General features: G+C 62.3%; 35 pseudogenes; all 35 read right to left on the bottom strand.

Moving 5' to 3' along the window:
• Positions 1–1,464: 1,464 nt before the first annotated feature.
• On the bottom strand, positions 1,465–1,583 carry LOC142868062 (uncharacterized; annotated as a pseudogene).
• Positions 1,584–5,441: 3,858 nt separating this feature from the next.
• LOC142868061 (uncharacterized) lies at positions 5,442–5,560 on the bottom strand (annotated as a pseudogene).
• A 3,860-nt stretch (positions 5,561–9,420) lies between these two features.
• Positions 9,421–9,539, bottom strand: LOC142868060 (uncharacterized; annotated as a pseudogene).
• A 3,856-nt stretch (positions 9,540–13,395) lies between these two features.
• On the bottom strand, positions 13,396–13,514 carry LOC142868059 (uncharacterized; annotated as a pseudogene).
• A 3,862-nt stretch (positions 13,515–17,376) lies between these two features.
• On the bottom strand, positions 17,377–17,495 carry LOC142868058 (uncharacterized; annotated as a pseudogene).
• A 3,848-nt stretch (positions 17,496–21,343) lies between these two features.
• On the bottom strand, positions 21,344–21,462 carry LOC142868057 (uncharacterized; annotated as a pseudogene).
• Positions 21,463–25,320: 3,858 nt separating this feature from the next.
• Positions 25,321–25,439, bottom strand: LOC142868056 (uncharacterized; annotated as a pseudogene).
• A 3,846-nt stretch (positions 25,440–29,285) lies between these two features.
• On the bottom strand, positions 29,286–29,404 carry LOC142868055 (uncharacterized; annotated as a pseudogene).
• A 3,873-nt stretch (positions 29,405–33,277) lies between these two features.
• LOC142868054 (uncharacterized) lies at positions 33,278–33,396 on the bottom strand (annotated as a pseudogene).
• A 3,871-nt stretch (positions 33,397–37,267) lies between these two features.
• On the bottom strand, positions 37,268–37,386 carry LOC142868052 (uncharacterized; annotated as a pseudogene).
• A 3,873-nt stretch (positions 37,387–41,259) lies between these two features.
• On the bottom strand, positions 41,260–41,378 carry LOC142868051 (uncharacterized; annotated as a pseudogene).
• Positions 41,379–45,236: 3,858 nt separating this feature from the next.
• LOC142868050 (uncharacterized) lies at positions 45,237–45,355 on the bottom strand (annotated as a pseudogene).
• A 3,861-nt stretch (positions 45,356–49,216) lies between these two features.
• On the bottom strand, positions 49,217–49,335 carry LOC142868049 (uncharacterized; annotated as a pseudogene).
• Positions 49,336–53,199: 3,864 nt separating this feature from the next.
• On the bottom strand, positions 53,200–53,318 carry LOC142868048 (uncharacterized; annotated as a pseudogene).
• Positions 53,319–57,171: 3,853 nt separating this feature from the next.
• On the bottom strand, positions 57,172–57,290 carry LOC142868047 (uncharacterized; annotated as a pseudogene).
• A 3,861-nt stretch (positions 57,291–61,151) lies between these two features.
• On the bottom strand, positions 61,152–61,270 carry LOC142868046 (uncharacterized; annotated as a pseudogene).
• Positions 61,271–65,128: 3,858 nt separating this feature from the next.
• Positions 65,129–65,247, bottom strand: LOC142868045 (uncharacterized; annotated as a pseudogene).
• A 3,849-nt stretch (positions 65,248–69,096) lies between these two features.
• LOC142868044 (uncharacterized) lies at positions 69,097–69,215 on the bottom strand (annotated as a pseudogene).
• Positions 69,216–73,060: 3,845 nt separating this feature from the next.
• On the bottom strand, positions 73,061–73,179 carry LOC142868043 (uncharacterized; annotated as a pseudogene).
• A 3,852-nt stretch (positions 73,180–77,031) lies between these two features.
• On the bottom strand, positions 77,032–77,150 carry LOC142868041 (uncharacterized; annotated as a pseudogene).
• A 3,854-nt stretch (positions 77,151–81,004) lies between these two features.
• Positions 81,005–81,123, bottom strand: LOC142868040 (uncharacterized; annotated as a pseudogene).
• Positions 81,124–84,976: 3,853 nt separating this feature from the next.
• LOC142868039 (uncharacterized) lies at positions 84,977–85,095 on the bottom strand (annotated as a pseudogene).
• Positions 85,096–88,951: 3,856 nt separating this feature from the next.
• Positions 88,952–89,070, bottom strand: LOC142868038 (uncharacterized; annotated as a pseudogene).
• A 3,853-nt stretch (positions 89,071–92,923) lies between these two features.
• LOC142868037 (uncharacterized) lies at positions 92,924–93,042 on the bottom strand (annotated as a pseudogene).
• Positions 93,043–96,899: 3,857 nt separating this feature from the next.
• LOC142868033 (uncharacterized) lies at positions 96,900–97,018 on the bottom strand (annotated as a pseudogene).
• Positions 97,019–100,870: 3,852 nt separating this feature from the next.
• On the bottom strand, positions 100,871–100,989 carry LOC142868036 (uncharacterized; annotated as a pseudogene).
• A 3,854-nt stretch (positions 100,990–104,843) lies between these two features.
• LOC142868035 (uncharacterized) lies at positions 104,844–104,962 on the bottom strand (annotated as a pseudogene).
• A 3,858-nt stretch (positions 104,963–108,820) lies between these two features.
• On the bottom strand, positions 108,821–108,939 carry LOC142868034 (uncharacterized; annotated as a pseudogene).
• A 3,853-nt stretch (positions 108,940–112,792) lies between these two features.
• On the bottom strand, positions 112,793–112,911 carry LOC142868022 (uncharacterized; annotated as a pseudogene).
• A 3,858-nt stretch (positions 112,912–116,769) lies between these two features.
• Positions 116,770–116,888, bottom strand: LOC142868032 (uncharacterized; annotated as a pseudogene).
• A 3,861-nt stretch (positions 116,889–120,749) lies between these two features.
• Positions 120,750–120,868, bottom strand: LOC142868011 (uncharacterized; annotated as a pseudogene).
• Positions 120,869–124,722: 3,854 nt separating this feature from the next.
• On the bottom strand, positions 124,723–124,841 carry LOC142868076 (uncharacterized; annotated as a pseudogene).
• Positions 124,842–128,697: 3,856 nt separating this feature from the next.
• Positions 128,698–128,816, bottom strand: LOC142868065 (uncharacterized; annotated as a pseudogene).
• A 3,856-nt stretch (positions 128,817–132,672) lies between these two features.
• LOC142868053 (uncharacterized) lies at positions 132,673–132,791 on the bottom strand (annotated as a pseudogene).
• Positions 132,792–136,651: 3,860 nt separating this feature from the next.
• LOC142868042 (uncharacterized) lies at positions 136,652–136,770 on the bottom strand (annotated as a pseudogene).
• Between the last annotated feature and the right edge of the window lie 301 nt (positions 136,771–137,071).

Below are 137,071 nucleotides of genomic sequence, written 5' to 3'. Positions count from 1 at the left end.
AGTCAGTCAGGCAGGGGCCGTGGAGGAGACGGGCTGGGTAAGGGTTAGGGTTAGAGTCAGGGCACAAGTCACAATCGCAAAGACCTGGAAGCCACCCGAGTGCCCATCGACCCACGAGTGGGTAAATAAAATGTGGCGCGTGGACACCACGGAGTGCTATTCGGCTATGAGGAGCAGCGGTGAGAGGGCACCTCTCCTGGTTCTCCTGGCCAGAGCTGGAACCCGTTCCAGTAAGCCAAGTATCCCAAGAATGGACACACGAGCACCACGTGCTCGCGCTCACCAGCAAATGGGTACGAACCGATGGACACCTAAGTGGACACAGAGGAATCACCTTCTTCGGGTGGGTGTCGGGCGGGTGGGGGGGAGGGGATGGGCATACACATCCATTAGGAATGGGGTGGGTGCGCACCGACTGGGGGATGGGCGCACTTGAAGCTCTGACCCGAGGGGGGAGGCTGGGAGAGGGCAACGCACCGCACCCGACCTTAACATTGGTGCCCCCACAATATGCTGGAACAACATGAGAGGTAAATGAATAAGAACACGGGGGGGAGGGGGGCACGGGCAACACATGTCACCTTAATACTTGGACTCCCATCATCTGCTTGAAAAGAGAGAGAAAAGAAAATGCAATAATAGAGATAAGAGACACTTTTTAAAAATAATGAATCCGGCCGGGCGCTGTGGCTCACGCCTGTAATCCTAGCTCTTGGGAGGCCGAGGCGGGCGGATTGCTCAAGGTCAGGAGTTCAAAACCAGCCTGAGCAAGAGCGAGACCCCGTCTCTACTATAAATAGAAAGAAATTAATTGGCCAACTGATATATATATAAAAAATTAGCGGGGCATGGTGGCGCATGCCTGCAGTCCCAGCTACCCGGGAGGCTGAGGCAGAAGGATCACTCGAGCCCAGGAGTTTGAAGTTGCTGTGAGCTAGGCTGACGCCACGGCACTCACTCTAGCCTGGGCAACAAACCCAGACTCTGTCTCAAAAAAAAAAAAAAAAAAATGAATCCGAAGAGAAAAGTAAAAGGAGGCCTGTGGAGCAGGTCTGGGTGTGACTCCGGATCCCCCAACATCAGGTGCCACCACCAAAGATCCCTACGTGTAGCCCATAGAACCCCAAAAGCAACGGGACGAGTTCTGGTCACATACTCCCTCAAAATGACATCCTGGCCTTCTTCTGGAACTCCCTCCCCTCTCAGACTCTCAAGGTTTCCTCCGGCGTGTCCGTTCCCACAGAGCAGACCTTTGGTCTGAGACCTGACAGTCCAGAAGCCACGCATGCTGCCGCGTGGCGGCGGTGTCACGGCTCGGGACAAGAGGAGGCCCCACGGTGCGGGCTGGGGCGCCAGGCACCGCGGCGGGCGCTGAGGGTGGGGGTCACCCCCACCCCGGGCCGCCCCCGCGCTCCCAGAAACGCGACAGAACCAGAGGCAAAAAAAAAAAAAAAAAAAAGAAGAAGCCTACGGCACCCGGTATTCCCGGGCGGTCTCCCATCCAAGTTCTAACCAGGCCCGACCCTGCTTAGCTTCCGAGACCAGACGGGATCGGGCGCGTTCGGGGTGGTGTGGCCGTGGACGGTGGAGGGCGCCCCTGCCCCGCTCAAGAAGCCGAGCCTCTCTGCGCTTCCCCGCCGCCTCCTCCCGCCCCAGGCCCCGCGCCGGGCCGGGCCTGTTGAGTTCGCCGGCCGGGTCCGGCGGGCTCCGAGGGACGGGGGTGACAGGCGGGGCGGGCAGGGAGCGGCGGGCCGAGGTTGGGGGCTGTCTCTCTATACACACACACTCACACTCACTCACTCACTCACACTCACACAAGATGCGCCTCCACGGCTGGACCCACCAAGGTGGAGACCTTCCAGCCCCCCTCCTCTCCTCGCCTGGCCTCCTTCACCTCCCCGCCCCCACCCCCAGCGCGCCGCGGCCGCTGACTGCGCACGGGGTGGGCGGGGCGCTCGCCCTTTGACCCCAGCCAGGGGCCGCCCTCCCCCACAACCCCTTTCAGCTGCGCCGCCCACCCTGTGGCCCTGCGGCCGCCTATTCCCCCGGGCCAGGGCTGGGGCACAGCACACGGGGGAGGGGAGCCAGTGTATGGGGCGTCTCTCTCTCTCTCTCTCTCTCTCTCTCTCTCTCTCTCTCTCCCCCCCCCCGGATGTGTCCCATGGGTGGGGTGGGGTGGCGTGGTTTGTGGGGCGCTGAAGAAATCAGTCCCCTCCATCTCCTCCCTCTGGAAAACACCCAAGCCCTTGGAGAACTGCCCGCACCGCTACCGTGGGGGCCGGGACCCTCCTCTGTGTCCTCCTGTGGCCCAGTCCAAGGGGCCTGGGCCTGGCCGGGGCTGCATTGGACCCCAACCACCCTGGCGTGTGGACTCGCTAAAAATCGGCGATTAGATATTGGATTCCAGCGTCATTGAGGTCATTTCACTAATGAGTGCACCGCAAAGAGTTTCCTAATCCATCTGTGAGGGTGGCAACCGAAAGAGAATTTGAAAGCTGACAGAATAGGCGAGGAAAGGCATAGGAGATTTCCACACCCAGTAAGGAAGCCTTTCCCGAAGTGGAAGAAAGAAACGAGCAAACAGAGACACCGGTAGCCCGCCCGGATGAGAGTCTGCCCCTGAGAGAAAGTACCCTGACCAGGTTCACCCGCGGGTGGGTGGGTGGCGAGCTAGCGGCATTCAGAAGAGCGAGGCCCGCAGTCTGTGCAGAAGACACCTGCACTCGGGTGTGTGTGGCGGCACAATTCACAAGCAGCTCCAGATGTTAATCCAAGGAGAAGCCAGGGAGTTCCCAACGCCCCAGGTGTCCTCAGCCCACGACTGGCTGCTGTGGGAATGCGAAGCCCGGCTCCTTGTCTCAGAGCGGGGCAACCAGGAGGTGTGATGTCCACCCAGGGGTTCCCAGGAGGATCAGGCTGAAGCTGGGACTTGGCCTGAAAGTGTCCCCTCGCATGGCCACCCCCTTCCCCTTCCTGCTCCTCTACTCCTGGTGCCCCTCCATCCAGGGGCCAGACCTTAAAGAGTCACCCGCAAGAGAATCCTGGTCCCAAAGGAGCCTTCTGGGGGACCCGTGCTGAGAGAGGTTGTGGGCATGGCCCGCTGGGGCTCTGCCCGACCCAGGGCTGAGAGATGCAACCTCCCAGCTCTGGGTCCCTGCAGGAAGTGTTGGCAAGCACAGGGCCAGTCCTCCAAAGGCCCAGGTGCAGGGAGCCCAGGCCAAGCAGCCTGTGGAAGAAGCCACATGCTGTGCCACCCCGGGGAACACGACTGCAGGCCACGGCCCTTCCCACCTCCTCCTCCTCCTCCTCCTCCTCCTCCTCCTCCCACCCCGCCCCCGCCCCCGCCCCCACATGGCACAGGGCCCAGAGACACCTCAGACACTTGCTACCCAAAGTGCAAAGGGCATCAGTTGCTCCTCCAAAGCCCCCGCCCAGCAGACCGCGTTGTCCAGCCAGCCCCCGGGCCTCCCTGGGGTGCCCAGCACAAAAGTGCAGACACCCACCGGACCCTCAATCTCAGTTTTCGGATGTTTTTGCCACTCTAAGGACCCGCAGGCCAGCTGGGCCTTCTGGCAGGACAGAGAGCCCCGGAATCCGACGTGGAGAGCTGAGTGTACGTCCCCATGAGGAGGCGGTCCCCACCTCCGCGGCTATCCCCTTGCGGGGAGCGGCAGCCGCGGGGCCTCAGAGAAGACACCAGGCTGGGCCCCCACGGCACAGCGGGAGCACGTCCCCCCCAGGCCACTTAGCGACGGCGGCCAGCCGGCGGACGGTTGGGTTGCGCGAGACGCTGCGGCCGCCCTGCTACCGGGTTCCTGGGAGGGCGTCCTGGAACCAGCGTCCACACCAAGCCCTTGGAAGGCCCAGGCGACGGAGGAGCCCCGTCAGGCAGGGGCCGAGGACGGTGACGGCCCGGGCGGGGAGGAGCGTGTCAGGCAGGGGCAGAGGACGGTGACAGGTGACAGGCCGGGCGGGAAGGAGTCAGTCAGGCAGGGGCCGTGGAGGAGACGGGCTGGGTAAGGGTTAGGGTTAGAGTCAGGGCACAAGTCACAATCGCAAAGACCTGGAAGCCACCCGAGTGCCCATCGACCCACGAGTGGGTAAATAAAATGTGGCGCGTGGACACCACGGAGTGCTATTCGGCTATGAGGAGCAGCGGTGAGAGGGCACCTCTCCTGGTTCTCCTGGCCAGAGCTGGAACCCGTTCCAGTAAGCCAAGTATCCCAAGAATGGACACACGAGCACCACGTGCTCGCGCTCACCAGCAAATGGGTACGAACCGATGGACACCTAAGTGGACACAGAGGAATCACCTTCTTCGGGTGGGTGTCGGGCGGGTGGGGGGAGGGGATGGGCATACACATCCATTAGGAATGGGGTGGGTGCGCACCGACTGGGGGATGGGCGCACTTGAAGCTCTGACCCGAGGGGGGAGGCTGGGAGAGGGCAACGCACCGCACCCGACCTTAACATTGGTGCCCCCACAATATGCTGGAACAACATGAGAGGTAAATGAATAAGAACACGGGGCGGAGGGGGGCACGGGCAACACATGTCACCTTAATACTTGGACTCCCATCATCTGCTTGAAAAGAGAGAGAAAAGAAAATGCAATAATAGAGATAAGAGACACTTTTTAAAAATAATGAATCCGGCCGGGCGCTGTGGCTCACGCCTGTAATCCTAGCTCTTGGGAGGCCGAGGCGGGCGGATTGCTCAAGGTCAGGAGTTCAAAACCAGCCTGAGCAAGAGCGAGACCCCGTCCCTACTATAAATAGAAAGAAATTAATTGGCCAACTGATATATATATAAAAAATTAGCGGGGCATGGTGGCGCATGCCTGCAGTCCCAGCTACCCGGGAGGCTGAGGCAGAAGGATCACTCGAGCCCAGGAGTTTGAAGTTGCTGTGAGCTAGGCTGACGCCACGGCACTCACTCTAGCCTGGGCAACAAACCCAGACTCTGTCTCAAAAAAAAAAAAAAAAAATGAATCCGAAGAGAAAAGTAAAAGGAGGCCTGTGGAGCAGGTCTGGGTGTGACTCCGGATCCCCCAACATCAGGTGCCACCACCAAAGATCCCTACGTGTAGCCCATAGAACCCCAAAAGCAACGGGACGAGTTCTGGTCACATACTCCCTCAAAATGACATCCTGGCCTTCTTCTGGAACTCCCTCCCCTCTCAGACTCTCAAGGTTTCCTCCGGCGTGTCCGTTCCCACAGAGCAGACCTTTGGTCTGAGACCTGACAGTCCAGAAGCCACGCATGCTGCCGCGTGGCGGCGGTGTCACGGCTCGGGACAAGAGGAGGCCCCACGGTGCGGGCTGGGGCGCCAGGCACCGCGGCGGGCGCTGAGGGTGGGGGTCACCCCCACCCCGGGCCGCCCCCGCGCTCCCAGAAACGCGACAGAACCAGAGGCAAAAAAAAAAAAAAAAAAAAGAAGAAGCCTACGGCACCCGGTATTCCCGGGCGGTCTCCCATCCAAGTTCTAACCAGGCCCGACCCTGCTTAGCTTCCGAGACCAGACGGGATCGGGCGCGTTCGGGGTGGTGTGGCCGTGGACGGTGGAGGGCGCCCCTGCCCCGCTCAAGAAGCCGAGCCTCTCTGCGCTTCCCCGCCGCCTCCTCCCGCCCCAGGCCCCGCGCCGGGCCGGGCCTGTTGAGTTCGCCGGCCGGGTCCGGCGGGCTCCGAGGGACGGGGGTGACAGGCGGGGCGGGCAGGGAGCGGCGGGCCGAGGTTGGGGGCTGTCTCTCTATACACACACACTCACACTCACTCACTCACTCACACTCACACAAGATGCGCCTCCACGGCTGGACCCACCAAGGTGGAGACCTTCCAGCCCCCCTCCTCTCCTCGCCTGGCCTCCTTCACCTCCCCGCCCCCACCCCCAGCGCGCCGCGGCCGCTGACTGCGCACGGGGTGGGCGGGGCGCTCGCCCTTTGACCCCAGCCAGGGGCCGCCCTCCCCCACAACCCCTTTCAGCTGCTCCGCCCACCCTGTGGCCCTGCGGCCGCCTATTCCCCCGGGCCAGGGCTGGGGCACAGCGCACGGGGGAGGGGAGCCAGTGTATGGGGCGTCTCTCTCTCTCTCTCTCTCTCTCTCTCTCTCTCTCTCTCTCTCCCCCCGGATGTGTCCCATGGGTGGGGTGGGGTGGCGTGGTTTGTGGGGCGCTGAAGAAATCAGTCCCCTCCATCTCCTCCCTCTGGAAAACACCCAAGCCCTTGGAGAACTGCCCGCACTGCTACCGTGGGGGCCGGGACCCTCCTCTGTGTCCTCCTGTGGCCCAGTCCAAGGGGCCTGGGCCTGGCCGGGGCTGCATTGGACCCCAACCACCCTGGCGTGTGGACTCGCTAAAAATCGGCGATTAGATATTGGATTCCAGCGTCATTGAGGTCATTTCACTAATGAGTGCACCGCAAAGAGTTTCCTAATCCATCTGTGAGGGTGGCAACCGAAAGAGAATTTGAAAGCTGACAGAATAGGCGAGGAAAGGCATAGGAGATTTCCACACCCAGTAAGGAAGCCTTTCCCGAAGTGGAAGAAAGAAACGAGCAAACAGAGACACCGGTAGCCCGCCCGGATGAGAGTCTGCCCCTGAGAGAAAGTACCCTGACCAGGTTCATCCGCGGGTGGGTGGGTGGCGAGCTAGCGGCATTCAGAAGAGCGAGGCCCGCAGTCTGTGCAGAAGACACCTGCACTCGGGTGTGTGTGGCGGCACAATTCACAAGCAGCTCCAGATGTTAATCCAAGGAGAAGCCAGGGAGTTCCCAACGCCCCAGGTGTCCTCAGCCCACGACTGGCTGCTGTGGGAATGCGAAGCCCGGCTCCTTGTCTCAGAGCGGGGCAACCAGGAGGTGTGATGTCCACCCAGGGGTTCCCAGGAGGATCAGGCTGAAGCTGGGACTTGGCCTGAAAGTGTCCCCTCGCATGGCCACCCCCTTCCCCTTCCTGCTCCTCTACTCCTGGTGCCCCTCCATCCAGGGGCCAGACCTTAAAGAGTCACCCGCAAGAGAATCCTGGTCCCAAAGGAGCCTTCTGGGGGACCCGTGCTGAGAGAGGTTGTGGGCATGGCCCGCTGGGGCTCTGCCCGACCCAGGGCTGAGAGATGCAACCTCCCAGCTCTGGGTCCCTGCAGGAAGTGTTGGCAAGCACAGGGCCAGTCCTCCAAAGGCCCAGGTGCAGGGAGCCCAGGCCAAGCAGCCTGTGGAAGAAGCCACATGCTGTGCCACCCCGGGGAACACGACTGCAGGCCACGGCCCTTCCCACCTCCTCCTCCTCCTCCTCCTCCTCCTCCTCCTCCTCCCACCCCGCCCCCGCCCCCGCCCACACATGGCACAGGGCCCAGAGACACCTCAGACACTTGCTACCCAAAGTGCAAAGGGCATCAGTTGCTCCTCCAAAGCCCCCGCCCAGCAGACCGCGTTGTCCAGCCAGCCCCCGGGCCTCCCTGGGGTGCCCAGCACAAAAGTGCAGACACCCACCGGACCCTCAATCTCAGTTTTCGGATGTTTTTGCCACTCTAAGGACCCGCAGGCCAGCTGGGCCTTCTGGCAGGACAGAGAGCCCCGGAATCCGACGTGGAGAGCTGAGTGTACGTCCCCATGAGGAGGCGGTCCCCACCTCCGCGGCTATCCCCTTGCGGGGAGCGGCAGCCGCGGGGCCTCAGAGAAGACACCAGGCTGGGCCCCCACGGCACAGCGGGAGCACGTCCCCCGCAGGCCACTTAGCGACGGCGGCCAGCCGGCGGACGGTTGGGTTGCGCGAGACGCTGCGGCCGCCCTGCTACCGGGTTCCTGGGAGGGCGTCCTGGAACCAGCGTCCACACCAAGCCCTTGGAAGGCCCAGGCGACAGAGGAGCCCCGTCAGGCAGGGGCCGAGGACGGTGACGGCCCGGGCGGGGAGGAGCGTGTCAGGCAGGGGCAGAGGACGGTGACAGGTGACAGGCCGGGCGGGAAGGAGTCAGTCAGGCAGGGGCCGTGGAGGAGACGGGCTGGGTAAGGGTTAGGGTTAGAGTCAGGGCACAAGTCACAATCGCAAAGACCTGGAAGCCACCCGAGTGCCCATCGACCCACGAGTGGGTAAATAAAATGTGGCGCGTGGACACCACGGAGTGCTATTCGGCTATGAGGAGCAGCGGTGAGAGGGCACCTCTCCTGGTTCTCCTGGCCAGAGCTGGAACCCGTTCCAGTAAGCCAAGTATCCCAAGAATGGACACACGAGCACCACGTGCTCGCGCTCACCAGCAAATGGGTACGAACCGATGGACACCTAAGTGGACACAGAGGAATCACCTTCTTCGGGTGGGTGTCGGGCGGGTGGGGGGGAGGGGATGGGCATACACATCCATTAGGAATGGGGTGGGTGCGCACCGACTGGGGGATGGGCGCACTTGAAGCTCTGACCCGAGGGGGGAGGCTGGGAGAGGGCAACGCACCGCACCCGACCTTAACATTGGTGCCCCCACAATATGCTGGAACAACATGAGAGGTAAATGAATAAGAACACGGGGGGGAGGGGGGCACGGGCAACACATGTCACCTTAATACTTGGACTCCCATCATCTGCTTGAAAAGAGAGAGAAAAGAAAATGCAATAATAGAGATAAGAGACACTTTTTAAAAATAATGAATCCGGCCGGGCGCTGTGGCTCACGCCTGTAATCCTAGCTCTTGGGAGGCCGAGGCGGGCGGATTGCTCAAGGTCAGGAGTTCAAAACCAGCCTGAGCAAGAGCGAGACCCCGTCTCTACTATAAATAGAAAGAAATTAATTGGCCAACTGATATATATATAAAAAATTAGCGGGGCATGGTGGCGCATGCCTGCAGTCCCAGCTACCCGGGAGGCTGAGGCAGAAGGATCACTCGAGCCCAGGAGTTTGAAGTTGCTGTGAGCTAGGCTGACGCCACGGCACTCACTCTAGCCTGGGCAACAAACCCAGACTCTGTCTCAAAAAAAAAAAAAAAAAATGAATCCGAAGAGAAAAGTAAAAGGAGGCCTGTGGAGCAGGTCTGGGTGTGACTCCGGATCCCCCAACATCAGGTGCCACCACCAAAGATCCCTACGTGTAGCCCATAGAACCCCAAAAGCAACGGGACGAGTTCTGGTCACATACTCCCTCAAAATGACATCCTGGCCTTCTTCTGGAACTCCCTCCCCTCTCAGACTCTCAAGGTTTCCTCCGGCGTGTCCGTTCCCACAGAGCAGACCTTTGGTCTGAGACCTGACAGTCCAGAAGCCACGCATGCTGCCGCGTGGCGGCGGTGTCACGGCTCGGGACAAGAGGAGGCCCCACGGTGCGGGCTGGGGCGCCAGGCACCGCGGCGGGCGCTGAGGGTGGGGGTCACCCCCACCCCGGGCCGCCCCCGCGCTCCCAGAAACGCGACAGAACCAGAGGCAAAAAAAAAAAAAAAAAAAAGAAGAAGCCTACGGCACCCGGTATTCCCGGGCGGTCTCCCATCCAAGTTCTAACCAGGCCCGACCCTGCTTAGCTTCCGAGACCAGACGGGATCGGGCGCGTTCGGGGTGGTGTGGCCGTGGACGGTGGAGGGCGCCCCTGCCCCGCTCAAGAAGCCGAGCCTCTCTGCGCTTCCCCGCCGCCTCCTCCCGCCCCAGGCCCCGCGCCGGGCCGGGCCTGTTGAGTTCGCCGGCCGGGTCCGGCGGGCTCCGAGGGACGGGGGTGACAGGCGGGGCGGGCAGGGAGCGGCGGGCCGAGGTTGGGGGCTGTCTCTCTATACACACACACTCACACTCACTCACTCACTCACACTCACACAAGATGCGCCTCCACGGCTGGACCCACCAAGGTGGAGACCTTCCAGCCCCCCTCCTCTCCTCGCCTGGCCTCCTTCACCTCCCCGCCCCCACCCCCAGCGCGCCGCGGCCGCTGACTGCGCACGGGGTGGGCGGGGCGCTCGCCCTTTGACCCCAGCCAGGGGCCGCCCTCCCCCACAACCCCTTTCAGCTGCGCCGCCCACCCTGTGGCCCTGCGGCCGCCTATTCCCCCGGGCCAGGGCTGGGGCACAGCACACGGGGGAGGGGAGCCAGTGTATGGGGCGTCTCTCTCTCTCTCTCTCTCTCTCTCTCTCTCTCTCTCTCTCTCCCCCCCCGGATGTGTCCCATGGGTGGGGTGGGGTGGCGTGGTTTGTGGGGCGCTGAAGAAATCAGTCCCCTCCATCTCCTCCCTCTGGAAAACACCCAAGCCCTTGGAGAACTGCCCGCACCGCTACCGTGGGGGCCGGGACCCTCCTCTGTGTCCTCCTGTGGCCCAGTCCAAGGGGCCTGGGCCTGGCCGGGGCTGCATTGGACCCCAACCACCCTGGCGTGTGGACTCGCTAAAAATCGGCGATTAGATATTGGATTCCAGCGTCATTGAGGTCATTTCACTAATGAGTGCACCGCAAAGAGTTTCCTAATCCATCTGTGAGGGTGGCAACCGAAAGAGAATTTGAAAGCTGACAGAATAGGCGAGGAAAGGCATAGGAGATTTCCACACCCAGTAAGGAAGCCTTTCCCGAAGTGGAAGAAAGAAACGAGCAAACAGAGACACCGGTAGCCCGCCCGGATGAGAGTCTGCCCCTGAGAGAAAGTACCCTGACCAGGTTCACCCGCGGGTGGGTGGGTGGCGAGCTAGCGGCATTCAGAAGAGCGAGGCCCGCAGTCTGTGCAGAAGACACCTGCACTCGGGTGTGTGTGGCGGCACAATTCACAAGCAGCTCCAGATGTTAATCCAAGGAGAAGCCAGGGAGTTCCCAACGCCCCAGGTGTCCTCAGCCCACGACTGGCTGCTGTGGGAATGCGAAGCCCGGCTCCTTGTCTCAGAGCGGGGCAACCAGGAGGTGTGATGTCCACCCAGGGGTTCCCAGGAGGATCAGGCTGAAGCTGGGACTTGGCCTGAAAGTGTCCCCTCGCATGGCCACCCCCTTCCCCTTCCTGCTCCTCTACTCCTGGTGCCCCTCCATCCAGGGGCCAGACCTTAAAGAGTCACCCGCAAGAGAATCCTGGTCCCAAAGGAGCCTTCTGGGGGACCCGTGCTGAGAGAGGTTGTGGGCATGGCCCGCTGGGGCTCTGCCCGACCCAGGGCTGAGAGATGCAACCTCCCAGCTCTGGGTCCCTGCAGGAAGTGTTGGCAAGCACAGGGCCAGTCCTCCAAAGGCCCAGGTGCAGGGAGCCCAGGCCAAGCAGCCTGTGGAAGAAGCCACATGCTGTGCCACCCCGGGGAACACGACTGCAGGCCACGGCCCTTCCCACCTCCTCCTCCTCCTCCTCCTCCTCCTCCTCCTCCCACCCCGCCCCCGCCCCCGCCCCCACATGGCACAGGGCCCAGAGACACCTCAGACACTTGCTACCCAAAGTGCAAAGGGCATCAGTTGCTCCTCCAAAGCCCCCGCCCAGCAGACCGCGTTGTCCAGCCAGCCCCCGGGCCTCCCTGGGGTGCCCAGCACAAAAGTGCAGACACCCACCGGACCCTCAATCTCAGTTTTCGGATGTTTTTGCCACTCTAAGGACCCGCAGGCCAGCTGGGCCTTCTGGCAGGACAGAGAGCCCCGGAATCCGACGTGGAGAGCTGAGTGTACGTCCCCATGAGGAGGCGGTCCCCACCTCCGCGGCTATCCCCTTGCGGGGAGCGGCAGCCGCGGGGCCTCAGAGAAGACACCAGGCTGGGCCCCCACGGCACAGCGGGAGCACGTCCCCCCCAGGCCACTTAGCGACGGCGGCCAGCCGGCGGACGGTTGGGTTGCGCGAGACGCTGCGGCCGCCCTGCTACCGGGTTCCTGGGAGGGCGTCCTGGAACCAGCGTCCACACCAAGCCCTTGGAAGGCCCAGGCGACAGAGGAGCCCCGTCAGGCAGGGGCCGAGGACGGTGACGGCCCGGGCGGGGAGGAGCGTGTCAGGCAGGGGCAGAGGACGGTGACAGGTGACAGGCCGGGCGGGAAGGAGTCAGTCAGGCAGGGGCCGTGGAGGAGACGGGCTGGGTAAGGGTTAGGGTTAGAGTCAGGGCACAAGTCACAATCGCAAAGACCTGGAAGCCACCCGAGTGCCCATCGACCCACGAGTGGGTAAATAAAATGTGGCGCGTGGACACCACGGAGTGCTATTCGGCTATGAGGAGCAGCGGTGAGAGGGCACCTCTCCTGGTTCTCCTGGCCAGAGCTGGAACCCGTTCCAGTAAGCCAAGTATCCCAAGAATGGACACACGAGCACCACGTGCTCGCGCTCACCAGCAAATGGGTACGAACCGATGGACACCTAAGTGGACACAGAGGAATCACCTTCTTCGGGTGGGTGTCGGGCGGGTGGGGGGAGGGGATGGGCATACACATCCATTAGGAATGGGGTGGGTGCGCACCGACTGGGGGATGGGCGCACTTGAAGCTCTGACCCGAGGGGGGAGGCTGGGAGAGGGCAACGCACCGCACCCGACCTTAACATTGGTGCCCCCACAATATGCTGGAACAACATGAGAGGTAAATGAATAAGAACACGGGGGGGAGGGGGGCACGGGCAACACATGTCACCTTAATACTTGGACTCCCATCATCTGCTTGAAAAGAGAGAGAAAAGAAAATGCAATAATAGAGATAAGAGACACTTTTTAAAAATAATGAATCCGGCCGGGCGCTGTGGCTCACGCCTGTAATCCTAGCTCTTGGGAGGCCGAGGCGGGCGGATTGCTCAAGGTCAGGAGTTCAAAACCAGCCTGAGCAAGAGCGAGACCCCGTCCCTACTATAAATAGAAAGAAATTAATTGGCCAACTGATATATATATAAAAAATTAGCGGGGCATGGTGGCGCATGCCTGCAGTCCCAGCTACCCGGGAGGCTGAGGCAGAAGGATCACTCGAGCCCAGGAGTTTGAAGTTGCTGTGAGCTAGGCTGACGCCACGGCACTCACTCTAGCCTGGGCAACAAACCCAGACTCTGTCTCAAAAAAAAAAAAAAAATGAATCCGAAGAGAAAAGTAAAAGGAGGCCTGTGGAGCAGGTCTGGGTGTGACTCCGGATCCCCCAACATCAGGTGCCACCACCAAAGATCCCTACGTGTAGCCCATAGAACCCCAAAAGCAACGGGACGAGTTCTGGTCACATACTCCCTCAAAATGACATCCTGGCCTTCTTCTGGAACTCCCTCCCCTCTCAGACTCTCAAGGTTTCCTCCGGCGTGTCCGTTCCCACAGAGCAGACCTTTGGTCTGAGACCTGACAGTCCAGAAGCCACGCATGCTGCCGCGTGGCGGCGGTGTCACGGCTCGGGACAAGAGGAGGCCCCACGGTGCGGGCTGGGGCGCCAGGCACCGCGGCGGGCGCTGAGGGTGGGGGTCACCCCCACCCCGGGCCGCCCCCGCGCTCCCAGAAACGCGACAGAACCAGAGGCAAAAAAAAAAAAAAAAAAAAGAAGAAGCCTACGGCACCCGGTATTCCCGGGCGGTCTCCCATCCAAGTTCTAACCAGGCCCGACCCTGCTTAGCTTCCGAGACCAGACGGGATCGGGCGCGTTCGGGGTGGTGTGGCCGTGGACGGCGGAGGGCGCCCCTGCCCCGCTCAAGAAGCCGAGCCTCTCTGCGCTTCCCCGCCGCCTCCTCCCGCCCCAGGCCCCGCGCCGGGCCGGGCCTGTTGAGTTCGCCGGCCGGGTCCGGCGGGCTCCGAGGGACGGGGGTGACAGGCGGGGCGGGCAGGGAGCGGCGGGCCGAGGTTGGGGGCTGTCTCTCTATACACACACACTCACACTCACTCACTCACTCACACTCACACAAGATGCGCCTCCACGGCTGGACCCACCAAGGTGGAGACCTTCCAGCCCCCCTCCTCTCCTCGCCTGGCCTCCTTCACCTCCCCGCCCCCACCCCCAGCGCGCCGCGGCCGCTGACTGCGCACGGGGTGGGCGGGGCGCTCGCCCTTTGACCCCAGCCAGGGGCCGCCCTCCCCCACAACCCCTTTCAGCTGCGCCGCCCACCCTGTGGCCCTGCGGCCGCCTATTCCCCCGGGCCAGGGCTGGGGCACAGCGCACGGGGGAGGGGAGCCAGTGTATGGGGCGTCTCTCTCTCTCTCTCTCTCTCTCTCTCTCTCTCTCTCTCTCTTTCTCGGGATGTGTCCCATGGGTGGGGTGGGGTGGCGTGGTTTGTGGGGCGCTGAAGAAATCAGTCCCCTCCATCTCCTCCCTCTGGAAAACACCCAAGCCCTTGGAGAACTGCCCGCACCGCTACCGTGGGGGCCGGGACCCTCCTCTGTGTCCTCCTGTGGCCCAGTCCAAGGGGCCTGGGCCTGGCCGGGGCTGCATTGGACCCCAACCACCCTGGCGTGTGGACTCGCTAAAAATCGGCGATTAGATATTGGATTCCAGCGTCATTGAGGTCATTTCACTAATGAGTGCACCGCAAAGAGTTTCCTAATCCATCTGTGAGGGTGGCAACCGAAAGAGAATTTGAAAGCTGACAGAATAGGCGAGGAAAGGCATAGGAGATTTCCACACCCAGTAAGGAAGCCTTTCCCGAAGTGGAAGAAAGAAACGAGCAAACAGAGACACCGGTAGCCCGCCCGGATGAGAGTCTGCCCCTGAGAGAAAGTACCCTGACCAGGTTCACCCGCGGGTGGGTGGGTGGCGAGCTAGCGGCATTCAGAAGAGCGAGGCCCGCAGTCTGTGCAGAAGACACCTGCACTCGGGTGTGTGTGGCGGCACAATTCACAAGCAGCTCCAGATGTTAATCCAAGGAGAAGCCAGGGAGTTCCCAACGCCCCAGGTGTCCTCAGCCCACGACTGGCTGCTGTGGGAATGCGAAGCCCGGCTCCTTGTCTCAGAGCGGGGCAACCAGGAGGTGTGATGTCCACCCAGGGGTTCCCAGGAGGATCAGGCTGAAGCTGGGACTTGGCCTGAAAGTGTCCCCTCGCATGGCCACCCCCTTCCCCTTCCTGCTCCTCTACTCCTGGTGCCCCTCCATCCAGGGGCCAGACCTTAAAGAGTCACCCGCAAGAGAATCCTGGTCCCAAAGGAGCCTTCTGGGGGACCCGTGCTGAGAGAGGTTGTGGGCATGGCCCGCTGGGGCTCTGCCCGACCCAGGGCTGAGAGATGCAACCTCCCAGCTCTGGGTCCCTGCAGGAAGTGTTGGCAAGCACAGGGCCAGTCCTCCAAAGGCCCAGGTGCAGGGAGCCCAGGCCAAGCAGCCTGTGGAAGAAGCCACATGCTGTGCCACCCCGGGGAACACGACTGCAGGCCACGGCCCTTCCCACCTCCTCCTCCTCCTCCTCCTCCTCCTCCTCCTCCTCCCACCCCGCCCCCGCCCCCGCCCCCACATGGCACAGGGCCCAGAGACACCTCAGACACTTGCTACCCAAAGTGCAAAGGGCATCAGTTGCTCCTCCAAAGCCCCCGCCCAGCAGACCGCGTTGTCCAGCCAGCCCCCGGGCCTCCCTGGGGTGCCCAGCACAAAAGTGCAGACACCCACCGGACCCTCAATCTCAGTTTTCGGATGTTTTTGCCACTCTAAGGACCCGCAGGCCAGCTGGGCCTTCTGGCAGGACAGAGAGCCCCGGAATCCGACGTGGAGAGCTGAGTGTACGTCCCCATGAGGAGGCGGTCCCCACCTCCGCGGCTATCCCCTTGCGGGGAGCGGCAGCCGCGGGGCCTCAGAGAAGACACCAGGCTGGGCCCCCACGGCACAGCGGGAGCACGTCCCCCGCAGGCCACTTAGCGACGGCGGCCAGCCGGCGGACGGTTGGGTTGCGCGAGACGCTGCGGCCGCCCTGCTACCGGGTTCCTGGGAGGGCGTCCTGGAACCAGCGTCCACACCAAGCCCTTGGAAGGCCCAGGCGACAGAGGAGCCCCGTCAGGCAGGGGCCGAGGACGGTGACGGCCCGGGCGGGGAGGAGCGTGTCAGGCAGGGGCAGAGGACGGTGACAGGTGACAGGCCGGGCGGGAAGGAGTCAGTCAGGCAGGGGCCGTGGAGGAGACGGGCTGGGTAAGGGTTAGGGTTAGAGTCAGGGCACAAGTCACAATCGCAAAGACCTGGAAGCCACCCGAGTGCCCATCGACCCACGAGTGGGTAAATAAAATGTGGCGCGTGGACACCACGGAGTGCTATTCGGCTATGAGGAGCAGCGGTGAGAGGGCACCTCTCCTGGTTCTCCTGGCCAGAGCTGGAACCCGTTCCAGTAAGCCAAGTATCCCAAGAATGGACACACGAGCACCACGTGCTCGCGCTCACCAGCAAATGGGTACGAACCGATGGACACCTAAGTGGACACAGAGGAATCACCTTCTTCGGGTGGGTGTCGGGCGGGTGGGGGGGAGGGGATGGGCATACACATCCATTAGGAATGGGGTGGGTGCGCACCGACTGGGGGATGGGCGCACTTGAAGCTCTGACCCGAGGGGGGAGGCTGGGAGAGGGCAACGCACCGCACCCGACCTTAACATTGGTGCCCCCACAATATGCTGGAACAACATGAGAGGTAAATGAATAAGAACACGGGGGGGAGGGGGGCACGGGCAACACATGTCACCTTAATACTTGGACTCCCATCATCTGCTTGAAAAGAGAGAGAAAAGAAAATGCAATAATAGAGATAAGAGACACTTTTTAAAAATAATGAATCCGGCCGGGCGCTGTGGCTCACGCCTGTAATCCTAGCTCTTGGGAGGCCGAGGCGGGCGGATTGCTCAAGGTCAGGAGTTCAAAACCAGCCTGAGCAAGAGCGAGACCCCGTCTCTACTATAAATAGAAAGAAATTAATTGGCCAACTGATATATATATAAAAAATTAGCGGGGCATGGTGGCGCATGCCTGCAGTCCCAGCTACCCGGGAGGCTGAGGCAGAAGGATCACTCGAGCCCAGGAGTTTGAAGTTGCTGTGAGCTAGGCTGACGCCACGGCACTCACTCTAGCCTGGGCAACAAACCCAGACTCTGTCTCAAAAAAAAAAAAAAAAAATGAATCCGAAGAGAAAAGTAAAAGGAGGCCTGTGGAGCAGGTCTGGGTGTGACTCCGGATCCCCCAACATCAGGTGCCACCACCAAAGATCCCTACGTGTAGCCCATAGAACCCCAAAAGCAACGGGACGAGTTCTGGTCACATACTCCCTCAAAATGACATCCTGGCCTTCTTCTGGAACTCCCTCCCCTCTCAGACTCTCAAGGTTTCCTCCGGCGTGTCCGTTCCCACAGAGCAGACCTTTGGTCTGAGACCTGACAGTCCAGAAGCCACGCATGCTGCCGCGTGGCGGCGGTGTCACGGCTCGGGACAAGAGGAGGCCCCACGGTGCGGGCTGGGGCGCCAGGCACCGCGGCGGGCGCTGAGGGTGGGGGTCACCCCCACCCCGGGCCGCCCCCGCGCTCCCAGAAACGCGACAGAACCAGAGGCAAAAAAAAAAAAAAAAAAAAAAGAAGAAGCCTACGGCACCCGGTATTCCCGGGCGGTCTCCCATCCAAGTTCTAACCAGGCCCGACCCTGCTTAGCTTCCGAGACCAGACGGGATCGGGCGCGTTCGGGGTGGTGTGGCCGTGGACGGTGGAGGGCGCCCCTGCCCCGCTCAAGAAGCCGAGCCTCTCTGCGCTTCCCCGCCGCCTCCTCCCGCCCCAGGCCCCGCGCCGGGCCGGGCCTGTTGAGTTCGCCGGCCGGGTCCGGCGGGCTCCGAGGGACGGGGGTGACAGGCGGGGCGGGCAGGGAGCGGCGGGCCGAGGTTGGGGGCTGTCTCTCTATACACACACACTCACACTCACTCACTCACTCACACTCACACAAGATGCGCCTCCACGGCTGGACCCACCAAGGTGGAGACCTTCCAGCCCCCCTCCTCTCCTCGCCTGGCCTCCTTCACCTCCCCGCCCCCACCCCCAGCGCGCCGCGGCCGCTGACTGCGCACGGGGTGGGCGGGGCGCTCGCCCTTTGACCCCAGCCAGGGGCCGCCCTCCCCCACAACCCCTTTCAGCTGCTCCGCCCACCCTGTGGCCCTGCGGCCGCCTATTCCCCCGGGCCAGGGCTGGGGCACAGCGCACGGGGGAGGGGAGCCAGTGTATGGGGCGTCTCTCTCTCTCTCTCTCTCTCTCTCTCTCTCTCTCTCTCTCCCCCCGGATGTGTCCCATGGGTGGGGTGGGGTGGCGTGGTTTGTGGGGCGCTGAAGAAATCAGTCCCCTCCATCTCCTCCCTCTGGAAAACACCCAAGCCCTTGGAGAACTGCCCGCACCGCTACCGTGGGGGCCGGGACCCTCCTCTGTGTCCTCCTGTGGCCCAGTCCAAGGGGCCTGGGCCTGGCCGGGGCTGCATTGGACCCCAACCACCCTGGCGTGTGGACTCGCTAAAAATCGGCGATTAGATATTGGATTCCAGCGTCATTGAGGTCATTTCACTAATGAGTGCACCGCAAAGAGTTTCCTAATCCATCTGTGAGGGTGGCAACCGAAAGAGAATTTGAAAGCTGACAGAATAGGCGAGGAAAGGCATAGGAGATTTCCACACCCAGTAAGGAAGCCTTTCCCGAAGTGGAAGAAAGAAACGAGCAAACAGAGACACCGGTAGCCCGCCCGGATGAGAGTCTGCCCCTGAGAGAAAGTACCCTGACCAGGTTCACCCGCGGGTGGGTGGGTGGCGAGCTAGCGGCATTCAGAAGAGCGAGGCCCGCAGTCTGTGCAGAAGACACCTGCACTCGGGTGTGTGTGGCGGCACAATTCACAAGCAGCTCCAGATGTTAATCCAAGGAGAAGCCAGGGAGTTCCCAACGCCCCAGGTGTCCTCAGCCCACGACTGGCTGCTGTGGGAATGCGAAGCCCGGCTCCTTGTCTCAGAGCGGGGCAACCAGGAGGTGTGATGTCCACCCAGGGGTTCCCAGGAGGATCAGGCTGAAGCTGGGACTTGGCCTGAAAGTGTCCCCTCGCATGGCCACCCCCTTCCCCTTCCTGCTCCTCTACTCCTGGTGCCCCTCCATCCAGGGGCCAGACCTTAAAGAGTCACCCGCAAGAGAATCCTGGTCCCAAAGGAGCCTTCTGGGGGACCCGTGCTGAGAGAGGTTGTGGGCATGGCCCGCTGGGGCTCTGCCCGACCCAGGGCTGAGAGATGCAACCTCCCAGCTCTGGGTCCCTGCAGGAAGTGTTGGCAAGCACAGGGCCAGTCCTCCAAAGGCCCAGGTGCAGGGAGCCCAGGCCAAGCAGCCTGTGGAAGAAGCCACATGCTGTGCCACCCCGGGGAACACGACTGCAGGCCACGGCCCTTCCCACCTCCTCCTCCTCCTCCTCCTCCTCCTCCCACCCCGCCCCCGCCCCCACCCCCACATGGCACAGGGCCCAGAGACACCTCAGACACTTGCTACCCAAAGTGCAAAGGGCATCAGTTGCTCCTCCAAAGCCCCCGCCCAGCAGACCGCGTTGTCCAGCCAGCCCCCGGGCCTCCCTGGGGTGCCCAGCACAAAAGTGCAGACACCCACCGGACCCTCAATCTCAGTTTTCGGATGTTTTTGCCACTCTAAGGACCCGCAGGCCAGCTGGGCCTTCTGGCAGGACAGAGAGCCCCGGAATCCGACGTGGAGAGCTGAGTGTACGTCCCCATGAGGAGGCGGTCCCCACCTCCGCGGCTATCCCCTTGCGGGGAGCGGCAGCCGCGGGGCCTCAGAGAAGACACCAGGCTGGGCCCCCACGGCACAGCGGGAGCACGTCCCCCGCAGGCCACTTAGCGACGGCGGCCAGCCGGCGGACGGTTGGGTTGCGCGAGACGCTGCGGCCGCCCTGCTACCGGGTTCCTGGGAGGGCGTCCTGGAACCAGCGTCCACACCAAGCCCTTGGAAGGCCCAGGCGACAGAGGAGCCCCGTCAGGCAGGGGCCGAGGACGGTGACGGCCCGGGCGGGGAGGAGCGTGTCAGGCAGGGGCAGAGGACGGTGACAGGTGACAGGCCGGGCGGGAAGGAGTCAGTCAGGCAGGGGCCGTGGAGGAGACGGGCTGGGTAAGGGTTAGGGTTAGAGTCAGGGCACAAGTCACAATCGCAAAGACCTGGAAGCCACCCGAGTGCCCATCGACCCACGAGTGGGTAAATAAAATGTGGCGCGTGGACACCACGGAGTGCTATTCGGCTATGAGGAGCAGCGGTGAGAGGGCACCTCTCCTGGTTCTCCTGGCCAGAGCTGGAACCCGTTCCAGTAAGCCAAGTATCCCAAGAATGGACACACGAGCACCACGTGCTCGCGCTCACCAGCAAATGGGTACGAACCGATGGACACCTAAGTGGACACAGAGGAATCACCTTCTTCGGGTGGGTGTCGGGCGGGTGGGGGGAGGGGATGGGCATACACATCCATTAGGAATGGGGTGGGTGCGCACCGACTGGGGGATGGGCGCACTTGAAGCTCTGACCCGAGGGGGGAAGCTGGGAGAGGGCAACGCACCGCACCCGACCTTAACATTGGTGCCCCCACAATATGCTGGAACAACATGAGAGGTAAATGAATAAGAACACGGGGGGGAGGGGGGCACGGGCAACACATGTCACCTTAATACTTGGACTCCCATCATCTGCTTGAAAAGAGAGAGAAAAGAAAATGCAATAATAGAGATAAGAGACACTTTTTAAAAATAATGAATCCGGCCGGGCGCTGTGGCTCACGCCTGTAATCCTAGCTCTTGGGAGGCCGAGGCGGGCGGATTGCTCAAGGTCAGGAGTTCAAAACCAGCCTGAGCAAGAGCGAGACCCCGTCTCTACTATAAATAGAAAGAAATTAATTGGCCAACTGATATATATATAAAAAATTAGCGGGGCATGGTGGCGCATGCCTGCAGTCCCAGCTACCCGGGAGGCTGAGGCAGAAGGATCACTCGAGCCCAGGAGTTTGAAGTTGCTGTGAGCTAGGCTGACGCCACGGCACTCACTCTAGCCTGGGCAACAAACCCAGACTCTGTCTCAAAAAAAAAAAAAAAAAATGAATCCGAAGAGAAAAGTAAAAGGAGGCCTGTGGAGCAGGTCTGGGTGTGACTCCGGATCCCCCAACATCAGGTGCCACCACCAAAGATCCCTACGTGTAGCCCATAGAACCCCAAAAGCAACGGGACGAGTTCTGGTCACATACTCCCTCAAAATGACATCCTGGCCTTCTTCTGGAACTCCCTCCCCTCTCAGACTCTCAAGGTTTCCTCCGGCGTGTCCGTTCCCACAGAGCAGACCTTTGGTCTGAGACCTGACAGTCCAGAAGCCACGCATGCTGCCGCGTGGCGGCGGTGTCACGGCTCAGGACAAGAGGAGGCCCCACGGTGCGGGCTGGGGCGCCAGGCACCGCGGCGGGCGCTGAGGGTGGGGGTCACCCCCACCCCGGGCCGCCCCCGCGCTCCCAGAAACGCGACAGAACCAGAGGCAAAAAAAAAAAAAAAAAAAAGAAGAAGCCTACGGCACCCGGTATTCCCGGGCGGTCTCCCATCCAAGTTCTAACCAGGCCCGACCCTGCTTAGCTTCCGAGACCAGACGGGATCGGGCGCGTTCGGGGTGGTGTGGCCGTGGACGGCGGAGGGCGCCCCTGCCCCGCTCAAGAAGCCGAGCCTCTCTGCGCTTCCCCGCCGCCTCCTCCCGCCCCAGGCCCCGCGCCGGGCCGGGCCTGTTGAGTTCGCCGGCCGGGTCCGGCGGGCTCCGAGGGACGGGGGTGACAGGCGGGGCGGGCAGGGAGCGGCGGGCCGAGGTTGGGGGCTGTCTCTCTATACACACACACTCACACTCACTCACTCACTCACACTCACACAAGATGCGCCTCCACGGCTGGACCCACCAAGGTGGAGACCTTCCAGCCCCCCTCCTCTCCTCGCCTGGCCTCCTTCACCTCCCCGCCCCCACCCCCAGCGCGCCGCGGCCGCTGACTGCGCACGGGGTGGGCGGGGCGCTCGCCCTTTGACCCCAGCCAGGGGCCGCCCTCCCCCACAACCCCTTTCAGCTGCGCCGCCCACCCTGTGGCCCTGCGGCCGCCTATTCCCCCGGGCCAGGGCTGGGGCACAGCGCACGGGGGAGGGGAGCCAGTGTATGGGGCGTCTCTCTCTCTCTCTCTCTCTCTCTCTCTCTCTCTCTCTCTTTCTCGGGATGTGTCCCATGGGTGGGGTGGGGTGGCGTGGTTTGTGGGGCGCTGAAGAAATCAGTCCCCTCCATCTCCTCCCTCTGGAAAACACCCAAGCCCTTGGAGAACTGCCCGCACCGCTACCGTGGGGGCCGGGACCCTCCTCTGTGTCCTCCTGTGGCCCAGTCCAAGGGGCCTGGGCCTGGCCGGGGCTGCATTGGACCCCAACCACCCTGGCGTGTGGACTCGCTAAAAATCGGCGATTAGATATTGGATTCCAGCGTCATTGAGGTCATTTCACTAATGAGTGCACCGCAAAGAGTTTCCTAATCCATCTGTGAGGGTGGCAACCGAAAGAGAATTTGAAAGCTGACAGAATAGGCGAGGAAAGGCATAGGAGATTTCCACACCCAGTAAGGAAGCCTTTCCCGAAGTGGAAGAAAGAAACGAGCAAACAGAGACACCGGTAGCCCGCCCGGATGAGAGTCTGCCCCTGAGAGAAAGTACCCTGACCAGGTTCACCCGCGGGTGGGTGGGTGGCGAGCTAGCGGCATTCAGAAGAGCGAGGCCCGCAGTCTGTGCAGAAGACACCTGCACTCGGGTGTGTGTGGCGGCACAATTCACAAGCAGCTCCAGATGTTAATCCAAGGAGAAGCCAGGGAGTTCCCAACGCCCCAGGTGTCCTCAGCCCACGACTGGCTGCTGTGGGAATGCGAAGCCCGGCTCCTTGTCTCAGAGCGGGGCAACCAGGAGGTGTGATGTCCACCCAGGGGTTCCCAGGAGGATCAGGCTGAAGCTGGGACTTGGCCTGAAAGTGTCCCCTCGCATGGCCACCCCCTTCCCCTTCCTGCTCCTCTACTCCTGGTGCCCCTCCATCCAGGGGCCAGACCTTAAAGAGTCACCCGCAAGAGAATCCTGGTCCCAAAGGAGCCTTCTGGGGGACCCGTGCTGAGAGAGGTTGTGGGCATGGCCCGCTGGGGCTCTGCCCGACCCAGGGCTGAGAGATGCAACCTCCCAGCTCTGGGTCCCTGCAGGAAGTGTTGGCAAGCACAGGGCCAGTCCTCCAAAGGCCCAGGTGCAGGGAGCCCAGGCCAAGCAGCCTGTGGAAGAAGCCACATGCTGTGCCACCCCGGGGAACACGACTGCAGGCCACGGCCCTTCCCACCTCCTCCTCCTCCTCCTCCTCCTCCTCCTCCTCCTCCCACCCCGCCCCCGCCCCCGCCCCCACATGGCACAGGGCCCAGAGACACCTCAGACACTTGCTACCCAAAGTGCAAAGGGCATCAGTTGCTCCTCCAAAGCCCCCGCCCAGCAGACCGCGTTGTCCAGCCAGCCCCCGGGCCTCCCTGGGGTGCCCAGCACAAAAGTGCAGACACCCACCGGACCCTCAATCTCAGTTTTCGGATGTTTTTGCCACTCTAAGGACCCGCAGGCCAGCTGGGCCTTCTGGCAGGACAGAGAGCCCCGGAATCCGACGTGGAGAGCTGAGTGTACGTCCCCATGAGGAGGCGGTCCCCACCTCCGCGGCTATCCCCTTGCGGGGAGCGGCAGCCGCGGGGCCTCAGAGAAGACACCAGGCTGGGCCCCCACGGCACAGCGGGAGCACGTCCCCCGCAGGCCACTTAGCGACGGCGGCCAGCCGGCGGACGGTTGGGTTGCGCGAGACGCTGCGGCCGCCCTGCTACCGGGTTCCTGGGAGGGCGTCCTGGAACCAGCGTCCACACCAAGCCCTTGGAAGGCCCAGGCGACAGAGGAGCCCCGTCAGGCAGGGGCCGAGGACGGTGACGGCCCGGGCGGGGAGGAGCGTGTCAGGCAGGGGCAGAGGACGGTGACAGGTGACAGGCCGGGCGGGAAGGAGTCAGTCAGGCAGGGGCCGTGGAGGAGACGGGCTGGGTAAGGGTTAGGGTTAGAGTCAGGGCACAAGTCACAATCGCAAAGACCTGGAAGCCACCCGAGTGCCCATCGACCCACGAGTGGGTAAATAAAATGTGGCGCGTGGACACCACGGAGTGCTATTCGGCTATGAGGAGCAGCGGTGAGAGGGCACCTCTCCTGGTTCTCCTGGCCAGAGCTGGAACCCGTTCCAGTAAGCCAAGTATCCCAAGAATGGACACACGAGCACCACGTGCTCGCGCTCACCAGCAAATGGGTACGAACCGATGGACACCTAAGTGGACACAGAGGAATCACCTTCTTCGGGTGGGTGTCGGGCGGGTGGGGGGGAGGGGATGGGCATACACATCCATTAGGAATGGGGTGGGTGCGCACCGACTGGGGGATGGGCGCACTTGAAGCTCTGACCCGAGGGGGGAGGCTGGGAGAGGGCAACGCACCGCACCCGACCTTAACATTGGTGCCCCCACAATATGCTGGAACAACATGAGAGGTAAATGAATAAGAACACGGGGGGGAGGGGGGCACGGGCAACACATGTCACCTTAATACTTGGACTCCCATCATCTGCTTGAAAAGAGAGAGAAAAGAAAATGCAATAATAGAGATAAGAGACACTTTTTAAAAATAATGAATCCGGCCGGGCGCTGTGGCTCACGCCTGTAATCCTAGCTCTTGGGAGGCCGAGGCGGGCGGATTGCTCAAGGTCAGGAGTTCAAAACCAGCCTGAGCAAGAGCGAGACCCCGTCTCTACTATAAATAGAAAGAAATTAATTGGCCAACTGATATATATATAAAAAATTAGCGGGGCATGGTGGCGCATGCCTGCAGTCCCAGCTACCCGGGAGGCTGAGGCAGAAGGATCACTCGAGCCCAGGAGTTTGAAGTTGCTGTGAGCTAGGCTGACGCCACGGCACTCACTCTAGCCTGGGCAACAAACCCAGACTCTGTCTCAAAAAAAAAAAAAAAAAATGAATCCGAAGAGAAAAGTAAAAGGAGGCCTGTGGAGCAGGTCTGGGTGTGACTCCGGATCCCCCAACATCAGGTGCCACCACCAAAGATCCCTACGTGTAGCCCATAGAACCCCAAAAGCAACGGGACGAGTTCTGGTCACATACTCCCTCAAAATGACATCCTGGCCTTCTTCTGGAACTCCCTCCCCTCTCAGACTCTCAAGGTTTCCTCCGGCGTGTCCGTTCCCACAGAGCAGACCTTTGGTCTGAGACCTGACAGTCCAGAAGCCACGCATGCTGCCGCGTGGCGGCGGTGTCACGGCTCGGGACAAGAGGAGGCCCCACGGTGCGGGCTGGGGCGCCAGGCACCGCGGCGGGCGCTGAGGGTGGGGGTCACCCCCACCCCGGGCCGCCCCCGCGCTCCCAGAAACGCGACAGAACCAGAGGCAAAAAAAAAAAAAAAAAAAAGAAGAAGCCTACGGCACCCGGTATTCCCGGGCGGTCTCCCATCCAAGTTCTAACCAGGCCCGACCCTGCTTAGCTTCCGAGACCAGACGGGATCGGGCGCGTTCGGGGTGGTGTGGCCGTGGACGGTGGAGGGCGCCCCTGCCCCGCTCAAGAAGCCGAGCCTCTCTGCGCTTCCCCGCCGCCTCCTCCCGCCCCAGGCCCCGCGCCGGGCCGGGCCTGTTGAGTTCGCCGGCCGGGTCCGGCGGGCTCCGAGGGACGGGGGTGACAGGCGGGGCGGGCAGGGAGCGGCGGGCCGAGGTTGGGGGCTGTCTCTCTATACACACACACTCACACTCACTCACTCACTCACACTCACACAAGATGCGCCTCCACGGCTGGACCCACCAAGGTGGAGACCTTCCAGCCCCCCTCCTCTCCTCGCCTGGCCTCCTTCACCTCCCCGCCCCCACCCCCAGCGCGCCGCGGCCGCTGACTGCGCACGGGGTGGGCGGGGCGCTCGCCCTTTGACCCCAGCCAGGGGCCGCCCTCCCCCACAACCCCTTTCAGCTGCTCCGCCCACCCTGTGGCCCTGCGGCCGCCTATTCCCCCGGGCCAGGGCTGGGGCACAGCGCACGGGGGAGGGGAGCCAGTGTATGGGGCGTCTCTCTCTCTCTCTCTCTCTCTCTCTCTCTCTCTCTCTCCCCCCGGATGTGTCCCATGGGTGGGGTGGGGTGGCGTGGTTTGTGGGGCGCTGAAGAAATCAGTCCCCTCCATCTCCTCCCTCTGGAAAACACCCAAGCCCTTGGAGAACTGCCCGCACCGCTACCGTGGGGGCCGGGACCCTCCTCTGTGTCCTCCTGTGGCCCAGTCCAAGGGGCCTGGGCCTGGCCGGGGCTGCATTGGACCCCAACCACCCTGGCGTGTGGACTCGCTAAAAATCGGCGATTAGATATTGGATTCCAGCGTCATTGAGGTCATTTCACTAATGAGTGCACCGCAAAGAGTTTCCTAATCCATCTGTGAGGGTGGCAACCGAAAGAGAATTTGAAAGCTGACAGAATAGGCGAGGAAAGGCATAGGAGATTTCCACACCCAGTAAGGAAGCCTTTCCCGAAGTGGAAGAAAGAAACGAGCAAACAGAGACACCGGTAGCCCGCCCGGATGAGAGTCTGCCCCTGAGAGAAAGTACCCTGACCAGGTTCACCCGCGGGTGGGTGGGTGGCGAGCTAGCGGCATTCAGAAGAGCGAGGCCCGCAGTCTGTGCAGAAGACACCTGCACTCGGGTGTGTGTGGCGGCACAATTCACAAGCAGCTCCAGATGTTAATCCAAGGAGAAGCCAGGGAGTTCCCAACGCCCCAGGTGTCCTCAGCCCACGACTGGCTGCTGTGGGAATGCGAAGCCCGGCTCCTTGTCTCAGAGCGGGGCAACCAGGAGGTGTGATGTCCACCCAGGGGTTCCCAGGAGGATCAGGCTGAAGCTGGGACTTGGCCTGAAAGTGTCCCCTCGCATGGCCACCCCCTTCCCCTTCCTGCTCCTCTACTCCTGGTGCCCCTCCATCCAGGGGCCAGACCTTAAAGAGTCACCCGCAAGAGAATCCTGGTCCCAAAGGAGCCTTCTGGGGGACCCGTGCTGAGAGAGGTTGTGGGCATGGCCCGCTGGGGCTCTGCCCGACCCAGGGCTGAGAGATGCAACCTCCCAGCTCTGGGTCCCTGCAGGAAGTGTTGGCAAGCACAGGGCCAGTCCTCCAAAGGCCCAGGTGCAGGGAGCCCAGGCCAAGCAGCCTGTGGAAGAAGCCACATGCTGTGCCACCCCGGGGAACACGACTGCAGGCCACGGCCCTTCCCACCTCCTCCTCCTCCTCCTCCTCCTCCTCCCACCCCGCCCCCGCCCCCACCCCCACATGGCACAGGGCCCAGAGACACCTCAGACACTTGCTACCCAAAGTGCAAAGGGCATCAGTTGCTCCTCCAAAGCCCCCGCCCAGCAGACCGCGTTGTCCAGCCAGCCCCCGGGCCTCCCTGGGGTGCCCAGCACAAAAGTGCAGACACCCACCGGACCCTCAATCTCAGTTTTCGGATGTTTTTGCCACTCTAAGGACCCGCAGGCCAGCTGGGCCTTCTGGCAGGACAGAGAGCCCCGGAATCCGACGTGGAGAGCTGAGTGTACGTCCCCATGAGGAGGCGGTCCCCACCTCCGCGGCTATCCCCTTGCGGGGAGCGGCAGCCGCGGGGCCTCAGAGAAGACACCAGGCTGGGCCCCCACGGCACAGCGGGAGCACGTCCCCCGCAGGCCACTTAGCGACGGCGGCCAGCCGGCGGACGGTTGGGTTGCGCGAGACGCTGCGGCCGCCCTGCTACCGGGTTCCTGGGAGGGCGTCCTGGAACCAGCGTCCACACCAAGCCCTTGGAAGGCCCAGGCGACAGAGGAGCCCCGTCAGGCAGGGGCCGAGGACGGTGACGGCCCGGGCGGGGAGGAGCGTGTCAGGCAGGGGCAGAGGACGGTGACAGGTGACAGGCCGGGCGGGAAGGAGTCAGTCAGGCAGGGGCCGTGGAGGAGACGGGCTGGGTAAGGGTTAGGGTTAGAGTCAGGGCACAAGTCACAATCGCAAAGACCTGGAAGCCACCCGAGTGCCCATCGACCCACGAGTGGGTAAATAAAATGTGGCGCGTGGACACCACGGAGTGCTATTCGGCTATGAGGAGCAGCGGTGAGAGGGCACCTCTCCTGGTTCTCCTGGCCAGAGCTGGAACCCGTTCCAGTAAGCCAAGTATCCCAAGAATGGACACACGAGCACCACGTGCTCGCGCTCACCAGCAAATGGGTACGAACCGATGGACACCTAAGTGGACACAGAGGAATCACCTTCTTCGGGTGGGTGTCGGGCGGGTGGGGGGAGGGGATGGGCATACACATCCATTAGGAATGGGGTGGGTGCGCACCGACTGGGGGATGGGCGCACTTGAAGCTCTGACCCGAGGGGGGAGGCTGGGAGAGGGCAACGCACCGCACCCGACCTTAACATTGGTGCCCCCACAATATGCTGGAACAACATGAGAGGTAAATGAATAAGAACACGGGGGGGAGGGGGGCACGGGCAACACATGTCACCTTAATACTTGGACTCCCATCATCTGCTTGAAAAGAGAGAGAAAAGAAAATGCAATAATAGAGATAAGAGACACTTTTTAAAAATAATGAATCCGGCCGGGCGCTGTGGCTCACGCCTGTAATCCTAGCTCTTGGGAGGCCGAGGCGGGCGGATTGCTCAAGGTCAGGAGTTCAAAACCAGCCTGAGCAAGAGCGAGACCCCGTCTCTACTATAAATAGAAAGAAATTAATTGGCCAACTGATATATATATAAAAAATTAGCGGGGCATGGTGGCGCATGCCTGCAGTCCCAGCTACCCGGGAGGCTGAGGCAGAAGGATCACTCGAGCCCAGGAGTTTGAAGTTGCTGTGAGCTAGGCTGACGCCACGGCACTCACTCTAGCCTGGGCAACAAACCCAGACTCTGTCTCAAAAAAAAAAAAAAAAAATGAATCCGAAGAGAAAAGTAAAAGGAGGCCTGTGGAGCAGGTCTGGGTGTGACTCCGGATCCCCCAACATCAGGTGCCACCACCAAAGATCCCTACGTGTAGCCCATAGAACCCCAAAAGCAACGGGACGAGTTCTGGTCACATACTCCCTCAAAATGACATCCTGGCCTTCTTCTGGAACTCCCTCCCCTCTCAGACTCTCAAGGTTTCCTCCGGCGTGTCCGTTCCCACAGAGCAGACCTTTGGTCTGAGACCTGACAGTCCAGAAGCCACGCATGCTGCCGCGTGGCGGCGGTGTCACGGCTCGGGACAAGAGGAGGCCCCACGGTGCGGGCTGGGGCGCCAGGCACCGCGGCGGGCGCTGAGGGTGGGGGTCACCCCCACCCCGGGCCGCCCCCGCGCTCCCAGAAACGCGACAGAACCAGAGGCAAAAAAAAAAAAAAAAAAAAGAAGAAGCCTACGGCACCCGGTATTCCCGGGCGGTCTCCCATCCAAGTTCTAACCAGGCCCGACCCTGCTTAGCTTCCGAGACCAGACGGGATCGGGCGCGTTCGGGGTGGTGTGGCCGTGGACGGTGGAGGGCGCCCCTGCCCCGCTCAAGAAGCCGAGCCTCTCTGCGCTTCCCCGCCGCCTCCTCCCGCCCCAGGCCCCGCGCCGGGCCGGGCCTGTTGAGTTCGCCGGCCGGGTCCGGCGGGCTCCGAGGGACGGGGGTGACAGGCGGGGCGGGCAGGGAGCGGCGGGCCGAGGTTGGGGGCTGTCTCTCTATACACACACACTCACACTCACTCACTCACTCACACTCACACAAGATGCGCCTCCACGGCTGGACCCACCAAGGTGGAGACCTTCCAGCCCCCCTCCTCTCCTCGCCTGGCCTCCTTCACCTCCCCGCCCCCACCCCCAGCGCGCCGCGGCCGCTGACTGCGCACGGGGTGGGCGGGGCGCTCGCCCTTTGACCCCAGCCAGGGGCCGCCCTCCCCCACAACCCCTTTCAGCTGCGCCGCCCACCCTGTGGCCCTGCGGCCGCCTATTCCCCCGGGCCAGGGCTGGGGCACAGCACACGGGGGAGGGGAGCCAGTGTATGGGGCGTCTCTCTCTCTCTCTCTCTCTCTCTCTCTCTCTCTCTCTCTCTCTCTCTCTCTCTCTCCCCCCGGATGTGTCCCATGGGTGGGGTGGGGTGGCGTGGTTTGTGGGGCGCTGAAGAAATCAGTCCCCTCCATCTCCTCCCTCTGGAAAACACCCAAGCCCTTGGAGAACTGCCCGCACCGCTACCGTGGGGGCCGGGACCCTCCTCTGTGTCCTCCTGTGGCCCAGTCCAAGGGGCCTGGGCCTGGCCGGGGCTGCATTGGACCCCAACCACCCTGGCGTGTGGACTCGCTAAAAATCGGCGATTAGATATTGGATTCCAGCGTCATTGAGGTCATTTCACTAATGAGTGCACCGCAAAGAGTTTCCTAATCCATCTGTGAGGGTGGCAACCGAAAGAGAATTTGAAAGCTGACAGAATAGGCGAGGAAAGGCATAGGAGATTTCCACACCCAGTAAGGAAGCCTTTCCCGAAGTGGAAGAAAGAAACGAGCAAACAGAGACACCGGTAGCCCGCCCGGATGAGAGTCTGCCCCTGAGAGAAAGTACCCTGACCAGGTTCACCCGCGGGTGGGTGGGTGGCGAGCTAGCGGCATTCAGAAGAGCGAGGCCCGCAGTCTGTGCAGAAGACACCTGCACTCGGGTGTGTGTGGCGGCACAATTCACAAGCAGCTCCAGATGTTAATCCAAGGAGAAGCCAGGGAGTTCCCAACGCCCCAGGTGTCCTCAGCCCACGACTGGCTGCTGTGGGAATGCGAAGCCCGGCTCCTTGTCTCAGAGCGGGGCAACCAGGAGGTGTGATGTCCACCCAGGGGTTCCCAGGAGGATCAGGCTGAAGCTGGGACTTGGCCTGAAAGTGTCCCCTCGCATGGCCACCCCCTTCCCCTTCCTGCTCCTCTACTCCTGGTGCCCCTCCATCCAGGGGCCAGACCTTAAAGAGTCACCCGCAAGAGAATCCTGGTCCCAAAGGAGCCTTCTGGGGGACCCGTGCTGAGAGAGGTTGTGGGCATGGCCCGCTGGGGCTCTGCCCGACCCAGGGCTGAGAGATGCAACCTCCCAGCTCTGGGTCCCTGCAGGAAGTGTTGGCAAGCACAGGGCCAGTCCTCCAAAGGCCCAGGTGCAGGGAGCCCAGGCCAAGCAGCCTGTGGAAGAAGCCACATGCTGTGCCACCCCGGGGAACACGACTGCAGGCCACGGCCCTTCCCACCTCCTCCTCCTCCTCCTCCTCCTCCTCCTCCTCCTCCCACCCCGCCCCCGCCCCCGCCCCCACATGGCACAGGGCCCAGAGACACCTCAGACACTTGCTACCCAAAGTGCAAAGGGCATCAGTTGCTCCTCCAAAGCCCCCGCCCAGCAGACCGCGTTGTCCAGCCAGCCCCCGGGCCTCCCTGGGGTGCCCAGCACAAAAGTGCAGACACCCACCGGACCCTCAATCTCAGTTTTCGGATGTTTTTGCCACTCTAAGGACCCGCAGGCCAGCTGGGCCTTCTGGCAGGAAAGAGAGCCCCGGAATCCGACGTGGAGAGCTGAGTGTACGTCCCCATGAGGAGGCGGTCCCCACCTCCGCGGCTATCCCCTTGCGGGGAGCGGCAGCCGCGGGGCCTCAGAGAAGACACCAGGCTGGGCCCCCACGGCACAGCGGGAGCACGTCCCCCGCAGGCCACTTAGCGACGGCGGCCAGCCGGCGGACGGTTGGGTTGCGCGAGACGCTGCGGCCGCCCTGCTACCGGGTTCCTGGGAGGGCGTCCTGGAACCAGCGTCCACACCAAGCCCTTGGAAGGCCCAGGCGACGGAGGAGCCCCGTCAGGCAGGGGCCGAGGACGGTGACGGCCCGGGCGGGGAGGAGCGTGTCAGGCAGGGGCAGAGGACGGTGACAGGTGACAGGCCGGGCGGGAAGGAGTCAGTCAGGCAGGGGCCGTGGAGGAGACGGGCTGGGTAAGGGTTAGGGTTAGAGTCAGGGCACAAGTCACAATCGCAAAGACCTGGAAGCCACCCGAGTGCCCATCGACCCACGAGTGGGTAAATAAAATGTGGCGCGTGGACACCACGGAGTGCTATTCGGCTATGAGGAGCAGCGGTGAGAGGGCACCTCTCCTGGTTCTCCTGGCCAGAGCTGGAACCCGTTCCAGTAAGCCAAGTATCCCAAGAATGGACACACGAGCACCACGTGCTCGCGCTCACCAGCAAATGGGTACGAACCGATGGACACCTAAGTGGACACAGAGGAATCACCTTCTTCGGGTGGGTGTCGGGCGGGTGGGGGGAGGGGATGGGCATACACATCCATTAGGAATGGGGTGGGTGCGCACCGACTGGGGGATGGGCGCACTTGAAGCTCTGACCCGAGGGGGGAGGCTGGGAGAGGGCAACGCACCGCACCCGACCTTAACATTGGTGCCCCCACAATATGCTGGAACAACATGAGAGGTAAATGAATAAGAACACGGGGGGGAGGGGGGCACGGGCAACACATGTCACCTTAATACTTGGACTCCCATCATCTGCTTGAAAAGAGAGAGAAAAGAAAATGCAATAATAGAGATAAGAGACACTTTTTAAAAATAATGAATCCGGCCGGGCGCTGTGGCTCACGCCTGTAATCCTAGCTCTTGGGAGGCCGAGGCGGGCGGATTGCTCAAGGTCAGGAGTTCAAAACCAGCCTGAGCAAGAGCGAGACCCCGTCTCTACTATAAATAGAAAGAAATTAATTGGCCAACTGATATATATATAAAAAATTAGCGGGGCATGGTGGCGCATGCCTGCAGTCCCAGCTACCCGGGAGGCTGAGGCAGAAGGATCACTCGAGCCCAGGAGTTTGAAGTTGCTGTGAGCTAGGCTGACGCCACGGCACTCACTCTAGCCTGGGCAACAAACCCAGACTCTGTCTCAAAAAAAAAAAAAAAAAATGAATCCGAAGAGAAAAGTAAAAGGAGGCCTGTGGAGCAGGTCTGGGTGTGACTCCGGATCCCCCAACATCAGGTGCCACCACCAAAGATCCCTACGTGTAGCCCATAGAACCCCAAAAGCAACGGGACGAGTTCTGGTCACATACTCCCTCAAAATGACATCCTGGCCTTCTTCTGGAACTCCCTCCCCTCTCAGACTCTCAAGGTTTCCTCCGGCGTGTCCGTTCCCACAGAGCAGACCTTTGGTCTGAGACCTGACAGTCCAGAAGCCACGCATGCTGCCGCGTGGCGGCGGTGTCACGGCTCGGGACAAGAGGAGGCCCCACGGTGCGGGCTGGGGCGCCAGGCACCGCGGCGGGCGCTGAGGGTGGGGGTCACCCCCACCCCGGGCCGCCCCCGCGCTCCCAGAAACGCGACAGAACCAGAGGCAAAAAAAAAAAAAAAAAAAAGAAGAAGCCTACGGCACCCGGTATTCCCGGGCGGTCTCCCATCCAAGTTCTAACCAGGCCCGACCCTGCTTAGCTTCCGAGACCAGACGGGATCGGGCGCGTTCGGGGTGGTGTGGCCGTGGACGGTGGAGGGCGCCCCTGCCCCGCTCAAGAAGCCGAGCCTCTCTGCGCTTCCCCGCCGCCTCCTCCCGCCCCAGGCCCCGCGCCGGGCCGGGCCTGTTGAGTTCGCCGGCCGGGTCCGGCGGGCTCCGAGGGACGGGGGTGACAGGCGGGGCGGGCAGGGAGCGGCGGGCCGAGGTTGGGGGCTGTCTCTCTATACACACACACTCACACTCACTCACTCACTCACACTCACACAAGATGCGCCTCCACGGCTGGACCCACCAAGGTGGAGACCTTCCAGCCCCCCTCCTCTCCTCGCCTGGCCTCCTTCACCTCCCCGCCCCCACCCCCAGCGCGCCGCGGCCGCTGACTGCGCACGGGGTGGGCGGGGCGCTCGCCCTTTGACCCCAGCCAGGGGCCGCCCTCCCCCACAACCCCTTTCAGCTGCGCCGCCCACCCTGTGGCCCTGCGGCCGCCTATTCCCCCGGGCCAGGGCTGGGGCACAGCACACGGGGGAGGGGAGCCAGTGTATGGGGCGTCTCTCTCTCTCTCTCTCTCTCTCTCTCTCTCTCTCTCTCTCTCTCTCTCTCTCTCCCCCCGGATGTGTCCCATGGGTGGGGTGGGGTGGCGTGGTTTGTGGGGCGCTGAAGAAATCAGTCCCCTCCATCTCCTCCCTCTGGAAAACACCCAAGCCCTTGGAGAACTGCCCGCACCGCTACCGTGGGGGCCGGGACCCTCCTCTGTGTCCTCCTGTGGCCCAGTCCAAGGGGCCTGGGCCTGGCCGGGGCTGCATTGGACCCCAACCACCCTGGCGTGTGGACTCGCTAAAAATCGGCGATTAGATATTGGATTCCAGCGTCATTGAGGTCATTTCACTAATGAGTGCACCGCAAAGAGTTTCCTAATCCATCTGTGAGGGTGGCAACCGAAAGAGAATTTGAAAGCTGACAGAATAGGCGAGGAAAGGCATAGGAGATTTCCACACCCAGTAAGGAAGCCTTTCCCGAAGTGGAAGAAAGAAACGAGCAAACAGAGACACCGGTAGCCCGCCCGGATGAGAGTCTGCCCCTGAGAGAAAGTACCCTGACCAGGTTCACCCGCGGGTGGGTGGGTGGCGAGCTAGCGGCATTCAGAAGAGCGAGGCCCGCAGTCTGTGCAGAAGACACCTGCACTCGGGTGTGTGTGGCGGCACAATTCACAAGCAGCTCCAGATGTTAATCCAAGGAGAAGCCAGGGAGTTCCCAACGCCCCAGGTGTCCTCAGCCCACGACTGGCTGCTGTGGGAATGCGAAGCCCGGCTCCTTGTCTCAGAGCGGGGCAACCAGGAGGTGTGATGTCCACCCAGGGGTTCCCAGGAGGATCAGGCTGAAGCTGGGACTTGGCCTGAAAGTGTCCCCTCGCATGGCCACCCCCTTCCCCTTCCTGCTCCTCTACTCCTGGTGCCCCTCCATCCAGGGGCCAGACCTTAAAGAGTCACCCGCAAGAGAATCCTGGTCCCAAAGGAGCCTTCTGGGGGACCCGTGCTGAGAGAGGTTGTGGGCATGGCCCGCTGGGGCTCTGCCCGACCCAGGGCTGAGAGATGCAACCTCCCAGCTCTGGGTCCCTGCAGGAAGTGTTGGCAAGCACAGGGCCAGTCCTCCAAAGGCCCAGGTGCAGGGAGCCCAGGCCAAGCAGCCTGTGGAAGAAGCCACATGCTGTGCCACCCCGGGGAACACGACTGCAGGCCACGGCCCTTCCCACCTCCTCCTCCTCCTCCTCCTCCTCCTCCTCCTCCTCCCACCCCGCCCCCGCCCCCGCCCCCACATGGCACAGGGCCCAGAGACACCTCAGACACTTGCTACCCAAAGTGCAAAGGGCATCAGTTGCTCCTCCAAAGCCCCCGCCCAGCAGACCGCGTTGTCCAGCCAGCCCCCGGGCCTCCCTGGGGTGCCCAGCACAAAAGTGCAGACACCCACCGGACCCTCAATCTCAGTTTTCGGATGTTTTTGCCACTCTAAGGACCCGCAGGCCAGCTGGGCCTTCTGGCAGGAAAGAGAGCCCCGGAATCCGACGTGGAGAGCTGAGTGTACGTCCCCATGAGGAGGCGGTCCCCACCTCCGCGGCTATCCCCTTGCGGGGAGCGGCAGCCGCGGGGCCTCAGAGAAGACACCAGGCTGGGCCCCCACGGCACAGCGGGAGCACGTCCCCCGCAGGCCACTTAGCGACGGCGGCCAGCCGGCGGACGGTTGGGTTGCGCGAGACGCTGCGGCCGCCCTGCTACCGGGTTCCTGGGAGGGCGTCCTGGAACCAGCGTCCACACCAAGCCCTTGGAAGGCCCAGGCGACGGAGGAGCCCCGTCAGGCAGGGGCCGAGGACGGTGACGGCCCGGGCGGGGAGGAGCGTGTCAGGCAGGGGCAGAGGACGGTGACAGGTGACAGGCCGGGCGGGAAGGAGTCAGTCAGGCAGGGGCCGTGGAGGAGACGGGCTGGGTAAGGGTTAGGGTTAGAGTCAGGGCACAAGTCACAATCGCAAAGACCTGGAAGCCACCCGAGTGCCCATCGACCCACGAGTGGGTAAATAAAATGTGGCGCGTGGACACCACGGAGTGCTATTCGGCTATGAGGAGCAGCGGTGAGAGGGCACCTCTCCTGGTTCTCCTGGCCAGAGCTGGAACCCGTTCCAGTAAGCCAAGTATCCCAAGAATGGACACACGAGCACCACGTGCTCGCGCTCACCAGCAAATGGGTACGAACCGATGGACACCTAAGTGGACACAGAGGAATCACCTTCTTCGGGTGGGTGTCGGGCGGGTGGGGGGAGGGGATGGGCATACACATCCATTAGGAATGGGGTGGGTGCGCACCGACTGGGGGATGGGCGCACTTGAAGCTCTGACCCGAGGGGGGAGGCTGGGAGAGGGCAACGCACCGCACCCGACCTTAACATTGGTGCCCCCACAATATGCTGGAACAACATGAGAGGTAAATGAATAAGAACACGGGGGGGAGGGGGGCACGGGCAACACATGTCACCTTAATACTTGGACTCCCATCATCTGCTTGAAAAGAGAGAGAAAAGAAAATGCAATAATAGAGATAAGAGACACTTTTTAAAAATAATGAATCCGGCCGGGCGCTGTGGCTCACGCCTGTAATCCTAGCTCTTGGGAGGCCGAGGCGGGCGGATTGCTCAAGGTCAGGAGTTCAAAACCAGCCTGAGCAAGAGCGAGACCCCGTCTCTACTATAAATAGAAAGAAATTAATTGGCCAACTGATATATATATAAAAAATTAGCGGGGCATGGTGGCGCATGCCTGCAGTCCCAGCTACCCGGGAGGCTGAGGCAGAAGGATCACTCGAGCCCAGGAGTTTGAAGTTGCTGTGAGCTAGGCTGACGCCACGGCACTCACTCTAGCCTGGGCAACAAACCCAGACTCTGTCTCAAAAAAAAAAAAAAAAAATGAATCCGAAGAGAAAAGTAAAAGGAGGCCTGTGGAGCAGGTCTGGGTGTGACTCCGGATCCCCCAACATCAGGTGCCACCACCAAAGATCCCTACGTGTAGCCCATAGAACCCCAAAAGCAACGGGACGAGTTCTGGTCACATACTCCCTCAAAATGACATCCTGGCCTTCTTCTGGAACTCCCTCCCCTCTCAGACTCTCAAGGTTTCCTCCGGCGTGTCCGTTCCCACAGAGCAGACCTTTGGTCTGAGACCTGACAGTCCAGAAGCCACGCATGCTGCCGCGTGGCGGCGGTGTCACGGCTCGGGACAAGAGGAGGCCCCACGGTGCGGGCTGGGGCGCCAGGCACCGCGGCGGGCGCTGAGGGTGGGGGTCACCCCCACCCCGGGCCGCCCCCGCGCTCCCAGAAACGCGACAGAACCAGAGGCAAAAAAAAAAAAAAAAAAAAGAAGAAGCCTACGGCACCCGGTATTCCCGGGCGGTCTCCCATCCAAGTTCTAACCAGGCCCGACCCTGCTTAGCTTCCGAGACCAGACGGGATCGGGCGCGTTCGGGGTGGTGTGGCCGTGGACGGTGGAGGGCGCCCCTGCCCCGCTCAAGAAGCCGAGCCTCTCTGCGCTTCCCCGCCGCCTCCTCCCGCCCCAGGCCCCGCGCCGGGCCGGGCCTGTTGAGTTCGCCGGCCGGGTCCGGCGGGCTCCGAGGGACGGGGGTGACAGGCGGGGCGGGCAGGGAGCGGCGGGCCGAGGTTGGGGGCTGTCTCTCTATACACACACACTCACACTCACTCACTCACTCACACTCACACAAGATGCGCCTCCACGGCTGGACCCACCAAGGTGGAGACCTTCCAGCCCCCCTCCTCTCCTCGCCTGGCCTCCTTCACCTCCCCGCCCCCACCCCCAGCGCGCCGCGGCCGCTGACTGCGCACGGGGTGGGCGGGGCGCTCGCCCTTTGACCCCAGCCAGGGGCCGCCCTCCCCCACAACCCCTTTCAGCTGCGCCGCCCACCCTGTGGCCCTGCGGCCGCCTATTCCCCCGGGCCAGGGCTGGGGCACAGCACACGGGGGAGGGGAGCCAGTGTATGGGGCGTCTCTCTCTCTCTCTCTCTCTCTCTCTCTCTCTCTCTCTCTCTCTCTCTCTCTCTCCCCCCGGATGTGTCCCATGGGTGGGGTGGGGTGGCGTGGTTTGTGGGGCGCTGAAGAAATCAGTCCCCTCCATCTCCTCCCTCTGGAAAACACCCAAGCCCTTGGAGAACTGCCCGCACCGCTACCGTGGGGGCCGGGACCCTCCTCTGTGTCCTCCTGTGGCCCAGTCCAAGGGGCCTGGGCCTGGCCGGGGCTGCATTGGACCCCAACCACCCTGGCGTGTGGACTCGCTAAAAATCGGCGATTAGATATTGGATTCCAGCGTCATTGAGGTCATTTCACTAATGAGTGCACCGCAAAGAGTTTCCTAATCCATCTGTGAGGGTGGCAACCGAAAGAGAATTTGAAAGCTGACAGAATAGGCGAGGAAAGGCATAGGAGATTTCCACACCCAGTAAGGAAGCCTTTCCCGAAGTGGAAGAAAGAAACGAGCAAACAGAGACACCGGTAGCCCGCCCGGATGAGAGTCTGCCCCTGAGAGAAAGTACCCTGACCAGGTTCACCCGCGGGTGGGTGGGTGGCGAGCTAGCGGCATTCAGAAGAGCGAGGCCCGCAGTCTGTGCAGAAGACACCTGCACTCGGGTGTGTGTGGCGGCACAATTCACAAGCAGCTCCAGATGTTAATCCAAGGAGAAGCCAGGGAGTTCCCAACGCCCCAGGTGTCCTCAGCCCACGACTGGCTGCTGTGGGAATGCGAAGCCCGGCTCCTTGTCTCAGAGCGGGGCAACCAGGAGGTGTGATGTCCACCCAGGGGTTCCCAGGAGGATCAGGCTGAAGCTGGGACTTGGCCTGAAAGTGTCCCCTCGCATGGCCACCCCCTTCCCCTTCCTGCTCCTCTACTCCTGGTGCCCCTCCATCCAGGGGCCAGACCTTAAAGAGTCACCCGCAAGAGAATCCTGGTCCCAAAGGAGCCTTCTGGGGGACCCGTGCTGAGAGAGGTTGTGGGCATGGCCCGCTGGGGCTCTGCCCGACCCAGGGCTGAGAGATGCAACCTCCCAGCTCTGGGTCCCTGCAGGAAGTGTTGGCAAGCACAGGGCCAGTCCTCCAAAGGCCCAGGTGCAGGGAGCCCAGGCCAAGCAGCCTGTGGAAGAAGCCACATGCTGTGCCACCCCGGGGAACACGACTGCAGGCCACGGCCCTTCCCACCTCCTCCTCCTCCTCCTCCTCCTCCTCCTCCTCCTCCCACCCCGCCCCCGCCCCCGCCCCCACATGGCACAGGGCCCAGAGACACCTCAGACACTTGCTACCCAAAGTGCAAAGGGCATCAGTTGCTCCTCCAAAGCCCCCGCCCAGCAGACCGCGTTGTCCAGCCAGCCCCCGGGCCTCCCTGGGGTGCCCAGCACAAAAGTGCAGACACCCACCGGACCCTCAATCTCAGTTTTCGGATGTTTTTGCCACTCTAAGGACCCGCAGGCCAGCTGGGCCTTCTGGCAGGACAGAGAGCCCCGGAATCCGACGTGGAGAGCTGAGTGTACGTCCCCATGAGGAGGCGGTCCCCACCTCCGCGGCTATCCCCTTGCGGGGAGCGGCAGCCGCGGGGCCTCAGAGAAGACACCAGGCTGGGCCCCCACGGCACAGCGGGAGCACGTCCCCCGCAGGCCACTTAGCGACGGCGGCCAGCCGGCGGACGGTTGGGTTGCGCGAGACGCTGCGGCCGCCCTGCTACCGGGTTCCTGGGAGGGCGTCCTGGAACCAGCGTCCACACCAAGCCCTTGGAAGGCCCAGGCGACGGAGGAGCCCCGTCAGGCAGGGGCCGAGGACGGTGACGGCCCGGGCGGGGAGGAGCGTGTCAGGCAGGGGCAGAGGACGGTGACAGGTGACAGGCCGGGCGGGAAGGAGTCAGTCAGGCAGGGGCCGTGGAGGAGACGGGCTGGGTAAGGGTTAGGGTTAGAGTCAGGGCACAAGTCACAATCGCAAAGACCTGGAAGCCACCCGAGTGCCCATCGACCCACGAGTGGGTAAATAAAATGTGGCGCGTGGACACCACGGAGTGCTATTCGGCTATGAGGAGCAGCGGTGAGAGGGCACCTCTCCTGGTTCTCCTGGCCAGAGCTGGAACCCGTTCCAGTAAGCCAAGTATCCCAAGAATGGACACACGAGCACCACGTGCTCGCGCTCACCAGCAAATGGGTACGAACCGATGGACACCTAAGTGGACACAGAGGAATCACCTTCTTCGGGTGGGTGTCGGGCGGGTGGGGGGAGGGGATGGGCATACACATCCATTAGGAATGGGGTGGGTGCGCACCGACTGGGGGATGGGCGCACTTGAAGCTCTGACCCGAGGGGGGAGGCTGGGAGAGGGCAACGCACCGCACCCGACCTTAACATTGGTGCCCCCACAATATGCTGGAACAACATGAGAGGTAAATGAATAAGAACACGGGGCGGAGGGGGGCACGGGCAACACATGTCACCTTAATACTTGGACTCCCATCATCTGCTTGAAAAGAGAGAGAAAAGAAAATGCAATAATAGAGATAAGAGACACTTTTTAAAAATAATGAATCCGGCCGGGCGCTGTGGCTCACGCCTGTAATCCTAGCTCTTGGGAGGCCGAGGCGGGCGGATTGCTCAAGGTCAGGAGTTCAAAACCAGCCTGAGCAAGAGCGAGACCCCGTCTCTACTATAAATAGAAAGAAATTAATTGGCCAACTGATATATATATAAAAAATTAGCGGGGCATGGTGGCGCATGCCTGCAGTCCCAGCTACCCGGGAGGCTGAGGCAGAAGGATCACTCGAGCCCAGGAGTTTGAAGTTGCTGTGAGCTAGGCTGACGCCACGGCACTCACTCTAGCCTGGGCAACAAACCCAGACTCTGTCTCAAAAAAAAAAAAAAAAAAATGAATCCGAAGAGAAAAGTAAAAGGAGGCCTGTGGAGCAGGTCTGGGTGTGACTCCGGATCCCCCAACATCAGGTGCCACCACCAAAGATCCCTACGTGTAGCCCATAGAACCCCAAAAGCAACGGGACGAGTTCTGGTCACATACTCCCTCAAAATGACATCCTGGCCTTCTTCTGGAACTCCCTCCCCTCTCAGACTCTCAAGGTTTCCTCCGGCGTGTCCGTTCCCACAGAGCAGACCTTTGGTCTGAGACCTGACAGTCCAGAAGCCACGCATGCTGCCGCGTGGCGGCGGTGTCACGGCTCGGGACAAGAGGAGGCCCCACGGTGCGGGCTGGGGCGCCAGGCACCGCGGCGGGCGCTGAGGGTGGGGGTCACCCCCACCCCGGGCCGCCCCCGCGCTCCCAGAAACGCGACAGAACCAGAGGCAAAAAAAAAAAAAAAAAAAAAGAAGAAGCCTACGGCACCCGGTATTCCCGGGCGGTCTCCCATCCAAGTTCTAACCAGGCCCGACCCTGCTTAGCTTCCGAGACCAGACGGGATCGGGCGCGTTCGGGGTGGTGTGGCCGTGGACGGTGGAGGGCGCCCCTGCCCCGCTCAAGAAGCCGAGCCTCTCTGCGCTTCCCCGCCGCCTCCTCCCGCCCCAGGCCCCGCGCCGGGCCGGGCCTGTTGAGTTCGCCGGCCGGGTCCGGCGGGCTCCGAGGGACGGGGGTGACAGGCGGGGCGGGCAGGGAGCGGCGGGCCGAGGTTGGGGGCTGTCTCTCTATACACACACACTCACACTCACTCACTCACTCACACTCACACAAGATGCGCCTCCACGGCTGGACCCACCAAGGTGGAGACCTTCCAGCCCCCCTCCTCTCCTCACCTGGCCTCCTTCACCTCCCCGCCCCCACCCCCAGCGCGCCGCGGCCGCTGACTGCGCACGGGGTGGGCGGGGCGCTCGCCCTTTGACCCCAGCCAGGGGCCGCCCTCCCCCACAACCCCTTTCAGCTGCTCCGCCCACCCTGTGGCCCTGCGGCCGCCTATTCCCCCGGGCCAGGGCTGGGGCACAGCGCACGGGGGAGGGGAGCCAGTGTATGGGGCGTCTCTCTCTCTCTCTCTCTCTCTCTCTCTCTCTCTCTCTCCCCCCCCGGATGTGTCCCATGGGTGGGGTGGGGTGGCGTGGTTTGTGGGGCGCTGAAGAAATCAGTCCCCTCCATCTCCTCCCTCTGGAAAACACCCAAGCCCTTGGAGAACTGCCCGCACCGCTACCGTGGGGGCCGGGACCCTCCTCTGTGTCCTCCTGTGGCCCAGTCCAAGGGGCCTGGGCCTGGCCGGGGCTGCATTGGACCCCAACCACCCTGGCGTGTGGACTCGCTAAAAATCGGCGATTAGATATTGGATTCCAGCGTCATTGAGGTCATTTCACTAATGAGTGCACCGCAAAGAGTTTCCTAATCCATCTGTGAGGGTGGCAACCGAAAGAGAATTTGAAAGCTGACAGAATAGGCGAGGAAAGGCATAGGAGATTTCCACACCCAGTAAGGAAGCCTTTCCCGAAGTGGAAGAAAGAAACGAGCAAACAGAGACACCGGTAGCCCGCCCGGATGAGAGTCTGCCCCTGAGAGAAAGTACCCTGACCAGGTTCACCCGCGGGTGGGTGGGTGGCGAGCTAGCGGCATTCAGAAGAGCGAGGCCCGCAGTCTGTGCAGAAGACACCTGCACTCGGGTGTGTGTGGCGGCACAATTCACAAGCAGCTCCAGATGTTAATCCAAGGAGAAGCCAGGGAGTTCCCAACGCCCCAGGTGTCCTCAGCCCACGACTGGCTGCTGTGGGAATGCGAAGCCCGGCTCCTTGTCTCAGAGCGGGGCAACCAGGAGGTGTGATGTCCACCCAGGGGTTCCCAGGAGGATCAGGCTGAAGCTGGGACTTGGCCTGAAAGTGTCCCCTCGCATGGCCACCCCCTTCCCCTTCCTGCTCCTCTACTCCTGGTGCCCCTCCATCCAGGGGCCAGACCTTAAAGAGTCACCCGCAAGAGAATCCTGGTCCCAAAGGAGCCTTCTGGGGGACCCGTGCTGAGAGAGGTTGTGGGCATGGCCCGCTGGGGCTCTGCCCGACCCAGGGCTGAGAGATGCAACCTCCCAGCTCTGGGTCCCTGCAGGAAGTGTTGGCAAGCACAGGGCCAGTCCTCCAAAGGCCCAGGTGCAGGGAGCCCAGGCCAAGCAGCCTGTGGAAGAAGCCACATGCTGTGCCACCCCGGGGAACACGACTGCAGGCCACGGCCCTTCCCACCTCCTCCTCCTCCTCCTCCTCCTCCTCCTCCTCCTCCCACCCCGCCCCCGCCCCCGCCCCCACATGGCACAGGGCCCAGAGACACCTCAGACACTTGCTACCCAAAGTGCAAAGGGCATCAGTTGCTCCTCCAAAGCCCCCGCCCAGCAGACCGCGTTGTCCAGCCAGCCCCCGGGCCTCCCTGGGGTGCCCAGCACAAAAGTGCAGACACCCACCGGACCCTCAATCTCAGTTTTCGGATGTTTTTGCCACTCTAAGGACCCGCAGGCCAGCTGGGCCTTCTGGCAGGACAGAGAGCCCCGGAATCCGACGTGGAGAGCTGAGTGTACGTCCCCATGAGGAGGCGGTCCCCACCTCCGCGGCTATCCCCTTGCGGGGAGCGGCAGCCGCGGGGCCTCAGAGAAGACACCAGGCTGGGCCCCCACGGCACAGCGGGAGCACGTCCCCCGCAGGCCACTTAGCGACGGCGGCCAGCCGGCGGACGGTTGGGTTGCGCGAGACGCTGCGGCCGCCCTGCTACCGGGTTCCTGGGAGGGCGTCCTGGAACCAGCGTCCACACCAAGCCCTTGGAAGGCCCAGGCGACGGAGGAGCCCCGTCAGGCAGGGGCCGAGGACGGTGACGGCCCGGGCGGGGAGGAGCGTGTCAGGCAGGGGCAGAGGACGGTGACAGGTGACAGGCCGGGCGGGAAGGAGTCAGTCAGGCAGGGGCCGTGGAGGAGACGGGCTGGGTAAGGGTTAGGGTTAGAGTCAGGGCACAAGTCACAATCGCAAAGACCTGGAAGCCACCCGAGTGCCCATCGACCCACGAGTGGGTAAATAAAATGTGGCGCGTGGACACCACGGAGTGCTATTCGGCTATGAGGAGCAGCGGTGAGAGGGCACCTCTCCTGGTTCTCCTGGCCAGAGCTGGAACCCGTTCCAGTAAGCCAAGTATCCCAAGAATGGACACACGAGCACCACGTGCTCGCGCTCACCAGCAAATGGGTACGAACCGATGGACACCTAAGTGGACACAGAGGAATCACCTTCTTCGGGTGGGTGTCGGGCGGGTGGGGGGAGGGGATGGGCATACACATCCATTAGGAATGGGGTGGGTGCGCACCGACTGGGGGATGGGCGCACTTGAAGCTCTGACCCGAGGGGGGAGGCTGGGAGAGGGCAACGCACCGCACCCGACCTTAACATTGGTGCCCCCACAATATGCTGGAACAACATGAGAGGTAAATGAATAAGAACACGGGGCGGAGGGGGGCACGGGCAACACATGTCACCTTAATACTTGGACTCCCATCATCTGCTTGAAAAGAGAGAGAAAAGAAAATGCAATAATAGAGATAAGAGACACTTTTTAAAAATAATGAATCCGGCCGGGCGCTGTGGCTCACGCCTGTAATCCTAGCTCTTGGGAGGCCGAGGCGGGCGGATTGCTCAAGGTCAGGAGTTCAAAACCAGCCTGAGCAAGAGCGAGACCCCGTCTCTACTATAAATAGAAAGAAATTAATTGGCCAACTGATATATATATAAAAAATTAGCGGGGCATGGTGGCGCATGCCTGCAGTCCCAGCTACCCGGGAGGCTGAGGCAGAAGGATCACTCGAGCCCAGGAGTTTGAAGTTGCTGTGAGCTAGGCTGACGCCACGGCACTCACTCTAGCCTGGGCAACAAACCCAGACTCTGTCTCAAAAAAAAAAAAAAAAAATGAATCCGAAGAGAAAAGTAAAAGGAGGCCTGTGGAGCAGGTCTGGGTGTGACTCCGGATCCCCCAACATCAGGTGCCACCACCAAAGATCCCTACGTGTAGCCCATAGAACCCCAAAAGCAACGGGACGAGTTCTGGTCACATACTCCCTCAAAATGACATCCTGGCCTTCTTCTGGAACTCCCTCCCCTCTCAGACTCTCAAGGTTTCCTCCGGCGTGTCCGTTCCCACAGAGCAGACCTTTGGTCTGAGACCTGACAGTCCAGAAGCCACGCATGCTGCCGCGTGGCGGCGGTGTCACGGCTCGGGACAAGAGGAGGCCCCACGGTGCGGGCTGGGGCGCCAGGCACCGCGGCGGGCGCTGAGGGTGGGGGTCACCCCCACCCCGGGCCGCCCCCGCGCTCCCAGAAACGCGACAGAACCAGAGGCAAAAAAAAAAAAAAAAAAAAAGAAGAAGCCTACGGCACCCGGTATTCCCGGGCGGTCTCCCATCCAAGTTCTAACCAGGCCCGACCCTGCTTAGCTTCCGAGACCAGACGGGATCGGGCGCGTTCGGGGTGGTGTGGCCGTGGACGGTGGAGGGCGCCCCTGCCCCGCTCAAGAAGCCGAGCCTCTCTGCGCTTCCCCGCCGCCTCCTCCCGCCCCAGGCCCCGCGCCGGGCCGGGCCTGTTGAGTTCGCCGGCCGGGTCCGGCGGGCTCCGAGGGACGGGGGTGACAGGCGGGGCGGGCAGGGAGCGGCGGGCCGAGGTTGGGGGCTGTCTCTCTATACACACACACTCACACTCACTCACTCACTCACACTCACACAAGATGCGCCTCCACGGCTGGACCCACCAAGGTGGAGACCTTCCAGCCCCCCTCCTCTCCTCACCTGGCCTCCTTCACCTCCCCGCCCCCACCCCCAGCGCGCCGCGGCCGCTGACTGCGCACGGGGTGGGCGGGGCGCTCGCCCTTTGACCCCAGCCAGGGGCCGCCCTCCCCCACAACCCCTTTCAGCTGCTCCGCCCACCCTGTGGCCCTGCGGCCGCCTATTCCCCCGGGCCAGGGCTGGGGCACAGCGCACGGGGGAGGGGAGCCAGTGTATGGGGCGTCTCTCTCTCTCTCTCTCTCTCTCTCTCTCTCTCTCTCTCTCCCCCCCCGGATGTGTCCCATGGGTGGGGTGGGGTGGCGTGGTTTGTGGGGCGCTGAAGAAATCAGTCCCCTCCATCTCCTCCCTCTGGAAAACACCCAAGCCCTTGGAGAACTGCCCGCACCGCTACCGTGGGGGCCGGGACCCTCCTCTGTGTCCTCCTGTGGCCCAGTCCAAGGGGCCTGGGCCTGGCCGGGGCTGCATTGGACCCCAACCACCCTGGCGTGTGGACTCGCTAAAAATCGGCGATTAGATATTGGATTCCAGCGTCATTGAGGTCATTTCACTAATGAGTGCACCGCAAAGAGTTTCCTAATCCATCTGTGAGGGTGGCAACCGAAAGAGAATTTGAAAGCTGACAGAATAGGCGAGGAAAGGCATAGGAGATTTCCACACCCAGTAAGGAAGCCTTTCCCGAAGTGGAAGAAAGAAACGAGCAAACAGAGACACCGGTAGCCCGCCCGGATGAGAGTCTGCCCCTGAGAGAAAGTACCCTGACCAGGTTCACCCGCGGGTGGGTGGGTGGCGAGCTAGCGGCATTCAGAAGAGCGAGGCCCGCAGTCTGTGCAGAAGACACCTGCACTCGGGTGTGTGTGGCGGCACAATTCACAAGCAGCTCCAGATGTTAATCCAAGGAGAAGCCAGGGAGTTCCCAACGCCCCAGGTGTCCTCAGCCCACGACTGGCTGCTGTGGGAATGCGAAGCCCGGCTCCTTGTCTCAGAGCGGGGCAACCAGGAGGTGTGATGTCCACCCAGGGGTTCCCAGGAGGATCAGGCTGAAGCTGGGACTTGGCCTGAAAGTGTCCCCTCGCATGGCCACCCCCTTCCCCTTCCTGCTCCTCTACTCCTGGTGCCCCTCCATCCAGGGGCCAGACCTTAAAGAGTCACCCGCAAGAGAATCCTGGTCCCAAAGGAGCCTTCTGGGGGACCCGTGCTGAGAGAGGTTGTGGGCATGGCCCGCTGGGGCTCTGCCCGACCCAGGGCTGAGAGATGCAACCTCCCAGCTCTGGGTCCCTGCAGGAAGTGTTGGCAAGCACAGGGCCAGTCCTCCAAAGGCCCAGGTGCAGGGAGCCCAGGCCAAGCAGCCTGTGGAAGAAGCCACATGCTGTGCCACCCCGGGGAACACGACTGCAGGCCACGGCCCTTCCCACCTCCTCCTCCTCCTCCTCCTCCTCCTCCTCCTCCTCCCACCCCGCCCCCGCCCCCGCCCCCACATGGCACAGGGCCCAGAGACACCTCAGACACTTGCTACCCAAAGTGCAAAGGGCATCAGTTGCTCCTCCAAAGCCCCCGCCCAGCAGACCGCGTTGTCCAGCCAGCCCCCGGGCCTCCCTGGGGTGCCCAGCACAAAAGTGCAGACACCCACCGGACCCTCAATCTCAGTTTTCGGATGTTTTTGCCACTCTAAGGACCCGCAGGCCAGCTGGGCCTTCTGGCAGGACAGAGAGCCCCGGAATCCGACGTGGAGAGCTGAGTGTACGTCCCCATGAGGAGGCGGTCCCCACCTCCGCGGCTATCCCCTTGCGGGGAGCGGCAGCCGCGGGGCCTCAGAGAAGACACCAGGCTGGGCCCCCACGGCACAGCGGGAGCACGTCCCCCGCAGGCCACTTAGCGACGGCGGCCAGCCGGCGGACGGTTGGGTTGCGCGAGACGCTGCGGCCGCCCTGCTACCGGGTTCCTGGGAGGGCGTCCTGGAACCAGCGTCCACACCAAGCCCTTGGAAGGCCCAGGCGACGGAGGAGCCCCGTCAGGCAGGGGCCGAGGACGGTGACGGCCCGGGCGGGGAGGAGCGTGTCAGGCAGGGGCAGAGGACGGTGACAGGTGACAGGCCGGGCGGGAAGGAGTCAGTCAGGCAGGGGCCGTGGAGGAGACGGGCTGGGTAAGGGTTAGGGTTAGAGTCAGGGCACAAGTCACAATCGCAAAGACCTGGAAGCCACCCGAGTGCCCATCGACCCACGAGTGGGTAAATAAAATGTGGCGCGTGGACACCACGGAGTGCTATTCGGCTATGAGGAGCAGCGGTGAGAGGGCACCTCTCCTGGTTCTCCTGGCCAGAGCTGGAACCCGTTCCAGTAAGCCAAGTATCCCAAGAATGGACACACGAGCACCACGTGCTCGCGCTCACCAGCAAATGGGTACGAACCGATGGACACCTAAGTGGACACAGAGGAATCACCTTCTTCGGGTGGGTGTCGGGCGGGTGGGGGGAGGGGATGGGCATACACATCCATTAGGAATGGGGTGGGTGCGCACCGACTGGGGGATGGGCGCACTTGAAGCTCTGACCCGAGGGGGGAGGCTGGGAGAGGGCAACGCACCGCACCCGACCTTAACATTGGTGCCCCCACAATATGCTGGAACAACATGAGAGGTAAATGAATAAGAACACGGGGCGGAGGGGGGCACGGGCAACACATGTCACCTTAATACTTGGACTCCCATCATCTGCTTGAAAAGAGAGAGAAAAGAAAATGCAATAATAGAGATAAGAGACACTTTTTAAAAATAATGAATCCGGCCGGGCGCTGTGGCTCACGCCTGTAATCCTAGCTCTTGGGAGGCCGAGGCGGGCGGATTGCTCAAGGTCAGGAGTTCAAAACCAGCCTGAGCAAGAGCGAGACCCCGTCTCTACTATAAATAGAAAGAAATTAATTGGCCAACTGATATATATATAAAAAATTAGCGGGGCATGGTGGCGCATGCCTGCAGTCCCAGCTACCCGGGAGGCTGAGGCAGAAGGATCACTCGAGCCCAGGAGTTTGAAGTTGCTGTGAGCTAGGCTGACGCCACGGCACTCACTCTAGCCTGGGCAACAAACCCAGACTCTGTCTCAAAAAAAAAAAAAAAAAAATGAATCCGAAGAGAAAAGTAAAAGGAGGCCTGTGGAGCAGGTCTGGGTGTGACTCCGGATCCCCCAACATCAGGTGCCACCACCAAAGATCCCTACGTGTAGCCCATAGAACCCCAAAAGCAACGGGACGAGTTCTGGTCACATACTCCCTCAAAATGACATCCTGGCCTTCTTCTGGAACTCCCTCCCCTCTCAGACTCTCAAGGTTTCCTCCGGCGTGTCCGTTCCCACAGAGCAGACCTTTGGTCTGAGACCTGACAGTCCAGAAGCCACGCATGCTGCCGCGTGGCGGCGGTGTCACGGCTCGGGACAAGAGGAGGCCCCACGGTGCGGGCTGGGGCGCCAGGCACCGCGGCGGGCGCTGAGGGTGGGGGTCACCCCCACCCCGGGCCGCCCCCGCGCTCCCAGAAACGCGACAGAACCAGAGGCAAAAAAAAAAAAAAAAAAAAAGAAGAAGCCTACGGCACCCGGTATTCCCGGGCGGTCTCCCATCCAAGTTCTAACCAGGCCCGACCCTGCTTAGCTTCCGAGACCAGACGGGATCGGGCGCGTTCGGGGTGGTGTGGCCGTGGACGGTGGAGGGCGCCCCTGCCCCGCTCAAGAAGCCGAGCCTCTCTGCGCTTCCCCGCCGCCTCCTCCCGCCCCAGGCCCCGCGCCGGGCCGGGCCTGTTGAGTTCGCCGGCCGGGTCCGGCGGGCTCCGAGGGACGGGGGTGACAGGCGGGGCGGGCAGGGAGCGGCGGGCCGAGGTTGGGGGCTGTCTCTCTATACACACACACTCACACTCACTCACTCACTCACACTCACACAAGATGCGCCTCCACGGCTGGACCCACCAAGGTGGAGACCTTCCAGCCCCCCTCCTCTCCTCACCTGGCCTCCTTCACCTCCCCGCCCCCACCCCCAGCGCGCCGCGGCCGCTGACTGCGCACGGGGTGGGCGGGGCGCTCGCCCTTTGACCCCAGCCAGGGGCCGCCCTCCCCCACAACCCCTTTCAGCTGCTCCGCCCACCCTGTGGCCCTGCGGCCGCCTATTCCCCCGGGCCAGGGCTGGGGCACAGCGCACGGGGGAGGGGAGCCAGTGTATGGGGCGTCTCTCTCTCTCTCTCTCTCTCTCTCTCTCTCTCTCTCTCTCCCCCCCCCCCGGATGTGTCCCATGGGTGGGGTGGGGTGGCGTGGTTTGTGGGGCGCTGAAGAAATCAGTCCCCTCCATCTCCTCCCTCTGGAAAACACCCAAGCCCTTGGAGAACTGCCCGCACCGCTACCGTGGGGGCCGGGACCCTCCTCTGTGTCCTCCTGTGGCCCAGTCCAAGGGGCCTGGGCCTGGCCGGGGCTGCATTGGACCCCAACCACCCTGGCGTGTGGACTCGCTAAAAATCGGCGATTAGATATTGGATTCCAGCGTCATTGAGGTCATTTCACTAATGAGTGCACCGCAAAGAGTTTCCTAATCCATCTGTGAGGGTGGCAACCGAAAGAGAATTTGAAAGCTGACAGAATAGGCGAGGAAAGGCATAGGAGATTTCCACACCCAGTAAGGAAGCCTTTCCCGAAGTGGAAGAAAGAAACGAGCAAACAGAGACACCGGTAGCCCGCCCGGATGAGAGTCTGCCCCTGAGAGAAAGTACCCTGACCAGGTTCACCCGCGGGTGGGTGGGTGGCGAGCTAGCGGCATTCAGAAGAGCGAGGCCCGCAGTCTGTGCAGAAGACACCTGCACTCGGGTGTGTGTGGCGGCACAATTCACAAGCAGCTCCAGATGTTAATCCAAGGAGAAGCCAGGGAGTTCCCAACGCCCCAGGTGTCCTCAGCCCACGACTGGCTGCTGTGGGAATGCGAAGCCCGGCTCCTTGTCTCAGAGCGGGGCAACCAGGAGGTGTGATGTCCACCCAGGGGTTCCCAGGAGGATCAGGCTGAAGCTGGGACTTGGCCTGAAAGTGTCCCCTCGCATGGCCACCCCCTTCCCCTTCCTGCTCCTCTACTCCTGGTGCCCCTCCATCCAGGGGCCAGACCTTAAAGAGTCACCCGCAAGAGAATCCTGGTCCCAAAGGAGCCTTCTGGGGGACCCGTGCTGAGAGAGGTTGTGGGCATGGCCCGCTGGGGCTCTGCCCGACCCAGGGCTGAGAGATGCAACCTCCCAGCTCTGGGTCCCTGCAGGAAGTGTTGGCAAGCACAGGGCCAGTCCTCCAAAGGCCCAGGTGCAGGGAGCCCAGGCCAAGCAGCCTGTGGAAGAAGCCACATGCTGTGCCACCCCGGGGAACACGACTGCAGGCCACGGCCCTTCCCACCTCCTCCTCCTCCTCCTCCTCCTCCTCCTCCTCCTCCCACCCCGCCCCCGCCCCCGCCCCCACATGGCACAGGGCCCAGAGACACCTCAGACACTTGCTACCCAAAGTGCAAAGGGCATCAGTTGCTCCTCCAAAGCCCCCGCCCAGCAGACCGCGTTGTCCAGCCAGCCCCCGGGCCTCCCTGGGGTGCCCAGCACAAAAGTGCAGACACCCACCGGACCCTCAATCTCAGTTTTCGGATGTTTTTGCCACTCTAAGGACCCGCAGGCCAGCTGGGCCTTCTGGCAGGACAGAGAGCCCCGGAATCCGACGTGGAGAGCTGAGTGTACGTCCCCATGAGGAGGCGGTCCCCACCTCCGCGGCTATCCCCTTGCGGGGAGCGGCAGCCGCGGGGCCTCAGAGAAGACACCAGGCTGGGCCCCCACGGCACAGCGGGAGCACGTCCCCCGCAGGCCACTTAGCGACGGCGGCCAGCCGGCGGACGGTTGGGTTGCGCGAGACGCTGCGGCCGCCCTGCTACCGGGTTCCTGGGAGGGCGTCCTGGAACCAGCGTCCACACCAAGCCCTTGGAAGGCCCAGGCGACGGAGGAGCCCCGTCAGGCAGGGGCCGAGGACGGTGACGGCCCGGGCGGGGAGGAGCGTGTCAGGCAGGGGCAGAGGACGGTGACAGGTGACAGGCCGGGCGGGAAGGAGTCAGTCAGGCAGGGGCCGTGGAGGAGACGGGCTGGGTAAGGGTTAGGGTTAGAGTCAGGGCACAAGTCACAATCGCAAAGACCTGGAAGCCACCCGAGTGCCCATCGACCCACGAGTGGGTAAATAAAATGTGGCGCGTGGACACCACGGAGTGCTATTCGGCTATGAGGAGCAGCGGTGAGAGGGCACCTCTCCTGGTTCTCCTGGCCAGAGCTGGAACCCGTTCCAGTAAGCCAAGTATCCCAAGAATGGACACACGAGCACCACGTGCTCGCGCTCACCAGCAAATGGGTACGAACCGATGGACACCTAAGTGGACACAGAGGAATCACCTTCTTCGGGTGGGTGTCGGGCGGGTGGGGGGAGGGGATGGGCATACACATCCATTAGGAATGGGGTGGGTGCGCACCGACTGGGGGATGGGCGCACTTGAAGCTCTGACCCGAGGGGGGAGGCTGGGAGAGGGCAACGCACCGCACCCGACCTTAACATTGGTGCCCCCACAATATGCTGGAACAACATGAGAGGTAAATGAATAAGAACACGGGGCGGAGGGGGGCACGGGCAACACATGTCACCTTAATACTTGGACTCCCATCATCTGCTTGAAAAGAGAGAGAAAAGAAAATGCAATAATAGAGATAAGAGACACTTTTTAAAAATAATGAATCCGGCCGGGCGCTGTGGCTCACGCCTGTAATCCTAGCTCTTGGGAGGCCGAGGCGGGCGGATTGCTCAAGGTCAGGAGTTCAAAACCAGCCTGAGCAAGAGCGAGACCCCGTCTCTACTATAAATAGAAAGAAATTAATTGGCCAACTGATATATATATAAAAAATTAGCGGGGCATGGTGGCGCATGCCTGCAGTCCCAGCTACCCGGGAGGCTGAGGCAGAAGGATCACTCGAGCCCAGGAGTTTGAAGTTGCTGTGAGCTAGGCTGACGCCACGGCACTCACTCTAGCCTGGGCAACAAACCCAGACTCTGTCTCAAAAAAAAAAAAAAAAAAATGAATCCGAAGAGAAAAGTAAAAGGAGGCCTGTGGAGCAGGTCTGGGTGTGACTCCGGATCCCCCAACATCAGGTGCCACCACCAAAGATCCCTACGTGTAGCCCATAGAACCCCAAAAGCAACGGGACGAGTTCTGGTCACATACTCCCTCAAAATGACATCCTGGCCTTCTTCTGGAACTCCCTCCCCTCTCAGACTCTCAAGGTTTCCTCCGGCGTGTCCGTTCCCACAGAGCAGACCTTTGGTCTGAGACCTGACAGTCCAGAAGCCACGCATGCTGCCGCGTGGCGGCGGTGTCACGGCTCGGGACAAGAGGAGGCCCCACGGTGCGGGCTGGGGCGCCAGGCACCGCGGCGGGCGCTGAGGGTGGGGGTCACCCCCACCCCGGGCCGCCCCCGCGCTCCCAGAAACGCGACAGAACCAGAGGCAAAAAAAAAAAAAAAAAAAAAGAAGAAGCCTACGGCACCCGGTATTCCCGGGCGGTCTCCCATCCAAGTTCTAACCAGGCCCGACCCTGCTTAGCTTCCGAGACCAGACGGGATCGGGCGCGTTCGGGGTGGTGTGGCCGTGGACGGTGGAGGGCGCCCCTGCCCCGCTCAAGAAGCCGAGCCTCTCTGCGCTTCCCCGCCGCCTCCTCCCGCCCCAGGCCCCGCGCCGGGCCGGGCCTGTTGAGTTCGCCGGCCGGGTCCGGCGGGCTCCGAGGGACGGGGGTGACAGGCGGGGCGGGCAGGGAGCGGCGGGCCGAGGTTGGGGGCTGTCTCTCTATACACACACACTCACACTCACTCACTCACTCACACTCACACAAGATGCGCCTCCACGGCTGGACCCACCAAGGTGGAGACCTTCCAGCCCCCCTCCTCTCCTCGCCTGGCCTCCTTCACCTCCCCGCCCCCACCCCCAGCGCGCCGCGGCCGCTGACTGCGCACGGGGTGGGCGGGGCGCTCGCCCTTTGACCCCAGCCAGGGGCCGCCCTCCCCCACAACCCCTTTCAGCTGCTCCGCCCACCCTGTGGCCCTGCGGCCGCCTATTCCCCCGGGCCAGGGCTGGGGCACAGCGCACGGGGGAGGGGAGCCAGTGTATGGGGCGTCTCTCTCTCTCTCTCTCTCTCTCTCTCTCTCTCTCTCTCTCTCCCCGGATGTGTCCCATGGGTGGGGTGGGGTGGCGTGGTTTGTGGGGCGCTGAAGAAATCAGTCCCCTCCATCTCCTCCCTCTGGAAAACACCCAAGCCCTTGGAGAACTGCCCGCACCGCTACCGTGGGGGCCGGGACCCTCCTCTGTGTCCTCCTGTGGCCCAGTCCAAGGGGCCTGGGCCTGGCCGGGGCTGCATTGGACCCCAACCACCCTGGCGTGTGGACTCGCTAAAAATCGGCGATTAGATATTATTCCAGCGTCATTGAGGTCATTTCACTAATGAGTGCACCGCAAAGAGTTTCCTAATCCATCTGTGAGGGTGGCAACCGAAAGAGAATTTGAAAGCTGACAGAATAGGCGAGGAAAGGCATAGGAGATTTCCACACCCAGTAAGGAAGCCTTTCCCGAAGTGGAAGAAAGAAACGAGCAAACAGAGACACCGGTAGCCCGCCCGGATGAGAGTCTGCCCCTGAGAGAAAGTACCCTGACCAGGTTCACCCGCGGGTGGGTGGGTGGCGAGCTAGCGGCATTCAGAAGAGCGAGGCCCGCAGTCTGTGCAGAAGACACCTGCACTCGGGTGTGTGTGGCGGCACAATTCACAAGCAGCTCCAGATGTTAATCCAAGGAGAAGCCAGGGAGTTCCCAACGCCCCAGGTGTCCTCAGCCCACGACTGGCTGCTGTGGGAATGCGAAGCCCGGCTCCTTGTCTCAGAGCGGGGCAACCAGGAGGTGTGATGTCCACCCAGGGGTTCCCAGGAGGATCAGGCTGAAGCTGGGACTTGGCCTGAAAGTGTCCCCTCGCATGGCCACCCCCTTCCCCTTCCTGCTCCTCTACTCCTGGTGCCCCTCCATCCAGGGGCCAGACCTTAAAGAGTCACCCGCAAGAGAATCCTGGTCCCAAAGGAGCCTTCTGGGGGACCCGTGCTGAGAGAGGTTGTGGGCATGGCCCGCTGGGGCTCTGCCCGACCCAGGGCTGAGAGATGCAACCTCCCAGCTCTGGGTCCCTGCAGGAAGTGTTGGCAAGCACAGGGCCAGTCCTCCAAAGGCCCAGGTGCAGGGAGCCCAGGCCAAGCAGCCTGTGGAAGAAGCCACATGCTGTGCCACCCCGGGGAACACGACTGCAGGCCACGGCCCTTCCCACCTCCTCCTCCTCCTCCTCCTCCTCCTCCTCCTCCCACCCCGCCCCCGCCCCCGCCCCCACATGGCACAGGGCCCAGAGACTCCTCAGACACTTGCTACCCAAAGTGCAAAGGGCATCAGTTGCTCCTCCAAAGCCCCCGCCCAGCAGACCGCGTTGTCCAGCCAGCCCCCGGGCCTCCCTGGGGTGCCCAGCACAAAAGTGCAGACACCCACCGGACCCTCAATCTCAGTTTTCGGATGTTTTTGCCACTCTAAGGACCCGCAGGCCAGCTGGGCCTTCTGGCAGGACAGAGAGCCCCGGAATCCGACGTGGAGAGCTGAGTGTACGTCCCCATGAGGAGGCGGTCCCCACCTCCGCGGCTATCCCCTTGCGGGGAGCGGCAGCCGCGGGGCCTCAGAGAAGACACCAGGCTGGGCCCCCACGGCACAGCGGGAGCACGTCCCCCGCAGGCCACTTAGCGACGGCGGCCAGCCGGCGGACGGTTGGGTTGCGCGAGACGCTGCGGCCGCCCTGCTACCGGGTTCCTGGGAGGGCGTCCTGGAACCAGCGTCCACACCAAGCCCTTGGAAGGCCCAGGCGACAGAGGAGCCCCGTCAGGCAGGGGCCGAGGACGGTGACGGCCCGGGCGGGGAGGAGCGTGTCAGGCAGGGGCAGAGGACGGTGACAGGTGACAGGCCGGGCGGGAAGGAGTCAGTCAGGCAGGGGCCGTGGAGGAGACGGGCTGGGTAAGGGTTAGGGTTAGAGTCAGGGCACAAGTCACAATCGCAAAGACCTGGAAGCCACCCGAGTGCCCATCGACCCACGAGTGGGTAAATAAAATGTGGCGCGTGGACACCACGGAGTGCTATTCGGCTATGAGGAGCAGCGGTGAGAGGGCACCTCTCCTGGTTCTCCTGGCCAGAGCTGGAACCCGTTCCAGTAAGCCAAGTATCCCAAGAATGGACACACGAGCACCACGTGCTCGCGCTCACCAGCAAATGGGTACGAACCGATGGACACCTAAGTGGACACAGAGGAATCACCTTCTTCGGGTGGGTGTCGGGCGGGTGGGGGGAGGGGATGGGCATACACATCCATTAGGAATGGGGTGGGTGCGCACCAACTGGGGGATGGGCGCACTTGAAGCTCTGACCCGAGGGGGGAGGCTGGGAGAGGGCAACGCACCGCACCCGACCTTAACATTGGTGCCCCCACAATATGCTGGAACAACATGAGAGGTAAATGAATAAGAACACGGGGGGGAGGGGGGCACGGGCAACACATGTCACCTTAATACTTGGACTCCCATCATCTGCTTGAAAAGAGAGAGAAAAGAAAATGCAATAATAGAGATAAGAGACACTTTTTAAAAATAATGAATCCGGCCGGGCGCTGTGGCTCACGCCTGTAATCCTAGCTCTTGGGAGGCCGAGGCGGGCGGATTGCTCAAGGTCAGGAGTTCAAAACCAGCCTGAGCAAGAGCGAGACCCCGTCTCTACTATAAATAGAAAGAAATTAATTGGCCAACTGATATATATATAAAAAATTAGCGGGGCATGGTGGCGCATGCCTGCAGTCCCAGCTACCCGGGAGGCTGAGGCAGAAGGATCACTCGAGCCCAGGAGTTTGAAGTTGCTGTGAGCTAGGCTGACGCCACGGCACTCACTCTAGCCTGGGCAACAAACCCAGACTCTGTCTCAAAAAAAAAAAAAAAAAATGAATCCGAAGAGAAAAGTAAAAGGAGGCCTGTGGAGCAGGTCTGGGTGTGACTCCGGATCCCCCAACATCAGGTGCCACCACCAAAGATCCCTACGTGTAGCCCATAGAACCCCAAAAGCAACGGGACGAGTTCTGGTCACATACTCCCTCAAAATGACATCCTGGCCTTCTTCTGGAACTCCCTCCCCTCTCAGACTCTCAAGGTTTCCTCCGGCGTGTCCGTTCCCACAGAGCAGACCTTTGGTCTGAGACCTGACAGTCCAGAAGCCACGCATGCTGCCGCGTGGCGGCGGTGTCACGGCTCGGGACAAGAGGAGGCCCCACGGTGCGGGCTGGGGCGCCAGGCACCGCGGCGGGCGCTGAGGGTGGGGGTCACCCCCACCCCGGGCCGCCCCCGCGCTCCCAGAAACGCGACAGAACCAGAGGCAAAAAAAAAAAAAAAAAAAAAGAAGAAGCCTACGGCACCCGGTATTCCCGGGCGGTCTCCCATCCAAGTTCTAACCAGGCCCGACCCTGCTTAGCTTCCGAGACCAGACGGGATCGGGCGCGTTCGGGGTGGTGTGGCCGTGGACGGTGGAGGGCGCCCCTGCCCCGCTCAAGAAGCCGAGCCTCTCTGCGCTTCCCCGCCGCCTCCTCCCGCCCCAGGCCCCGCGCCGGGCCGGGCCTGTTGAGTTCGCCGGCCGGGTCCGGCGGGCTCCGAGGGACGGGGGTGACAGGCGGGGCGGGCAGGGAGCGGCGGGCCGAGGTTGGGGGCTGTCTCTCTATACACACACACTCACACTCACTCACTCACTCACACTCACACAAGATGCGCCTCCACGGCTGGACCCACCAAGGTGGAGACCTTCCAGCCCCCCTCCTCTCCTCGCCTGGCCTCCTTCACCTCCCCGCCCCCACCCCCAGCGCGCCGCGGCCGCTGACTGCGCACGGGGTGGGCGGGGCGCTCGCCCTTTGACCCCAGCCAGGGGCCGCCCTCCCCCACAACCCCTTTCAGCTGCTCCGCCCACCCTGTGGCCCTGCGGCCGCCTATTCCCCCGGGCCAGGGCTGGGGCACAGCACACGGGGGAGGGGAGCCAGTGTATGGGGCGTCTCTCTCTCTCTCTCTCTCTCTCTCTCTCTCTCTCTCTCCCCCCCCCCCGGATGTGTCCCATGGGTGGGGTGGGGTGGCGTGGTTTGTGGGGCGCTGAAGAAATCAGTCCCCTCCATCTCCTCCCTCTGGAAAACACCCAAGCCCTTGGAGAACTGCCCGCACCGCTACCGTGGGGGCCGGGACCCTCCTCTGTGTCCTCCTGTGGCCCAGTCCAAGGGGCCTGGGCCTGGCCGGGGCTGCATTGGACCCCAACCACCCTGGCGTGTGGACTCGCTAAAAATCGGCGATTAGATATTGGATTCCAGCGTCATTGAGGTCATTTCACTAATGAGTGCACCGCAAAGAGTTTCCTAATCCATCTGTGAGGGTGGCAACCGAAAGAGAATTTGAAAGCTGACAGAATAGGCGAGGAAAGGCATAGGAGATTTCCACACCCAGTAAGGAAGCCTTTCCCGAAGTGGAAGAAAGAAACGAGCAAACAGAGACACCGGTAGCCCGCCCGGATGAGAGTCTGCCCCTGAGAGAAAGTACCCTGACCAGGTTCACCCGCGGGTGGGTGGGTGGCGAGCTAGCGGCATTCAGAAGAGCGAGGCCCGCAGTCTGTGCAGAAGACACCTGCACTCGGGTGTGTGTGGCGGCACAATTCACAAGCAGCTCCAGATGTTAATCCAAGGAGAAGCCAGGGAGTTCCCAACGCCCCAGGTGTCCTCAGCCCACGACTGGCTGCTGTGGGAATGCGAAGCCCGGCTCCTTGTCTCAGAGCGGGGCAACCAGGAGGTGTGATGTCCACCCAGGGGTTCCCAGGAGGATCAGGCTGAAGCTGGGACTTGGCCTGAAAGTGTCCCCTCGCATGGCCACCCCCTTCCCCTTCCTGCTCCTCTACTCCTGGTGCCCCTCCATCCAGGGGCCAGACCTTAAAGAGTCACCCGCAAGAGAATCCTGGTCCCAAAGGAGCCTTCTGGGGGACCCGTGCTGAGAGAGGTTGTGGGCATGGCCCGCTGGGGCTCTGCCCGACCCAGGGCTGAGAGATGCAACCTCCCAGCTCTGGGTCCCTGCAGGAAGTGTTGGCAAGCACAGGGCCAGTCCTCCAAAGGCCCAGGTGCAGGGAGCCCAGGCCAAGCAGCCTGTGGAAGAAGCCACATGCTGTGCCACCCCGGGGAACACGACTGCAGGCCACGGCCCTTCCCACCTCCTCCTCCTCCTCCTCCTCCTCCTCCTCCTCCTCCCACCCCGCCCCCGCCCCCGCCCCCACATGGCACAGGGCCCAGAGACACCTCAGACACTTGCTACCCAAAGTGCAAAGGGCATCAGTTGCTCCTCCAAAGCCCCCGCCCAGCAGACCGCGTTGTCCAGCCAGCCCCCGGGCCTCCCTGGGGTGCCCAGCACAAAAGTGCAGACACCCACCGGACCCTCAATCTCAGTTTTCGGATGTTTTTGCCACTCTAAGGACCCGCAGGCCAGCTGGGCCTTCTGGCAGGACAGAGAGCCCCGGAATCCGACGTGGAGAGCTGAGTGTACGTCCCCATGAGGAGGCGGTCCCCACCTCCGCAGCTATCCCCTTGCGGGGAGCGGCAGCCGCGGGGCCTCAGAGAAGACACCAGGCTGGGCCCCCACGGCACAGCGGGAGCACGTCCCCCGCAGGCCACTTAGCGACGGCGGCCAGCCGGCGGACGGTTGGGTTGCGCGAGACGCTGCGGCCGCCCTGCTACCGGGTTCCTGGGAGGGCGTCCTGGAACCAGCGTCCACACCAAGCCCTTGGAAGGCCCAGGCGACAGAGGAGCCCCGTCAGGCAGGGGCCGAGGACGGTGACGGCCCGGGCGGGGAGGAGCGTGTCAGGCAGGGGCAGAGGACGGTGACAGGTGACAGGCCGGGCGGGAAGGAGTCAGTCAGGCTGGGGCCGTGGAGGAGACGGGCTGGGTAAGGGTTAGGGTTAGAGTCAGGGCACAAGTCACAATCGCAAAGACCTGGAAGCCACCCGAGTGCCCATCGACCCACGAGTGGGTAAATAAAATGTGGCGCGTGGACACCACGGAGTGCTATTCGGCTATGAGGAGCAGCGGTGAGAGGGCACCTCTCCTGGTTCTCCTGGCCAGAGCTGGAACCCGTTCCAGTAAGCCAAGTATCCCAAGAATGGACACACGAGCACCACGTGCTCGCGCTCACCAGCAAATGGGTACGAACCGATGGACACCTAAGTGGACACAGAGGAATCACCTTCTTCGGGTGGGTGTCGGGCGGGTGGGGGGAGGGGATGGGCATACACATCCATTAGGAATGGGGTGGGTGCGCACCGACTGGGGGATGGGCGCACTTGAAGCTCTGACCCGAGGGGGGAGGCTGGGAGAGGGCAACGCACCGCACCCGACCTTAACATTGGTGCCCCCACAATATGCTGGAACAACATGAGAGGTAAATGAATAAGAACACGGGGCGGAGGGGGGCACGGGCAACACATGTCACCTTAATACTTGGACTCCCATCATCTGCTTGAAAAGAGAGAGAAAAGAAAATGCAATAATAGAGATAAGAGACACTTTTTAAAAATAATGAATCCGGCCGGGCGCTGTGGCTCACGCCTGTAATCCTAGCTCTTGGGAGGCCGAGGCGGGCGGATTGCTCAAGGTCAGGAGTTCAAAACCAGCCTGAGCAAGAGCGAGACCCCGTCCCTACTATAAATAGAAAGAAATTAATTGGCCAACTGATATATATATAAAAAATTAGCGGGGCATGGTGGCGCATGCCTGCAGTCCCAGCTACCCGGGAGGCTGAGGCAGAAGGATCACTCGAGCCCAGGAGTTTGAAGTTGCTGTGAGCTAGGCTGACGCCACGGCACTCACTCTAGCCTGGGCAACAAACCCAGACTCTGTCTCAAAAAAAAAAAAAAAAAATGAATCCGAAGAGAAAAGTAAAAGGAGGCCTGTGGAGCAGGTCTGGGTGTGACTCCGGATCCCCCAACATCAGGTGCCACCACCAAAGATCCCTACGTGTAGCCCATAGAACCCCAAAAGCAACGGGACGAGTTCTGGTCACATACTCCCTCAAAATGACATCCTGGCCTTCTTCTGGAACTCCCTCCCCTCTCAGACTCTCAAGGTTTCCTCCGGCGTGTCCGTTCCCACAGAGCAGACCTTTGGTCTGAGACCTGACAGTCCAGAAGCCACGCATGCTGCCGCGTGGCGGCGGTGTCACGGCTCGGGACAAGAGGAGGCCCCACGGTGCGGGCTGGGGCGCCAGGCACCGCGGCGGGCGCTGAGGGTGGGGGTCACCCCCACCCCGGGCCGCCCCCGCGCTCCCAGAAACGCGACAGAACCAGAGGCAAAAAAAAAAAAAAAAAAAAAGAAGAAGCCTACGGCACCCGGTATTCCCGGGCGGTCTCCCATCCAAGTTCTAACCAGGCCCGACCCTGCTTAGCTTCCGAGACCAGACGGGATCGGGCGCGTTCGGGGTGGTGTGGCCGTGGACGGTGGAGGGCGCCCCTGCCCCGCTCAAGAAGCCGAGCCTCTCTGCGCTTCCCCGCCGCCTCCTCCCGCCCCAGGCCCCGCGCCGGGCCGGGCCTGTTGAGTTCGCCGGCCGGGTCCGGCGGGCTCCGAGGGACGGGGGTGACAGGCGGGGCGGGCAGGGAGCGGCGGGCCGAGGTTGGGGGCTGTCTCTCTATACACACACACTCACACTCACTCACTCACTCACACTCACACAAGATGCGCCTCCACGGCTGGACCCACCAAGGTGGAGACCTTCCAGCCCCCCTCCTCTCCTCGCCTGGCCTCCTTCACCTCCCCGCCCCCACCCCCAGCGCGCCGCGGCCGCTGACTGCGCACGGGGTGGGCGGGGCGCTCGCCCTTTGACCCCAGCCAGGGGCCGCCCTCCCCCACAACCCCTTTCAGCTGCTCCGCCCACCCTGTGGCCCTGCGGCCGCCTATTCCCCCGGGCCAGGGCTGGGGCACAGCGCACGGGGGAGGGGAGCCAGTGTATGGGGCGTCTCTCTCTCTCTCTCTCTCTCTCTCTCTCTCTCTCTCTCTCCCCCCGGATGTGTCCCATGGGTGGGGTGGGGTGGCGTGGTTTGTGGGGCGCTGAAGAAATCAGTCCCCTCCATCTCCTCCCTCTGGAAAACACCCAAGCCCTTGGAGAACTGCCCGCACCGCTACCGTGGGGGCCGGGACCCTCCTCTGTGTCCTCCTGTGGCCCAGTCCAAGGGGCCTGGGCCTGGCCGGGGCTGCATTGGACCCCAACCACCCTGGCGTGTGGACTCGCTAAAAATCGGCGATTAGATATTGGATTCCAGCGTCATTGAGGTCATTTCACTAATGAGTGCACCGCAAAGAGTTTCCTAATCCATCTGTGAGGGTGGCAACCGAAAGAGAATTTGAAAGCTGACAGAATAGGCGAGGAAAGGCATAGGAGATTTCCACACCCAGTAAGGAAGCCTTTCCCGAAGTGGAAGAAAGAAACGAGCAAACAGAGACACCGGTAGCCCGCCCGGATGAGAGTCTGCCCCTGAGAGAAAGTACCCTGACCAGGTTCACCCGCGGGTGGGTGGGTGGCGAGCTAGCGGCATTCAGAAGAGCGAGGCCCGCAGTCTGTGCAGAAGACACCTGCACTCGGGTGTGTGTGGCGGCACAATTCACAAGCAGCTCCAGATGTTAATCCAAGGAGAAGCCAGGGAGTTCCCAACGCCCCAGGTGTCCTCAGCCCACGACTGGCTGCTGTGGGAATGCGAAGCCCGGCTCCTTGTCTCAGAGCGGGGCAACCAGGAGGTGTGATGTCCACCCAGGGGTTCCCAGGAGGATCAGGCTGAAGCTGGGACTTGGCCTGAAAGTGTCCCCTCGCATGGCCACCCCCTTCCCCTTCCTGCTCCTCTACTCCTGGTGCCCCTCCATCCAGGGGCCAGACCTTAAAGAGTCACCCGCAAGAGAATCCTGGTCCCAAAGGAGCCTTCTGGGGGACCCGTGCTGAGAGAGGTTGTGGGCATGGCCCGCTGGGGCTCTGCCCGACCCAGGGCTGAGAGATGCAACCTCCCAGCTCTGGGTCCCTGCAGGAAGTGTTGGCAAGCACAGGGCCAGTCCTCCAAAGGCCCAGGTGCAGGGAGCCCAGGCCAAGCAGCCTGTGGAAGAAGCCACATGCTGTGCCACCCCGGGGAACACGACTGCAGGCCACGGCCCTTCCCACCTCCTCCTCCTCCTCCTCCTCCTCCTCCTCCTCCTCCCACCCCGCCCCCGCCCCCGCCCCCACATGGCACAGGGCCCAGAGACACCTCAGACACTTGCTACCCAAAGTGCAAAGGGCATCAGTTGCTCCTCCAAAGCCCCCGCCCAGCAGACCGCGTTGTCCAGCCAGCCCCCGGGCCTCCCTGGGGTGCCCAGCACAAAAGTGCAGACACCCACCGGACCCTCAATCTCAGTTTTCGGATGTTTTTGCCACTCTAAGGACCCGCAGGCCAGCTGGGCCTTCTGGCAGGACAGAGAGCCCCGGAATCCGACGTGGAGAGCTGAGTGTACGTCCCCATGAGGAGGCGGTCCCCACCTCCGCAGCTATCCCCTTGCGGGGAGCGGCAGCCGCGGGGCCTCAGAGAAGACACCAGGCTGGGCCCCCACGGCACAGCGGGAGCACGTCCCCCGCAGGCCACTTAGCGACGGCGGCCAGCCGGCGGACGGTTGGGTTGCGCGAGACGCTGCGGCCGCCCTGCTACCGGGTTCCTGGGAGGGCGTCCTGGAACCAGCGTCCACACCAAGCCCTTGGAAGGCCCAGGCGACAGAGGAGCCCCGTCAGGCAGGGGCCGAGGACGGTGACGGCCCGGGCGGGGAGGAGCGTGTCAGGCAGGGGCAGAGGACGGTGACAGGTGACAGGCCGGGCGGGAAGGAGTCAGTCAGGCTGGGGCCGTGGAGGAGACGGGCTGGGTAAGGGTTAGGGTTAGAGTCAGGGCACAAGTCACAATCGCAAAGACCTGGAAGCCACCCGAGTGCCCATCGACCCACGAGTGGGTAAATAAAATGTGGCGCGTGGACACCACGGAGTGCTATTCGGCTATGAGGAGCAGCGGTGAGAGGGCACCTCTCCTGGTTCTCCTGGCCAGAGCTGGAACCCGTTCCAGTAAGCCAAGTATCCCAAGAATGGACACACGAGCACCACGTGCTCGCGCTCACCAGCAAATGGGTACGAACCGATGGACACCTAAGTGGACACAGAGGAATCACCTTCTTCGGGTGGGTGTCGGGCGGGTGGGGGGAGGGGATGGGCATACACATCCATTAGGAATGGGGTGGGTGCGCACCGACTGGGGGATGGGCGCACTTGAAGCTCTGACCCGAGGGGGGAGGCTGGGAGAGGGCAACGCACCGCACCCGACCTTAACATTGGTGCCCCCACAATATGCTGGAACAACATGAGAGGTAAATGAATAAGAACACGGGGCGGAGGGGGGCACGGGCAACACATGTCACCTTAATACTTGGACTCCCATCATCTGCTTGAAAAGAGAGAGAAAAGAAAATGCAATAATAGAGATAAGAGACACTTTTTAAAAATAATGAATCCGGCCGGGCGCTGTGGCTCACGCCTGTAATCCTAGCTCTTGGGAGGCCGAGGCGGGCGGATTGCTCAAGGTCAGGAGTTCAAAACCAGCCTGAGCAAGAGCGAGACCCCGTCCCTACTATAAATAGAAAGAAATTAATTGGCCAACTGATATATATATAAAAAATTAGCGGGGCATGGTGGCGCATGCCTGCAGTCCCAGCTACCCGGGAGGCTGAGGCAGAAGGATCACTCGAGCCCAGGAGTTTGAAGTTGCTGTGAGCTAGGCTGACGCCACGGCACTCACTCTAGCCTGGGCAACAAACCCAGACTCTGTCTCAAAAAAAAAAAAAAAAAATGAATCCGAAGAGAAAAGTAAAAGGAGGCCTGTGGAGCAGGTCTGGGTGTGACTCCGGATCCCCCAACATCAGGTGCCACCACCAAAGATCCCTACGTGTAGCCCATAGAACCCCAAAAGCAACGGGACGAGTTCTGGTCACATACTCCCTCAAAATGACATCCTGGCCTTCTTCTGGAACTCCCTCCCCTCTCAGACTCTCAAGGTTTCCTCCGGCGTGTCCGTTCCCACAGAGCAGACCTTTGGTCTGAGACCTGACAGTCCAGAAGCCACGCATGCTGCCGCGTGGCGGCGGTGTCACGGCTCGGGACAAGAGGAGGCCCCACGGTGCGGGCTGGGGCGCCAGGCACCGCGGCGGGCGCTGAGGGTGGGGGTCACCCCCACCCCGGGCCGCCCCCGCGCTCCCAGAAACGCGACAGAACCAGAGGCAAAAAAAAAAAAAAAAAAAAAGAAGAAGCCTACGGCACCCGGTATTCCCGGGCGGTCTCCCATCCAAGTTCTAACCAGGCCCGACCCTGCTTAGCTTCCGAGACCAGACGGGATCGGGCGCGTTCGGGGTGGTGTGGCCGTGGACGGTGGAGGGCGCCCCTGCCCCGCTCAAGAAGCCGAGCCTCTCTGCGCTTCCCCGCCGCCTCCTCCCGCCCCAGGCCCCGCGCCGGGCCGGGCCTGTTGAGTTCGCCGGCCGGGTCCGGCGGGCTCCGAGGGACGGGGGTGACAGGCGGGGCGGGCAGGGAGCGGCGGGCCGAGGTTGGGGGCTGTCTCTCTATACACACACACTCACACTCACTCACTCACTCACACTCACACAAGATGCGCCTCCACGGCTGGACCCACCAAGGTGGAGACCTTCCAGCCCCCCTCCTCTCCTCGCCTGGCCTCCTTCACCTCCCCGCCCCCACCCCCAGCGCGCCGCGGCCGCTGACTGCGCACGGGGTGGGCGGGGCGCTCGCCCTTTGACCCCAGCCAGGGGCCGCCCTCCCCCACAACCCCTTTCAGCTGCTCCGCCCACCCTGTGGCCCTGCGGCCGCCTATTCCCCCGGGCCAGGGCTGGGGCACAGCGCACGGGGGAGGGGAGCCAGTGTATGGGGCGTGTCTCTCTCTCTCTCTCTCTCTCTCTCTCTCTCTCTCTCTCTCCCCCCGGATGTGTCCCATGGGTGGGGTGGGGTGGCGTGGTTTGTGGGGCGCTGAAGAAATCAGTCCCCTCCATCTCCTCCCTCTGGAAAACACCCAAGCCCTTGGAGAACTGCCCGCACCGCTACCGTGGGGGCCGGGACCCTCCTCTGTGTCCTCCTGTGGCCCAGTCCAAGGGGCCTGGGCCTGGCCGGGGCTGCATTGGACCCCAACCACCCTGGCGTGTGGACTCGCTAAAAATCGGCGATTAGATATTGGATTCCAGCGTCATTGAGGTCATTTCACTAATGAGTGCACCGCAAAGAGTTTCCTAATCCATCTGTGAGGGTGGCAACCGAAAGAGAATTTGAAAGCTGACAGAATAGGCGAGGAAAGGCATAGGAGATTTCCACACCCAGTAAGGAAGCCTTTCCCGAAGTGGAAGAAAGAAACGAGCAAACAGAGACACCGGTAGCCCGCCCGGATGAGAGTCTGCCCCTGAGAGAAAGTACCCTGACCAGGTTCACCCGCGGGTGGGTGGGTGGCGAGCTAGCGGCATTCAGAAGAGCGAGGCCCGCAGTCTGTGCAGAAGACACCTGCACTCGGGTGTGTGTGGCGGCACAATTCACAAGCAGCTCCAGATGTTAATCCAAGGAGAAGCCAGGGAGTTCCCAACGCCCCAGGTGTCCTCAGCCCACGACTGGCTGCTGTGGGAATGCGAAGCCCGGCTCCTTGTCTCAGAGCGGGGCAACCAGGAGGTGTGATGTCCACCCAGGGGTTCCCAGGAGGATCAGGCTGAAGCTGGGACTTGGCCTGAAAGTGTCCCCTCGCATGGCCACCCCCTTCCCCTTCCTGCTCCTCTACTCCTGGTGCCCCTCCATCCAGGGGCCAGACCTTAAAGAGTCACCCGCAAGAGAATCCTGGTCCCAAAGGAGCCTTCTGGGGGACCCGTGCTGAGAGAGGTTGTGGGCATGGCCCGCTGGGGCTCTGCCCGACCCAGGGCTGAGAGATGCAACCTCCCAGCTCTGGGTCCCTGCAGGAAGTGTTGGCAAGCACAGGGCCAGTCCTCCAAAGGCCCAGGTGCAGGGAGCCCAGGCCAAGCAGCCTGTGGAAGAAGCCACATGCTGTGCCACCCCGGGGAACACGACTGCAGGCCACGGCCCTTCCCACCTCCTCCTCCTCCTCCTCCTCCTCCTCCCACCCCGCCCCCGCCCCCGCCCCCACATGGCACAGGGCCCAGAGACACCTCAGACACTTGCTACCCAAAGTGCAAAGGGCATCAGTTGCTCCTCCAAAGCCCCCGCCCAGCAGACCGCGTTGTCCAGCCAGCCCCCGGGCCTCCCTGGGGTGCCCAGCACAAAAGTGCAGACACCCACCGGACCCTCAATCTCAGTTTTCGGATGTTTTTGCCACTCTAAGGACCCGCAGGCCAGCTGGGCCTTCTGGCAGGACAGAGAGCCCCGGAATCCGACATGGAGAGCTGAGTGTACGTCCCCATGAGGAGGCGGTCCCCACCTCCGCGGCTATCCCCTTGCGGGGAGCGGCAGCCGCGGGGCCTCAGAGAAGACACCAGGCTGGGCCCCCACGGCACAGCGGGAGCACGTCCCCCCCAGGCCACTTAGCGACGGCGGCCAGCCGGCGGACGGTTGGGTTGCGCGAGACGCTGCGGCCGCCCTGCTACCGGGTTCCTGGGAGGGCGTCCTGGAACCAGCGTCCACACCAAGCCCTTGGAAGGCCCAGGCGACAGAGGAGCCCCGTCAGGCAGGGGCTGAGGACGGTGACGGCCCGGGCGGGGAGGAGCGTGTCAGGCAGGGGCAGAGGACGGTGACAGGTGACAGGCCGGGCGGGAAGGAGTCAGTCAGGCAGGGGCCGTGGAGGAGACGGGCTGGGTAAGGGTTAGGGTTAGAGTCAGGGCACAAGTCACAATCGCAAAGACCTGGAAGCCACCCGAGTGCCCATCGACCCACGAGTGGGTAAATAAAATGTGGCGCGTGGACACCACGGAGTGCTATTCGGCTATGAGGAGCAGCGGTGAGAGGGCACCTCTCCTGGTTCTCCTGGCCAGAGCTGGAACCCGTTCCAGTAAGCCAAGTATCCCAAGAATGGACACACGAGCACCACGTGCTCGCGCTCACCAGCAAATGGGTACGAACCGATGGACACCTAAGTGGACACAGAGGAATCACCTTCTTCGGGTGGGTGTCGGGCGGGTGGGGGGAGGGGATGGGCATACACATCCATTAGGAATGGGGTGGGTGCGCACCGACTGGGGGATGGGCGCACTTGAAGCTCTGACCCGAGGGGGGAGGCTGGGAGAGGGCAACGCACCGCACCCGACCTTAACATTGGTGCCCCCACAATATGCTGGAACAACATGAGAGGTAAATGAATAAGAACACGGGGGGGAGGGGGGCACGGGCAACACATGTCACCTTAATACTTGGACTCCCATCATCTGCTTGAAAAGAGAGAGAAAAGAAAATGCAATAATAGAGATAAGAGACACTTTTTAAAAATAATGAATCCGGCCGGGCGCTGTGGCTCACGCCTGTAATCCTAGCTCTTGGGAGGCCGAGGCGGGCGGATTGCTCAAGGTCAGGAGTTCAAAACCAGCCTGAGCAAGAGCGAGACCCCGTCCCTACTATAAATAGAAAGAAATTAATTGGCCAACTGATATATATATAAAAAATTAGCGGGGCATGGTGGCGCATGCCTGCAGTCCCAGCTACCCGGGAGGCTGAGGCAGAAGGATCACTCGAGCCCAGGAGTTTGAAGTTGCTGTGAGCTAGGCTGACGCCACGGCACTCACTCTAGCCTGGGCAACAAACCCAGACTCTGTCTCAAAAAAAAAAAAAAAAATGAATCCGAAGAGAAAAGTAAAAGGAGGCCTGTGGAGCAGGTCTGGGTGTGACTCCGGATCCCCCAACATCAGGTGCCACCACCAAAGATCCCTACGTGTAGCCCATAGAACCCCAAAAGCAACGGGACGAGTTCTGGTCACATACTCCCTCAAAATGACATCCTGGCCTTCTTCTGGAACTCCCTCCCCTCTCAGACTCTCAAGGTTTCCTCCGGCGTGTCCGTTCCCACAGAGCAGACCTTTGGTCTGAGACCTGACAGTCCAGAAGCCACGCATGCTGCCGCGTGGCGGCGGTGTCACGGCTCGGGACAAGAGGAGGCCCCACGGTGCGGGCTGGGGCGCCAGGCACCGCGGCGGGCGCTGAGGGTGGGGGTCACCCCCACCCCGGGCCGCCCCCGCGCTCCCAGAAACGCGACAGAACCAGAGGCAAAAAAAAAAAAAAAAAAAAGAAGAAGCCTACGGCACCCGGTATTCCCGGGCGGTCTCCCATCCAAGTTCTAACCAGGCCCGACCCTGCTTAGCTTCCGAGACCAGACGGGATCGGGCGCGTTCGGGGTGGTGTGGCCGTGGACGGCGGAGGGCGCCCCTGCCCCGCTCAAGAAGCCGAGCCTCTCTGCGCTTCCCCGCCGCCTCCTCCCGCCCCAGGCCCCGCGCCGGGCCGGGCCTGTTGAGTTCGCCGGCCGGGTCCGGCGGGCTCCGAGGGACGGGGGTGACAGGCGGGGCGGGCAGGGAGCGGCGGGCCGAGGTTGGGGGCTGTCTCTCTATACACACACACTCACACTCACTCACTCACTCACACTCACACAAGATGCGCCTCCACGGCTGGACCCACCAAGGTGGAGACCTTCCAGCCCCCCTCCTCTCCTCGCCTGGCCTCCTTCACCTCCCCGCCCCCACCCCCAGCGCGCCGCGGCCGCTGACTGCGCACGGGGTGGGCGGGGCGCTCGCCCTTTGACCCCAGCCAGGGGCCGCCCTCCCCCACAACCCCTTTCAGCTGCGCCGCCCACCCTGTGGCCCTGCGGCCGCCTATTCCCCCGGGCCAGGGCTGGGGCACAGCGCACGGGGGAGGGGAGCCAGTGTATGGGGCGTCTCTCTCTCTCTCTCTCTCTCTCTCTCTCTCTCTCTCTTTCTCGGGATGTGTCCCATGGGTGGGGTGGGGTGGCGTGGTTTGTGGGGCGCTGAAGAAATCAGTCCCCTCCATCTCCTCCCTCTGGAAAACACCCAAGCCCTTGGAGAACTGCCCGCACCGCTACCGTGGGGGCCGGGACCCTCCTCTGTGTCCTCCTGTGGCCCAGTCCAAGGGGCCTGGGCCTGGCCGGGGCTGCATTGGACCCCAACCACCCTGGCGTGTGGACTCGCTAAAAATCGGCGATTAGATATTGGATTCCAGCGTCATTGAGGTCATTTCACTAATGAGTGCACCGCAAAGAGTTTCCTAATCCATCTGTGAGGGTGGCAACCGAAAGAGAATTTGAAAGCTGACAGAATAGGCGAGGAAAGGCATAGGAGATTTCCACACCCAGTAAGGAAGCCTTTCCCGAAGTGGAAGAAAGAAACGAGCAAACAGAGACACCGGTAGCCCGCCCGGATGAGAGTCTGCCCCTGAGAGAAAGTACCCTGACCAGGTTCACCCGCGGGTGGGTGGGTGGCGAGCTAGCGGCATTCAGAAGAGCGAGGCCCGCAGTCTGTGCAGAAGACACCTGCACTCGGGTGTGTGTGGCGGCACAATTCACAAGCAGCTCCAGATGTTAATCCAAGGAGAAGCCAGGGAGTTCCCAACGCCCCAGGTGTCCTCAGCCCACGACTGGCTGCTGTGGGAATGCGAAGCCCGGCTCCTTGTCTCAGAGCGGGGCAACCAGGAGGTGTGATGTCCACCCAGGGGTTCCCAGGAGGATCAGGCTGAAGCTGGGACTTGGCCTGAAAGTGTCCCCTCGCATGGCCACCCCCTTCCCCTTCCTGCTCCTCTACTCCTGGTGCCCCTCCATCCAGGGGCCAGACCTTAAAGAGTCACCCGCAAGAGAATCCTGGTCCCAAAGGAGCCTTCTGGGGGACCCGTGCTGAGAGAGGTTGTGGGCATGGCCCGCTGGGGCTCTGCCCGACCCAGGGCTGAGAGATGCAACCTCCCAGCTCTGGGTCCCTGCAGGAAGTGTTGGCAAGCACAGGGCCAGTCCTCCAAAGGCCCAGGTGCAGGGAGCCCAGGCCAAGCAGCCTGTGGAAGAAGCCACATGCTGTGCCACCCCGGGGAACACGACTGCAGGCCACGGCCCTTCCCACCTCCTCCTCCTCCTCCTCCTCCTCCTCCCACCCCGCCCCCGCCCCCGCCCCCACATGGCACAGGGCCCAGAGACACCTCAGACACTTGCTACCCAAAGTGCAAAGGGCATCAGTTGCTCCTCCAAAGCCCCCGCCCAGCAGACCGCGTTGTCCAGCCAGCCCCCGGGCCTCCCTGGGGTGCCCAGCACAAAAGTGCAGACACCCACCGGACCCTCAATCTCAGTTTTCGGATGTTTTTGCCACTCTAAGGACCCGCAGGCCAGCTGGGCCTTCTGGCAGGACAGAGAGCCCCGGAATCCGACGTGGAGAGCTGAGTGTACGTCCCCATGAGGAGGCGGTCCCCACCTCCGCGGCTATCCCCTTGCGGGGAGCGGCAGCCGCGGGGCCTCAGAGAAGACACCAGGCTGGGCCCCCACGGCACAGCGGGAGCACGTCCCCCCCAGGCCACTTAGCGACGGCGGCCAGCCGGCGGACGGTTGGGTTGCGCGAGACGCTGCGGCCGCCCTGCTACCGGGTTCCTGGGAGGGCGTCCTGGAACCAGCGTCCACACCAAGCCCTTGGAAGGCCCAGGCGACAGAGGAGCCCCGTCAGGCAGGGGCTGAGGACGGTGACGGCCCGGGCGGGGAGGAGCGTGTCAGGCAGGGGCAGAGGACGGTGACAGGTGACAGGCCGGGCGGGAAGGAGTCAGTCAGGCAGGGGCCGTGGAGGAGACGGGCTGGGTAAGGGTTAGGGTTAGAGTCAGGGCACAAGTCACAATCGCAAAGACCTGGAAGCCACCCGAGTGCCCATCGACCCACGAGTGGGTAAATAAAATGTGGCGCGTGGACACCACGGAGTGCTATTCGGCTATGAGGAGCAGCGGTGAGAGGGCACCTCTCCTGGTTCTCCTGGCCAGAGCTGGAACCCGTTCCAGTAAGCCAAGTATCCCAAGAATGGACACACGAGCACCACGTGCTCGCGCTCACCAGCAAATGGGTACGAACCGATGGACACCTAAGTGGACACAGAGGAATCACCTTCTTCGGGTGGGTGTCGGGCGGGTGGGGGGAGGGGATGGGCATACACATCCATTAGGAATGGGGTGGGTGCGCACCGACTGGGGGATGGGCGCACTTGAAGCTCTGACCCGAGGGGGGAGGCTGGGAGAGGGCAACGCACCGCACCCGACCTTAACATTGGTGCCCCCACAATATGCTGGAACAACATGAGAGGTAAATGAATAAGAACACGGGGGGGAGGGGGGCACGGGCAACACATGTCACCTTAATACTTGGACTCCCATCATCTGCTTGAAAAGAGAGAGAAAAGAAAATGCAATAATAGAGATAAGAGACACTTTTTAAAAATAATGAATCCGGCCGGGCGCTGTGGCTCACGCCTGTAATCCTAGCTCTTGGGAGGCCGAGGCGGGCGGATTGCTCAAGGTCAGGAGTTCAAAACCAGCCTGAGCAAGAGCGAGACCCCGTCCCTACTATAAATAGAAAGAAATTAATTGGCCAACTGATATATATATAAAAAATTAGCGGGGCATGGTGGCGCATGCCTGCAGTCCCAGCTACCCGGGAGGCTGAGGCAGAAGGATCACTCGAGCCCAGGAGTTTGAAGTTGCTGTGAGCTAGGCTGACGCCACGGCACTCACTCTAGCCTGGGCAACAAACCCAGACTCTGTCTCAAAAAAAAAAAAAAAAATGAATCCGAAGAGAAAAGTAAAAGGAGGCCTGTGGAGCAGGTCTGGGTGTGACTCCGGATCCCCCAACATCAGGTGCCACCACCAAAGATCCCTACGTGTAGCCCATAGAACCCCAAAAGCAACGGGACGAGTTCTGGTCACATACTCCCTCAAAATGACATCCTGGCCTTCTTCTGGAACTCCCTCCCCTCTCAGACTCTCAAGGTTTCCTCCGGCGTGTCCGTTCCCACAGAGCAGACCTTTGGTCTGAGACCTGACAGTCCAGAAGCCACGCATGCTGCCGCGTGGCGGCGGTGTCACGGCTCGGGACAAGAGGAGGCCCCACGGTGCGGGCTGGGGCGCCAGGCACCGCGGCGGGCGCTGAGGGTGGGGGTCACCCCCACCCCGGGCCGCCCCCGCGCTCCCAGAAACGCGACAGAACCAGAGGCAAAAAAAAAAAAAAAAAAAAGAAGAAGCCTACGGCACCCGGTATTCCCGGGCGGTCTCCCATCCAAGTTCTAACCAGGCCCGACCCTGCTTAGCTTCCGAGACCAGACGGGATCGGGCGCGTTCGGGGTGGTGTGGCCGTGGACGGCGGAGGGCGCCCCTGCCCCGCTCAAGAAGCCGAGCCTCTCTGCGCTTCCCCGCCGCCTCCTCCCGCCCCAGGCCCCGCGCCGGGCCGGGCCTGTTGAGTTCGCCGGCCGGGTCCGGCGGGCTCCGAGGGACGGGGGTGACAGGCGGGGCGGGCAGGGAGCGGCGGGCCGAGGTTGGGGGCTGTCTCTCTATACACACACACTCACACTCACTCACTCACTCACACTCACACAAGATGCGCCTCCACGGCTGGACCCACCAAGGTGGAGACCTTCCAGCCCCCCTCCTCTCCTCGCCTGGCCTCCTTCACCTCCCCGCCCCCACCCCCAGCGCGCCGCGGCCGCTGACTGCGCACGGGGTGGGCGGGGCGCTCGCCCTTTGACCCCAGCCAGGGGCCGCCCTCCCCCACAACCCCTTTCAGCTGCGCCGCCCACCCTGTGGCCCTGCGGCCGCCTATTCCCCCGGGCCAGGGCTGGGGCACAGCACACGGGGGAGGGGAGCCAGTGTATGGGGCGTCTCTCTCTCTCTCTCTCTCTCTCTCTCTCTCTCTCTCTCTCTCCCCCCCCCGGATGTGTCCCATGGGTGGGGTGGGGTGGCGTGGTTTGTGGGGCGCTGAAGAAATCAGTCCCCTCCATCTCCTCCCTCTGGAAAACACCCAAGCCCTTGGAGAACTGCCCGCACCGCTACCGTGGGGGCCGGGACCCTCCTCTGTGTCCTCCTGTGGCCCAGTCCAAGGGGCCTGGGCCTGGCCGGGGCTGCATTGGACCCCAACCACCCTGGCGTGTGGACTCGCTAAAAATCGGCGATTAGATATTGGATTCCAGCGTCATTGAGGTCATTTCACTAATGAGTGCACCGCAAAGAGTTTCCTAATCCATCTGTGAGGGTGGCAACCGAAAGAGAATTTGAAAGCTGACAGAATAGGCGAGGAAAGGCATAGGAGATTTCCACACCCAGTAAGGAAGCCTTTCCCGAAGTGGAAGAAAGAAACGAGCAAACAGAGACACCGGTAGCCCGCCCGGATGAGAGTCTGCCCCTGAGAGAAAGTACCCTGACCAGGTTCACCCGCGGGTGGGTGGGTGGCGAGCTAGCGGCATTCAGAAGAGCGAGGCCCGCAGTCTGTGCAGAAGACACCTGCACTCGGGTGTGTGTGGCGGCACAATTCACAAGCAGCTCCAGATGTTAATCCAAGGAGAAGCCAGGGAGTTCCCAACGCCCCAGGTGTCCTCAGCCCACGACTGGCTGCTGTGGGAATGCGAAGCCCGGCTCCTTGTCTCAGAGCGGGGCAACCAGGAGGTGTGATGTCCACCCAGGGGTTCCCAGGAGGATCAGGCTGAAGCTGGGACTTGGCCTGAAAGTGTCCCCTCGCATGGCCACCCCCTTCCCCTTCCTGCTCCTCTACTCCTGGTGCCCCTCCATCCAGGGGCCAGACCTTAAAGAGTCACCCGCAAGAGAATCCTGGTCCCAAAGGAGCCTTCTGGGGGACCCGTGCTGAGAGAGGTTGTGGGCATGGCCCGCTGGGGCTCTGCCCGACCCAGGGCTGAGAGATGCAACCTCCCAGCTCTGGGTCCCTGCAGGAAGTGTTGGCAAGCACAGGGCCAGTCCTCCAAAGGCCCAGGTGCAGGGAGCCCAGGCCAAGCAGCCTGTGGAAGAAGCCACATGCTGTGCCACCCCGGGGAACACGACTGCAGGCCACGGCCCTTCCCACCTCCTCCTCCTCCTCCTCCTCCTCCTCCCACCCCGCCCCCGCCCCCGCCCCCACATGGCACAGGGCCCAGAGACACCTCAGACACTTGCTACCCAAAGTGCAAAGGGCATCAGTTGCTCCTCCAAAGCCCCCGCCCAGCAGACCGCGTTGTCCAGCCAGCCCCCGGGCCTCCCTGGGGTGCCCAGCACAAAAGTGCAGACACCCACCGGACCCTCAATCTCAGTTTTCGGATGTTTTTGCCACTCTAAGGACCCGCAGGCCAGCTGGGCCTTCTGGCAGGACAGAGAGCCCCGGAATCCGACGTGGAGAGCTGAGTGTACGTCCCCATGAGGAGGCGGTCCCCACCTCCGCGGCTATCCCCTTGCGGGGAGCGGCAGCCGCGGGGCCTCAGAGAAGACACCAGGCTGGGCCCCCACGGCACAGCGGGAGCACGTCCCCCCCAGGCCACTTAGCGACGGCGGCCAGCCGGCGGACGGTTGGGTTGCGCGAGACGCTGCGGCCGCCCTGCTACCGGGTTCCTGGGAGGGCGTCCTGGAACCAGCGTCCACACCAAGCCCTTGGAAGGCCCAGGCGACAGAGGAGCCCCGTCAGGCAGGGGCTGAGGACGGTGACGGCCCGGGCGGGGAGGAGCGTGTCAGGCAGGGGCAGAGGACGGTGACAGGTGACAGGCCGGGCGGGAAGGAGTCAGTCAGGCAGGGGCCGTGGAGGAGACGGGCTGGGTAAGGGTTAGGGTTAGAGTCAGGGCACAAGTCACAATCGCAAAGACCTGGAAGCCACCCGAGTGCCCATCGACCCACGAGTGGGTAAATAAAATGTGGCGCGTGGACACCACGGAGTGCTATTCGGCTATGAGGAGCAGCGGTGAGAGGGCACCTCTCCTGGTTCTCCTGGCCAGAGCTGGAACCCGTTCCAGTAAGCCAAGTATCCCAAGAATGGACACACGAGCACCACGTGCTCGCGCTCACCAGCAAATGGGTACGAACCGATGGACACCTAAGTGGACACAGAGGAATCACCTTCTTCGGGTGGGTGTCGGGCGGGTGGGGGGAGGGGATGGGCATACACATCCATTAGGAATGGGGTGGGTGCGCACCGACTGGGGGATGGGCGCACTTGAAGCTCTGACCCGAGGGGGGAGGCTGGGAGAGGGCAACGCACCGCACCCGACCTTAACATTGGTGCCCCCACAATATGCTGGAACAACATGAGAGGTAAATGAATAAGAACACGGGGGGGAGGGGGGCACGGGCAACACATGTCACCTTAATACTTGGACTCCCATCATCTGCTTGAAAAGAGAGAGAAAAGAAAATGCAATAATAGAGATAAGAGACACTTTTTAAAAATAATGAATCCGGCCGGGCGCTGTGGCTCACGCCTGTAATCCTAGCTCTTGGGAGGCCGAGGCGGGCGGATTGCTCAAGGTCAGGAGTTCAAAACCAGCCTGAGCAAGAGCGAGACCCCGTCCCTACTATAAATAGAAAGAAATTAATTGGCCAACTGATATATATATAAAAAATTAGCGGGGCATGGTGGCGCATGCCTGCAGTCCCAGCTACCCGGGAGGCTGAGGCAGAAGGATCACTCGAGCCCAGGAGTTTGAAGTTGCTGTGAGCTAGGCTGACGCCACGGCACTCACTCTAGCCTGGGCAACAAACCCAGACTCTGTCTCAAAAAAAAAAAAAAAAATGAATCCGAAGAGAAAAGTAAAAGGAGGCCTGTGGAGCAGGTCTGGGTGTGACTCCGGATCCCCCAACATCAGGTGCCACCACCAAAGATCCCTACGTGTAGCCCATAGAACCCCAAAAGCAACGGGACGAGTTCTGGTCACATACTCCCTCAAAATGACATCCTGGCCTTCTTCTGGAACTCCCTCCCCTCTCAGACTCTCAAGGTTTCCTCCGGCGTGTCCGTTCCCACAGAGCAGACCTTTGGTCTGAGACCTGACAGTCCAGAAGCCACGCATGCTGCCGCGTGGCGGCGGTGTCACGGCTCGGGACAAGAGGAGGCCCCACGGTGCGGGCTGGGGCGCCAGGCACCGCGGCGGGCGCTGAGGGTGGGGGTCACCCCCACCCCGGGCCGCCCCCGCGCTCCCAGAAACGCGACAGAACCAGAGGCAAAAAAAAAAAAAAAAAAAAGAAGAAGCCTACGGCACCCGGTATTCCCGGGCGGTCTCCCATCCAAGTTCTAACCAGGCCCGACCCTGCTTAGCTTCCGAGACCAGACGGGATCGGGCGCGTTCGGGGTGGTGTGGCCGTGGACGGTGGAGGGCGCCCCTGCCCCGCTCAAGAAGCCGAGCCTCTCTGCGCTTCCCCGCCGCCTCCTCCCGCCCCAGGCCCCGCGCCGGGCCGGGCCTGTTGAGTTCGCCGGCCGGGTCCGGCGGGCTCCGAGGGACGGGGGTGACAGGCGGGGCGGGCAGGGAGCGGCGGGCCGAGGTTGGGGGCTGTCTCTCTATACACACACACTCACACTCACTCACTCACTCACACTCACACAAGATGCGCCTCCACGGCTGGACCCACCAAGGTGGAGACCTTCCAGCCCCCCTCCTCTCCTCGCCTGGCCTCCTTCACCTCCCCGCCCCCACCCCCAGCGCGCCGCGGCCGCTGACTGCGCACGGGGTGGGCGGGGCGCTCGCCCTTTGACCCCAGCCAGGGGCCGCCCTCCCCCACAACCCCTTTCAGCTGCGCCGCCCACCCTGTGGCCCTGCGGCCGCCTATTCCCCCGGGCCAGGGCTGGGGCACAGCACACGGGGGAGGGGAGCCAGTGTATGGGGCGTCTCTCTCTCTCTCTCTCTCTCTCTCTCTCTCTCTCTCTCTCTCCCCCCCCCCGGATGTGTCCCATGGGTGGGGTGGGGTGGCGTGGTTTGTGGGGCGCTGAAGAAATCAGTCCCCTCCATCTCCTCCCTCTGGAAAACACCCAAGCCCTTGGAGAACTGCCCGCACCGCTACCGTGGGGGCCGGGACCCTCCTCTGTGTCCTCCTGTGGCCCAGTCCAAGGGGCCTGGGCCTGGCCGGGGCTGCATTGGACCCCAACCACCCTGGCGTGTGGACTCGCTAAAAATCGGCGATTAGATATTGGATTCCAGCGTCATTGAGGTCATTTCACTAATGAGTGCACCGCAAAGAGTTTCCTAATCCATCTGTGAGGGTGGCAACCGAAAGAGAATTTGAAAGCTGACAGAATAGGCGAGGAAAGGCATAGGAGATTTCCACACCCAGTAAGGAAGCCTTTCCCGAAGTGGAAGAAAGAAACGAGCAAACAGAGACACCGGTAGCCCGCCCGGATGAGAGTCTGCCCCTGAGAGAAAGTACCCTGACCAGGTTCACCCGCGGGTGGGTGGGTGGCGAGCTAGCGGCATTCAGAAGAGCGAGGCCCGCAGTCTGTGCAGAAGACACCTGCACTCGGGTGTGTGTGGCGGCACAATTCACAAGCAGCTCCAGATGTTAATCCAAGGAGAAGCCAGGGAGTTCCCAACGCCCCAGGTGTCCTCAGCCCACGACTGGCTGCTGTGGGAATGCGAAGCCCGGCTCCTTGTCTCAGAGCGGGGCAACCAGGAGGTGTGATGTCCACCCAGGGGTTCCCAGGAGGATCAGGCTGAAGCTGGGACTTGGCCTGAAAGTGTCCCCTCGCATGGCCACCCCCTTCCCCTTCCTGCTCCTCTACTCCTGGTGCCCCTCCATCCAGGGGCCAGACCTTAAAGAGTCACCCGCAAGAGAATCCTGGTCCCAAAGGAGCCTTCTGGGGGACCCGTGCTGAGAGAGGTTGTGGGCATGGCCCGCTGGGGCTCTGCCCGACCCAGGGCTGAGAGATGCAACCTCCCAGCTCTGGGTCCCTGCAGGAAGTGTTGGCAAGCACAGGGCCAGTCCTCCAAAGGCCCAGGTGCAGGGAGCCCAGGCCAAGCAGCCTGTGGAAGAAGCCACATGCTGTGCCACCCCGGGGAACACGACTGCAGGCCACGGCCCTTCCCACCTCCTCCTCCTCCTCCTCCTCCTCCTCCCACCCCGCCCCCGCCCCCGCCCCCACATGGCACAGGGCCCAGAGACACCTCAGACACTTGCTACCCAAAGTGCAAAGGGCATCAGTTGCTCCTCCAAAGCCCCCGCCCAGCAGACCGCGTTGTCCAGCCAGCCCCCGGGCCTCCCTGGGGTGCCCAGCACAAAAGTGCAGACACCCACCGGACCCTCAATCTCAGTTTTCGGATGTTTTTGCCACTCTAAGGACCCGCAGGCCAGCTGGGCCTTCTGGCAGGACAGAGAGCCCCGGAATCCGACGTGGAGAGCTGAGTGTACGTCCCCATGAGGAGGCGGTCCCCACCTCCGCGGCTATCCCCTTGCGGGGAGCGGCAGCCGCGGGGCCTCAGAGAAGACACCAGGCTGGGCCCCCACGGCACAGCGGGAGCACGTCCCCCCCAGGCCACTTAGCGACGGCGGCCAGCCGGCGGACGGTTGGGTTGCGCGAGACGCTGCGGCCGCCCTGCTACCGGGTTCCTGGGAGGGCGTCCTGGAACCAGCGTCCACACCAAGCCCTTGGAAGGCCCAGGCGACAGAGGAGCCCCGTCAGGCAGGGGCTGAGGACGGTGACGGCCCGGGCGGGGAGGAGCGTGTCAGGCAGGGGCAGAGGACGGTGACAGGTGACAGGCCGGGCGGGAAGGAGTCAGTCAGGCAGGGGCCGTGGAGGAGACGGGCTGGGTAAGGGTTAGGGTTAGAGTCAGGGCACAAGTCACAATCGCAAAGACCTGGAAGCCACCCGAGTGCCCATCGACCCACGAGTGGGTAAATAAAATGTGGCGCGTGGACACCACGGAGTGCTATTCGGCTATGAGGAGCAGCGGTGAGAGGGCACCTCTCCTGGTTCTCCTGGCCAGAGCTGGAACCCGTTCCAGTAAGCCAAGTATCCCAAGAATGGACACACGAGCACCACGTGCTCGCGCTCACCAGCAAATGGGTACGAACCGATGGACACCTAAGTGGACACAGAGGAATCACCTTCTTCGGGTGGGTGTCGGGCGGGTGGGGGGAGGGGATGGGCATACACATCCATTAGGAATGGGGTGGGTGCGCACCGACTGGGGGATGGGCGCACTTGAAGCTCTGACCCGAGGGGGGAGGCTGGGAGAGGGCAACGCACCGCACCCGACCTTAACATTGGTGCCCCCACAATATGCTGGAACAACATGAGAGGTAAATGAATAAGAACACGGGGGGGAGGGGGGCACGGGCAACACATGTCACCTTAATACTTGGACTCCCATCATCTGCTTGAAAAGAGAGAGAAAAGAAAATGCAATAATAGAGATAAGAGACACTTTTTAAAAATAATGAATCCGGCCGGGCGCTGTGGCTCACGCCTGTAATCCTAGCTCTTGGGAGGCCGAGGCGGGCGGATTGCTCAAGGTCAGGAGTTCAAAACCAGCCTGAGCAAGAGCGAGACCCCGTCCCTACTATAAATAGAAAGAAATTAATTGGCCAACTGATATATATATAAAAAATTAGCGGGGCATGGTGGCGCATGCCTGCAGTCCCAGCTACCCGGGAGGCTGAGGCAGAAGGATCACTCGAGCCCAGGAGTTTGAAGTTGCTGTGAGCTAGGCTGACGCCACGGCACTCACTCTAGCCTGGGCAACAAACCCAGACTCTGTCTCAAAAAAAAAAAAAAAAATGAATCCGAAGAGAAAAGTAAAAGGAGGCCTGTGGAGCAGGTCTGGGTGTGACTCCGGATCCCCCAACATCAGGTGCCACCACCAAAGATCCCTACGTGTAGCCCATAGAACCCCAAAAGCAACGGGACGAGTTCTGGTCACATACTCCCTCAAAATGACATCCTGGCCTTCTTCTGGAACTCCCTCCCCTCTCAGACTCTCAAGGTTTCCTCCGGCGTGTCCGTTCCCACAGAGCTGACCTTTGGTCTGAGACCTGACAGTCCAGAAGCCACGCATGCTGCCGCGTGGCGGCGGTGTCACGGCTCGGGACAAGAGGAGGCCCCACGGTGCGGGCTGGGGCGCCAGGCACCGCGGCGGGCGCTGAGGGTGGGGGTCACCCCCACCCCGGGCCGCCCCCGCGCTCCCAGAAACGCGACAGAACCAGAGGCAAAAAAAAAAAAAAAAAAAAAGAAGAAGCCTACGGCACCCGGTATTCCCGGGCGGTCTCCCATCCAAGTTCTAACCAGGCCCGACCCTGCTTAGCTTCCGAGACCAGACGGGATCGGGCGCGTTCGGGGTGGTGTGGCCGTGGACGGCGGAGGGCGCCCCTGCCCCGCTCAAGAAGCCGAGCCTCTCTGCGCTTCCCCGCCGCCTCCTCCCGCCCCAGGCCCCGCGCCGGGCCGGGCCTGTTGAGTTCGCCGGCCGGGTCCGGCGGGCTCCGAGGGACGGGGGTGACAGGCGGGGCGGGCAGGGAGCGGCGGGCCGAGGTTGGGGGCTGTCTCTCTATACACACACACTCACACTCACTCACTCACTCACACTCACACAAGATGCGCCTCCACGGCTGGACCCACCAAGGTGGAGACCTTCCAGCCCCCCTCCTCTCCTCGCCTGGCCTCCTTCACCTCCCCGCCCCCACCCCCAGCGCGCCGCGGCCGCTGACTGCGCACGGGGTGGGCGGGGCGCTCGCCCTTTGACCCCAGCCAGGGGCCGCCCTCCCCCACAACCCCTTTCAGCTGCGCCGCCCACCCTGTGGCCCTGCGGCCGCCTATTCCCCCGGGCCAGGGCTGGGGCACAGCGCACGGGGGAGGGGAGCCAGTGTATGGGGCGTCTCTCTCTCTCTCTCTCTCTCTCTCTCTCTCTCTCTCTCTTTCTCGGGATGTGTCCCATGGGTGGGGTGGGGTGGCGTGGTTTGTGGGGCGCTGAAGAAATCAGTCCCCTCCATCTCCTCCCTCTGGAAAACACCCAAGCCCTTGGAGAACTGCCCGCACCGCTACCGTGGGGGCCGGGACCCTCCTCTGTGTCCTCCTGTGGCCCAGTCCAAGGGGCCTGGGCCTGGCCGGGGCTGCATTGGACCCCAACCACCCTGGCGTGTGGACTCGCTAAAAATCGGCGATTAGATATTGGATTCCAGCGTCATTGAGGTCATTTCACTAATGAGTGCACCGCAAAGAGTTTCCTAATCCATCTGTGAGGGTGGCAACCGAAAGAGAATTTGAAAGCTGACAGAATAGGCGAGGAAAGGCATAGGAGATTTCCACACCCAGTAAGGAAGCCTTTCCCGAAGTGGAAGAAAGAAACGAGCAAACAGAGACACCGGTAGCCCGCCCGGATGAGAGTCTGCCCCTGAGAGAAAGTACCCTGACCAGGTTCACCCGCGGGTGGGTGGGTGGCGAGCTAGCGGCATTCAGAAGAGCGAGGCCCGCAGTCTGTGCAGAAGACACCTGCACTCGGGTGTGTGTGGCGGCACAATTCACAAGCAGCTCCAGATGTTAATCCAAGGAGAAGCCAGGGAGTTCCCAACGCCCCAGGTGTCCTCAGCCCACGACTGGCTGCTGTGGGAATGCGAAGCCCGGCTCCTTGTCTCAGAGCGGGGCAACCAGGAGGTGTGATGTCCACCCAGGGGTTCCCAGGAGGATCAGGCTGAAGCTGGGACTTGGCCTGAAAGTGTCCCCTCGCATGGCCACCCCCTTCCCCTTCCTGCTCCTCTACTCCTGGTGCCCCTCCATCCAGGGGCCAGACCTTAAAGAGTCACCCGCAAGAGAATCCTGGTCCCAAAGGAGCCTTCTGGGGGACCCGTGCTGAGAGAGGTTGTGGGCATGGCCCGCTGGGGCTCTGCCCGACCCAGGGCTGAGAGATGCAACCTCCCAGCTCTGGGTCCCTGCAGGAAGTGTTGGCAAGCACAGGGCCAGTCCTCCAAAGGCCCAGGTGCAGGGAGCCCAGGCCAAGCAGCCTGTGGAAGAAGCCACATGCTGTGCCACCCCGGGGAACACGACTGCAGGCCACGGCCCTTCCCACCTCCTCCTCCTCCTCCTCCTCCTCCTCCTCCTCCCACCCCGCCCCCGCCCCCGCCCCCACATGGCACAGGGCCCAGAGACACCTCAGACACTTGCTACCCAAAGTGCAAAGGGCATCAGTTGCTCCTCCAAAGCCCCCGCCCAGCAGACCGCGTTGTCCAGCCAGCCCCCGGGCCTCCCTGGGGTGCCCAGCACAAAAGTGCAGACACCCACCGGACCCTCAATCTCAGTTTTCGGATGTTTTTGCCACTCTAAGGACCCGCAGGCCAGCTGGGCCTTCTGGCAGGACAGAGAGCCCCGGAATCCGACGTGGAGAGCTGAGTGTACGTCCCCATGAGGAGGCGGTCCCCACCTCCGCGGCTATCCCCTTGCGGGGAGCGGCAGCCGCGGGGCCTCAGAGAAGACACCAGGCTGGGCCCCCACGGCACAGCGGGAGCACGTCCCCCGCAGGCCACTTAGCGACGGCGGCCAGCCGGCGGACGGTTGGGTTGCGCGAGACGCTGCGGCCGCCCTGCTACCGGGTTCCTGGGAGGGCGTCCTGGAACCAGCGTCCACACCAAGCCCTTGGAAGGCCCAGGCGACAGAGGAGCCCCGTCAGGCAGGGGCCGAGGACGGTGACGGCCCGGGCGGGGAGGAGCGTGTCAGGCAGGGGCAGAGGACGGTGACAGGTGACAGGCCGGGCGGGAAGGAGTCAGTCAGGCAGGGGCCGTGGAGGAGACGGGCTGGGTAAGGGTTAGGGTTAGAGTCAGGGCACAAGTCACAATCGCAAAGACCTGGAAGCCACCCGAGTGCCCATCGACCCACGAGTGGGTAAATAAAATGTGGCGCGTGGACACCACGGAGTGCTATTCGGCTATGAGGAGCAGCGGTGAGAGGGCACCTCTCCTGGTTCTCCTGGCCAGAGCTGGAACCCGTTCCAGTAAGCCAAGTATCCCAAGAATGGACACACGAGCACCACGTGCTCGCGCTCACCAGCAAATGGGTACGAACCGATGGACACCTAAGTGGACACAGAGGAATCACCTTCTTCGGGTGGGTGTCGGGCGGGTGGGGGGAGGGGATGGGCATACACATCCATTAGGAATGGGGTGGGTGCGCACCGACTGGGGGATGGGCGCACTTGAAGCTCTGACCCGAGGGGGGAGGCTGGGAGAGGGCAACGCACCGCACCCGACCTTAACATTGGTGCCCCCACAATATGCTGGAACAACATGAGAGGTAAATGAATAAGAACACGGGGGGGAGGGGGGCACGGGCAACACATGTCACCTTAATACTTGGACTCCCATCATCTGCTTGAAAAGAGAGAGAAAAGAAAATGCAATAATAGAGATAAGAGACACTTTTTAAAAATAATGAATCCGGCCGGGCGCTGTGGCTCACGCCTGTAATCCTAGCTCTTGGGAGGCCGAGGCGGGCGGATTGCTCAAGGTCAGGAGTTCAAAACCAGCCTGAGCAAGAGCGAGACCCCGTCCCTACTATAAATAGAAAGAAATTAATTGGCCAACTGATATATATATAAAAAATTAGCGGGGCATGGTGGCGCATGCCTGCAGTCCCAGCTACCCGGGAGGCTGAGGCAGAAGGATCACTCGAGCCCAGGAGTTTGAAGTTGCTGTGAGCTAGGCTGACGCCACGGCACTCACTCTAGCCTGGGCAACAAACCCAGACTCTGTCTCAAAAAAAAAAAAAAAAATGAATCCGAAGAGAAAAGTAAAAGGAGGCCTGTGGAGCAGGTCTGGGTGTGACTCCGGATCCCCCAACATCAGGTGCCACCACCAAAGATCCCTACGTGTAGCCCATAGAACCCCAAAAGCAACGGGACGAGTTCTGGTCACATACTCCCTCAAAATGACATCCTGGCCTTCTTCTGGAACTCCCTCCCCTCTCAGACTCTCAAGGTTTCCTCCGGCGTGTCCGTTCCCACAGAGCAGACCTTTGGTCTGAGACCTGACAGTCCAGAAGCCACGCATGCTGCCGCGTGGCGGCGGTGTCACGGCTCGGGACAAGAGGAGGCCCCACGGTGCGGGCTGGGGCGCCAGGCACCGCGGCGGGCGCTGAGGGTGGGGGTCACCCCCACCCCGGGCCGCCCCCGCGCTCCCAGAAACGCGACAGAACCAGAGGCAAAAAAAAAAAAAAAAAAAAGAAGAAGCCTACGGCACCCGGTATTCCCGGGCGGTCTCCCATCCAAGTTCTAACCAGGCCCGACCCTGCTTAGCTTCCGAGACCAGACGGGATCGGGCGCGTTCGGGGTGGTGTGGCCGTGGACGGCGGAGGGCGCCCCTGCCCCGCTCAAGAAGCCGAGCCTCTCTGCGCTTCCCCGCCGCCTCCTCCCGCCCCAGGCCCCGCGCCGGGCCGGGCCTGTTGAGTTCGCCGGCCGGGTCCGGCGGGCTCCGAGGGACGGGGGTGACAGGCGGGGCGGGCAGGGAGCGGCGGGCCGAGGTTGGGGGCTGTCTCTCTATACACACACACTCACACTCACTCACTCACTCACACTCACACAAGATGCGCCTCCACGGCTGGACCCACCAAGGTGGAGACCTTCCAGCCCCCCTCCTCTCCTCGCCTGGCCTCCTTCACCTCCCCGCCCCCACCCCCAGCGCGCCGCGGCCGCTGACTGCGCACGGGGTGGGCGGGGCGCTCGCCCTTTGACCCCAGCCAGGGGCCGCCCTCCCCCACAACCCCTTTCAGCTGCGCCGCCCACCCTGTGGCCCTGCGGCCGCCTATTCCCCCGGGCCAGGGCTGGGGCACAGCGCACGGGGGAGGGGAGCCAGTGTATGGGGCGTCTCTCTCTCTCTCTCTCTCTCTCTCTCTCTCTCTCTCTTTCTCGGGATGTGTCCCATGGGTGGGGTGGGGTGGCGTGGTTTGTGGGGCGCTGAAGAAATCAGTCCCCTCCATCTCCTCCCTCTGGAAAACACCCAAGCCCTTGGAGAACTGCCCGCACCGCTACCGTGGGGGCCGGGACCCTCCTCTGTGTCCTCCTGTGGCCCAGTCCAAGGGGCCTGGGCCTGGCCGGGGCTGCATTGGACCCCAACCACCCTGGCGTGTGGACTCGCTAAAAATCGGCGATTAGATATTGGATTCCAGCGTCATTGAGGTCATTTCACTAATGAGTGCACCGCAAAGAGTTTCCTAATCCATCTGTGAGGGTGGCAACCGAAAGAGAATTTGAAAGCTGACAGAATAGGCGAGGAAAGGCATAGGAGATTTCCACACCCAGTAAGGAAGCCTTTCCCGAAGTGGAAGAAAGAAACGAGCAAACAGAGACACCGGTAGCCCGCCCGGATGAGAGTCTGCCCCTGAGAGAAAGTACCCTGACCAGGTTCACCCGCGGGTGGGTGGGTGGCGAGCTAGCGGCATTCAGAAGAGCGAGGCCCGCAGTCTGTGCAGAAGACACCTGCACTCGGGTGTGTGTGGCGGCACAATTCACAAGCAGCTCCAGATGTTAATCCAAGGAGAAGCCAGGGAGTTCCCAACGCCCCAGGTGTCCTCAGCCCACGACTGGCTGCTGTGGGAATGCGAAGCCCGGCTCCTTGTCTCAGAGCGGGGCAACCAGGAGGTGTGATGTCCACCCAGGGGTTCCCAGGAGGATCAGGCTGAAGCTGGGACTTGGCCTGAAAGTGTCCCCTCGCATGGCCACCCCCTTCCCCTTCCTGCTCCTCTACTCCTGGTGCCCCTCCATCCAGGGGCCAGACCTTAAAGAGTCACCCGCAAGAGAATCCTGGTCCCAAAGGAGCCTTCTGGGGGACCCGTGCTGAGAGAGGTTGTGGGCATGGCCCGCTGGGGCTCTGCCCGACCCAGGGCTGAGAGATGCAACCTCCCAGCTCTGGGTCCCTGCAGGAAGTGTTGGCAAGCACAGGGCCAGTCCTCCAAAGGCCCAGGTGCAGGGAGCCCAGGCCAAGCAGCCTGTGGAAGAAGCCACATGCTGTGCCACCCCGGGGAACACGACTGCAGGCCACGGCCCTTCCCACCTCCTCCTCCTCCTCCTCCTCCTCCTCCTCCTCCTCCCACCCCGCCCCCGCCCCCGCCCCCACATGGCACAGGGCCCAGAGACACCTCAGACACTTGCTACCCAAAGTGCAAAGGGCATCAGTTGCTCCTCCAAAGCCCCCGCCCAGCAGACCGCGTTGTCCAGCCAGCCCCCGGGCCTCCCTGGGGTGCCCAGCACAAAAGTGCAGACACCCACCGGACCCTCAATCTCAGTTTTCGGATGTTTTTGCCACTCTAAGGACCCGCAGGCCAGCTGGGCCTTCTGGCAGGACAGAGAGCCCCGGAATCCGACGTGGAGAGCTGAGTGTACGTCCCCATGAGGAGGCGGTCCCCACCTCCGCAGCTATCCCCTTGCGGGGAGCGGCAGCCGCGGGGCCTCAGAGAAGACACCAGGCTGGGCCCCCACGGCACAGCGGGAGCACGTCCCCCGCAGGCCACTTAGCGACGGCGGCCAGCCGGCGGACGGTTGGGTTGCGCGAGACGCTGCGGCCGCCCTGCTACCGGGTTCCTGGGAGGGCGTCCTGGAACCAGCGTCCACACCAAGCCCTTGGAAGGCCCAGGCGACAGAGGAGCCCCGTCAGGCAGGGGCCGAGGACGGTGACGGCCCGGGCGGGGAGGAGCGTGTCAGGCAGGGGCAGAGGACGGTGACAGGTGACAGGCCGGGCGGGAAGGAGTCAGTCAGGCTGGGGCCGTGGAGGAGACGGGCTGGGTAAGGGTTAGGGTTAGAGTCAGGGCACAAGTCACAATCGCAAAGACCTGGAAGCCACCCGAGTGCCCATCGACCCACGAGTGGGTAAATAAAATGTGGCGCGTGGACACCACGGAGTGCTATTCGGCTATGAGGAGCAGCGGTGAGAGGGCACCTCTCCTGGTTCTCCTGGCCAGAGCTGGAACCCGTTCCAGTAAGCCAAGTATCCCAAGAATGGACACACGAGCACCACGTGCTCGCGCTCACCAGCAAATGGGTACGAACCGATGGACACCTAAGTGGACACAGAGGAATCACCTTCTTCGGGTGGGTGTCGGGCGGGTGGGGGGAGGGGATGGGCATACACATCCATTAGGAATGGGGTGGGTGCGCACCGACTGGGGGATGGGCGCACTTGAAGCTCTGACCCGAGGGGGGAGGCTGGGAGAGGGCAACGCACCGCACCCGACCTTAACATTGGTGCCCCCACAATATGCTGGAACAACATGAGAGGTAAATGAATAAGAACACGGGGCGGAGGGGGGCACGGGCAACACATGTCACCTTAATACTTGGACTCCCATCATCTGCTTGAAAAGAGAGAGAAAAGAAAATGCAATAATAGAGATAAGAGACACTTTTTAAAAATAATGAATCCGGCCGGGCGCTGTGGCTCACGCCTGTAATCCTAGCTCTTGGGAGGCCGAGGCGGGCGGATTGCTCAAGGTCAGGAGTTCAAAACCAGCCTGAGCAAGAGCGAGACCCCGTCCCTACTATAAATAGAAAGAAATTAATTGGCCAACTGATATATATATAAAAAATTAGCGGGGCATGGTGGCGCATGCCTGCAGTCCCAGCTACCCGGGAGGCTGAGGCAGAAGGATCACTCGAGCCCAGGAGTTTGAAGTTGCTGTGAGCTAGGCTGACGCCACGGCACTCACTCTAGCCTGGGCAACAAACCCAGACTCTGTCTCAAAAAAAAAAAAAAAAAATGAATCCGAAGAGAAAAGTAAAAGGAGGCCTGTGGAGCAGGTCTGGGTGTGACTCCGGATCCCCCAACATCAGGTGCCACCACCAAAGATCCCTACGTGTAGCCCATAGAACCCCAAAAGCAACGGGACGAGTTCTGGTCACATACTCCCTCAAAATGACATCCTGGCCTTCTTCTGGAACTCCCTCCCCTCTCAGACTCTCAAGGTTTCCTCCGGCGTGTCCGTTCCCACAGAGCAGACCTTTGGTCTGAGACCTGACAGTCCAGAAGCCACGCATGCTGCCGCGTGGCGGCGGTGTCACGGCTCGGGACAAGAGGAGGCCCCACGGTGCGGGCTGGGGCGCCAGGCACCGCGGCGGGCGCTGAGGGTGGGGGTCACCCCCACCCCGGGCCGCCCCCGCGCTCCCAGAAACGCGACAGAACCAGAGGCAAAAAAAAAAAAAAAAAAAAAGAAGAAGCCTACGGCACCCGGTATTCCCGGGCGGTCTCCCATCCAAGTTCTAACCAGGCCCGACCCTGCTTAGCTTCCGAGACCAGACGGGATCGGGCGCGTTCGGGGTGGTGTGGCCGTGGACGGTGGAGGGCGCCCCTGCCCCGCTCAAGAAGCCGAGCCTCTCTGCGCTTCCCCGCCGCCTCCTCCCGCCCCAGGCCCCGCGCCGGGCCGGGCCTGTTGAGTTCGCCGGCCGGGTCCGGCGGGCTCCGAGGGACGGGGGTGACAGGCGGGGCGGGCAGGGAGCGGCGGGCCGAGGTTGGGGGCTGTCTCTCTATACACACACACTCACACTCACTCACTCACTCACACTCACACAAGATGCGCCTCCACGGCTGGACCCACCAAGGTGGAGACCTTCCAGCCCCCCTCCTCTCCTCGCCTGGCCTCCTTCACCTCCCCGCCCCCACCCCCAGCGCGCCGCGGCCGCTGACTGCGCACGGGGTGGGCGGGGCGCTCGCCCTTTGACCCCAGCCAGGGGCCGCCCTCCCCCACAACCCCTTTCAGCTGCTCCGCCCACCCTGTGGCCCTGCGGCCGCCTATTCCCCCGGGCCAGGGCTGGGGCACAGCGCACGGGGGAGGGGAGCCAGTGTATGGGGCGTCTCTCTCTCTCTCTCTCTCTCTCTCTCTCTCTCTCTCTCTCCCCCCGGATGTGTCCCATGGGTGGGGTGGGGTGGCGTGGTTTGTGGGGCGCTGAAGAAATCAGTCCCCTCCATCTCCTCCCTCTGGAAAACACCCAAGCCCTTGGAGAACTGCCCGCACCGCTACCGTGGGGGCCGGGACCCTCCTCTGTGTCCTCCTGTGGCCCAGTCCAAGGGGCCTGGGCCTGGCCGGGGCTGCATTGGACCCCAACCACCCTGGCGTGTGGACTCGCTAAAAATCGGCGATTAGATATTGGATTCCAGCGTCATTGAGGTCATTTCACTAATGAGTGCACCGCAAAGAGTTTCCTAATCCATCTGTGAGGGTGGCAACCGAAAGAGAATTTGAAAGCTGACAGAATAGGCGAGGAAAGGCATAGGAGATTTCCACACCCAGTAAGGAAGCCTTTCCCGAAGTGGAAGAAAGAAACGAGCAAACAGAGACACCGGTAGCCCGCCCGGATGAGAGTCTGCCCCTGAGAGAAAGTACCCTGACCAGGTTCACCCGCGGGTGGGTGGGTGGCGAGCTAGCGGCATTCAGAAGAGCGAGGCCCGCAGTCTGTGCAGAAGACACCTGCACTCGGGTGTGTGTGGCGGCACAATTCACAAGCAGCTCCAGATGTTAATCCAAGGAGAAGCCAGGGAGTTCCCAACGCCCCAGGTGTCCTCAGCCCACGACTGGCTGCTGTGGGAATGCGAAGCCCGGCTCCTTGTCTCAGAGCGGGGCAACCAGGAGGTGTGATGTCCACCCAGGGGTTCCCAGGAGGATCAGGCTGAAGCTGGGACTTGGCCTGAAAGTGTCCCCTCGCATGGCCACCCCCTTCCCCTTCCTGCTCCTCTACTCCTGGTGCCCCTCCATCCAGGGGCCAGACCTTAAAGAGTCACCCGCAAGAGAATCCTGGTCCCAAAGGAGCCTTCTGGGGGACCCGTGCTGAGAGAGGTTGTGGGCATGGCCCGCTGGGGCTCTGCCCGACCCAGGGCTGAGAGATGCAACCTCCCAGCTCTGGGTCCCTGCAGGAAGTGTTGGCAAGCACAGGGCCAGTCCTCCAAAGGCCCAGGTGCAGGGAGCCCAGGCCAAGCAGCCTGTGGAAGAAGCCACATGCTGTGCCACCCCGGGGAACACGACTGCAGGCCACGGCCCTTCCCACCTCCTCCTCCTCCTCCTCCTCCTCCTCCTCCTCCCACCCCGCCCCCGCCCCCGCCCCCACATGGCACAGGGCCCAGAGACACCTCAGACACTTGCTACCCAAAGTGCAAAGGGCATCAGTTGCTCCTCCAAAGCCCCCGCCCAGCAGACCGCGTTGTCCAGCCAGCCCCCGGGCCTCCCTGGGGTGCCCAGCACAAAAGTGCAGACACCCACCGGACCCTCAATCTCAGTTTTCGGATGTTTTTGCCACTCTAAGGACCCGCAGGCCAGCTGGGCCTTCTGGCAGGACAGAGAGCCCCGGAATCCGACGTGGAGAGCTGAGTGTACGTCCCCATGAGGAGGCGGTCCCCACCTCCGCGGCTATCCCCTTGCGGGGAGCGGCAGCCGCGGGGCCTCAGAGAAGACACCAGGCTGGGCCCCCACGGCACAGCGGGAGCACGTCCCCCGCAGGCCACTTAGCGACGGCGGCCAGCCGGCGGACGGTTGGGTTGCGCGAGACGCTGCGGCCGCCCTGCTACCGGGTTCCTGGGAGGGCGTCCTGGAACCAGCGTCCACACCAAGCCCTTGGAAGGCCCAGGCGACAGAGGAGCCCCGTCAGGCAGGGGCCGAGGACGGTGACGGCCCGGGCGGGGAGGAGCGTGTCAGGCAGGGGCAGAGGACGGTGACAGGTGACAGGCCGGGCGGGAAGGAGTCAGTCAGGCAGGGGCCGTGGAGGAGACGGGCTGGGTAAGGGTTAGGGTTAGAGTCAGGGCACAAGTCACAATCGCAAAGACCTGGAAGCCACCCGAGTGCCCATCGACCCACGAGTGGGTAAATAAAATGTGGCGCGTGGACACCACGGAGTGCTATTCGGCTATGAGGAGCAGCGGTGAGAGGGCACCTCTCCTGGTTCTCCTGGCCAGAGCTGGAACCCGTTCCAGTAAGCCAAGTATCCCAAGAATGGACACACGAGCACCACGTGCTCGCGCTCACCAGCAAATGGGTACGAACCGATGGACACCTAAGTGGACACAGAGGAATCACCTTCTTCGGGTGGGTGTCGGGCGGGTGGGGGGAGGGGATGGGCATACACATCCATTAGGAATGGGGTGGGTGCGCACCGACTGGGGGATGGGCGCACTTGAAGCTCTGACCCGAGGGGGGAGGCTGGGAGAGGGCAACGCACCGCACCCGACCTTAACATTGGTGCCCCCACAATATGCTGGAACAACATGAGAGGTAAATGAATAAGAACACGGGGGGGAGGGGGGCACGGGCAACACATGTCACCTTAATACTTGGACTCCCATCATCTGCTTGAAAAGAGAGAGAAAAGAAAATGCAATAATAGAGATAAGAGACACTTTTTAAAAATAATGAATCCGGCCGGGCGCTGTGGCTCACGCCTGTAATCCTAGCTCTTGGGAGGCCGAGGCGGGCGGATTGCTCAAGGTCAGGAGTTCAAAACCAGCCTGAGCAAGAGCGAGACCCCGTCCCTACTATAAATAGAAAGAAATTAATTGGCCAACTGATATATATATAAAAAATTAGCGGGGCATGGTGGCGCATGCCTGCAGTCCCAGCTACCCGGGAGGCTGAGGCAGAAGGATCACTCGAGCCCAGGAGTTTGAAGTTGCTGTGAGCTAGGCTGACGCCACGGCACTCACTCTAGCCTGGGCAACAAACCCAGACTCTGTCTCAAAAAAAAAAAAAAAAATGAATCCGAAGAGAAAAGTAAAAGGAGGCCTGTGGAGCAGGTCTGGGTGTGACTCCGGATCCCCCAACATCAGGTGCCACCACCAAAGATCCCTACGTGTAGCCCATAGAACCCCAAAAGCAACGGGACGAGTTCTGGTCACATACTCCCTCAAAATGACATCCTGGCCTTCTTCTGGAACTCCCTCCCCTCTCAGACTCTCAAGGTTTCCTCCGGCGTGTCCGTTCCCACAGAGCAGACCTTTGGTCTGAGACCTGACAGTCCAGAAGCCACGCATGCTGCCGCGTGGCGGCGGTGTCACGGCTCGGGACAAGAGGAGGCCCCACGGTGCGGGCTGGGGCGCCAGGCACCGCGGCGGGCGCTGAGGGTGGGGGTCACCCCCACCCCGGGCCGCCCCCGCGCTCCCAGAAACGCGACAGAACCAGAGGCAAAAAAAAAAAAAAAAAAAAGAAGAAGCCTACGGCACCCGGTATTCCCGGGCGGTCTCCCATCCAAGTTCTAACCAGGCCCGACCCTGCTTAGCTTCCGAGACCAGACGGGATCGGGCGCGTTCGGGGTGGTGTGGCCGTGGACGGCGGAGGGCGCCCCTGCCCCGCTCAAGAAGCCGAGCCTCTCTGCGCTTCCCCGCCGCCTCCTCCCGCCCCAGGCCCCGCGCCGGGCCGGGCCTGTTGAGTTCGCCGGCCGGGTCCGGCGGGCTCCGAGGGACGGGGGTGACAGGCGGGGCGGGCAGGGAGCGGCGGGCCGAGGTTGGGGGCTGTCTCTCTATACACACACACTCACACTCACTCACTCACTCACACTCACACAAGATGCGCCTCCACGGCTGGACCCACCAAGGTGGAGACCTTCCAGCCCCCCTCCTCTCCTCGCCTGGCCTCCTTCACCTCCCCGCCCCCACCCCCAGCGCGCCGCGGCCGCTGACTGCGCACGGGGTGGGCGGGGCGCTCGCCCTTTGACCCCAGCCAGGGGCCGCCCTCCCCCACAACCCCTTTCAGCTGCGCCGCCCACCCTGTGGCCCTGCGGCCGCCTATTCCCCCGGGCCAGGGCTGGGGCACAGCGCACGGGGGAGGGGAGCCAGTGTATGGGGCGTCTCTCTCTCTCTCTCTCTCTCTCTCTCTCTCTCTCTCTTTCTCGGGATGTGTCCCATGGGTGGGGTGGGGTGGCGTGGTTTGTGGGGCGCTGAAGAAATCAGTCCCCTCCATCTCCTCCCTCTGGAAAACACCCAAGCCCTTGGAGAACTGCCCGCACCGCTACCGTGGGGGCCGGGACCCTCCTCTGTGTCCTCCTGTGGCCCAGTCCAAGGGGCCTGGGCCTGGCCGGGGCTGCATTGGACCCCAACCACCCTGGCGTGTGGACTCGCTAAAAATCGGCGATTAGATATTGGATTCCAGCGTCATTGAGGTCATTTCACTAATGAGTGCACCGCAAAGAGTTTCCTAATCCATCTGTGAGGGTGGCAACCGAAAGAGAATTTGAAAGCTGACAGAATAGGCGAGGAAAGGCATAGGAGATTTCCACACCCAGTAAGGAAGCCTTTCCCGAAGTGGAAGAAAGAAACGAGCAAACAGAGACACCGGTAGCCCGCCCGGATGAGAGTCTGCCCCTGAGAGAAAGTACCCTGACCAGGTTCACCCGCGGGTGGGTGGGTGGCGAGCTAGCGGCATTCAGAAGAGCGAGGCCCGCAGTCTGTGCAGAAGACACCTGCACTCGGGTGTGTGTGGCGGCACAATTCACAAGCAGCTCCAGATGTTAATCCAAGGAGAAGCCAGGGAGTTCCCAACGCCCCAGGTGTCCTCAGCCCACGACTGGCTGCTGTGGGAATGCGAAGCCCGGCTCCTTGTCTCAGAGCGGGGCAACCAGGAGGTGTGATGTCCACCCAGGGGTTCCCAGGAGGATCAGGCTGAAGCTGGGACTTGGCCTGAAAGTGTCCCCTCGCATGGCCACCCCCTTCCCCTTCCTGCTCCTCTACTCCTGGTGCCCCTCCATCCAGGGGCCAGACCTTAAAGAGTCACCCGCAAGAGAATCCTGGTCCCAAAGGAGCCTTCTGGGGGACCCGTGCTGAGAGAGGTTGTGGGCATGGCCCGCTGGGGCTCTGCCCGACCCAGGGCTGAGAGATGCAACCTCCCAGCTCTGGGTCCCTGCAGGAAGTGTTGGCAAGCACAGGGCCAGTCCTCCAAAGGCCCAGGTGCAGGGAGCCCAGGCCAAGCAGCCTGTGGAAGAAGCCACATGCTGTGCCACCCCGGGGAACACGACTGCAGGCCACGGCCCTTCCCACCTCCTCCTCCTCCTCCTCCTCCTCCTCCTCCTCCTCCCACCCCGCCCCCGCCCCCGCCCCCACATGGCACAGGGCCCAGAGACACCTCAGACACTTGCTACCCAAAGTGCAAAGGGCATCAGTTGCTCCTCCAAAGCCCCCGCCCAGCAGACCGCGTTGTCCAGCCAGCCCCCGGGCCTCCCTGGGGTGCCCAGCACAAAAGTGCAGACACCCACCGGACCCTCAATCTCAGTTTTCGGATGTTTTTGCCACTCTAAGGACCCGCAGGCCAGCTGGGCCTTCTGGCAGGACAGAGAGCCCCGGAATCCGACGTGGAGAGCTGAGTGTACGTCCCCATGAGGAGGCGGTCCCCACCTCCGCGGCTATCCCCTTGCGGGGAGCGGCAGCCGCGGGGCCTCAGAGAAGACACCAGGCTGGGCCCCCACGGCACAGCGGGAGCACGTCCCCCGCAGGCCACTTAGCGACGGCGGCCAGCCGGCGGACGGTTGGGTTGCGCGAGACGCTGCGGCCGCCCTGCTACCGGGTTCCTGGGAGGGCGTCCTGGAACCAGCGTCCACACCAAGCCCTTGGAAGGCCCAGGCGACAGAGGAGCCCCGTCAGGCAGGGGCCGAGGACGGTGACGGCCCGGGCGGGGAGGAGCGTGTCAGGCAGGGGCAGAGGACGGTGACAGGTGACAGGCCGGGCGGGAAGGAGTCAGTCAGGCAGGGGCCGTGGAGGAGACGGGCTGGGTAAGGGTTAGGGTTAGAGTCAGGGCACAAGTCACAATCGCAAAGACCTGGAAGCCACCCGAGTGCCCATCGACCCACGAGTGGGTAAATAAAATGTGGCGCGTGGACACCACGGAGTGCTATTCGGCTATGAGGAGCAGCGGTGAGAGGGCACCTCTCCTGGTTCTCCTGGCCAGAGCTGGAACCCGTTCCAGTAAGCCAAGTATCCCAAGAATGGACACACGAGCACCACGTGCTCGCGCTCACCAGCAAATGGGTACGAACCGATGGACACCTAAGTGGACACAGAGGAATCACCTTCTTCGGGTGGGTGTCGGGCGGGTGGGGGGGAGGGGATGGGCATACACATCCATTAGGAATGGGGTGGGTGCGCACCGACTGGGGGATGGGCGCACTTGAAGCTCTGACCCGAGGGGGGAGGCTGGGAGAGGGCAACGCACCGCACCCGACCTTAACATTGGTGCCCCCACAATATGCTGGAACAACATGAGAGGTAAATGAATAAGAACACGGGGGGGAGGGGGGCACGGGCAACACATGTCACCTTAATACTTGGACTCCCATCATCTGCTTGAAAAGAGAGAGAAAAGAAAATGCAATAATAGAGATAAGAGACACTTTTTAAAAATAATGAATCCGGCCGGGCGCTGTGGCTCACGCCTGTAATCCTAGCTCTTGGGAGGCCGAGGCGGGCGGATTGCTCAAGGTCAGGAGTTCAAAACCAGCCTGAGCAAGAGCGAGACCCCGTCTCTACTATAAATAGAAAGAAATTAATTGGCCAACTGATATATATATAAAAAATTAGCGGGGCATGGTGGCGCATGCCTGCAGTCCCAGCTACCCGGGAGGCTGAGGCAGAAGGATCACTCGAGCCCAGGAGTTTGAAGTTGCTGTGAGCTAGGCTGACGCCACGGCACTCACTCTAGCCTGGGCAACAAACCCAGACTCTGTCTCAAAAAAAAAAAAAAAAAATGAATCCGAAGAGAAAAGTAAAAGGAGGCCTGTGGAGCAGGTCTGGGTGTGACTCCGGATCCCCCAACATCAGGTGCCACCACCAAAGATCCCTACGTGTAGCCCATAGAACCCCAAAAGCAACGGGACGAGTTCTGGTCACATACTCCCTCAAAATGACATCCTGGCCTTCTTCTGGAACTCCCTCCCCTCTCAGACTCTCAAGGTTTCCTCCGGCGTGTCCGTTCCCACAGAGCAGACCTTTGGTCTGAGACCTGACAGTCCAGAAGCCACGCATGCTGCCGCGTGGCGGCGGTGTCACGGCTCGGGACAAGAGGAGGCCCCACGGTGCGGGCTGGGGCGCCAGGCACCGCGGCGGGCGCTGAGGGTGGGGGTCACCCCCACCCCGGGCCGCCCCCGCGCTCCCAGAAACGCGACAGAACCAGAGGCAAAAAAAAAAAAAAAAAAAAAGAAGAAGCCTAGGGCACCCGGTATTCCCGGGCGGTCTCCCATCCAAGTTCTAACCAGGCCCGACCCTGCTTAGCTTCCGAGACCAGACGGGATCGGGCGCGTTCGGGGTGGTGTGGCCGTGGACGGTGGAGGGCGCCCCTGCCCCGCTCAAGAAGCCGAGCCTCTCTGCGCTTCCCCGCCGCCTCCTCCCGCCCCAGGCCCCGCGCCGGGCCGGGCCTGTTGAGTTCGCCGGCCGGGTCCGGCGGGCTCCGAGGGACGGGGGTGACAGGCGGGGCGGGCAGGGAGCGGCGGGCCGAGGTTGGGGGCTGTCTCTCTATACACACACACTCACACTCACTCACTCACTCACACTCACACAAGATGCGCCTCCACGGCTGGACCCACCAAGGTGGAGACCTTCCAGCCCCCCTCCTCTCCTCGCCTGGCCTCCTTCACCTCCCCGCCCCCACCCCCAGCGCGCCGCGGCCGCTGACTGCGCACGGGGTGGGCGGGGCGCTCGCCCTTTGACCCCAGCCAGGGGCCGCCCTCCCCCACAACCCCTTTCAGCTGCGCCGCCCACCCTGTGGCCCTGCGGCCGCCTATTCCCCCGGGCCAGGGCTGGGGCACAGCACACGGGGGAGGGGAGCCAGTGTATGGGGCGTCTCTCTCTCTCTCTCTCTCTCTCTCTCTCTCTCTCTCTCTCCCCCCCCCCCGGATGTGTCCCATGGGTGGGGTGGGGTGGCGTGGTTTGTGGGGCGCTGAAGAAATCAGTCCCCTCCATCTCCTCCCTCTGGAAAACACCCAAGCCCTTGGAGAACTGCCCGCACCGCTACCGTGGGGGCCGGGACCCTCCTCTGTGTCCTCCTGTGGCCCAGTCCAAGGGGCCTGGGCCTGGCCGGGGCTGCATTGGACCCCAACCACCCTGGCGTGTGGACTCGCTAAAAATCGGCGATTAGATATTGGATTCCAGCGTCATTGAGGTCATTTCACTAATGAGTGCACCGCAAAGAGTTTCCTAATCCATCTGTGAGGGTGGCAACCGAAAGAGAATTTGAAAGCTGACAGAATAGGCGAGGAAAGGCATAGGAGATTTCCACACCCAGTAAGGAAGCCTTTCCCGAAGTGGAAGAAAGAAACGAGCAAACAGAGACACCGGTAGCCCGCCCGGATGAGAGTCTGCCCCTGAGAGAAAGTACCCTGACCAGGTTCACCCGCGGGTGGGTGGGTGGCGAGCTAGCGGCATTCAGAAGAGCGAGGCCCGCAGTCTGTGCAGAAGACACCTGCACTCGGGTGTGTGTGGCGGCACAATTCACAAGCAGCTCCAGATGTTAATCCAAGGAGAAGCCAGGGAGTTCCCAACGCCCCAGGTGTCCTCAGCCCACGACTGGCTGCTGTGGGAATGCGAAGCCCGGCTCCTTGTCTCAGAGCGGGGCAACCAGGAGGTGTGATGTCCACCCAGGGGTTCCCAGGAGGATCAGGCTGAAGCTGGGACTTGGCCTGAAAGTGTCCCCTCGCATGGCCACCCCCTTCCCCTTCCTGCTCCTCTACTCCTGGTGCCCCTCCATCCAGGGGCCAGACCTTAAAGAGTCACCCGCAAGAGAATCCTGGTCCCAAAGGAGCCTTCTGGGGGACCCGTGCTGAGAGAGGTTGTGGGCATGGCCCGCTGGGGCTCTGCCCGACCCAGGGCTGAGAGATGCAACCTCCCAGCTCTGGGTCCCTGCAGGAAGTGTTGGCAAGCACAGGGCCAGTCCTCCAAAGGCCCAGGTGCAGGGAGCCCAGGCCAAGCAGCCTGTGGAAGAAGCCACATGCTGTGCCACCCCGGGGAACACGACTGCAGGCCACGGCCCTTCCCACCTCCTCCTCCTCCTCCTCCTCCTCCTCCCACCCCGCCCCCGCCCCCGCCCCCACATGGCACAGGGCCCAGAGACACCTCAGACACTTGCTACCCAAAGTGCAAAGGGCATCAGTTGCTCCTCCAAAGCCCCCGCCCAGCAGACCGCGTTGTCCAGCCAGCCCCCGGGCCTCCCTGGGGTGCCCAGCACAAAAGTGCAGACACCCACCGGACCCTCAATCTCAGTTTTCGGATGTTTTTGCCACTCTAAGGACCCGCAGGCCAGCTGGGCCTTCTGGCAGGACAGAGAGCCCCGGAATCCGACGTGGAGAGCTGAGTGTACGTCCCCATGAGGAGGCGGTCCCCACCTCCGCGGCTATCCCCTTGCGGGGAGCGGCAGCCGCGGGGCCTCAGAGAAGACACCAGGCTGGGCCCCCACGGCACAGCGGGAGCACGTCCCCCCCAGGCCACTTAGCGACGGCGGCCAGCCGGCGGACGGTTGGGTTGCGCGAGACGCTGCGGCCGCCCTGCTACCGGGTTCCTGGGAGGGCGTCCTGGAACCAGCGTCCACACCAAGCCCTTGGAAGGCCCAGGCGACAGAGGAGCCCCGTCAGGCAGGGGCTGAGGACGGTGACGGCCCGGGCGGGGAGGAGCGTGTCAGGCAGGGGCAGAGGACGGTGACAGGTGACAGGCCGGGCGGGAAGGAGTCAGTCAGGCAGGGGCCGTGGAGGAGACGGGCTGGGTAAGGGTTAGGGTTAGAGTCAGGGCACAAGTCACAATCGCAAAGACCTGGAAGCCACCCGAGTGCCCATCGACCCACGAGTGGGTAAATAAAATGTGGCGCGTGGACACCACGGAGTGCTATTCGGCTATGAGGAGCAGCGGTGAGAGGGCACCTCTCCTGGTTCTCCTGGCCAGAGCTGGAACCCGTTCCAGTAAGCCAAGTATCCCAAGAATGGACACACGAGCACCACGTGCTCGCGCTCACCAGCAAATGGGTACGAACCGATGGACACCTAAGTGGACACAGAGGAATCACCTTCTTCGGGTGGGTGTCGGGCGGGTGGGGGGAGGGGATGGGCATACACATCCATTAGGAATGGGGTGGGTGCGCACCGACTGGGGGATGGGCGCACTTGAAGCTCTGACCCGAGGGGGGAGGCTGGGAGAGGGCAACGCACCGCACCCGACCTTAACATTGGTGCCCCCACAATATGCTGGAACAACATGAGAGGTAAATGAATAAGAACACGGGGGGGAGGGGGGCACGGGCAACACATGTCACCTTAATACTTGGACTCCCATCATCTGCTTGAAAAGAGAGAGAAAAGAAAATGCAATAATAGAGATAAGAGACACTTTTTAAAAATAATGAATCCGGCCGGGCGCTGTGGCTCACGCCTGTAATCCTAGCTCTTGGGAGGCCGAGGCGGGCGGATTGCTCAAGGTCAGGAGTTCAAAACCAGCCTGAGCAAGAGCGAGACCCCGTCCCTACTATAAATAGAAAGAAATTAATTGGCCAACTGATATATATATAAAAAATTAGCGGGGCATGGTGGCGCATGCCTGCAGTCCCAGCTACCCGGGAGGCTGAGGCAGAAGGATCACTCGAGCCCAGGAGTTTGAAGTTGCTGTGAGCTAGGCTGACGCCACGGCACTCACTCTAGCCTGGGCAACAAACCCAGACTCTGTCTCAAAAAAAAAAAAAAAAATGAATCCGAAGAGAAAAGTAAAAGGAGGCCTGTGGAGCAGGTCTGGGTGTGACTCCGGATCCCCCAACATCAGGTGCCACCACCAAAGATCCCTACGTGTAGCCCATAGAACCCCAAAAGCAACGGGACGAGTTCTGGTCACATACTCCCTCAAAATGACATCCTGGCCTTCTTCTGGAACTCCCTCCCCTCTCAGACTCTCAAGGTTTCCTCCGGCGTGTCCGTTCCCACAGAGCAGACCTTTGGTCTGAGACCTGACAGTCCAGAAGCCACGCATGCTGCCGCGTGGCGGCGGTGTCACGGCTCGGGACAAGAGGAGGCCCCACGGTGCGGGCTGGGGCGCCAGGCACCGCGGCGGGCGCTGAGGGTGGGGGTCACCCCCACCCCGGGCCGCCCCCGCGCTCCCAGAAACGCGACAGAACCAGAGGCAAAAAAAAAAAAAAAAAAAAGAAGAAGCCTACGGCACCCGGTATTCCCGGGCGGTCTCCCATCCAAGTTCTAACCAGGCCCGACCCTGCTTAGCTTCCGAGACCAGACGGGATCGGGCGCGTTCGGGGTGGTGTGGCCGTGGACGGTGGAGGGCGCCCCTGCCCCGCTCAAGAAGCCGAGCCTCTCTGCGCTTCCCCGCCGCCTCCTCCCGCCCCAGGCCCCGCGCCGGGCCGGGCCTGTTGAGTTCGCCGGCCGGGTCCGGCGGGCTCCGAGGGACGGGGGTGACAGGCGGGGCGGGCAGGGAGCGGCGGGCCGAGGTTGGGGGCTGTCTCTCTATACACACACACTCACACTCACTCACTCACTCACACTCACACAAGATGCGCCTCCACGGCTGGACCCACCAAGGTGGAGACCTTCCAGCCCCCCTCCTCTCCTCGCCTGGCCTCCTTCACCTCCCCGCCCCCACCCCCAGCGCGCCGCGGCCGCTGACTGCGCACGGGGTGGGCGGGGCGCTCGCCCTTTGACCCCAGCCAGGGGCCGCCCTCCCCCACAACCCCTTTCAGCTGCGCCGCCCACCCTGTGGCCCTGCGGCCGCCTATTCCCCCGGGCCAGGGCTGGGGCACAGCACACGGGGGAGGGGAGCCAGTGTATGGGGCGTCTCTCTCTCTCTCTCTCTCTCTCTCTCTCTCTCTCTCTCTCTCCCCCCCCCCGGATGTGTCCCATGGGTGGGGTGGGGTGGCGTGGTTTGTGGGGCGCTGAAGAAATCAGTCCCCTCCATCTCCTCCCTCTGGAAAACACCCAAGCCCTTGGAGAACTGCCCGCACCGCTACCGTGGGGGCCGGGACCCTCCTCTGTGTCCTCCTGTGGCCCAGTCCAAGGGGCCTGGGCCTGGCCGGGGCTGCATTGGACCCCAACCACCCTGGCGTGTGGACTCGCTAAAAATCGGCGATTAGATATTGGATTCCAGCGTCATTGAGGTCATTTCACTAATGAGTGCACCGCAAAGAGTTTCCTAATCCATCTGTGAGGGTGGCAACCGAAAGAGAATTTGAAAGCTGACAGAATAGGCGAGGAAAGGCATAGGAGATTTCCACACCCAGTAAGGAAGCCTTTCCCGAAGTGGAAGAAAGAAACGAGCAAACAGAGACACCGGTAGCCCGCCCGGATGAGAGTCTGCCCCTGAGAGAAAGTACCCTGACCAGGTTCACCCGCGGGTGGGTGGGTGGCGAGCTAGCGGCATTCAGAAGAGCGAGGCCCGCAGTCTGTGCAGAAGACACCTGCACTCGGGTGTGTGTGGCGGCACAATTCACAAGCAGCTCCAGATGTTAATCCAAGGAGAAGCCAGGGAGTTCCCAACGCCCCAGGTGTCCTCAGCCCACGACTGGCTGCTGTGGGAATGCGAAGCCCGGCTCCTTGTCTCAGAGCGGGGCAACCAGGAGGTGTGATGTCCACCCAGGGGTTCCCAGGAGGATCAGGCTGAAGCTGGGACTTGGCCTGAAAGTGTCCCCTCGCATGGCCACCCCCTTCCCCTTCCTGCTCCTCTACTCCTGGTGCCCCTCCATCCAGGGGCCAGACCTTAAAGAGTCACCCGCAAGAGAATCCTGGTCCCAAAGGAGCCTTCTGGGGGACCCGTGCTGAGAGAGGTTGTGGGCATGGCCCGCTGGGGCTCTGCCCGACCCAGGGCTGAGAGATGCAACCTCCCAGCTCTGGGTCCCTGCAGGAAGTGTTGGCAAGCACAGGGCCAGTCCTCCAAAGGCCCAGGTGCAGGGAGCCCAGGCCAAGCAGCCTGTGGAAGAAGCCACATGCTGTGCCACCCCGGGGAACACGACTGCAGGCCACGGCCCTTCCCACCTCCTCCTCCTCCTCCTCCTCCTCCTCCCACCCCGCCCCCGCCCCCGCCCCCACATGGCACAGGGCCCAGAGACACCTCAGACACTTGCTACCCAAAGTGCAAAGGGCATCAGTTGCTCCTCCAAAGCCCCCGCCCAGCAGACCGCGTTGTCCAGCCAGCCCCCGGGCCTCCCTGGGGTGCCCAGCACAAAAGTGCAGACACCCACCGGACCCTCAATCTCAGTTTTCGGATGTTTTTGCCACTCTAAGGACCCGCAGGCCAGCTGGGCCTTCTGGCAGGACAGAGAGCCCCGGAATCCGACGTGGAGAGCTGAGTGTACGTCCCCATGAGGAGGCGGTCCCCACCTCCGCGGCTATCCCCTTGCGGGGAGCGGCAGCCGCGGGGCCTCAGAGAAGACACCAGGCTGGGCCCCCACGGCACAGCGGGAGCACGTCCCCCCCAGGCCACTTAGCGACGGCGGCCAGCCGGCGGACGGTTGGGTTGCGCGAGACGCTGCGGCCGCCCTGCTACCGGGTTCCTGGGAGGGCGTCCTGGAACCAGCGTCCACACCAAGCCCTTGGAAGGCCCAGGCGACAGAGGAGCCCCGTCAGGCAGGGGCTGAGGACGGTGACGGCCCGGGCGGGGAGGAGCGTGTCAGGCAGGGGCAGAGGACGGTGACAGGTGACAGGCCGGGCGGGAAGGAGTCAGTCAGGCAGGGGCCGTGGAGGAGACGGGCTGGGTAAGGGTTAGGGTTAGAGTCAGGGCACAAGTCACAATCGCAAAGACCTGGAAGCCACCCGAGTGCCCATCGACCCACGAGTGGGTAAATAAAATGTGGCGCGTGGACACCACGGAGTGCTATTCGGCTATGAGGAGCAGCGGTGAGAGGGCACCTCTCCTGGTTCTCCTGGCCAGAGCTGGAACCCGTTCCAGTAAGCCAAGTATCCCAAGAATGGACACACGAGCACCACGTGCTCGCGCTCACCAGCAAATGGGTACGAACCGATGGACACCTAAGTGGACACAGAGGAATCACCTTCTTCGGGTGGGTGTCGGGCGGGTGGGGGGAGGGGATGGGCATACACATCCATTAGGAATGGGGTGGGTGCGCACCGACTGGGGGATGGGCGCACTTGAAGCTCTGACCCGAGGGGGGAGGCTGGGAGAGGGCAACGCACCGCACCCGACCTTAACATTGGTGCCCCCACAATATGCTGGAACAACATGAGAGGTAAATGAATAAGAACACGGGGGGGAGGGGGGCACGGGCAACACATGTCACCTTAATACTTGGACTCCCATCATCTGCTTGAAAAGAGAGAGAAAAGAAAATGCAATAATAGAGATAAGAGACACTTTTTAAAAATAATGAATCCGGCCGGGCGCTGTGGCTCACGCCTGTAATCCTAGCTCTTGGGAGGCCGAGGCGGGCGGATTGCTCAAGGTCAGGAGTTCAAAACCAGCCTGAGCAAGAGCGAGACCCCGTCCCTACTATAAATAGAAAGAAATTAATTGGCCAACTGATATATATATAAAAAATTAGCGGGGCATGGTGGCGCATGCCTGCAGTCCCAGCTACCCGGGAGGCTGAGGCAGAAGGATCACTCGAGCCCAGGAGTTTGAAGTTGCTGTGAGCTAGGCTGACGCCACGGCACTCACTCTAGCCTGGGCAACAAACCCAGACTCTGTCTCAAAAAAAAAAAAAAAAATGAATCCGAAGAGAAAAGTAAAAGGAGGCCTGTGGAGCAGGTCTGGGTGTGACTCCGGATCCCCCAACATCAGGTGCCACCACCAAAGATCCCTACGTGTAGCCCATAGAACCCCAAAAGCAACGGGACGAGTTCTGGTCACATACTCCCTCAAAATGACATCCTGGCCTTCTTCTGGAACTCCCTCCCCTCTCAGACTCTCAAGGTTTCCTCCGGCGTGTCCGTTCCCACAGAGCTGACCTTTGGTCTGAGACCTGACAGTCCAGAAGCCACGCATGCTGCCGCGTGGCGGCGGTGTCACGGCTCGGGACAAGAGGAGGCCCCACGGTGCGGGCTGGGGCGCCAGGCACCGCGGCGGGCGCTGAGGGTGGGGGTCACCCCCACCCCGGGCCGCCCCCGCGCTCCCAGAAACGCGACAGAACCAGAGGCAAAAAAAAAAAAAAAAAAAAAGAAGAAGCCTACGGCACCCGGTATTCCCGGGCGGTCTCCCATCCAAGTTCTAACCAGGCCCGACCCTGCTTAGCTTCCGAGACCAGACGGGATCGGGCGCGTTCGGGGTGGTGTGGCCGTGGACGGCGGAGGGCGCCCCTGCCCCGCTCAAGAAGCCGAGCCTCTCTGCGCTTCCCCGCCGCCTCCTCCCGCCCCAGGCCCCGCGCCGGGCCGGGCCTGTTGAGTTCGCCGGCCGGGTCCGGCGGGCTCCGAGGGACGGGGGTGACAGGCGGGGCGGGCAGGGAGCGGCGGGCCGAGGTTGGGGGCTGTCTCTCTATACACACACACTCACACTCACTCACTCACTCACACTCACACAAGATGCGCCTCCACGGCTGGACCCACCAAGGTGGAGACCTTCCAGCCCCCCTCCTCTCCTCGCCTGGCCTCCTTCACCTCCCCGCCCCCACCCCCAGCGCGCCGCGGCCGCTGACTGCGCACGGGGTGGGCGGGGCGCTCGCCCTTTGACCCCAGCCAGGGGCCGCCCTCCCCCACAACCCCTTTCAGCTGCGCCGCCCACCCTGTGGCCCTGCGGCCGCCTATTCCCCCGGGCCAGGGCTGGGGCACAGCGCACGGGGGAGGGGAGCCAGTGTATGGGGCGTCTCTCTCTCTCTCTCTCTCTCTCTCTCTCTCTCTCTCTCTTTCTCGGGATGTGTCCCATGGGTGGGGTGGGGTGGCGTGGTTTGTGGGGCGCTGAAGAAATCAGTCCCCTCCATCTCCTCCCTCTGGAAAACACCCAAGCCCTTGGAGAACTGCCCGCACCGCTACCGTGGGGGCCGGGACCCTCCTCTGTGTCCTCCTGTGGCCCAGTCCAAGGGGCCTGGGCCTGGCCGGGGCTGCATTGGACCCCAACCACCCTGGCGTGTGGACTCGCTAAAAATCGGCGATTAGATATTGGATTCCAGCGTCATTGAGGTCATTTCACTAATGAGTGCACCGCAAAGAGTTTCCTAATCCATCTGTGAGGGTGGCAACCGAAAGAGAATTTGAAAGCTGACAGAATAGGCGAGGAAAGGCATAGGAGATTTCCACACCCAGTAAGGAAGCCTTTCCCGAAGTGGAAGAAAGAAACGAGCAAACAGAGACACCGGTAGCCCGCCCGGATGAGAGTCTGCCCCTGAGAGAAAGTACCCTGACCAGGTTCACCCGCGGGTGGGTGGGTGGCGAGCTAGCGGCATTCAGAAGAGCGAGGCCCGCAGTCTGTGCAGAAGACACCTGCACTCGGGTGTGTGTGGCGGCACAATTCACAAGCAGCTCCAGATGTTAATCCAAGGAGAAGCCAGGGAGTTCCCAACGCCCCAGGTGTCCTCAGCCCACGACTGGCTGCTGTGGGAATGCGAAGCCCGGCTCCTTGTCTCAGAGCGGGGCAACCAGGAGGTGTGATGTCCACCCAGGGGTTCCCAGGAGGATCAGGCTGAAGCTGGGACTTGGCCTGAAAGTGTCCCCTCGCATGGCCACCCCCTTCCCCTTCCTGCTCCTCTACTCCTGGTGCCCCTCCATCCAGGGGCCAGACCTTAAAGAGTCACCCGCAAGAGAATCCTGGTCCCAAAGGAGCCTTCTGGGGGACCCGTGCTGAGAGAGGTTGTGGGCATGGCCCGCTGGGGCTCTGCCCGACCCAGGGCTGAGAGATGCAACCTCCCAGCTCTGGGTCCCTGCAGGAAGTGTTGGCAAGCACAGGGCCAGTCCTCCAAAGGCCCAGGTGCAGGGAGCCCAGGCCAAGCAGCCTGTGGAAGAAGCCACATGCTGTGCCACCCCGGGGAACACGACTGCAGGCCACGGCCCTTCCCACCTCCTCCTCCTCCTCCTCCTCCTCCTCCTCCTCCTCCCACCCCGCCCCCGCCCCCGCCCCCACATGGCACAGGGCCCAGAGACACCTCAGACACTTGCTACCCAAAGTGCAAAGGGCATCAGTTGCTCCTCCAAAGCCCCCGCCCAGCAGACCGCGTTGTCCAGCCAGCCCCCGGGCCTCCCTGGGGTGCCCAGCACAAAAGTGCAGACACCCACCGGACCCTCAATCTCAGTTTTCGGATGTTTTTGCCACTCTAAGGACCCGCAGGCCAGCTGGGCCTTCTGGCAGGACAGAGAGCCCCGGAATCCGACGTGGAGAGCTGAGTGTACGTCCCCATGAGGAGGCGGTCCCCACCTCCGCAGCTATCCCCTTGCGGGGAGCGGCAGCCGCGGGGCCTCAGAGAAGACACCAGGCTGGGCCCCCACGGCACAGCGGGAGCACGTCCCCCGCAGGCCACTTAGCGACGGCGGCCAGCCGGCGGACGGTTGGGTTGCGCGAGACGCTGCGGCCGCCCTGCTACCGGGTTCCTGGGAGGGCGTCCTGGAACCAGCGTCCACACCAAGCCCTTGGAAGGCCCAGGCGACAGAGGAGCCCCGTCAGGCAGGGGCCGAGGACGGTGACGGCCCGGGCGGGGAGGAGCGTGTCAGGCAGGGGCAGAGGACGGTGACAGGTGACAGGCCGGGCGGGAAGGAGTCAGTCAGGCTGGGGCCGTGGAGGAGACGGGCTGGGTAAGGGTTAGGGTTAGAGTCAGGGCACAAGTCACAATCGCAAAGACCTGGAAGCCACCCGAGTGCCCATCGACCCACGAGTGGGTAAATAAAATGTGGCGCGTGGACACCACGGAGTGCTATTCGGCTATGAGGAGCAGCGGTGAGAGGGCACCTCTCCTGGTTCTCCTGGCCAGAGCTGGAACCCGTTCCAGTAAGCCAAGTATCCCAAGAATGGACACACGAGCACCACGTGCTCGCGCTCACCAGCAAATGGGTACGAACCGATGGACACCTAAGTGGACACAGAGGAATCACCTTCTTCGGGTGGGTGTCGGGCGGGTGGGGGGAGGGGATGGGCATACACATCCATTAGGAATGGGGTGGGTGCGCACCGACTGGGGGATGGGCGCACTTGAAGCTCTGACCCGAGGGGGGAGGCTGGGAGAGGGCAACGCACCGCACCCGACCTTAACATTGGTGCCCCCACAATATGCTGGAACAACATGAGAGGTAAATGAATAAGAACACGGGGCGGAGGGGGGCACGGGCAACACATGTCACCTTAATACTTGGACTCCCATCATCTGCTTGAAAAGAGAGAGAAAAGAAAATGCAATAATAGAGATAAGAGACACTTTTTAAAAATAATGAATCCGGCCGGGCGCTGTGGCTCACGCCTGTAATCCTAGCTCTTGGGAGGCCGAGGCGGGCGGATTGCTCAAGGTCAGGAGTTCAAAACCAGCCTGAGCAAGAGCGAGACCCCGTCCCTACTATAAATAGAAAGAAATTAATTGGCCAACTGATATATATATAAAAAATTAGCGGGGCATGGTGGCGCATGCCTGCAGTCCCAGCTACCCGGGAGGCTGAGGCAGAAGGATCACTCGAGCCCAGGAGTTTGAAGTTGCTGTGAGCTAGGCTGACGCCACGGCACTCACTCTAGCCTGGGCAACAAACCCAGACTCTGTCTCAAAAAAAAAAAAAAAAAATGAATCCGAAGAGAAAAGTAAAAGGAGGCCTGTGGAGCAGGTCTGGGTGTGACTCCGGATCCCCCAACATCAGGTGCCACCACCAAAGATCCCTACGTGTAGCCCATAGAACCCCAAAAGCAACGGGACGAGTTCTGGTCACATACTCCCTCAAAATGACATCCTGGCCTTCTTCTGGAACTCCCTCCCCTCTCAGACTCTCAAGGTTTCCTCCGGCGTGTCCGTTCCCACAGAGCAGACCTTTGGTCTGAGACCTGACAGTCCAGAAGCCACGCATGCTGCCGCGTGGCGGCGGTGTCACGGCTCGGGACAAGAGGAGGCCCCACGGTGCGGGCTGGGGCGCCAGGCACCGCGGCGGGCGCTGAGGGTGGGGGTCACCCCCACCCCGGGCCGCCCCCGCGCTCCCAGAAACGCGACAGAACCAGAGGCAAAAAAAAAAAAAAAAAAAAAGAAGAAGCCTACGGCACCCGGTATTCCCGGGCGGTCTCCCATCCAAGTTCTAACCAGGCCCGACCCTGCTTAGCTTCCGAGACCAGACGGGATCGGGCGCGTTCGGGGTGGTGTGGCCGTGGACGGTGGAGGGCGCCCCTGCCCCGCTCAAGAAGCCGAGCCTCTCTGCGCTTCCCCGCCGCCTCCTCCCGCCCCAGGCCCCGCGCCGGGCCGGGCCTGTTGAGTTCGCCGGCCGGGTCCGGCGGGCTCCGAGGGACGGGGGTGACAGGCGGGGCGGGCAGGGAGCGGCGGGCCGAGGTTGGGGGCTGTCTCTCTATACACACACACTCACACTCACTCACTCACTCACACTCACACAAGATGCGCCTCCACGGCTGGACCCACCAAGGTGGAGACCTTCCAGCCCCCCTCCTCTCCTCGCCTGGCCTCCTTCACCTCCCCGCCCCCACCCCCAGCGCGCCGCGGCCGCTGACTGCGCACGGGGTGGGCGGGGCGCTCGCCCTTTGACCCCAGCCAGGGGCCGCCCTCCCCCACAACCCCTTTCAGCTGCTCCGCCCACCCTGTGGCCCTGCGGCCGCCTATTCCCCCGGGCCAGGGCTGGGGCACAGCGCACGGGGGAGGGGAGCCAGTGTATGGGGCGTCTCTCTCTCTCTCTCTCTCTCTCTCTCTCTCTCTCTCTCTCCCCCCGGATGTGTCCCATGGGTGGGGTGGGGTGGCGTGGTTTGTGGGGCGCTGAAGAAATCAGTCCCCTCCATCTCCTCCCTCTGGAAAACACCCAAGCCCTTGGAGAACTGCCCGCACCGCTACCGTGGGGGCCGGGACCCTCCTCTGTGTCCTCCTGTGGCCCAGTCCAAGGGGCCTGGGCCTGGCCGGGGCTGCATTGGACCCCAACCACCCTGGCGTGTGGACTCGCTAAAAATCGGCGATTAGATATTGGATTCCAGCGTCATTGAGGTCATTTCACTAATGAGTGCACCGCAAAGAGTTTCCTAATCCATCTGTGAGGGTGGCAACCGAAAGAGAATTTGAAAGCTGACAGAATAGGCGAGGAAAGGCATAGGAGATTTCCACACCCAGTAAGGAAGCCTTTCCCGAAGTGGAAGAAAGAAACGAGCAAACAGAGACACCGGTAGCCCGCCCGGATGAGAGTCTGCCCCTGAGAGAAAGTACCCTGACCAGGTTCACCCGCGGGTGGGTGGGTGGCGAGCTAGCGGCATTCAGAAGAGCGAGGCCCGCAGTCTGTGCAGAAGACACCTGCACTCGGGTGTGTGTGGCGGCACAATTCACAAGCAGCTCCAGATGTTAATCCAAGGAGAAGCCAGGGAGTTCCCAACGCCCCAGGTGTCCTCAGCCCACGACTGGCTGCTGTGGGAATGCGAAGCCCGGCTCCTTGTCTCAGAGCGGGGCAACCAGGAGGTGTGATGTCCACCCAGGGGTTCCCAGGAGGATCAGGCTGAAGCTGGGACTTGGCCTGAAAGTGTCCCCTCGCATGGCCACCCCCTTCCCCTTCCTGCTCCTCTACTCCTGGTGCCCCTCCATCCAGGGGCCAGACCTTAAAGAGTCACCCGCAAGAGAATCCTGGTCCCAAAGGAGCCTTCTGGGGGACCCGTGCTGAGAGAGGTTGTGGGCATGGCCCGCTGGGGCTCTGCCCGACCCAGGGCTGAGAGATGCAACCTCCCAGCTCTGGGTCCCTGCAGGAAGTGTTGGCAAGCACAGGGCCAGTCCTCCAAAGGCCCAGGTGCAGGGAGCCCAGGCCAAGCAGCCTGTGGAAGAAGCCACATGCTGTGCCACCCCGGGGAACACGACTGCAGGCCACGGCCCTTCCCACCTCCTCCTCCTCCTCCTCCTCCTCCTCCTCCTCCCACCCCGCCCCCGCCCCCGCCCCCACATGGCACAGGGCCCAGAGACACCTCAGACACTTGCTACCCAAAGTGCAAAGGGCATCAGTTGCTCCTCCAAAGCCCCCGCCCAGCAGACCGCGTTGTCCAGCCAGCCCCCGGGCCTCCCTGGGGTGCCCAGCACAAAAGTGCAGACACCCACCGGACCCTCAATCTCAGTTTTCGGATGTTTTTGCCACTCTAAGGACCCGCAGGCCAGCTGGGCCTTCTGGCAGGACAGAGAGCCCCGGAATCCGACGTGGAGAGCTGAGTGTACGTCCCCATGAGGAGGCGGTCCCCACCTCCGCGGCTATCCCCTTGCGGGGAGCGGCAGCCGCGGGGCCTCAGAGAAGACACCAGGCTGGGCCCCCACGGCACAGCGGGAGCACGTCCCCCGCAGGCCACTTAGCGACGGCGGCCAGCCGGCGGACGGTTGGGTTGCGCGAGACGCTGCGGCCGCCCTGCTACCGGGTTCCTGGGAGGGCGTCCTGGAACCAGCGTCCACACCAAGCCCTTGGAAGGCCCAGGCGACAGAGGAGCCCCGTCAGGCAGGGGCCGAGGACGGTGACGGCCCGGGCGGGGAGGAGCGTGTCAGGCAGGGGCAGAGGACGGTGACAGGTGACAGGCCGGGCGGGAAGGAGTCAGTCAGGCAGGGGCCGTGGAGGAGACGGGCTGGGTAAGGGTTAGGGTTAGAGTCAGGGCACAAGTCACAATCGCAAAGACCTGGAAGCCACCCGAGTGCCCATCGACCCACGAGTGGGTAAATAAAATGTGGCGCGTGGACACCACGGAGTGCTATTCGGCTATGAGGAGCAGCGGTGAGAGGGCACCTCTCCTGGTTCTCCTGGCCAGAGCTGGAACCCGTTCCAGTAAGCCAAGTATCCCAAGAATGGACACACGAGCACCACGTGCTCGCGCTCACCAGCAAATGGGTACGAACCGATGGACACCTAAGTGGACACAGAGGAATCACCTTCTTCGGGTGGGTGTCGGGCGGGTGGGGGGAGGGGATGGGCATACACATCCATTAGGAATGGGGTGGGTGCGCACCGACTGGGGGATGGGCGCACTTGAAGCTCTGACCCGAGGGGGGAGGCTGGGAGAGGGCAACGCACCGCACCCGACCTTAACATTGGTGCCCCCACAATATGCTGGAACAACATGAGAGGTAAATGAATAAGAACACGGGGGGGAGGGGGGCACGGGCAACACATGTCACCTTAATACTTGGACTCCCATCATCTGCTTGAAAAGAGAGAGAAAAGAAAATGCAATAATAGAGATAAGAGACACTTTTTAAAAATAATGAATCCGGCCGGGCGCTGTGGCTCACGCCTGTAATCCTAGCTCTTGGGAGGCCGAGGCGGGCGGATTGCTCAAGGTCAGGAGTTCAAAACCAGCCTGAGCAAGAGCGAGACCCCGTCCCTACTATAAATAGAAAGAAATTAATTGGCCAACTGATATATATATAAAAAATTAGCGGGGCATGGTGGCGCATGCCTGCAGTCCCAGCTACCCGGGAGGCTGAGGCAGAAGGATCACTCGAGCCCAGGAGTTTGAAGTTGCTGTGAGCTAGGCTGACGCCACGGCACTCACTCTAGCCTGGGCAACAAACCCAGACTCTGTCTCAAAAAAAAAAAAAAAAATGAATCCGAAGAGAAAAGTAAAAGGAGGCCTGTGGAGCAGGTCTGGGTGTGACTCCGGATCCCCCAACATCAGGTGCCACCACCAAAGATCCCTACGTGTAGCCCATAGAACCCCAAAAGCAACGGGACGAGTTCTGGTCACATACTCCCTCAAAATGACATCCTGGCCTTCTTCTGGAACTCCCTCCCCTCTCAGACTCTCAAGGTTTCCTCCGGCGTGTCCGTTCCCACAGAGCAGACCTTTGGTCTGAGACCTGACAGTCCAGAAGCCACGCATGCTGCCGCGTGGCGGCGGTGTCACGGCTCGGGACAAGAGGAGGCCCCACGGTGCGGGCTGGGGCGCCAGGCACCGCGGCGGGCGCTGAGGGTGGGGGTCACCCCCACCCCGGGCCGCCCCCGCGCTCCCAGAAACGCGACAGAACCAGAGGCAAAAAAAAAAAAAAAAAAAAGAAGAAGCCTACGGCACCCGGTATTCCCGGGCGGTCTCCCATCCAAGTTCTAACCAGGCCCGACCCTGCTTAGCTTCCGAGACCAGACGGGATCGGGCGCGTTCGGGGTGGTGTGGCCGTGGACGGCGGAGGGCGCCCCTGCCCCGCTCAAGAAGCCGAGCCTCTCTGCGCTTCCCCGCCGCCTCCTCCCGCCCCAGGCCCCGCGCCGGGCCGGGCCTGTTGAGTTCGCCGGCCGGGTCCGGCGGGCTCCGAGGGACGGGGGTGACAGGCGGGGCGGGCAGGGAGCGGCGGGCCGAGGTTGGGGGCTGTCTCTCTATACACACACACTCACACTCACTCACTCACTCACACTCACACAAGATGCGCCTCCACGGCTGGACCCACCAAGGTGGAGACCTTCCAGCCCCCCTCCTCTCCTCGCCTGGCCTCCTTCACCTCCCCGCCCCCACCCCCAGCGCGCCGCGGCCGCTGACTGCGCACGGGGTGGGCGGGGCGCTCGCCCTTTGACCCCAGCCAGGGGCCGCCCTCCCCCACAACCCCTTTCAGCTGCGCCGCCCACCCTGTGGCCCTGCGGCCGCCTATTCCCCCGGGCCAGGGCTGGGGCACAGCGCACGGGGGAGGGGAGCCAGTGTATGGGGCGTCTCTCTCTCTCTCTCTCTCTCTCTCTCTCTCTCTCTCTCTTTCTCGGGATGTGTCCCATGGGTGGGGTGGGGTGGCGTGGTTTGTGGGGCGCTGAAGAAATCAGTCCCCTCCATCTCCTCCCTCTGGAAAACACCCAAGCCCTTGGAGAACTGCCCGCACCGCTACCGTGGGGGCCGGGACCCTCCTCTGTGTCCTCCTGTGGCCCAGTCCAAGGGGCCTGGGCCTGGCCGGGGCTGCATTGGACCCCAACCACCCTGGCGTGTGGACTCGCTAAAAATCGGCGATTAGATATTGGATTCCAGCGTCATTGAGGTCATTTCACTAATGAGTGCACCGCAAAGAGTTTCCTAATCCATCTGTGAGGGTGGCAACCGAAAGAGAATTTGAAAGCTGACAGAATAGGCGAGGAAAGGCATAGGAGATTTCCACACCCAGTAAGGAAGCCTTTCCCGAAGTGGAAGAAAGAAACGAGCAAACAGAGACACCGGTAGCCCGCCCGGATGAGAGTCTGCCCCTGAGAGAAAGTACCCTGACCAGGTTCACCCGCGGGTGGGTGGGTGGCGAGCTAGCGGCATTCAGAAGAGCGAGGCCCGCAGTCTGTGCAGAAGACACCTGCACTCGGGTGTGTGTGGCGGCACAATTCACAAGCAGCTCCAGATGTTAATCCAAGGAGAAGCCAGGGAGTTCCCAACGCCCCAGGTGTCCTCAGCCCACGACTGGCTGCTGTGGGAATGCGAAGCCCGGCTCCTTGTCTCAGAGCGGGGCAACCAGGAGGTGTGATGTCCACCCAGGGGTTCCCAGGAGGATCAGGCTGAAGCTGGGACTTGGCCTGAAAGTGTCCCCTCGCATGGCCACCCCCTTCCCCTTCCTGCTCCTCTACTCCTGGTGCCCCTCCATCCAGGGGCCAGACCTTAAAGAGTCACCCGCAAGAGAATCCTGGTCCCAAAGGAGCCTTCTGGGGGACCCGTGCTGAGAGAGGTTGTGGGCATGGCCCGCTGGGGCTCTGCCCGACCCAGGGCTGAGAGATGCAACCTCCCAGCTCTGGGTCCCTGCAGGAAGTGTTGGCAAGCACAGGGCCAGTCCTCCAAAGGCCCAGGTGCAGGGAGCCCAGGCCAAGCAGCCTGTGGAAGAAGCCACATGCTGTGCCACCCCGGGGAACACGACTGCAGGCCACGGCCCTTCCCACCTCCTCCTCCTCCTCCTCCTCCTCCTCCTCCTCCTCCCACCCCGCCCCCGCCCCCGCCCCCACATGGCACAGGGCCCAGAGACACCTCAGACACTTGCTACCCAAAGTGCAAAGGGCATCAGTTGCTCCTCCAAAGCCCCCGCCCAGCAGACCGCGTTGTCCAGCCAGCCCCCGGGCCTCCCTGGGGTGCCCAGCACAAAAGTGCAGACACCCACCGGACCCTCAATCTCAGTTTTCGGATGTTTTTGCCACTCTAAGGACCCGCAGGCCAGCTGGGCCTTCTGGCAGGACAGAGAGCCCCGGAATCCGACGTGGAGAGCTGAGTGTACGTCCCCATGAGGAGGCGGTCCCCACCTCCGCGGCTATCCCCTTGCGGGGAGCGGCAGCCGCGGGGCCTCAGAGAAGACACCAGGCTGGGCCCCCACGGCACAGCGGGAGCACGTCCCCCGCAGGCCACTTAGCGACGGCGGCCAGCCGGCGGACGGTTGGGTTGCGCGAGACGCTGCGGCCGCCCTGCTACCGGGTTCCTGGGAGGGCGTCCTGGAACCAGCGTCCACACCAAGCCCTTGGAAGGCCCAGGCGACAGAGGAGCCCCGTCAGGCAGGGGCCGAGGACGGTGACGGCCCGGGCGGGGAGGAGCGTGTCAGGCAGGGGCAGAGGACGGTGACAGGTGACAGGCCGGGCGGGAAGGAGTCAGTCAGGCAGGGGCCGTGGAGGAGACGGGCTGGGTAAGGGTTAGGGTTAGAGTCAGGGCACAAGTCACAATCGCAAAGACCTGGAAGCCACCCGAGTGCCCATCGACCCACGAGTGGGTAAATAAAATGTGGCGCGTGGACACCACGGAGTGCTATTCGGCTATGAGGAGCAGCGGTGAGAGGGCACCTCTCCTGGTTCTCCTGGCCAGAGCTGGAACCCGTTCCAGTAAGCCAAGTATCCCAAGAATGGACACACGAGCACCACGTGCTCGCGCTCACCAGCAAATGGGTACGAACCGATGGACACCTAAGTGGACACAGAGGAATCACCTTCTTCGGGTGGGTGTCGGGCGGGTGGGGGGGAGGGGATGGGCATACACATCCATTAGGAATGGGGTGGGTGCGCACCGACTGGGGGATGGGCGCACTTGAAGCTCTGACCCGAGGGGGGAGGCTGGGAGAGGGCAACGCACCGCACCCGACCTTAACATTGGTGCCCCCACAATATGCTGGAACAACATGAGAGGTAAATGAATAAGAACACGGGGGGGAGGGGGGCACGGGCAACACATGTCACCTTAATACTTGGACTCCCATCATCTGCTTGAAAAGAGAGAGAAAAGAAAATGCAATAATAGAGATAAGAGACACTTTTTAAAAATAATGAATCCGGCCGGGCGCTGTGGCTCACGCCTGTAATCCTAGCTCTTGGGAGGCCGAGGCGGGCGGATTGCTCAAGGTCAGGAGTTCAAAACCAGCCTGAGCAAGAGCGAGACCCCGTCTCTACTATAAATAGAAAGAAATTAATTGGCCAACTGATATATATATAAAAAATTAGCGGGGCATGGTGGCGCATGCCTGCAGTCCCAGCTACCCGGGAGGCTGAGGCAGAAGGATCACTCGAGCCCAGGAGTTTGAAGTTGCTGTGAGCTAGGCTGACGCCACGGCACTCACTCTAGCCTGGGCAACAAACCCAGACTCTGTCTCAAAAAAAAAAAAAAAAAATGAATCCGAAGAGAAAAGTAAAAGGAGGCCTGTGGAGCAGGTCTGGGTGTGACTCCGGATCCCCCAACATCAGGTGCCACCACCAAAGATCCCTACGTGTAGCCCATAGAACCCCAAAAGCAACGGGACGAGTTCTGGTCACATACTCCCTCAAAATGACATCCTGGCCTTCTTCTGGAACTCCCTCCCCTCTCAGACTCTCAAGGTTTCCTCCGGCGTGTCCGTTCCCACAGAGCAGACCTTTGGTCTGAGACCTGACAGTCCAGAAGCCACGCATGCTGCCGCGTGGCGGCGGTGTCACGGCTCGGGACAAGAGGAGGCCCCACGGTGCGGGCTGGGGCGCCAGGCACCGCGGCGGGCGCTGAGGGTGGGGGTCACCCCCACCCCGGGCCGCCCCCGCGCTCCCAGAAACGCGACAGAACCAGAGGCAAAAAAAAAAAAAAAAAAAAGAAGAAGCCTAGGGCACCCGGTATTCCCGGGCGGTCTCCCATCCAAGTTCTAACCAGGCCCGACCCTGCTTAGCTTCCGAGACCAGACGGGATCGGGCGCGTTCGGGGTGGTGTGGCCGTGGACGGTGGAGGGCGCCCCTGCCCCGCTCAAGAAGCCGAGCCTCTCTGCGCTTCCCCGCCGCCTCCTCCCGCCCCAGGCCCCGCGCCGGGCCGGGCCTGTTGAGTTCGCCGGCCGGGTCCGGCGGGCTCCGAGGGACGGGGGTGACAGGCGGGGCGGGCAGGGAGCGGCGGGCCGAGGTTGGGGGCTGTCTCTCTATACACACACACTCACACTCACTCACTCACTCACACTCACACAAGATGCGCCTCCACGGCTGGACCCACCAAGGTGGAGACCTTCCAGCCCCCCTCCTCTCCTCGCCTGGCCTCCTTCACCTCCCCGCCCCCACCCCCAGCGCGCCGCGGCCGCTGACTGCGCACGGGGTGGGCGGGGCGCTCGCCCTTTGACCCCAGCCAGGGGCCGCCCTCCCCCACAACCCCTTTCAGCTGCTCCGCCCACCCTGTGGCCCTGCGGCCGCCTATTCCCCCGGGCCAGGGCTGGGGCACAGCACACGGGGGAGGGGAGCCAGTGTATGGGGCGTCTCTCTCTCTCTCTCTCTCTCTCTCTCTCTCTCTCTCTCTCTCCCCCCCCCCCGGATGTGTCCCATGGGTGGGGTGGGGTGGCGTGGTTTGTGGGGCGCTGAAGAAATCAGTCCCCTCCATCTCCTCCCTCTGGAAAACACCCAAGCCCTTGGAGAACTGCCCGCACCGCTACCGTGGGGGCCGGGACCCTCCTCTGTGTCCTCCTGTGGCCCAGTCCAAGGGGCCTGGGCCTGGCCGGGGCTGCATTGGACCCCAACCACCCTGGCGTGTGGACTCGCTAAAAATCGGCGATTAGATATTGGATTCCAGCGTCATTGAGGTCATTTCACTAATGAGTGCACCGCAAAGAGTTTCCTAATCCATCTGTGAGGGTGGCAACCGAAAGAGAATTTGAAAGCTGACAGAATAGGCGAGGAAAGGCATAGGAGATTTCCACACCCAGTAAGGAAGCCTTTCCCGAAGTGGAAGAAAGAAACGAGCAAACAGAGACACCGGTAGCCCGCCCGGATGAGAGTCTGCCCCTGAGAGAAAGTACCCTGACCAGGTTCACCCGCGGGTGGGTGGGTGGCGAGCTAGCGGCATTCAGAAGAGCGAGGCCCGCAGTCTGTGCAGAAGACACCTGCACTCGGGTGTGTGTGGCGGCACAATTCACAAGCAGCTCCAGATGTTAATCCAAGGAGAAGCCAGGGAGTTCCCAACGCCCCAGGTGTCCTCAGCCCACGACTGGCTGCTGTGGGAATGCGAAGCCCGGCTCCTTGTCTCAGAGCGGGGCAACCAGGAGGTGTGATGTCCACCCAGGGGTTCCCAGGAGGATCAGGCTGAAGCTGGGACTTGGCCTGAAAGTGTCCCCTCGCATGGCCACCCCCTTCCCCTTCCTGCTCCTCTACTCCTGGTGCCCCTCCATCCAGGGGCCAGACCTTAAAGAGTCACCCGCAAGAGAATCCTGGTCCCAAAGGAGCCTTCTGGGGGACCCGTGCTGAGAGAGGTTGTGGGCATGGCCCGCTGGGGCTCTGCCCGACCCAGGGCTGAGAGATGCAACCTCCCAGCTCTGGGTCCCTGCAGGAAGTGTTGGCAAGCACAGGGCCAGTCCTCCAAAGGCCCAGGTGCAGGGAGCCCAGGCCAAGCAGCCTGTGGAAGAAGCCACATGCTGTGCCACCCCGGGGAACACGACTGCAGGCCACGGCCCTTCCCACCTCCTCCTCCTCCTCCTCCTCCTCCTCCTCCTCCCACCCCGCCCCCGCCCCCGCCCCCACATGGCACAGGGCCCAGAGACACCTCAGACACTTGCTACCCAAAGTGCAAAGGGCATCAGTTGCTCCTCCAAAGCCCCCGCCCAGCAGACCGCGTTGTCCAGCCAGCCCCCGGGCCTCCCTGGGGTGCCCAGCACAAAAGTGCAGACACCCACCGGACCCTCAATCTCAGTTTTCGGATGTTTTTGCCACTCTAAGGACCCGCAGGCCAGCTGGGCCTTCTGGCAGGACAGAGAGCCCCGGAATCCGACGTGGAGAGCTGAGTGTACGTCCCCATGAGGAGGCGGTCCCCACCTCCGCGGCTATCCCCTTGCGGGGAGCGGCAGCCGCGGGGCCTCAGAGAAGACACCAGGCTGGGCCCCCACGGCACAGCGGGAGCACGTCCCCCGCAGGCCACTTAGCGACGGCGGCCAGCCGGCGGACGGTTGGGTTGCGCGAGACGCTGCGGCCGCCCTGCTACCGGGTTCCTGGGAGGGCGTCCTGGAACCAGCGTCCACACCAAGCCCTTGGAAGGCCCAGGCGACAGAGGAGCCCCGTCAGGCAGGGGCCGAGGACGGTGACGGCCCGGGCGGGGAGGAGCGTGTCAGGCAGGGGCAGAGGACGGTGACAGGTGACAGGCCGGGCGGGAAGGAGTCAGTCAGGCTGGGGCCGTGGAGGAGACGGGCTGGGTAAGGGTTAGGGTTAGAGTCAGGGCACAAGTCACAATCGCAAAGACCTGGAAGCCACCCGAGTGCCCATCGACCCACGAGTGGGTAAATAAAATGTGGCGCGTGGACACCACGGAGTGCTATTCGGCTATGAGGAGCAGCGGTGAGAGGGCACCTCTCCTGGTTCTCCTGGCCAGAGCTGGAACCCGTTCCAGTAAGCCAAGTATCCCAAGAATGGACACACGAGCACCACGTGCTCGCGCTCACCAGCAAATGGGTACGAACCGATGGACACCTAAGTGGACACAGAGGAATCACCTTCTTCGGGTGGGTGTCGGGCGGGTGGGGGGAGGGGATGGGCATACACATCCATTAGGAATGGGGTGGGTGCGCACCGACTGGGGGATGGGCGCACTTGAAGCTCTGACCCGAGGGGGGAGGCTGGGAGAGGGCAACGCACCGCACCCGACCTTAACATTGGTGCCCCCACAATATGCTGGAACAACATGAGAGGTAAATGAATAAGAACACGGGGCGGAGGGGGGCACGGGCAACACATGTCACCTTAATACTTGGACTCCCATCATCTGCTTGAAAAGAGAGAGAAAAGAAAATGCAATAATAGAGATAAGAGACACTTTTTAAAAATAATGAATCCGGCCGGGCGCTGTGGCTCACGCCTGTAATCCTAGCTCTTGGGAGGCCGAGGCGGGCGGATTGCTCAAGGTCAGGAGTTCAAAACCAGCCTGAGCAAGAGCGAGACCCCGTCTCTACTATAAATAGAAAGAAATTAATTGGCCAACTGATATATATATAAAAAATTAGCGGGGCATGGTGGCGCATGCCTGCAGTCCCAGCTACCCGGGAGGCTGAGGCAGAAGGATCACTCGAGCCCAGGAGTTTGAAGTTGCTGTGAGCTAGGCTGACGCCACGGCACTCACTCTAGCCTGGGCAACAAACCCAGACTCTGTCTCAAAAAAAAAAAAAAAAAATGAATCCGAAGAGAAAAGTAAAAGGAGGCCTGTGGAGCAGGTCTGGGTGTGACTCCGGATCCCCCAACATCAGGTGCCACCACCAAAGATCCCTACGTGTAGCCCATAGAACCCCAAAAGCAACGGGACGAGTTCTGGTCACATACTCCCTCAAAATGACATCCTGGCCTTCTTCTGGAACTCCCTCCCCTCTCAGACTCTCAAGGTTTCCTCCGGCGTGTCCGTTCCCACAGAGCAGACCTTTGGTCTGAGACCTGACAGTCCAGAAGCCACGCATGCTGCCGCGTGGCGGCGGTGTCACGGCTCGGGACAAGAGGAGGCCCCACGGTGCGGGCTGGGGCGCCAGGCACCGCGGCGGGCGCTGAGGGTGGGGGTCACCCCCACCCCGGGCCGCCCCCGCGCTCCCAGAAACGCGACAGAACCAGAGGCAAAAAAAAAAAAAAAAAAAAGAAGAAGCCTACGGCACCCGGTATTCCCGGGCGGTCTCCCATCCAAGTTCTAACCAGGCCCGACCCTGCTTAGCTTCCGAGACCAGACGGGATCGGGCGCGTTCGGGGTGGTGTGGCCGTGGACGGTGGAGGGCGCCCCTGCCCCGCTCAAGAAGCCGAGCCTCTCTGCGCTTCCCCGCCGCCTCCTCCCGCCCCAGGCCCCGCGCCGGGCCGGGCCTGTTGAGTTCGCCGGCCGGGTCCGGCGGGCTCCGAGGGACGGGGGTGACAGGCGGGGCGGGCAGGGAGCGGCGGGCCGAGGTTGGGGGCTGTCTCTCTATACACACACACTCACACTCACTCACTCACTCACACTCACACAAGATGCGCCTCCACGGCTGGACCCACCAAGGTGGAGACCTTCCAGCCCCCCTCCTCTCCTCGCCTGGCCTCCTTCACCTCCCCGCCCCCACCCCCAGCGCGCCGCGGCCGCTGACTGCGCACGGGGTGGGCGGGGCGCTCGCCCTTTGACCCCAGCCAGGGGCCGCCCTCCCCCACAACCCCTTTCAGCTGCGCCGCCCACCCTGTGGCCCTGCGGCCGCCTATTCCCCCGGGCCAGGGCTGGGGCACAGCACACGGGGGAGGGGAGCCAGTGTATGGGGCGTCTCTCTCTCTCTCTCTCTCTCTCTCTCTCTCTCTCTCTCTCTCTCTCCCCCCGGATGTGTCCCATGGGTGGGGTGGGGTGGCGTGGTTTGTGGGGCGCTGAAGAAATCAGTCCCCTCCATCTCCTCCCTCTGGAAAACACCCAAGCCCTTGGAGAACTGCCCGCACCGCTACCGTGGGGGCCGGGACCCTCCTCTGTGTCCTCCTGTGGCCCAGTCCAAGGGGCCTGGGCCTGGCCGGGGCTGCATTGGACCCCAACCACCCTGGCGTGTGGACTCGCTAAAAATCGGCGATTAGATATTGGATTCCAGCGTCATTGAGGTCATTTCACTAATGAGTGCACCGCAAAGAGTTTCCTAATCCATCTGTGAGGGTGGCAACCGAAAGAGAATTTGAAAGCTGACAGAATAGGCGAGGAAAGGCATAGGAGATTTCCACACCCAGTAAGGAAGCCTTTCCCGAAGTGGAAGAAAGAAACGAGCAAACAGAGACACCGGTAGCCCGCCCGGATGAGAGTCTGCCCCTGAGAGAAAGTACCCTGACCAGGTTCACCCGCGGGTGGGTGGGTGGCGAGCTAGCGGCATTCAGAAGAGCGAGGCCCGCAGTCTGTGCAGAAGACACCTGCACTCGGGTGTGTGTGGCGGCACAATTCACAAGCAGCTCCAGATGTTAATCCAAGGAGAAGCCAGGGAGTTCCCAACGCCCCAGGTGTCCTCAGCCCACGACTGGCTGCTGTGGGAATGCGAAGCCCGGCTCCTTGTCTCAGAGCGGGGCAACCAGGAGGTGTGATGTCCACCCAGGGGTTCCCAGGAGGATCAGGCTGAAGCTGGGACTTGGCCTGAAAGTGTCCCCTCGCATGGCCACCCCCTTCCCCTTCCTGCTCCTCTACTCCTGGTGCCCCTCCATCCAGGGGCCAGACCTTAAAGAGTCACCCGCAAGAGAATCCTGGTCCCAAAGGAGCCTTCTGGGGGACCCGTGCTGAGAGAGGTTGTGGGCATGGCCCGCTGGGGCTCTGCCCGACCCAGGGCTGAGAGATGCAACCTCCCAGCTCTGGGTCCCTGCAGGAAGTGTTGGCAAGCACAGGGCCAGTCCTCCAAAGGCCCAGGTGCAGGGAGCCCAGGCCAAGCAGCCTGTGGAAGAAGCCACATGCTGTGCCACCCCGGGGAACACGACTGCAGGCCACGGCCCTTCCCACCTCCTCCTCCTCCTCCTCCTCCTCCTCCCACCCCGCCCCCGCCCCCGCCCCCACATGGCACAGGGCCCAGAGACACCTCAGACACTTGCTACCCAAAGTGCAAAGGGCATCAGTTGCTCCTCCAAAGCCCCCGCCCAGCAGACCGCGTTGTCCAGCCAGCCCCCGGGCCTCCCTGGGGTGCCCAGCACAAAAGTGCAGACACCCACCGGACCCTCAATCTCAGTTTTCGGATGTTTTTGCCACTCTAAGGACCCGCAGGCCAGCTGGGCCTTCTGGCAGGACAGAGAGCCCCGGAATCCGACGTGGAGAGCTGAGTGTACGTCCCCATGAGGAGGCGGTCCCCACCTCCGCGGCTATCCCCTTGCGGGGAGCGGCAGCCGCGGGGCCTCAGAGAAGACACCAGGCTGGGCCCCCACGGCACAGCGGGAGCACGTCCCCCGCAGGCCACTTAGCGACGGCGGCCAGCCGGCGGACGGTTGGGTTGCGCGAGACGCTGCGGCCGCCCTGCTACCGGGTTCCTGGGAGGGCGTCCTGGAACCAGCGTCCACACCAAGCCCTTGGAAGGCCCAGGCGACAGAGGAGCCCCGTCAGGCAGGGGCCGAGGACGGTGACGGCCCGGGCGGGGAGGAGCGTGTCAGGCAGGGGCAGAGGACGGTGACAGGTGACAGGCCGGGCGGGAAGGAGTCAGTCAGGCAGGGGCCGTGGAGGAGACGGGCTGGGTAAGGGTTAGGGTTAGAGTCAGGGCACAAGTCACAATCGCAAAGACCTGGAAGCCACCCGAGTGCCCATCGACCCACGAGTGGGTAAATAAAATGTGGCGCGTGGACACCACGGAGTGCTATTCGGCTATGAGGAGCAGCGGTGAGAGGGCACCTCTCCTGGTTCTCCTGGCCAGAGCTGGAACCCGTTCCAGTAAGCCAAGTATCCCAAGAATGGACACACGAGCACCACGTGCTCGCGCTCACCAGCAAATGGGTACGAACCGATGGACACCTAAGTGGACACAGAGGAATCACCTTCTTCGGGTGGGTGTCGGGCGGGTGGGGGGAGGGGATGGGCATACACATCCATTAGGAATGGGGTGGGTGCGCACCGACTGGGGGATGGGCGCACTTGAAGCTCTGACCCGAGGGGGGAGGCTGGGAGAGGGCAACGCACCGCACCCGACCTTAACATTGGTGCCCCCACAATATGCTGGAACAACATGAGAGGTAAATGAATAAGAACACGGGGCGGAGGGGGGCACGGGCAACACATGTCACCTTAATACTTGGACTCCCATCATCTGCTTGAAAAGAGAGAGAAAAGAAAATGCAATAATAGAGATAAGAGACACTTTTTAAAAATAATGAATCCGGCCGGGCGCTGTGGCTCACGCCTGTAATCCTAGCTCTTGGGAGGCCGAGGCGGGCGGATTGCTCAAGGTCAGGAGTTCAAAACCAGCCTGAGCAAGAGCGAGACCCCGTCTCTACTATAAATAGAAAGAAATTAATTGGCCAACTGATATATATATAAAAAATTAGCGGGGCATGGTGGCGCATGCCTGCAGTCCCAGCTACCCGGGAGGCTGAGGCAGAAGGATCACTCGAGCCCAGGAGTTTGAAGTTGCTGTGAGCTAGGCTGACGCCACGGCACTCACTCTAGCCTGGGCAACAAACCCAGACTCTGTCTCAAAAAAAAAAAAAAAAAATGAATCCGAAGAGAAAAGTAAAAGGAGGCCTGTGGAGCAGGTCTGGGTGTGACTCCGGATCCCCCAACATCAGGTGCCACCACCAAAGATCCCTACGTGTAGCCCATAGAACCCCAAAAGCAACGGGACGAGTTCTGGTCACATACTCCCTCAAAATGACATCCTGGCCTTCTTCTGGAACTCCCTCCCCTCTCAGACTCTCAAGGTTTCCTCCGGCGTGTCCGTTCCCACAGAGCAGACCTTTGGTCTGAGACCTGACAGTCCAGAAGCCACGCATGCTGCCGCGTGGCGGCGGTGTCACGGCTCGGGACAAGAGGAGGCCCCACGGTGCGGGCTGGGGCGCCAGGCACCGCGGCGGGCGCTGAGGGTGGGGGTCACCCCCACCCCGGGCCGCCCCCGCGCTCCCAGAAACGCGACAGAACCAGAGGCAAAAAAAAAAAAAAAAAAAAGAAGAAGCCTACGGCACCCGGTATTCCCGGGCGGTCTCCCATCCAAGTTCTAACCAGGCCCGACCCTGCTTAGCTTCCGAGACCAGACGGGATCGGGCGCGTTCGGGGTGGTGTGGCCGTGGACGGTGGAGGGCGCCCCTGCCCCGCTCAAGAAGCCGAGCCTCTCTGCGCTTCCCCGCCGCCTCCTCCCGCCCCAGGCCCCGCGCCGGGCCGGGCCTGTTGAGTTCGCCGGCCGGGTCCGGCGGGCTCCGAGGGACGGGGGTGACAGGCGGGGCGGGCAGGGAGCGGCGGGCCGAGGTTGGGGGCTGTCTCTCTATACACACACACTCACACTCACTCACTCACTCACACTCACACAAGATGCGCCTCCACGGCTGGACCCACCAAGGTGGAGACCTTCCAGCCCCCCTCCTCTCCTCGCCTGGCCTCCTTCACCTCCCCGCCCCCACCCCCAGCGCGCCGCGGCCGCTGACTGCGCACGGGGTGGGCGGGGCGCTCGCCCTTTGACCCCAGCCAGGGGCCGCCCTCCCCCACAACCCCTTTCAGCTGCGCCGCCCACCCTGTGGCCCTGCGGCCGCCTATTCCCCCGGGCCAGGGCTGGGGCACAGCACACGGGGGAGGGGAGCCAGTGTATGGGGCGTCTCTCTCTCTCTCTCTCTCTCTCTCTCTCTCTCTCTCTCTCTCTCTCTCCCCCCGGATGTGTCCCATGGGTGGGGTGGGGTGGCGTGGTTTGTGGGGCGCTGAAGAAATCAGTCCCCTCCATCTCCTCCCTCTGGAAAACACCCAAGCCCTTGGAGAACTGCCCGCACCGCTACCGTGGGGGCCGGGACCCTCCTCTGTGTCCTCCTGTGGCCCAGTCCAAGGGGCCTGGGCCTGGCCGGGGCTGCATTGGACCCCAACCACCCTGGCGTGTGGACTCGCTAAAAATCGGCGATTAGATATTGGATTCCAGCGTCATTGAGGTCATTTCACTAATGAGTGCACCGCAAAGAGTTTCCTAATCCATCTGTGAGGGTGGCAACCGAAAGAGAATTTGAAAGCTGACAGAATAGGCGAGGAAAGGCATAGGAGATTTCCACACCCAGTAAGGAAGCCTTTCCCGAAGTGGAAGAAAGAAACGAGCAAACAGAGACACCGGTAGCCCGCCCGGATGAGAGTCTGCCCCTGAGAGAAAGTACCCTGACCAGGTTCACCCGCGGGTGGGTGGGTGGCGAGCTAGCGGCATTCAGAAGAGCGAGGCCCGCAGTCTGTGCAGAAGACACCTGCACTCGGGTGTGTGTGGCGGCACAATTCACAAGCAGCTCCAGATGTTAATCCAAGGAGAAGCCAGGGAGTTCCCAACGCCCCAGGTGTCCTCAGCCCACGACTGGCTGCTGTGGGAATGCGAAGCCCGGCTCCTTGTCTCAGAGCGGGGCAACCAGGAGGTGTGATGTCCACCCAGGGGTTCCCAGGAGGATCAGGCTGAAGCTGGGACTTGGCCTGAAAGTGTCCCCTCGCATGGCCACCCCCTTCCCCTTCCTGCTCCTCTACTCCTGGTGCCCCTCCATCCAGGGGCCAGACCTTAAAGAGTCACCCGCAAGAGAATCCTGGTCCCAAAGGAGCCTTCTGGGGGACCCGTGCTGAGAGAGGTTGTGGGCATGGCCCGCTGGGGCTCTGCCCGACCCAGGGCTGAGAGATGCAACCTCCCAGCTCTGGGTCCCTGCAGGAAGTGTTGGCAAGCACAGGGCCAGTCCTCCAAAGGCCCAGGTGCAGGGAGCCCAGGCCAAGCAGCCTGTGGAAGAAGCCACATGCTGTGCCACCCCGGGGAACACGACTGCAGGCCACGGCCCTTCCCACCTCCTCCTCCTCCTCCTCCTCCTCCTCCCACCCCGCCCCCGCCCCCGCCCCCACATGGCACAGGGCCCAGAGACACCTCAGACACTTGCTACCCAAAGTGCAAAGGGCATCAGTTGCTCCTCCAAAGCCCCCGCCCAGCAGACCGCGTTGTCCAGCCAGCCCCCGGGCCTCCCTGGGGTGCCCAGCACAAAAGTGCAGACACCCACCGGACCCTCAATCTCAGTTTTCGGATGTTTTTGCCACTCTAAGGACCCGCAGGCCAGCTGGGCCTTCTGGCAGGACAGAGAGCCCCGGAATCCGACGTGGAGAGCTGAGTGTACGTCCCCATGAGGAGGCGGTCCCCACCTCCGCGGCTATCCCCTTGCGGGGAGCGGCAGCCGCGGGGCCTCAGAGAAGACACCAGGCTGGGCCCCCACGGCACAGCGGGAGCACGTCCCCCGCAGGCCACTTAGCGACGGCGGCCAGCCGGCGGACGGTTGGGTTGCGCGAGACGCTGCGGCCGCCCTGCTACCGGGTTCCTGGGAGGGCGTCCTGGAACCAGCGTCCACACCAAGCCCTTGGAAGGCCCAGGCGACAGAGGAGCCCCGTCAGGCAGGGGCCGAGGACGGTGACGGCCCGGGCGGGGAGGAGCGTGTCAGGCAGGGGCAGAGGACGGTGACAGGTGACAGGCCGGGCGGGAAGGAGTCAGTCAGGCAGGGGCCGTGGAGGAGACGGGCTGGGTAAGGGTTAGGGTTAGAGTCAGGGCACAAGTCACAATCGCAAAGACCTGGAAGCCACCCGAGTGCCCATCGACCCACGAGTGGGTAAATAAAATGTGGCGCGTGGACACCACGGAGTGCTATTCGGCTATGAGGAGCAGCGGTGAGAGGGCACCTCTCCTGGTTCTCCTGGCCAGAGCTGGAACCCGTTCCAGTAAGCCAAGTATCCCAAGAATGGACACACGAGCACCACGTGCTCGCGCTCACCAGCAAATGGGTACGAACCGATGGACACCTAAGTGGACACAGAGGAATCACCTTCTTCGGGTGGGTGTCGGGCGGGTGGGGGGAGGGGATGGGCATACACATCCATTAGGAATGGGGTGGGTGCGCACCAACTGGGGGATGGGCGCACTTGAAGCTCTGACCCGAGGGGGGAGGCTGGGAGAGGGCAACGCACCGCACCCGACCTTAACATTGGTGCCCCCACAATATGCTGGAACAACATGAGAGGTAAATGAATAAGAACACGGGGCGGAGGGGGGCACGGGCAACACATGTCACCTTAATACTTGGACTCCCATCATCTGCTTGAAAAGAGAGAGAAAAGAAAATGCAATAATAGAGATAAGAGACACTTTTTAAAAATAATGAATCCGGCCGGGCGCTGTGGCTCACGCCTGTAATCCTAGCTCTTGGGAGGCCGAGGCGGGCGGATTGCTCAAGGTCAGGAGTTCAAAACCAGCCTGAGCAAGAGCGAGACCCCGTCTCTACTATAAATAGAAAGAAATTAATTGGCCAACTGATATATATATAAAAAATTAGCGGGGCATGGTGGCGCATGCCTGCAGTCCCAGCTACCCGGGAGGCTGAGGCAGAAGGATCACTCGAGCCCAGGAGTTTGAAGTTGCTGTGAGCTAGGCTGACGCCACGGTACTCACTCTAGCCTGGGCAACAAACCCAGACTCTGTCTCAAAAAAAAAAAAAAAAAATGAATCCGAAGAGAAAAGTAAAAGGAGGCCTGTGGAGCAGGTCTGGGTGTGACTCCGGATCCCCCAACATCAGGTGCCACCACCAAAGATCCCTACGTGTAGCCCATAGAACCCCAAAAGCAACGGGACGAGTTCTGGTCACATACTCCCTCAAAATGACATCCTGGCCTTCTTCTGGAACTCCCTCCCCTCTCAGACTCTCAAGGTTTCCTCCGGCGTGTCCGTTCCCACAGAGCAGACCTTTGGTCTGAGACCTGACAGTCCAGAAGCCACGCATGCTGCCGCGTGGCGGCGGTGTCACGGCTCGGGACAAGAGGAGGCCCCACGGTGCGGGCTGGGGCGCCAGGCACCGCGGCGGGCGCTGAGGGTGGGGGTCACCCCCACCCCGGGCCGCCCCCGCGCTCCCAGAAACGCGACAGAACCAGAGGCAAAAAAAAAAAAAAAAAAAAGAAGAAGCCTACGGCACCCGGTATTCCCGGGCGGTCTCCCATCCAAGTTCTAACCAGGCCCGACCCTGCTTAGCTTCCGAGACCAGACGGGATCGGGCGCGTTCGGGGTGGTGTGGCCGTGGACGGTGGAGGGCGCCCCTGCCCCGCTCAAGAAGCCGAGCCTCTCTGCGCTTCCCCGCCGCCTCCTCCCGCCCCAGGCCCCGCGCCGGGCCGGGCCTGTTGAGTTCGCCGGCCGGGTCCGGCGGGCTCCGAGGGACGGGGGTGACAGGCGGGGCGGGCAGGGAGCGGCGGGCCGAGGTTGGGGGCTGTCTCTCTATACACACACACTCACACTCACTCACTCACTCACACTCACACAAGATGCGCCTCCACGGCTGGACCCACCAAGGTGGAGACCTTCCAGCCCCCCTCCTCTCCTCGCCTGGCCTCCTTCACCTCCCCGCCCCCACCCCCAGCGCGCCGCGGCCGCTGACTGCGCACGGGGTGGGCGGGGCGCTCGCCCTTTGACCCCAGCCAGGGGCCGCCCTCCCCCACAACCCCTTTCAGCTGCGCCGCCCACCCTGTGGCCCTGCGGCCGCCTATTCCCCCGGGCCAGGGCTGGGGCACAGCACACGGGGGAGGGGAGCCAGTGTATGGGGCGTCTCTCTCTCTCTCTCTCTCTCTCTCTCTCTCTCTCTCTCTCTCTCTCCCCCCGGATGTGTCCCATGGGTGGGGTGGGGTGGCGTGGTTTGTGGGGCGCTGAAGAAATCAGTCCCCTCCATCTCCTCCCTCTGGAAAACACCCAAGCCCTTGGAGAACTGCCCGCACCGCTACCGTGGGGGCCGGGACCCTCCTCTGTGTCCTCCTGTGGCCCAGTCCAAGGGGCCTGGGCCTGGCCGGGGCTGCATTGGACCCCAACCACCCTGGCGTGTGGACTCGCTAAAAATCGGCGATTAGATATTGGATTCCAGCGTCATTGAGGTCATTTCACTAATGAGTGCACCGCAAAGAGTTTCCTAATCCATCTGTGAGGGTGGCAACCGAAAGAGAATTTGAAAGCTGACAGAATAGGCGAGGAAAGGCATAGGAGATTTCCACACCCAGTAAGGAAGCCTTTCCCGAAGTGGAAGAAAGAAACGAGCAAACAGAGACACCGGTAGCCCGCCCGGATGAGAGTCTGCCCCTGAGAGAAAGTACCCTGACCAGGTTCACCCGCGGGTGGGTGGGTGGCGAGCTAGCGGCATTCAGAAGAGCGAGGCCCGCAGTCTGTGCAGAAGACACCTGCACTCGGGTGTGTGTGGCGGCACAATTCACAAGCAGCTCCAGATGTTAATCCAAGGAGAAGCCAGGGAGTTCCCAACGCCCCAGGTGTCCTCAGCCCACGACTGGCTGCTGTGGGAATGCGAAGCCCGGCTCCTTGTCTCAGAGCGGGGCAACCAGGAGGTGTGATGTCCACCCAGGGGTTCCCAGGAGGATCAGGCTGAAGCTGGGACTTGGCCTGAAAGTGTCCCCTCGCATGGCCACCCCCTTCCCCTTCCTGCTCCTCTACTCCTGGTGCCCCTCCATCCAGGGGCCAGACCTTAAAGAGTCACCCGCAAGAGAATCCTGGTCCCAAAGGAGCCTTCTGGGGGACCCGTGCTGAGAGAGGTTGTGGGCATGGCCCGCTGGGGCTCTGCCCGACCCAGGGCTGAGAGATGCAACCTCCCAGCTCTGGGTCCCTGCAGGAAGTGTTGGCAAGCACAGGGCCAGTCCTCCAAAGGCCCAGGTGCAGGGAGCCCAGGCCAAGCAGCCTGTGGAAGAAGCCACATGCTGTGCCACCCCGGGGAACACGACTGCAGGCCACGGCCCTTCCCACCTCCTCCTCCTCCTCCTCCTCCTCCTCCCACCCCGCCCCCGCCCCCGCCCCCACATGGCACAGGGCCCAGAGACACCTCAGACACTTGCTACCCAAAGTGCAAAGGGCATCAGTTGCTCCTCCAAAGCCCCCGCCCAGCAGACCGCGTTGTCCAGCCAGCCCCCGGGCCTCCCTGGGGTGCCCAGCACAAAAGTGCAGACACCCACCGGACCCTCAATCTCAGTTTTCGGATGTTTTTGCCACTCTAAGGACCCGCAGGCCAGCTGGGCCTTCTGGCAGGACAGAGAGCCCCGGAATCCGACGTGGAGAGCTGAGTGTACGTCCCCATGAGGAGGCGGTCCCCACCTCCGCGGCTATCCCCTTGCGGGGAGCGGCAGCCGCGGGGCCTCAGAGAAGACACCAGGCTGGGCCCCCACGGCACAGCGGGAGCACGTCCCCCGCAGGCCACTTAGCGACGGCGGCCAGCCGGCGGACGGTTGGGTTGCGCGAGACGCTGCGGCCGCCCTGCTACCGGGTTCCTGGGAGGGCGTCCTGGAACCAGCGTCCACACCAAGCCCTTGGAAGGCCCAGGCGACAGAGGAGCCCCGTCAGGCAGGGGCCGAGGACGGTGACGGCCCGGGCGGGGAGGAGCGTGTCAGGCAGGGGCAGAGGACGGTGACAGGTGACAGGCCGGGCGGGAAGGAGTCAGTCAGGCAGGGGCCGTGGAGGAGACGGGCTGGGTAAGGGTTAGGGTTAGAGTCAGGGCACAAGTCACAATCGCAAAGACCTGGAAGCCACCCGAGTGCCCATCGACCCACGAGTGGGTAAATAAAATGTGGCGCGTGGACACCACGGAGTGCTATTCGGCTATGAGGAGCAGCGGTGAGAGGGCACCTCTCCTGGTTCTCCTGGCCAGAGCTGGAACCCGTTCCAGTAAGCCAAGTATCCCAAGAATGGACACACGAGCACCACGTGCTCGCGCTCACCAGCAAATGGGTACGAACCGATGGACACCTAAGTGGACACAGAGGAATCACCTTCTTCGGGTGGGTGTCGGGCGGGTGGGGGGAGGGGATGGGCATACACATCCATTAGGAATGGGGTGGGTGCGCACCAACTGGGGGATGGGCGCACTTGAAGCTCTGACCCGAGGGGGGAGGCTGGGAGAGGGCAACGCACCGCACCCGACCTTAACATTGGTGCCCCCACAATATGCTGGAACAACATGAGAGGTAAATGAATAAGAACACGGGGCGGAGGGGGGCACGGGCAACACATGTCACCTTAATACTTGGACTCCCATCATCTGCTTGAAAAGAGAGAGAAAAGAAAATGCAATAATAGAGATAAGAGACACTTTTTAAAAATAATGAATCCGGCCGGGCGCTGTGGCTCACGCCTGTAATCCTAGCTCTTGGGAGGCCGAGGCGGGCGGATTGCTCAAGGTCAGGAGTTCAAAACCAGCCTGAGCAAGAGCGAGACCCCGTCTCTACTATAAATAGAAAGAAATTAATTGGCCAACTGATATATATATAAAAAATTAGCGGGGCATGGTGGCGCATGCCTGCAGTCCCAGCTACCCGGGAGGCTGAGGCAGAAGGATCACTCGAGCCCAGGAGTTTGAAGTTGCTGTGAGCTAGGCTGACGCCACGGCACTCACTCTAGCCTGGGCAACAAACCCAGACTCTGTCTCAAAAAAAAAAAAAAAAAATGAATCCGAAGAGAAAAGTAAAAGGAGGCCTGTGGAGCAGGTCTGGGTGTGACTCCGGATCCCCCAACATCAGGTGCCACCACCAAAGATCCCTACGTGTAGCCCATAGAACCCCAAAAGCAACGGGACGAGTTCTGGTCACATACTCCCTCAAAATGACATCCTGGCCTTCTTCTGGAACTCCCTCCCCTCTCAGACTCTCAAGGTTTCCTCCGGCGTGTCCGTTCCCACAGAGCAGACCTTTGGTCTGAGACCTGACAGTCCAGAAGCCACGCATGCTGCCGCGTGGCGGCGGTGTCACGGCTCGGGACAAGAGGAGGCCCCACGGTGCGGGCTGGGGCGCCAGGCACCGCGGCGGGCGCTGAGGGTGGGGGTCACCCCCACCCCGGGCCGCCCCCGCGCTCCCAGAAACGCGACAGAACCAGAGGCAAAAAAAAAAAAAAAAAAAAAAGAAGAAGCCTACGGCACCCGGTATTCCCGGGCGGTCTCCCATCCAAGTTCTAACCAGGCCCGACCCTGCTTAGCTTCCGAGACCAGACGGGATCGGGCGCGTTCGGGGTGGTGTGGCCGTGGACGGTGGAGGGCGCCCCTGCCCCGCTCAAGAAGCCGAGCCTCTCTGCGCTTCCCCGCCGCCTCCTCCCGCCCCAGGCCCCGCGCCGGGCCGGGCCTGTTGAGTTCGCCGGCCGGGTCCGGCGGGCTCCGAGGGACGGGGGTGACAGGCGGGGCGGGCAGGGAGCGGCGGGCCGAGGTTGGGGGCTGTCTCTCTATACACACACACTCACACTCACTCACTCACTCACACTCACACAAGATGCGCCTCCACGGCTGGACCCACCAAGGTGGAGACCTTCCAGCCCCCCTCCTCTCCTCGCCTGGCCTCCTTCACCTCCCCGCCCCCACCCCCAGCGCGCCGCGGCCGCTGACTGCGCACGGGGTGGGCGGGGCGCTCGCCCTTTGACCCCAGCCAGGGGCCGCCCTCCCCCACAACCCCTTTCAGCTGCGCCGCCCACCCTGTGGCCCTGCGGCCGCCTATTCCCCCGGGCCAGGGCTGGGGCACAGCACACGGGGGAGGGGAGCCAGTGTATGGGGCGTCTCTCTCTCTCTCTCTCTCTCTCTCTCTCTCTCTCTCTCTCTCTCTCTCTCTCCCCCCGGATGTGTCCCATGGGTGGGGTGGGGTGGCGTGGTTTGTGGGGCGCTGAAGAAATCAGTCCCCTCCATCTCCTCCCTCTGGAAAACACCCAAGCCCTTGGAGAACTGCCCGCACCGCTACCGTGGGGGCCGGGACCCTCCTCTGTGTCCTCCTGTGGCCCAGTCCAAGGGGCCTGGGCCTGGCCGGGGCTGCATTGGACCCCAACCACCCTGGCGTGTGGACTCGCTAAAAATCGGCGATTAGATATTGGATTCCAGCGTCATTGAGGTCATTTCACTAATGAGTGCACCGCAAAGAGTTTCCTAATCCATCTGTGAGGGTGGCAACCGAAAGAGAATTTGAAAGCTGACAGAATAGGCGAGGAAAGGCATAGGAGATTTCCACACCCAGTAAGGAAGCCTTTCCCGAAGTGGAAGAAAGAAACGAGCAAACAGAGACACCGGTAGCCCGCCCGGATGAGAGTCTGCCCCTGAGAGAAAGTACCCTGACCAGGTTCACCCGCGGGTGGGTGGGTGGCGAGCTAGCGGCATTCAGAAGAGCGAGGCCCGCAGTCTGTGCAGAAGACACCTGCACTCGGGTGTGTGTGGCGGCACAATTCACAAGCAGCTCCAGATGTTAATCCAAGGAGAAGCCAGGGAGTTCCCAACGCCCCAGGTGTCCTCAGCCCACGACTGGCTGCTGTGGGAATGCGAAGCCCGGCTCCTTGTCTCAGAGCGGGGCAACCAGGAGGTGTGATGTCCACCCAGGGGTTCCCAGGAGGATCAGGCTGAAGCTGGGACTTGGCCTGAAAGTGTCCCCTCGCATGGCCACCCCCTTCCCCTTCCTGCTCCTCTACTCCTGGTGCCCCTCCATCCAGGGGCCAGACCTTAAAGAGTCACCCGCAAGAGAATCCTGGTCCCAAAGGAGCCTTCTGGGGGACCCGTGCTGAGAGAGGTTGTGGGCATGGCCCGCTGGGGCTCTGCCCGACCCAGGGCTGAGAGATGCAACCTCCCAGCTCTGGGTCCCTGCAGGAAGTGTTGGCAAGCACAGGGCCAGTCCTCCAAAGGCCCAGGTGCAGGGAGCCCAGGCCAAGCAGCCTGTGGAAGAAGCCACATGCTGTGCCACCCCGGGGAACACGACTGCAGGCCACGGCCCTTCCCACCTCCTCCTCCTCCTCCTCCTCCTCCTCCCACCCCGCCCCCGCCCCCGCCCCCACATGGCACAGGGCCCAGAGACACCTCAGACACTTGCTACCCAAAGTGCAAAGGGCATCAGTTGCTCCTCCAAAGCCCCCGCCCAGCAGACCGCGTTGTCCAGCCAGCCCCCGGGCCTCCCTGGGGTGCCCAGCACAAAAGTGCAGACACCCACCGGACCCTCAATCTCAGTTTTCGGATGTTTTTGCCACTCTAAGGACCCGCAGGCCAGCTGGGCCTTCTGGCAGGACAGAGAGCCCCGGAATCCGACGTGGAGAGCTGAGTGTACGTCCCCATGAGGAGGCGGTCCCCACCTCCGCGGCTATCCCCTTGCGGGGAGCGGCAGCCGCGGGGCCTCAGAGAAGACACCAGGCTGGGCCCCCACGGCACAGCGGGAGCACGTCCCCCGCAGGCCACTTAGCGACGGCGGCCAGCCGGCGGACGGTTGGGTTGCGCGAGACGCTGCGGCCGCCCTGCTACCGGGTTCCTGGGAGGGCGTCCTGGAACCAGCGTCCACACCAAGCCCTTGGAAGGCCCAGGCGACAGAGGAGCCCCGTCAGGCAGGGGCCGAGGACGGTGACGGCCCGGGCGGGGAGGAGCGTGTCAGGCAGGGGCAGAGGACGGTGACAGGTGACAGGCCGGGCGGGAAGGAGTCAGTCAGGCAGGGGCCGTGGAGGAGACGGGCTGGGTAAGGGTTAGGGTTAGAGTCAGGGCACAAGTCACAATCGCAAAGACCTGGAAGCCACCCGAGTGCCCATCGACCCACGAGTGGGTAAATAAAATGTGGCGCGTGGACACCACGGAGTGCTATTCGGCTATGAGGAGCAGCGGTGAGAGGGCACCTCTCCTGGTTCTCCTGGCCAGAGCTGGAACCCGTTCCAGTAAGCCAAGTATCCCAAGAATGGACACACGAGCACCACGTGCTCGCGCTCACCAGCAAATGGGTACGAACCGATGGACACCTAAGTGGACACAGAGGAATCACCTTCTTCGGGTGGGTGTCGGGCGGGTGGGGGGAGGGGATGGGCATACACATCCATTAGGAATGGGGTGGGTGCGCACCAACTGGGGGATGGGCGCACTTGAAGCTCTGACCCGAGGGGGGAGGCTGGGAGAGGGCAACGCACCGCACCCGACCTTAACATTGGTGCCCCCACAATATGCTGGAACAACATGAGAGGTAAATGAATAAGAACACGGGGCGGAGGGGGGCACGGGCAACACATGTCACCTTAATACTTGGACTCCCATCATCTGCTTGAAAAGAGAGAGAAAAGAAAATGCAATAATAGAGATAAGAGACACTTTTTAAAAATAATGAATCCGGCCGGGCGCTGTGGCTCACGCCTGTAATCCTAGCTCTTGGGAGGCCGAGGCGGGCGGATTGCTCAAGGTCAGGAGTTCAAAACCAGCCTGAGCAAGAGCGAGACCCCGTCTCTACTATAAATAGAAAGAAATTAATTGGCCAACTGATATATATATAAAAAATTAGCGGGGCATGGTGGCGCATGCCTGCAGTCCCAGCTACCCGGGAGGCTGAGGCAGAAGGATCACTCGAGCCCAGGAGTTTGAAGTTGCTGTGAGCTAGGCTGACGCCACGGCACTCACTCTAGCCTGGGCAACAAACCCAGACTCTGTCTCAAAAAAAAAAAAAAAAATGAATCCGAAGAGAAAAGTAAAAGGAGGCCTGTGGAGCAGGTCTGGGTGTGACTCCGGATCCCCCAACATCAGGTGCCACCACCAAAGATCCCTACGTGTAGCCCATAGAACCCCAAAAGCAACGGGACGAGTTCTGGTCACATACTCCCTCAAAATGACATCCTGGCCTTCTTCTGGAACTCCCTCCCCTCTCAGACTCTCAAGGTTTCCTCCGGCGTGTCCGTTCCCACAGAGCAGACCTTTGGTCTGAGACCTGACAGTCCAGAAGCCACGCATGCTGCCGCGTGGCGGCGGTGTCACGGCTCGGGACAAGAGGAGGCCCCACGGTGCGGGCTGGGGCGCCAGGCACCGCGGCGGGCGCTGAGGGTGGGGGTCACCCCCACCCCGGGCCGCCCCCGCGCTCCCAGAAACGCGACAGAACCAGAGGCAAAAAAAAAAAAAAAAAAAAAGAAGAAGCCTACGGCACCCGGTATTCCCGGGCGGTCTCCCATCCAAGTTCTAACCAGGCCCGACCCTGCTTAGCTTCCGAGACCAGACGGGATCGGGCGCGTTCGGGGTGGTGTGGCCGTGGACGGTGGAGGGCGCCCCTGCCCCGCTCAAGAAGCCGAGCCTCTCTGCGCTTCCCCGCCGCCTCCTCCCGCCCCAGGCCCCGCGCCGGGCCGGGCCTGTTGAGTTCGCCGGCCGGGTCCGGCGGGCTCCGAGGGACGGGGGTGACAGGCGGGGCGGGCAGGGAGCGGCGGGCCGAGGTTGGGGGCTGTCTCTCTATACACACACACTCACACTCACTCACTCACTCACACTCACACAAGATGCGCCTCCACGGCTGGACCCACCAAGGTGGAGACCTTCCAGCCCCCCTCCTCTCCTCGCCTGG

Source organism: Microcebus murinus, unplaced genomic scaffold (genome assembly GCF_040939455.1).
Source record: "Microcebus murinus isolate Inina unplaced genomic scaffold, M.murinus_Inina_mat1.0 scaf025_hap2_Mmur4.0, whole genome shotgun sequence".
NCBI classification, from domain to species: domain Eukaryota; kingdom Metazoa; phylum Chordata; class Mammalia; order Primates; family Cheirogaleidae; genus Microcebus; species Microcebus murinus.
The sequence above is the reverse complement of the archived record's forward strand: the minus strand, read 5'-3'. Positions and strand labels throughout refer to the sequence as shown.